This window comes from Bufo gargarizans, chromosome 1, assembly GCF_014858855.1.
Source record: "Bufo gargarizans isolate SCDJY-AF-19 chromosome 1, ASM1485885v1, whole genome shotgun sequence".
Taxonomy (NCBI): domain Eukaryota; kingdom Metazoa; phylum Chordata; class Amphibia; order Anura; family Bufonidae; genus Bufo; species Bufo gargarizans.
In genome coordinates, this window is record NC_058080.1 from 580866462 (window position 1) to 581010640 (window position 144179).

Sequence of the window (144179 nt, forward strand, 5' to 3'; positions counted from 1 at the left end):
ACCTGTAGCCCATTTCCTGCACACGCCTGTACACGGTGGCTCTGGATGTTTCTACTCCAGACTCAGTCCACTGCTTCCGCAGGTCCCCCAAGGTCTGGAATCGGTCCTTCTCCACAATCTTCCTCAGGGTCCGGTCACCTCTTCTCGTTGTGCAGCGTTTTCTGCCACACTTTTTCCTTCCCACAGACTTCCCACTGAGGTGCCTTGATACAGCACTCTGGGAACAGCCTATTCCTTCAGAAATTTCTTTCTGTGTCTTACCCTCTTGCTTGAGGGTGTCAATGATGGCCTTCTGGACAGCAGTCAGGTCGGCAGTCTTACCCATGATTGCGGTTTTGAGTAATGAACCAGGCTGGGAGTTTTTAAAAAGGCTTAGGAATCTTTTGCAGGTGTTTAGAGTTAATTAGTTGATTCAGATGATTAGGTTAATAGCTCGTTTAGAGAACCTTTTCATGATATGCTAATTTTTTGAGATAGGAATTTTGGGTTTTCATGAGCTGTATGCCAAAATCATCAATATTAAAACAATAAAAGGCTTGAAATACTTCAGTTGGTGTGTATCGAATCTAAAATATATGAAAGTCTAATGTTTATCAGTACATTACAGAAAATAATGAACTTTATCACAATATGCAAATTTTTTTAGAAGGACCTGTACAGTGGCAGGCTGAACACTATACAGTGGCAGGAGGGTTTCCAACTCGTGTCATTGGACGTTGAAAGCCTGTACACGCGTATCCCCCAAGATAAAGGCATTGATGTGGTCACTGATATTTTGGCCAGCACCGGTAAGAGTGTGGCGTTTTTCAACTTACCGCAAGCCCACGGCCACCAACTCACTCTTGCACTATTCGAGTTATCATGCCGCCAGTGTTAAAAGAGCCGTACCTTATGGCCAGTTTGTCAAACTCAAACGCATAAATAAGTATGAGGAGGATTACAATCGACAAGCCCTGGACCTGAAAAACAGGCTTTTGGCTAGGGGGTATCTACTCAAGCTACTCAATGAGGCCATGAGGAAGGCTGCTTTGACCAAATTCCCAAAGAATCCTGTATTGACCGTCAGACAGAAGAAATAAAAGATAAACACAATCCTAATCCCTTTGTCTTCTCTTTCAAGTTTGGACCAATGTCCCCTTATATAAAAAAGGTTATCAAGAATAATTGGAGCATACTTGAAAGAGATGAGTCCCTGACAGGGATTAAAAATATTGCACCAATTATAGCTTTCAGGAAATGCCATACTTTAAAGGACAAATTAGTCTGTAGTAGATTTCAGGAAAAGAAACCTATAACATGGCTAGAAAACTGGGGCCCTAAAGGTAACCGTAGATGTTGCCATTGTTCTTATTGCAAGCTTAATCCGCAATGGGACAAACTGATTTTCGGAGGGATCCAGCATAGGGTTTATACCCTAATCACCTGTAAAAGCAAATATGTTGTGAATCTGTTAAAGTGTAAATGCGGCAGGTTCTACATAGGAAAAACAATAAGGTGTCTCCAAGAGAGGATTAGAGAACACATAAATTCACTCACCACGGGCAGAGGGTGTCTGCGCTTGATTGAACATGTGAGACAGGAGCACGCAGAAAATTATCTAGCACTTAGTTTCGCAGGAATAGAGGTTGTACATAATTTGCCACAAGGGGGAGATAGGCACAAGGAATTGCTTAGGAGGGAGAGCAAGTGGATCCTGAGCGCAGGTGCAATGGACCTGTTAGGTCTGAACGACAAGATTGACATGGGGATCTTCCTGTGAGTGCCAGTGCCCTTTATGCAATACGTTGTATGTCTAATATGATGGTTTTGTGTTATATTTTTTTAATGTAATGTAGCTTTAACAGTGACGCGATTCTCTCCAGTTCGCACAGGTGAGCTCTAGTTAATCGTGACGCTTAGGCGGCACAAAGAGAATTGTGTCACAGCCTGGGTCTTTTAAAAAGCAGGTGAATTCTCTCACCTGATTATGGGCCAGACGAAACACTAAGAGGCGAAACGGCCGTCTCCTAACCCAGCTGGTGCACGCTACTATGTTGTCTGCTCTCTACCGAAAGGAATAAAGGAATAACTGCTGCAAGTAATGGTGAGTGCCGCCCTTTGTCTTTTTTATGTTCAAGATTATTGAAACAGTAACTGTCTGGTTACATGTTGGGCTGAGCACCATTGACAGCAGCTGTGTCCTGCATGCACTCCCGCCAAGTACCCTGTGACGCTCTTGTCATTATAAAAAAGGGATATACTGTGATTAGTGCAGTGCCACTCTTTCTACTCTATAACCGTCATTGTTTGAGCCTATGACAGCACCCATGGAGAGACCGCCTCCTACTCCTCAGGACAGGAACCAGAAACCGATTTAAAAGAGGGATTCCCCCACTTCTCCTCCAGTCCTTTTTCAAGAACTAAGACTAAGTGTAATCTAATTTTTTCCCCTCGTCTATGAAGCACCAATGGAGATTTAGGCGAGATTTATTTAGGGTGGGACAACAGCCTGAAGTACCTTACGGCCAAAGCTCAGGCCTTCATTAGAAGGTAGCTGAAGTCTATAGTGCTTGAAAAAAGTATGAGGGGAACTCCAGGTGGCAGCCCTACAAATCTGCTCTATAGAAGCGGTGGCCCTCTCTGCCAAGGAAGTAGAGACTGATCTAGTAGAGTGAGCCATGAACCCTGATGGTGGAACAGCTCCCTTGGATTAGTATGCTAAGTAAATAGATTGCCTTATCCATGTAGCCACAGTCTGGGAAGATGCAGCAGAGTCCTTCTTAGCATCCTCAAAAGAAATCAACAAATGGGAGGAGGACCTTCAGGGCTGTGTGACCTGCAGATACTGAATTAAACATCTCCTCACATCTAAACAATGGAACTCCGATTCTTTCTCATTTTTTGGAGAAGCACAGAAGGAGGGAAGAACTATCTCTTGGGAATGGTGAAAGAGAAAGACACCTTTGGCAAAAAAGAAGGATCAGGAGAAATAACCACCCTATCCTCCAAAATTTAGATTCAATGGAAAGAGCAGCAATCTCACTAACTCTTCTAGCAGAGGTAATCGCTAGGAGAAAAGCCAAGGGAGAGCATCTTAGGGGAAATGCTGGCTATCGGCTCAAAAGGATCTGACATCAGGGCTGAAAGAACTAAGTTTAAATCCCAAGAAGGGATCCTATTTCTGCAAACTGGGGATAACTTAGAAACTGCAGTGATGAATCTCTTCACCCAGGGATGCCCCGCCAATTTAAATTCAAATAAGGCACTTAAGGGCTCTTTCACACCTGCGTTATAGTCTTCCGGCATAGAGTTCCGTCGTCGGGGCTCTATGCCGGAAGAATACTGATCAGGATTTTCCTAATGCATTCTGAATGGACAGTCCGTCCTTCAGGATGCATCAGGATGCTGCGCTTTTTGCTCCGGCCAAAAATCCGGAACACTTGCCGCAAGGCCGGATCCGGAATGAATGCCCATTGAAAGGCATTGATCCGGATCCGGCCTTAAGCTAAACGTTGTTTCGGCGCATTGCCGGATGCGACGTTTAGCTTTTTCTCAATGGTTACCATGGCTGCCGGGACGCTAAAGTCCTGGCAGCCATGGTAAAGTGTAGTGGGGAGCGGGGAGCAACATACTTACCATCCGTGCGGCTCCCGGGGCGCTCCAGAGTGACGTCAGGGCGCCCCAAGCGCATGGATCACGTGATCGCATGTACACGTCATCCATGCGCCTGGGGCGCTCTGACGTCATTCTGGAGCGCCCCGGGAGCCGCACGGATGGTAAGTATACCGCTCCCCCGCTCCCCACTACTACTATGGCAACCAGGACTTTAATAGCGTCCTGGGTGCCATAGTAACACTGAAAGCATTTTGAAGACGGATCCGTCTTCAAATGCTTTCAGTACACTTGCGTTTTTCCGGATCCGGCGTGTAATTCCGGCAAGTGGAGTACACGCCGGATCCGGACAACGCAAGTGTGAAAGAGGCCTAAGGCTGAGATCTGCACCTTTAAAGTGCTAGGCCTAGCTATTTTCCTCCAACCCTCCTGCAAGAAATCTAACACAAGAGGAATATCTGGAGCCTCTAGAACATCCACTGGTCTGTTGGCAAATCTGCAGAAAGCCCTCCAAATTCTCAAATAAAACTCAGAAGTCACTTTCTTACAACTCGCCAACAGAATAGTGATAACCTCCTCCTCCCTCTCAATAGACAGGCAGTCAGATAAGGATGAAGGATTGGTCCCTGAACTAGAAGGCCCCGGAACACTGGAAGAACCCAGGAGGTGGCAATTGACATTCTGCAAAGCTCTGAAAACCACACCCTTTTTGGCCAAAAGGGGGCTATCACTATAACCGTAGCACAATCCTCCCTAGTCTTTTTGAGGACTCTTGGCAACAGCTTCAGAGGGGGGAAGGCAAAAAGAAGACCCCTTCCCCAGGACTAAGCTAACGCGTTTACAGCCCTCGGCGACAGAGAAAAGAACCCCCCCACCTTTCTGTTTGACCTGGTGGCAAAGAGGTCTATTTTTGGGACGCCCCAATAAGGCCGAAATTTAGTTGAAAACCCCCTGATCTAGGGACCATTTGGCTTAGGGCCATCAGACTCAGAGCTCTGGTACTATCCTGTTTGTTGATCTGGGCAACTGCTGTCATGTTGTCTGAATAGATCCTGACATTTCTGCCCCTGATCATCGGAAGACTCTGAGTCAACACTAATCTGATATCATTCAGTTCTCCGAAATTTTGAGACTGGGCACGGGAATCGAAGTCCTAGGTCCCCTGCAGTAGCAGAGACTCTACATGGGCTCCCCAACCAAATGGGTTGGCATCCATGGTCAAAGAGAGGACTGCATCTCTGTACCAGGGAACACTCCTCTGTAGATTCTGCAAATTCATCCACCACTCCACAGAAAACAACATCTGGGATGATAGCTGAAACTCCCGATCCAGAGAGAGAGAGAGAGAGAGAGAGAGAATCTGTCCCAAACCTCCAGAATCTGAAGCTGTACTGGGCGGCCCACTCCACTCCTGGAATTGCGGCAGTCATGAGCCCCAGCACCGACATGGCCTCCCTCAGGGAAACTACCTGCCGAGAAAGAAGGTTCTGAATCATTGAAGAGATCAGCAGAGCCTTGTGTAAGGGCAACAGACACCTCTGGGATCTAGGATCATCCCCCAAAAAACTACACTTTTGACTTGGGGGCAAACTGGACTTTTCTATGTTTATCTCCCCACCTAGTTTGCCAGAACCTCTCTCAACCCGGTAATCTGTTCTTCCAAGTTGTGACCTGACTGGGTGAGGTGAAGAAAATCATCTAGATAGGGAATGATCACTAAGTCCTTCTCCTTCACATGAGCCATCATCTCCCCAATGATTTTCGTAAAAACCCTTGGGGCCTGAGACAGTCCAAAGGGAAGGGCCTCAAGTTGAGCATGCAGAATCCCGTTCTCTAGTTGAACTTCTACTCTCAAAAACTTTTGCTGGTAGGGATGGATAGGAACATGATGATATGCATCTCTGAGATCCACTGTGGCCACTTAACAATCTGGAAAGAGATAGTTCACTGCTCACTTGATGGATTCCATCCGAAATTTCTCATACACCCAATAACGGTTCAGACATTTAAAGTTTATTATTGTACAAAAAGAACCATTTTTTTTTTACAAGAAAAAGATTTCAGTAAAATCCTCTTGCCTCTTCCTGCTTTGGAACCTCCACTAATATTTTTTTTTGCTAATAGGGAATAAACCTCTGAACTGATGGCTGCCTGTTTTGGGGGGTCTGAATGATAGTCTGTGAACACGAATCTCTCTGCTGGCAGCTTCTGAAATTTCAATTTTAAGCCCTCTTTTATAACTGCATTTATCCATGGGCTATTGGAGATTTTTTACCACTGACCTGAGAAGTGAGACAGACGACTGGAGGCCTGGGGTCATTGGGGCTGCTTCTTTGAGGCCTCTGCCCTGGAAAAAAGAAACCCATTTGACTTTTTTGCTGCTCCTGTATATTGTCTTGACCTTTCTCTTCCCCTAAAAACATCTCTGTTAAACCTGAGGCGGTAAGATTTTTTAGGGGACTGCCGACTGGTGGAAGGAAAACCCATTTTATTATCAGAGGCCTTCTCAAGAAGATCGTCGAGGACCGGGCCAAATAAGAATTCCACCTGACACGGAATGGCACAAAGCTTAGCTTTAGAGCTAGCATCCCTGTTCCAGTTTTTTTAACCAGAAAGCTCTACGAGCAGAGTTGGATAAGGTGAAAGCCTTGGCCGATGACCTTAGGGAGTCTGCGAAAGCATCGGCCATAAAATCTAGGGCATTATAAAAAGTAGAAAAAGAAGATGCTCCCTAGGGGTACCCCCTTTAATTTGATCCTCAAACTCCTTCATCCATGCCCTAAGGGATCTAGCTACTGAAGTAGCGGCAATAGCTGGCTTAAAGGCCGCTGCCGAGGCTTCCCAATTGTTCTTTAAATAAATGTCTGCCCTTCTATCCATTAGTCCTTTAGAGAACCCATATCCTCAAAGCTTTTTTTTTTAGCTATTTTGGCCACCAGGGCATCTAGCTTTGGGGCTCTATCCAAAGAGGTAGACAATTCCTCATCAATGGGGTTTTAACAGAGGAAGGTATAAAAAACTTCCTATCAGGCTTTTTCCATTCTTTATCAATAACAGCCTGAATATTTTTATGCACATCAAAGACGTTTCTTCTCTTACGGCCCAGACCTTCATAGAGTCCTGAACAGACTGTGGTGGCTTTTGGTCATCTATACCCATAGTAGCTCTTAGTACCTTTACTAGGGAATTAATGTCCTCTGTTTGAAAAAGCGGCTTCCCAGCTTCGTCATCAAAGGAGTCATTTGATGAAATACATTCTCCCTCTTCCTCCAATCCAGAAAGCACATTACTGTCACTAGAGGGGGGATTTTATGCAGCTGCAGAGGTACTAGGGCTGTTCTTTAGCAGACCGCTAACCGACTCCTTAAACTCCTCCCGGATTTGCATGATGCTGTCCATCAGGGACGGAGCTTCCTCCTCCATTAACTTGCTCACACAAGCTTGGCAAAGGGACTTTGCCCAAGCAGAGTGTAGCTTCTTTTTACATATAGCACAATCCTTGTCTTTGGATCTGGAGACCTTTGGTGACTCCTCAGACACAGAAGATGACCTCCATCAGCAATATTGCACATAGGGAAATCACCCGCCATACCCCACCGCGGCGTATTATTGGTGGTCTCAGTGGCTTTTGTGTGCTGAGACTGCTCCATGTTCAGACCTGAATCTTCTCAATGGAGGAACTGAATGCTTCTTCACCAGTGAGCTGGCTGAGCTTTTCTTAACCGGGCGCGCATACCGTCTCCCCCCACTTCCGGCTTACAGCTGTGCTTCCCTCTACTGTCGCACCGAAACTTCGTCACTGCCCAAGCCGCGGCGTTCCTGCGCACGCCGCTCCCCCTGGTAACAGGCGAGGTGCTGACAGCTGAACATGCGACACGGCTACAGACACCCAGGAAGAAAAAAGCACCCCCCTGGCCCAAGAAGGGAGGAGGGAATAAGAGGCCCAGACTTAGCAGCGGCTCCTAAGGAAGACTTATGCCACACGAGTAAGCCCTCCATACACACATTAAACAGCCGGGGCGCCCGCAGCGCCTGGTATCCTGACGATTTCCAAATTCCCTCCTGTCCCCTTAGGACAGGTAACAGAACTGGAGAGGGTGGTCCCTCTTTTAAAGCGGTTTCTGGTTCCTGTCCTGAGAAGTAGGAGGAGGTCTCTCCATGGGTGCTGTCAAAGGCAAGGGGAAAATATTAACTGGCCCAGTGCTTTTTCTCCCTCAATGTTCCAACTCTGCTAGCCCTCATTCTCAAGGACTTCAGAGGTTTCCTTCCCCTCAGCATTTGAGATGATCCTCTCCTTGTCAGGGAAGGATTTCTCTGGTAAAGGAAGGGTGGGCAGCCTCCTCCCAGCCTATGTGCTGGCATCCGAGGATAATTCCCTTACGTCCTAACCAGTGGCACAGATGGGGTATTTCGCCCCCCGTGGACTGGTAGGACAGGTGGAAATTATATTGACACTTTATTAAATAATTACCTAGACCCTCCCACCTCCAATAAAGAGGGGGATCACCCCCAGTCCCCTTGTGTTTTTTTCTGTTCTCCGGACAGGTTTGGACCGGTGGAGATCCCCCTCTGGGGATCCCTGTTCAATTGAACATGACACTTACCCATTGGGGGTAACTTGGCCATTTCAGATGGCTGTTGTTCATTCCTGCGGCTGTCCGCAGGGTAATCTCTGCCGCTCCCGTGCTGTGTCTCGGATGTTTGTATTCGGCCCGCTTGTGGCTCCCTGCTGTCCTCTATCTAGGCTCTCCCGGCAGCCCCATGTTTTTCATGTGGGCGCCGCCATTTTGGGAGTGACGTCTCTGGCTGTGACATCACTTCCTGTTTCTAGGAGGAGCGTTTTCCTCCTTTAATAATGTATTTTTTTCACCAGTTTTGGCAAATTATGCTATTTGTGGCTCCCGCTTAGCCTAATATTTCTACTTTTCTCTTGTTTTTAGTCATTTTTATTGATTAGATTTTAGCACTAGCTCCGTCCCCTTTTGGGCCGGAGCCTTTTTTGGGCACCAAGGTTGCTATTTAAATCCTGCACCAGTGGTCATTCAGCCTCCTGGAGTGCAGGTGTATGGGTATCCTATACTCTGTCTATCTTGGATATTGGTGAAGCATTTCCCTTCTTCCAAGCGTTTTTCCTTTGATCAGCTAGTGCTGTTCTCTGCTATTTTACCCTTGCGAGTTTTGCTTGAAACAGGTCTCGGTTTTTCTGGGAAAAAGCCTATTTGCTTGGATTTCCTTTCCTCCTTCCAGACTTAACAGTTAATTCTGTTTGTTTCTTGCAGCCATGTCGTCTACAGGGGATGTGATCGGGACCGGGGCAGGAAGAGTTCTGGCAAAAGACGCCATCTGCAATGCCACGACTGTCAAATTGTCCTGGAGGACAATTATTTATTTTCGCGATGTCCGCCCTGTAGAGCTAAGCTTCTTCCCAAGCAAGAAACTACAGTTCATGATGTAGTTGACTGGGTGAAGAACTATAGAGGAGCTGAAGATGGCCTTTAGATCTAAGATATTCTCTCTTCATCGGGCCATGGAGGTATCGGGGGCTCAGGATGCTAGAGAAGGTTCTATCTCCTCTTCTTCCGAAGATGAGGATGGGTTTTCCTACTTCTTCCCTCCCGAGAAGGCCCAGCGGCTGCTGAGATCCATCCGGTCGGTGGACCAGGATGTTGATCAGGGTGAAGCCTCTACCTCTAAGGGGCCCAGGGCCTTTAAAGCGGAGATTAATGAAGATGGAGTGGAAGAAACCAGAAAAAGGTCCCGTGCTGACCAAAAGATTTAAGTCTGTCTTCCCGTTAAGAGAAGATCAATTGTCCTCTTGGGGGCCAGTGCCAAAGGTGGATATGGCCATTTCCAAGAGGACCATGGTACCATCAGACGACGGATCAAGTCTTCAAGGTCTGATGGACCGCAAGGCTGATTGCGCTTTTAGGCGCATTTATTCCTCTGCTTCGGCCTCGGTCGCAATAGCGTCCTCTGAAGTAGCGAACTTTCTCAAGACCAGGTTCGCATAAATTCAGTCTGACCTAGACCAAGGGGTCTCTAGGGATGACATCTTGGCCTTTTGTAACACGGCCGGTCTGGCCATTGATTTTTTGTGTGACGCAGCTCCACAACTACTAAAATTGGCTTCCAAGACCATGCCGCTCTCAGCCGCGGGCAGGCGTCCGCTCTGGCTAAAACCCTAGAAGGCTGATACAACTTCCAAGCAAACCCGGCAGACTTTTTGGGCAGAGCTTGACCATATTATGGAGGGACTGTCGGATAAGAATCGCAAGTCCCTACCCCAACAGCCCTTTCATAGTCAGCCCAAAGCGATTGGAGCTCCTGTGAGGGGGGGGGGGGGGGGGGGGTGGTGAGGGGAAATCCTCCAGGGTCTCTAAGCCCCTCAAGAAATTCATGCTCTGATTGTGGGCCTCCTCAAGACTCTTGGTACCATGCCGGTCTGACTGGATTCTCAGAACTCCCTGCTCCCCATATTCCCGTAGGCGGTCACCTGCAACACTTTCTAGAATCTTGGCAGATCCACATCCAAGACCCTTAGGTGCTCCGTATTATATCTCAGGGAGACCTGGTAGACTTGGACAGTCCCCCATCGGACAAAATTGTACTAACAAGACTGCTTCCGTCCAGCAAACAGAAGATTCTAGAGGACTATATCCTGGAGTATCTTCGGAAAGGGGCCTTAGAGGAGGTGCCTCTTCAGGATAAGGTATCTATTCCCCAGTTTTCCTGGTACCCAAGGTAACCGGAGACTGGAGGATGACCATAGATTTGAGATATTTCAATCGGTTCATTAAACGCAAACATTTCTGGATGGAAACTATCCAGTCAGTGACCAATCTTCTATTGCCAGGAGATTTCCTGTCAACCTTGGATCTCAAGGATGCTTACCTCCATATTTCCATCCATCCTGGGTCCAGAAGATTCTTAAGGATCGCAGTGCAAGTCAGGGGAGTCCTAAAACACTTTGAGTTTGTGGGCCTCCTGTTTGGAATTTTTTCGGCCCCACACACATTTACCAAATTTGTGGTTTTCGTGGTGGCAGCTCTAAGACTTCAGGGTCTGAGCATCATTCAATACTTGGACGACTAGCTCTTCAGAGCTCCTTCCCAAGCGATCCTGTCCCAACACATTCAGCGGGCTGTAGCCTTCCTCCACCAGCTAGGATGGATAATCAACTGGGACAAGTCCCAGCTCCTGCCAGCTACCTCAGTGAAGTTCCTGTGATTCGTAGTGGACTCAGTGGAAATGACCTTACTCCCGAAAGAAGGCTATCTGTTTAAGAGACAGCCTGCTCTCTCTTAGTACCTCGGAAGGTAACCATTCTTACTTTGATGAGAATGTTGGGACTAATGTCATCAACCGCAGAGGCGGTTCCTTGGGCATTATGGCACCTACGTCCGCTACAATCGGAAGTACTAGCCAAGTGGAATCACAGTCCGGTGGGACTAAATTCCGTGCACTCCCTGGACCCGTCTGGAGGACGGCAGGTCCCTGATCCAACCCTCTTGGAATATACTTACCACAGATGCATCCCTAGTAGGCTGGGGAGAACATCTTCTGAACAAGACAGTTCAAGGAACCTGAACATCTCAGGAGAAGTTATTGTCATTGAATCTCCTAGAAATCAGGGTGATCAAACTAGCCTTTCTTTATTTTGCTCCCTGCATTCAAGGCAAAGCGATGAAGGTACAGTCAGACAGCATGACTGCTGTAATGTACATCAACAAGCAGGGAGGCACAAAGTCTCCGGAGAGAGATAGGTGTCATATTGGATTGGGCAGAATTGAATCTCACCCATTTTTCAGCTGTCCACATTCGTGGAGTCCACAATATGATTGCAGATCGCCTGAGCCGAGGTCTTCCAGACGGAGAATGATCTCGCTATCCAGATGTCTTCAATAAGATAATGCTCAGGTGGGGCATGCCAGAGATCGATCTCATGGCAACGAGGTTCAACACCAAGGTGGAGAGGTATTACTCAAGTTCTTGCCTACCTTTATTCCAAAGGTACCTTCATTAAGCAACATCAACCAGGTAATTTCTCTTCCAGTTTTGGCTCTACTCTCCTCCTCAGAAGAAAGAGTGCTCCATACCCTTGATGTCTCAGGATTTACCTGGAGTGTTCCAAGGTATTTAGGAAAGATGAAAATCTCCTTATCCTTTTTTCCGGTACCCACAAGGGTAGGAAGGCCTCTAAGCCCTCCATCATTTGATGGATTAAAGAGGCAATTCTTGAGTCTTATGTGTCTCAGGGCTCTGAGCCACCTGAGTTTGTAAAGGCCCACTCTACTCGAGCGGTGGCTACTTCCTTTGCAGAAAGAAGCTTGATTCCACTGGATGTGATCTGTAAATTAGCTTCCTGGAGTTCTCACTCCACTTTTATCTCGCACTACAGAGTGGATTGTAGAATAGAGAGATATTCCCGATTTGGCCGGACAGTGTTATCCTTCACTAGGCATGAGGGCCCTCCATTGGGGGTTTCTACTTGCTAAATCCCCATCTGTGCCACTGGTTAGGCCTTAAGGGAATCGTTAATTTATAACGATAATTTGTTTTCCCTTAGTCCTAACAGTAGCACACAAATAGTAGTTATTTGCTTAAATAGTTTTACACTATTGTTGCTCATTTCTTCTTATAACTACACAAGGGGACTGGGGGTTATCGTCCTTTTTATTGGAAGTGGGAGGGTCTAGGTAATTATTTAAAGAGGACCTTTCACTAGAATAAAACATCTAAACGAACTATACAGACATGTAGAGTGGCGCCCAGGGATCTCCCTGCACTTACTGTTATACCCGGGCGCCGCTCCATTCTCCCAGTATCTTCATAGTTAGGCTCCACCCAGTTGAACCTGCCAGCGTCTCATTCGCCCATGCTGTACCGCTGGCTAATCGCAGCGCTCATAGCCTGAGAGAAAAAAAGCCTCTCAGGCTATGAGCTGAGCGCTGCGATTGGCCAGCGCTGCAGCATGGGAGAATGAGAAGCTGGCAGGTTCCACTGGGTGGAGCCTAACTATGAAGATACCGGAGGCTATACCGGGAGAACGGAGCGGCGACCCAGGTATAACAGTAAGTGCAGGGAGATCCCTGGGCGCCGCTCTACATGTTTGTATAGTTAGTTTAGATGTTTTATTCTAGTGAAAGGTCCTCTTTAATTATTAAGTGTCAATAAAATTTCCACCTGTCCTACCAGTCGGGGCGGGGGAGAGAGAGAGATACCCCATCTGTGCCACTGTTAGGACTAAGGGAAAACAAATTATCATTAGAAATTAACGATTCTTCTCTGGCCCAGTAAATTGCTTTTCTTGGCAGCATATCCACACCGCAGCTGCCCAGGTCCAACGTTTTCAAGTGGCAGCCAGAAGCTAGTGCTTGGATGGCTCCTACCTCTAAAGGTTCATGCTTTCTTTCCCTGGCCCAGCAGCCACTGCTCCTGGCTGGCGAGGAGTGTTTACCTCAGGAGTACCTGGGCCTGAGCAAATAGCCAGGGAAGCCGCACAATGTAGTCCCCTAATCTAGGGCCTAGCAGTTTTTTGGGATGCAGGAGCAGTTCACGCCTTACTTTCCCCAGCTATTTTTTCACACTTAGGGCACTTTCACACTTGCGTTGTGAAGATGCTGGAACTGCCTGCCGGATGCAGAAATCCATGTGGAAAGGGATAGCATTTGTAGACGGATCAGTCTAACAAATGCATTGAAACACCGGATCCATCTCTCCAGCGTCACCAGGAAAAACTGCTTCGGTATTTATTTTTATTGCATTTTTTAAAAGTCTGCACATGCGCAGACTGGAAAACCGGATCTGTTTTGCCAGAACACTTTGTGTCGGATCGTATTAATGCATTTCAATAGAAAATAATGCCAGATCCTGCATGTGTTCCGGAATTTTGGACAGAGAAAATACAGCAGTATTTTTCTCCAGCCAAATACCGCAAGAGTGACTGAACTGAAGAAATACTGAACGGATTGCCCTCTATTCAGAATCCTTTTTATTTTGCTTTTCACAGCCATCTGATGGCTTTTTTTTGCAGGACAAACTGTACTTTCTAATGCCACCGTTTAATATTGCATAGGATGTAGTAGGAAATAAATTCCAAAAAGGGGTGGAGTTTTTTTTATAGTGCTCACTGTGGGGGGGGGGGGGGGGGAATAAAAAAAATTGAAGGAAAATGCCCTTCATTGCCTTATTCTGATGCCTATAACTTTAAGAGTTATATCTAAGGAGATGTATGAGGGCAAACCTGCAGTTTTTGATTTTTCAGTTAGGCCATTCACTGCCTTTTTAATTTTTGGGAAAGGAGTGATTTGAATTTGTATACATAAATTTTTTTTCCTAACTTGCAAATCAGATTTGCTCCATTATTCCCTACAGAAAAATCACTATAGGCTAGGCTTACAAGCTCATTAGTATATTCCAGTTCAGGGCAGCAATGAACAGGGATATACTAATGAACCTACAAGCCTAGTACAAGCTCCAGCATATTGTTAGAGCAGTGCGCTTTCCCTGAGCTCCATGTACAGCAGATGTCAGGAAAAGTCTGGTTATCTCTTACTGATGACCTATCCTCAAGATAAGTCATCAATATCAGATCGGCTGTATTAGAGATCACAGAACTTGTGCGCCCCTCTTCTGTTTACCTGCTTGCAGTCAACATTGCAGCAGTGTAACTACAACTGCTCTGTCCTAGTCAAGTGAATAGGATGGAGCAGTTGTAATGACACTACTTTGTTGCAATGTCAATGGCAAGCAGGTAAACCGTGACTTGTAAACAGCTGATCAGCAGGGGTGTGGGAGTCAGACCACTGCCGATCAATTATTGATGACCTATCATGAAGATAGATCAATGTGAGAAAAAAAGTGCATGAGCGCTTGTGCACGTTTGAGCCTGTACCTGCGCTGAGCTGCTTAAGACAAGTGCAGAGCAGCAGGGAACAATGTGCAGGTGCCGATATCCCAACAATACATTGCATGCATGAAGTTTCAAGCTGGATTCCTACATGAAATTAAACAGAGGCCAATCAAATGTGAAGGAGTAGGAACGGGGGCAGCAAGCTGGACTTTAAGCCAGAAAGCCACTGTCCCCTTGTCTTCAAGAACTTCATTTACATACTGCATGCAGGTGAAATCAGTTTTTTTCTGCGATTAGGTTTATTAGAGAAAAAAATATAAATAATAAACAAACTTTAGAAACATAAGAACATCTCTAAGGCACAATTGGTGATTTATGGAGCTTTTTTAGCTGACAAGTTCCCTTTAAATCTGGGCATCTAAACAGCATTATTTTACTATGGCAATGATTTAGTATAACAGGACCACCTTGTTTAGTATAATTGCTCCCATCATATGATGGCAGAGCAAGGAAAGACTTCATGATGCAAAAGGGATCTTCAAAAACACAAAACTCAAGTAAAAGATTTATATTTTTTTTTTTAATAGCGCACTGAAGTTTTTTTTTTAGAAGACCAGTTTATGTGGATACATTCCATTTGACAGAGAAAACGCTGAGCGCAGGTATCCACGAAGTTGGGGCTCTTTCTTGATGAAAGTCAGGAGCTGTGAGTCAACAAACTTCTGGTCTGCTTTGCGCTGTTGTGTGACTTCGTATTTCTAGGGAGGAAATGAAGAGTCATATACTAGTCAGAAGGTATTCTTGTAGTCTGAATGCTAAAATGAGGCTTAAAACAACTATGTTAACGATTTAGATGAATTAACTATGGATTTATTCATAGCCCCATAAAGTCTGAAGCAACAAAAATAAATTCATACCAACTCATTCTGAAAACAAATAGTCTGAATAGGCTAGTCTCAAGAGATAGAATTGCCCCCCTAGCCACAGTACAGTCATCCTGAGAGCAGTGCAAGTACTGCATAAAACTGACAATGCAGTGTTATCCAATATTCTAGAACTGTAATGTTATAGCATAATAAATCAATATCATGCTATGCGACCCCAGCTGTCACATAGCAGGTCACGACTGGTGCTGCTGCATACTCGCACTTTGAACTTGCTCATTTGAAAGGGGCCCAAGTCACAACTACACTTTATAGCGGGAACACTCAAATGCTTTGACCTTTAGGACACATGCAAGCTCCTGCTGGTATTGGGCTTGAATTCTGGGCTCACATGGATGCCTTTTTCCAAAAAGCTTGTTCCTTTGAGTGATTACCGGAAATCTTACCATTCCAAGCAATGGGCTTGCAAATCAATAGCACTTTACATAAAGTGAGGCATTATATTTGCAGTCAAGGATACCCAAGTGCAGCACTTTCGTTCTGGAAATTAGTGGTGGTCCAAGCTTTTTGGCCGCACTTATTTGATCTGTGACAGATGTTACTCAAACACCTTTCATGGGGTCTGGCACTTACTGTTCCTAATTTATGCAACGGTTGCCAAGATAGACATTATATTGAAGTTACCATAGAATGAAAAGGAAGCTTTAATTACATTCTGAAAAGGCAGCTACTTACTTCCTTCTCTGTGTCAAAGATCTCTCCCTCCTGATGCTTGGGTTTACGCAGCTTCTTCTTCTTGAAGTATGTGTCAGTTAGGTGTTTCGGGATCTTGACTTTTGAGATATCAACTTTGGTGGATGTGGCAATGACAAATTTCTGGTGAGCTCTTCTAAGAGGAACTCTGTTGATGACCAGAGGGCCTAATATATGATAAAGAGACGGATTTAAGTTATGGAACAAAACAGCCCACTCAAAAATTCCTCTTCTTATCAGAGTTCCTACTACAGTCAGTCCTATATGAATTTCATCAGATTCCAAAATGAATGTGGGGGGAGGATTAACATTTTAAGCATGCAGGTTGACATTTACCTGTTACCAAAAGGAGTCCAGTCTGAAGCTGTTTCAGGAAGACAACACGCTGCAAACGAAAAACATATCTAGAGTTTAAATTTAGAAAAAGGCTTCTAGAAAATATGAATATTGTGCATTACAAAAATATTCCTATTGCTACACTGCAAACGTAGTTTCAATTTCTTGAAATATGCTGAATCCACCAGAGGAGAACTCAGAATCACTAATCGTAAAAATGGTGTAAGCTTAAATGGGCTGTCAAGACCTGCATCAGGTTTATCACAGGGGCTCAGGCAGGATGATAAATCTGGTGCAGGGATGGACACCTGACTAGACCAATTATAGGCAAGGTTACTCAGACAGATTTTTACACCAAAATCTCAGGTTCATTTTAGGCTCCACCTACTTCCCACTAAGCCTCATCCCCTCAACTAGCAGGGCTGAAGTAGTGTAGAAACCCTAGATGTGCCACATCGTGCAACTTTAAACAGATTATTTGAGCAGATATATTAGTCAGCTACTTAGTGCTGCGGCATGCTAACATGACCAGATGATACAGCGTATGAACGAGTCCTTAAAATGTGGTTACCATAAACATTTAATACCATCATCTACAACATCCTGTTACAGTTAATGGGGTTGTCTCATCTCGCAATGACTAAAGTGAGATGGGACCAAGTCCTGCCCACTAGGTGGCTGGAGAACAGTGGAGGGGTCTGGCACTTGCTGTTTCAGTAGCTCGCATTTCAGTTCACAGGAGCTATAGAAACCGATAGCCCAGTAGGTTATGTCGTTTCTGAGTTAAAGAATCAACATAGCTTTCTGTGCTATCCTTTTTCTGCAGCGGTCATGCACAGCAATGGGAGCTACTGAAACAGCGAGCGCCGGCTGTTTTGCTGTCTCCCAGCTGCCTGGTGGTTGAGGTTAAAGACCGTATTAGACAGAGATTCTGCCAGAGATTGTCAGGAAGGAAGCTTTCCTTCCCGGCAATCGCCTGCTCGCTAGCAGAGACCGCTGCCATTACATGCAGAAATCTCCTCCACAGCCTGGGGAGGAGCTGATAGTTATACAATCGCTCGTCCCCCCGCTGTCTGGTTGTTTGCAGGCAGCAAATTGCGAGTAGACAGCACAATCCGCTGCCGGCAAACTATTTTATTTTTATTTATTTTTTTAACCCCGTCAAAAAGATCTGGATTGCCAAATGAACGAGCAAACTCATTCATCTGCTAATCGGAGGCAGTATTACACTGCCAGATCATCACTAATAAGAGTGTTCATGTGGACGTTCGTTAGCGATGACTGGCCCGACAATTGCCAATGTAATACAGACTTTAGTCACATCTCACCATAGTAACAGCAAGATGTGACAACTCCACATCACTAACTGCAGGGATATATGGGGAACATTTGCCAGGTTTTAGTCACTTTTCTTCCACACAAGGCATTCATTGACAACCACTTCGCAAATGTAGGTACCCATCAATGGCAATAAAGCCAATTTGCCAGGGAGATGCCTTGCTTAGCCAGCTAATTCTACAGTGCTTGCTGCATGGAAAACGTGTTACACTGCGTCCAATCAGGCAATCCAGATCTTCCGGCACGCTGAAAGATCATTATTGCCAGCGGCTACCTACTGTACATCATGGGGACGAGCGATTGTTTAACGATCGCTCCTCCCCATGTTGCTGAGATCGCTGCATGTAATAGCAGTGGTCCCCTCAGCAAGCGAGCAGACGATAGCCTGCGTGATCGGAGTGTCTAATACACCCTTTACAGAGATAAGGCCATTAATCACCGATAACCTCTCCCCCGTGTACAACTTGAGTCAGAATGAGCAGAGAAAAATAAGTTTTAGAGCGCGATTACCACACAGGACACACTCATCTGAAAGAGGCCTTAGGCTACTTTCACACTAGCGTTCGGGCGGATCCGTTCTGAACGGATCCGCCCATAATAATGCAGACGGAGGCTCCGTTCAGAACGGATCCGTCTGCATTATATTAGCTAAAAAAAGCTAAGTGTGAAAATAGCCTGGGACGGATCCGTCCAGACTTTCAATGTAAAGTCAATGGGGGACGGATCCGCTTGAAGATTGAGCCACATTGTGGCATCTTCAAACGGATCCGTCCCCATTGACTTACATTGTAAGTCTGGACGGATCCGCACGCCTCCGCACGGCCAGGCGGACACCCGAACGCTGCAAGCAGCGTTCAGCTGTCCGCCTGTCCGTGCGGAGGCGAGCGGAGCGGAGGCTGAACGCCGCCAGACTGATGCAGTCTGAGCGGATCCGCCTCCATTCAGACTGCATCAGGGCTGGACGGCTGCGTTCGGGTCCGCTCGTGAGCTCCTTCAAACGGAGCTCACGAACGGAAACCCGAACGCTAGTGTGAAAGCAGCCTTACACAGAGAATGCCATCAGTGACTAATAAAACCTCTGTGAAAAATGAAATCTGAAAGAGCAGAAGTATTGATTTATAAACTACAAGTTTTACTTCATCTTTTTCCACAAAGCTATGTATCCATCTGCTCAGCTCCTCCTACTCTACAACATGCTGCCTGCAAAATTCTTGATTCTGAAACCCTTTAACATCACACCTAGATTTTTCCAGATCACTTGGATGCTTTTATATGTCATACAGAAAGATACCAATCCATGTATATTGACAAATGAGGAAATGCAGCTACAGCCAAAAACCTGTGTGATGAATCATTCAGGCCAAGTACATGCAGCCGGACCGCTCACTGCCCAAATCTAAAACATAGCCCACGCCTAACACTAACATGACATTTTATGGGCACCTGACTTCATACCAATTTATCATCACTTCCAAGTTCCTATTTTCTGTCTGCCCATGTACAAGCAGGTACTTGCCTTTCCCCTGTGACGTCCATCAAGAAGGATCAGCACGGTTCCAGGAGTGATGCTGGCGCGCAGATTGCGCTTGTGCTGGCTGAAGGGCTTTTTGCCGTGGCTGAGCAGCTTGCGAGGAACATCTTCGGTGGGATAGTAACGTGGCTGGAAAAGGTGAAACCAAATAGGTAAAGCCAAGTCAACAGGACTTTCCACAGGCAGGGCTCTTATTAAAGTGCATGGGACCAGTATGAACACTTACCATTTTACGGAGCTTAACCACGCGTGTGCCGCCGTTCTTATCTCCACCAACTGTCTTAGTCACGGTTGTTTTGGGCTTCTCCCGCTTCTTCTTCTCAATCTGAAGTAGCCAAATGATCAATATTACATGACGAATGAATAACCGGGCATACTAAACCGCAACACGAGTACTTACCTTAGTTACAGGGGCTGCGTACTTGCGCTTGTACATCGCCTTCCTTGCAAACATTGCAGATCGGGAATACCTCCCAATTCCACGGGCCAGTACTGGGTTGCGACTGGCATGATGTTTTCGGACTTTCTTCACACCCTGCTCTCCTGGCGCCTTCACAGCCTGCTCTCCCGGCGCCTTCTCTGCTGCCTTCTTCTCAGGCTTCTCTGCTGCTGCCTTCTTCTCAGGCTTCTTCTCCACCTTCTCTCCGGCAGCCTTCTTTTCAGCCTTTGCTCCTGCCGCCTTCTTCTCAGGCTTCTCTCCTGCCATCTGTAATAAGCAGCAGAATAAAGTAAGCCATAGACAGAGGATCCGCACTGAACGTGTCAAAGCAATGCTCACGGGCACCCTGGTATGACTACCTGAAAAATCCCCACCGTTTCTAGCTCTGGGCTTAAATATTCAGACTCACTATAAAACAAAGTTATCACAGTGCCAGACAAATAAAGCAAGGGTGGAAATTACCCTTAAAGGGGCATTTCGCCTTTGGCAAGCTTTATCTTCACACCCTCCAGCATGGCTGGACCCACAGTGGTAGTCAAACTCATCTGATCCCGGACACCGAGTTCTGGTTCCATCACTGCCCAGCCAGGTCTGCAGGTCCCCGCTTTCCCAACATCAACATCCATTTTAGCGTGGGTCACATGACCGCAGAAGCGAACAGCTGGCCGCAGCATTACCCGTGTTGACTTGAGCAGGACCTGCAGAGCCAGCAGTGATGCAAGAGGAGCAGGCCACTGCTATGGCCAGCGATTGGCTGCAGCAGTCATCAGCAACATGTGCAGGTAGCCTACAGTGGTTTTCACTTAATCAGCACAAACCCCTTTTGACTTGACAATGACCGCCAACAACCACATGACCCAAGAATGGAGCGGTGGTCAACATCTGTGCTGCTGCTCCAATGCTCTCAGCGGGATCATCTTTTATTCGGAAGATAATAATTAAAACTCCCATCAGCCCCACACAGTGATAGTATGGAGTATGGACACCCATCTGCACATGTGCTGCTACTCCACACTCACACCCGGCTGTAGGGGCCCTAGTCTGCTACATATGACCGCCATACAGGCTCAGGACTGGCGCAGCACAGGGCCGCACGCCGGGGAACACTCCATGGCACCAGGGCCGGACACACACACAGGCCGCGGCAGACCAGCGACACAATCATGACAACTGCAGCACCAGGCCGGGCCAGGCATCTCAAACCGCCACCGCTCACCCAAAACGGGCGCAGTCACTGTAATAGCGCCTCCATAGCACAGGGCAAGCTATTCACAACACCCCTCACTAACCCACCAGGGTGAGGAGATCCACCCAGGGCAGGATTACAACGGATAAACTAGCCGGGCCCGGCTCTAGCTAAACGACATCCGCCATTCCTACCTTGGCTGAAAGGAAAAAGGGTTAACATCCGGGCAATGCAAGTATAAGAACCCGCCGCGCGACGTCACTTCCGCCGCAGGGGGTTCTGGGAGATGTAGTTCTACACTCTACTCGGCTAGCCTCCCGTCTTTGACGTCACGTTTCCGCGACGGTGCCGGTAGAATTAGTTCATTTGAACCATCTCATTTTGTAAATGCTTTGGTAGGACTAGTCGAGTCTATTCCGTAATCCGAAGGAGACGGGTATACGGGCGCTCGGTGTTTGTTTGTCCCCCCCCCCCCTTCATGCTGACGGTTTCCGCTGCTTGTAGGAGTCTAGTCCTAGTGGTCACTCTACGCACAGACAGCCTTTGTGGCGTTGCTTGTCGCTTTCTCTTACTTCGGTGATTCAGCTAAACTTACCGGAGGGCTGTGTGTCGTGGCGCGGGGTGATGACGTCATTGGTGGCCGCCCGGGTGGTGGTGGTGGAGCTGCTGCTAGGACTGCTGGAGGCCTTCATCTGATTTGCAGCGGATTGCTGAGTGAAGCGGTGTTGAGCGGAGCCCAGTGAGTGCCTGAGGCCCCGGGGTACAGGAGACAGCCTGCAGCCGAGCTCATACAATGACATCCAGGAGGTGAGACTGCCAGAGCCCTGCACTAAAGCTGACTAATACCGCAGCGTCCAGTGGGACTGCTCACCTATACTGTGGAGTCCTGCCAGGACAGTCTGGTTGCTAGGGATTCATTGCCTGACAGCCGGGCCAGCATGTCCTTAGCAACCACTCTGATTCCCATCACTCAGGTCTCCTCCTCCAAGCTTGGCGTCTTGACAATGTCCTCATCTCAGTTTTGCTTATTGATTTTTTTCATCCCCATCCCTGCCTAACATTGGCTGCTCCAACCCCCCCCCCCCCCCCCGATCGGGGAGAAGCAGCGGTGTAGGGACCAGGTAAGTATATTGTTTGTGGGGGCATTTTTTAGTCTTGGATAACCCCTTTAACACTACGCATCACCTCGTGTGGAGTGGCGCATAGTGTAACTACAAGCACGTGCTGCGCTCACATGGAGTGCTGCCTCCTCTTCAAACAGCTAATCGACAAGGTCCCGGGTGTCGGATCTGAGGATAGGTCATCCAATATATATAGCCGGACAACCCCTTCAATACAAGACACTAATGTATAATGATTGCCTCCTTTGCTGGCTTGATTCTTTTTTTTCCATCACATTATACACTGGTTGTATCCTGCGGCGGTGGTCGTGCTTGCACAATATAGGGAAAAATGCCGGACACTCTGGTGGCCAGGACCATGGGAGCAAACATAGGTACGCATGTGCAGCAGCTCCCGTCCCAGCCATCTCATATCGAGCCTTGTATAATGTGACGGAAAAATGAATCCAGCCAGCAAAGGAGGCAATATAGATAATAACAATACATTAGTAAGTGCCTTGTATTAACTTTCTCTACATAATAAATGCTATTTGCTTCTCTGTAGAATAAAATGTTGAGTAACACTTTATTATACTTTGTGGTTCAGTTGTAACCCATTTTTAAGATGTCTGCTTGTTGTAAGTGACGGGAAGCTTTTACGTTGCAGATTTGTCTGCACAAAAATTGGCGCATAATATACATTGTGTACATGGGGCCTAAAGGCATGCTGACATGTTGTTGTGCTGTGTGTTGAGAATTGCTCAACCAAAATCTCATGCTGCTTTACCATGGTTCAGCAGCCAAAATAGGTAAACCCCATTAAGTTCACACGACGGGGTTTTGGTGTGCATTTGGTGCCAACACCGTTTTTTTAATGAAAGCCGGGTTGCAGTTCACACGGTTGAGGATTTTTCACATGCCGCGTTTCAGACTGGACCAGGAATGTAAGTGTCCATTCTTGGTGCGGTTACCATGCAGACACCTCGGAAAGCTGTAGCGGGATCATGGTTTAGCGCCATTCATTGGAGCGAAACTGAGAGCGGGACCACAGCATTCAAAATGAAAAACCACAAAAGAAGCTGCAGTGGTTTCTGCCGTGGGATACCCGGGGGATTTTGGCGTTGTGTGAATTTGTGGTAAAACAGCATTAGTTTTTTTGCCGGACAGAAACCTTAAGGCCCCTTTCACACGGACGAGTATTCCGCACGGGTGCAAGCGTGAGGTGAACGCATTGCACCCGCACTGAATCCGGACCCATTTACTTCAATGCGGCTGTGTACATGAGTGATGTTTTTCACGCATCACTTGTACGTTGCGTGAAAATCACTGCATGTTCTAAATTCTGCGCTTTTCACGTTGCAGGCCCCATAGAAATGAACGGGGCTGCGTGAAAGTCGCAGTGCGGATGCAGTGCAATTTTCACTCATGGTTGCTAAGGAGGCGAGGGATGAGCAACCCGGGACCCCATTTACGTTATTAATAATAAAAACATAGCTCGCCTCATCCACTTGATCGCGCAGTCAGGCTACTCTTCTTTGTACTTCTTGAAGTACCTGCAAAAGGACCTGCGCCGATGTCATTGCGCTTACCACGTGGTGACGTCAGTGCAGGTCCTGCTGAATGTAGATAGAAGGACTAACTATTGGCTGGCCTACTTTAAGGCTCATGCACACAAACGTATTTTCCTTCTCGCCCATATTCATTGGGGGACACCGGAACCGTGGGTATAGCTAGGTCCTCTAGCTCCTCCCCTGGCAGCTATACCCCCTCCAGCCTGGAGAGAGAGCTTCAGTTTTTTTCTAGTGTCAATAGGAGGAAAGACCTCCCTGCTCTGCAGGGAAGCTCCAGAAGATTTTTTTATTTTAGTTAATTTTTTTCCTTCTTTTTCAGATAAGAAAACAGTGGACGCCACGCCTCCCTGTTCTCCCAGGGTCGAGTTGTGCCAGTGCCGGTTATCCGCACTGCTGCCTCCCCCACAGAAGACAAGGTGGACCAGGGCAGCCTCGCTCCCCTGCATCCTGCCAGCCAAGGGGTCACCCATCCAAGCCCCCTTTTCCAGCGTTCTGCCATTTCGGTGCCAGTAGCTGAAGGGGTGACCCTGCTGGACCAGAGGAGGGGTGAAGATGGCGGCAGAGAAGAGAGGTGAGTACACGGGACTAGGTGAGTATTTAACCCTCTCCCTCGTGGTGGCAAAAGTCTAGCTTTATTATAGAATTAGAGGGGTCTCTGCCTCAGGATATGGGGCGGACTTGCTGCTGTTCATGGGGCCTCACTAGGTTCTGCCAAGTATGACAGCAGACAGGATCTGAGGGCCCTCAGTTATTAGATTTCAGCAGATCTGCGCCACACTATGTTGTTGTGGCACCAGGACCCCCTCTCGCTTCCCCTCTAGGCCGCCGGCTACGCGGCCACTTAGGGGGTTAATAACATCCTCGCAGCGCTGCTGTCTCGGCCGGCCACGGTCATACTCCGGGGTGTCCCCGCAGCTACCACCATCTACCCTCTCGGGGACCGGCACCAACAAGCGCCGCTCTGGAAGGGTTAACGCAAGGATTTTCGGCCCGCGATCTTTCCAGTCCGGGGTGACATTTCCCGGCCGGTGGGCGAATCCGTTCGCTTCCGCTCTCTGTTCTCGGTCCCTCTACGTCCCGGCTGACCGACAGCTCCCGGTCGGCCGTGCGCGAAAACTTAGGCCCGGCCACAGCTTCATCCGCTGCGGACTGGGACCATGCATCGGTCGACAGGCAAGGAAGGGAGCGGAGGAGGTCCCCCACTCCCCTATATGCGATCCGCTCGTGTCTGGGCACTTAGGGGGTTAATCGCATCTCTGGACAGGGGGTGGAGGTGCGCTGTGGTGCGAATTCTTCCCACCTCACTTCCCTCTCCCACAAGCCGCTAGGCCCCGCCCCTGGTCTTCAGGCAGCTTTAACCCTCTCTGGCCAGCCACCTCTGCAACCGGCACCAGATTATCTGTGATCTTATCTCCAGTACAATGTGCCTTAAACGTTAACGCAGTTAACCCCTTCCTGCCTCTCGGCCCACCTGGGCATCCTAGTTTCATAAAAAAAAAGAGTAAAATGTGCGTTCATACGGCCCCCTCATCACAGCAGGACCACCCTGTCTGTGTGGTACCAGGCTGGGCCTGTGTCCTATAGCGGACAAAGGAGGACATGTCATAGTTCCCAATCCGCCCTCCTGGGTCATTGGTTGATATTCCAACACCTGCGCAGATCCAGGGAGGACAGCTGGAGTATTCCAAATCCACCCTCCGGGTCGTGTGGTTGATAGTACTCCAGCACAGGACCTCTGGATTCCCAATCCGTCCTCCGGGGCCCTTTGGTTGATAATTCTCCAGCGCAATCCGGTGCAGAACCTCTGGAAGTTCCCAATCCGTCCTCCGGGGCCTTTTGGTCGATAATTCTCCACCTGCACGATCCAATGGAGAACCTCTGGAAGTTCCCACTCCACCCTCAAGGGTCTTTTGGTTGATAAGCTCCACCTATGCAATTCGGTGGATGGACCTTTAGATTCCCACTCCACCCTCTGGGTCGTTGGTTAATATATCCCCACCGGTGTGGCCTACTCTGCCACAGGCAGTTTCTGAGAGGTAGAACTGCGCGCAAGCGGGCCAGAGCAGAACATTTCTCCTCGGTCACCTCAGACGCGCCCTTCCATCCCTGGAGAGAGGATCAGTGATTTGGGCTCTAACTCGAATCCTTTGCAATCTTCCAAGATTGCGTCCACAGTAGCCAACAGTGCTTGTCGTCTGCATTACCCGCTTTCATAAGGTGGAGTATTTGCACAATTGCTGCATACCGCACCTACCTTAGGCATTATAACTGCTAGAGCACTGTTTTCAGTGACGCCCGTAGGCGTTTCCCCTTCCAGAGGGGGCGGAATTACTTTTCCACCAGGTACAGTACGTACCGTATGCATTAGCCTCTTCCATAGGTGGCGTTATGCGGTTACTTGCGGTTACAGTACTTGCCTTATATATTGTCCCCTGCAGTAGGTGGACTAAGTACAATTACACAGTTTTCAGTGCCGGACGTATGCATCCCCCCTTCGGTAAGTGGCGGCATTGCATCTCCACTGGGTTCTGTTCCTGCCGTATGCATTTGCCTTCTCCCATCACTGTGCTTCCTGTTGTGTTCCCCTTCCACTAGTGATCCGCTTACAGGGGAATACCTAAGCATATTGTGCTGCAGTTGAACTATGCCATGGCTCTAGATGCCTTAGCTTCTTTCACAGTGGGGCGTGGCAACAGCCGATACCCGCGTGTGCTTGTGCTCTGCATCTCTGGTGTATGGGTGCCGCCGGGTGATACAGTAGCTATTTCTACATGGGCTCCTTCTTATCTTTCGGTGCTGGTTTGGTGCATGGTTGTGGCATACTCTGTCTTCTCAGAGGGGTTGCCTAGCAGCACTTATGTGTCGAGTCGAGGGTTCACTGGCTCTGTAGTCCCCCTCAGCTGGGGGTTCTACCCTCACGCTAGCATTGCTGTTGCTCCTGTTCAGAGCCCTTCCGAGGTAAGTGTTTAAGGCTAGCTCTACTTAACTGGGGCAGTATAGTGCTATGACTTCTACGGGATAGCCTCATGCCCCCCCCCCCCCTCAGTTTTACGCCGACGGAGTAGGCGCTGGCTACGTCTGGGAGAGTGGTATTTGCGTTACTACTGCATACTATGGTTCTTACTGCTCAGCTCCTTCGTCAGGTGGTGGATTCCGCTAGCGATACAGTTGTGGCTCCCTCACTTGACTTCCTCCTCTGGCGGAGTTTTGGCACAGTCACTAAACGCCTCGTTGCATCGGCATTTGCACAGAGTGTTCCTTTGTGGCCTCCTATTTCAGAGTTCCGGCCCCGGCTGCTGGGTTGTGGTGCACTCCACATCTTTCCTTCTACAGGTGAATCCTTCCCACTGGTCCTGGGTGTGCTACTTGTATCTACATTACCTTCCTTAAGACATGACTTATGTCTAGGTCACATCAGCCCTCTGGTGGTCTTACTTTCCACCGCCCATTCCGTGGGTAGGCTACGAGACTCCCCACACCAGACTGAGTGGAGTTGCAGGAACGGAACACCCTTTTGTTTCTTCTTCTTCCTCCTCGGACAGAATGGCTACGGGCCTCTCCCTTCTGTATTCCAGGACTGCGGAAGGTGTTTGAGGTGATCTGTCTGTGTTGGGGTCGCCCGGACGGGGACTTGTTGGCTTCAAGACCGACTTGGAAGCTTCCCACCCTTTCTCTCCCGAGCAAGAGGTCTGGAAGCTTGCGGCGTGGGCGCCCTGATTTCCCCTTGGCAGGGGCTCTCCCTCCTTTGCATTTTCCCCCCTTCCCTCTCCTACCCAGAGTTTTACGGAATATCAGGATGGAGGGTATTCCGACTATCCTAGTCACCCTGGGGATTGGCCGTCACACGTGGTACACCGACCTCATTCTCCTAGGAGACGTCCTTGGTCACTGCCACTCAGAGATGGCCTTCTTTCGCAGAATCCGGTCTTCCATTAGTATTTCCGGTCTCTTTGTTTGCCGGCGTGGTTATTTAGACCGCCATTCTACACGAAGAGGTTTTTCTGCGGATGTCATCCGCAAGCCTGCATCGTCCAGGATCTATTCAGGACCTAGAGGTCCTTCCTGGGTTTGTGTGGAAGCCGAAATGTTCCGCCACTTCGTTTTTTCTCTCCCCATGAACCTGTCCTTTCTACAATCAGGGTTGGACCTTGGTCTGGCCTTAGTTCTTGAAGGGTCAGGTGTCGGCGCTTCTATTCTTTTCCAGCACCCTCTGGCCCCCCTGGGGCCAGTAAAGACCTTTCTTCAGGGAGTGGCACATGCGGTTACTCCGTACCATCCTCCTTTACCTCCTGGGGATCTGAATTTAGTCCTCCCAACACTCCAGGCTTCTCCTGGAGCCCTGGCGGGAGATTCTCTCCTACTCCGTCCTGGAAGGTAGTTCTTTCTGGTCGCCATCACTTTCATCAGACGGTGTCTGAGTTGGCAGCGCTCTCTGCAGAGAACCCTTCCTGGTTATTCACCGGCCTGTCCCTTCCTTTCTTCCAAAGGTGGTCTCTGACTTCCATTTTAATGAGAAACTTGTCCTTCCCTCACTGTGCCCATCTCCTTCACACCCTAAGGCCTCATGCACACGACCGTTGTGTGCATCCGTGGCCGTTGTGCCGTTTTCCGTTTTTTTTTCGCGGAACCATTGACTTCCAATGGGTCCGTGGAAAAAATCGGAAAATGCACCGTTTTGCAGCCGAGGCCGTGATCCGTGTATCCTGTCCGTCAAAGAAATAAGACCTGTCCTATTTTTTTTTGACGGACAACGGTTCACGGACCCATTCAAGTCAATGGGTCCGTGAAAGAACACGGATGCACACAAGATTGGCGTCCGTGATCCGTGGCCGTAGGTTGCTTTCATACAGACGGATCCGAAGATCCGTCTGCATAAAAGCTTTTTCAGATCTAAGTTTTCACTTAGTGAAAACTCATATCTGACAGTATATTCTAACACAGAGGCGTTCCCATGGTGATGGGGACGCTTCTAGTTAGAATACACTACAAACTGTGTACAAGACTGCCCCCTGCTGCCTGGCAGCACCCGATCTCTTACAGGGGGCCGTGATCAGCACAATTAACCCCTTCAGGTGCGGCACCTGAAGGGGTTAATTGTACTATCATATCCCCTTGTAAGAGATCAGGGCTGCCAGGCAGCAGGGGGCAGACCCCCCCCCCCCCTCCCCAGTTTTAATATCATTGGTGGCCAGTGCGGCCCCCCTCCCCTCCCTCTATTGTAATAATAGCTTGGTGGCCAGTGTGCGCCCCCCATCGCCCCCCCCCCCCTCCCTCCCTCTATTGTAACAAATCGTTGGTGGCACAGTGTGCGCCCCCCATCGGGCCCCCCTTCCTCTCTCTATTGTAATAAATCGTTGGTGGCACAGTGTGTGCCCCCCATCGGGCCCCCCCCCCTTCCTCCCTCTATTGTATTAAATCGTTGGTGGCACAGTGTGCGCCCCCCATCGGGCCCCCCCCTTCCTCTCTCTATTGTAATAAATCGTTGGTGGCACAGTGTGTGCCCCCCATCGGGCCCCCCCCCTTCCTCCCTCTATTGTATTAAATCGTTGGTGGCACAGTGTGCGCCCCCCATCGGGCCCCCCCCTCCCTCCCTCTATTGTAATAAATCGTTGGTGGCACAGTGCGCGCCCCCCCTCCCTCTATAACAGTAACAACATTGGTGGCCAGTGTGCGGCCTCCCATCTCCCCCCCGATCATTGGTGGCAGCGGAGTTCCGATCGGAGTCCCAGTTTAATCGCTGGGGCTCCGATCGGTAACCATGGCAACCAGGACGCTACTGCAGTCCTGGTTGCCATGGTTACTCAGCAATAGTACAATAGTAGAAGATTCATAGTTACCTGCTTGCTGCTGCAATGTTCGTGTCCGGCCGGGAGCTCCACCTACTGGTAAGTGACAGGTCTGTGCGGCGCATTGCTAAAGAACTGTCACTTACCAGTAGGAGGAGCTCCCGGCCGGTCACAGACATCGCAGCAGCAAGCAGGTAAGTATGAATCTTCTACTATTGTTCTATTGCTAAGTAACCATGGCAACCAGGGCTGCAGTAGCTTCCTGGTTGCCATGGTTACCGATCGGAGCCCCAGTGATTAAACCGGGACTCCGATCGGAACTACGCTGCCACCAATGATCGGGGGGGGGGGGGGAGATGGGAGGCCGCACACTGCCACCAATGTTGTTACTGCTATAGAGGGAGGGGGGGCGCACACTGTGCCACCAACGATTTATTGCAATAGAGGGAGGGGGGGGGGCGATGGGGGGCGCACACTGTGCCACCAACGATTTATTACAATAGAGGGAGGGAGGGGGGGCGATGGGGGGCGCACACTGTGCCACCAACGATTTATTACAATAGAGGGAGGGAGGGGGGGGGGGCGCACTGGCCACCAATGATATTCAAACTGGGGATGGGGGGGGGGGGGGGTCTGCCCCCTGCTGCCTGGCAGCCCTGATCTCTTACAGGGGGATATGATAGTACAATTAACCCCTTCAGGTGCGGCACCTGAGGAGTTAATTGTGCTGATCACGGCCCCCTTTAAGAGATCGGGTGCTGCCAGGCAGCAGGGGGCGGTCATGTACACAGTTTGTAGTATATTCTAACCTGAAGCGTCCCCATCACCATGGGAACGCCTCTGTGTTAGAATATACTGTCGGATCTGAGTTTCACGATGTAGCTCATATCCGACAGTATATTCTAACATAGAGGCGTTCCCATGGTGATGGGGACGCTTCAAGTTAAAATAATACCATCGGATTGGAGTATACTCCAATCCGATGGTATAAAAGAACTCCAGACTTTACATTGAAAGTCAATGGGGACGGATCCGTTTGAAATGGCACCATATTGTGTCAACGTCAAACAGATCCGTCCCCATTGAACCATACTGCACCCGGAGCAGGGTTCTGCATTTAAATGTCACGGCTCGCTCCACTAGAGCGGTGGGCGCTTCTTGGCCTCGGAGGAATCGCGCTTCGGCTGCACAGTTGTGTAAGGCGGCTACTGGTCCCCCTTACACACATTCACAAAATCTTACCAGGTGCATACGTATGCATCGGCAGACGCTGCCCTTGGCCGCATGATCTTACAGGCGTCTATTTCTTAGATGCCAGCAGGGACGCTTGCTTCCATGGGTCTGTGATTTTTCCCTCCCTGTGGACTGCTTACGAACGTCCCACGGTTCCTGTGTCCCCCAGTGAATATGGGCGAGAAAAGGAGATTTTTGTATAACTTGCCAGTAAAATCTCTTTCTCTCTCTTCATTGGGGGACACAGCACCTACCCAGTATTGTTGTTTGACCACAGTTGTGGCAGTTGCTGGTTAGAACCCCGTTGGGTCCTTTGGCATGGTTGGTGTTCCCCTCTTTTTCTTTGGTTGGCTTGCTTCTCCTACTGCATGTACACAAACTCAAGCTCTCTCTCCAGGCTGGAGGGGGTATAGCTGCCAGGGGAGGAGCTAACAGCTTTTACTAGTGTCAACGCCTCCTTGAGGACATAGCTATACCCACGGTTCCTGTGTCCCCCAATGAAGAGCGAGAAAGAGATTTTACTGGTAAGTTATACAAAAATCTCCTTTTCCATGTCCGTTCCCTTTTTTTTGCGGCCCGTATGTGGAACCATTCATTTCAGTGGGTTTGCAAACAAAAAACAGAAGTTACTCCGTGTGCATTCCGTTTCCGCGTGTCCGTTCCGCTAAATAATAGAACATGTCCTATTATTGTCCGCATTACGGACAAGGATAGGACTGTTCTATTAGGGGCCAGCTGTTCCGTTCTGCAAAACACGGAATGCACACCGACATCATCCATATTTTTTGTGGATCCATAATTTTTTTGCAGACCGAAAATACTGTATCTTTCGCCCTATAAGAAAAATGTAGGACTGTTAGTTTTGCCAAAATTTTGCCCGTGTTCCCCACTTTTTATACATATTGTAGGCACAGGCACATTAGTAAATCTAGGCCAGTGTGTGTTAAAGGGGTTATCCCATGACCGATGTAAAAAATAAAAATCGGACATCATACATGACAACCTGTTTCTTGTAAAGCTAGAACCAGCCCTGTACCTCACATGGATCCAGAGATCTCCCCATTCATTGCTCTGCTAGATTTATATCAAGCTGTGGCTCAAGGGGAGTGTCTGTTCTGCTGCAGCTCAGGGGGCGTGTCTCAGCTCTACCTATCACAGCTCAGGAGGCTGTTGAAGGATGAAACTGAGCATGTGCGGCCATCTCAGTGAGCAGGACAAACAGCAGGTGGCGCTATACAGGCACATTATATTAAATAATTCGATGGCTATGCTGTATTTTTAATTACATGCAATTATAAAACTGTAGAATAGCTCATATTGTCGTTTCCGGTGTTTATTTTTGAAGTACTGCATGCATGTGGTGGTCATGTGCCCGTATGGCACCTCATTGGTGGCAACTTGTAAACGGAGACCAGCAGAAACCGTGACAGCAACAGTTTGGTGGGAGATTTATCAAAGGTGTGTGAAGTAGAATTGGCTTAGTTGACCATAGCAACCAATCAGATTCCCCCTTTTATTTTCCAAAGGAGCTCTGGAAAATGAAAGGTGGTATGTGAGTGGGCAACTAAGCCAATTTTCCTTTACCTCCGTTTTGAAAAATCCTCCCATTGTCTTTTTACCCCAAGGGTTAAGTTCGCACAGTGGAATCAGTGGCAGAAAAATCAGTAGCTGAAAGCAGGTCAGATTTCTTATTTGGTGGCGGAAAAAACTCTACTGTGCGCACATGGTGGCTTTTTTATTTGAAGTCAATGGAAGGCTGTTGGAGGCGTTTTGATAGGAGATTCCATGATGGAAACCAGCTGTTTTCTGCGCAGATTTTAATTATGTGAACATAGCCTGAGGGAGTCGGAAAACCTCCTTACGCTGGCGATTTTGGTTGCGGTAAGAGATTTCCGTGTAGCAGTGCATCCATTGAACTTGAGTTGCCACAACCCTAGAATCTCCATTCTGGGCTCACTGTTGTGCTGCATTACCATTCAATAGCTGCTCTGCTACACAGCCATCTTTGGTCGTGCAACGGTGGTCATGGCCAATATCGCAGTCTAGCCCCAACACATGGGGGCAGATTTACTAAGATCAGCTTTTCACTCCGGTCTTAGTTCTCCTCTGCGCTGCCCTTAGATGCATGTCATTTATGACTAGGTGTGCGCCTCATCATAAATTAGGCTTCTCTGTGGCAATCCATGCGTCTGGAGTAAAAACTGCATGCTAGTACAGTTTAGCTAACATTTACGCATAAGGCTCCATTCACACATCTGTAATAATGGGTCCGTATCCATTCTGCAAATTGCGGAACGGCGCGGACCCATTCATTCTCTTTGGGGATGGAATGGATGCGGAGAACTTACTGAGTGCTCTCTGTCCTTGTCTGCGGACAAGAATAGGCATTTCTATGCGGGTGCCGGCCGGGTGTATTGCGGATCCGCAATGCACTACGGACGTGTGAATGGACCCTAAGGCTTAGTTCTCATCACATTTTATGCCCCTGTTTGACATATACGTTACAAAAACGGAGCACACCACGTTCTTGTATCCTGCACATTCCAGTAAAAAAAAAAAAAAAGTATACTTTTTTTTTATTTTTTTATTTTTTTTTTACTATGGAGAACGGACGTCACTGTATGGCATCCCTTCAACCTATATGATTTTTGTATACATTAAACAGATGGGAAAAAACATGATGTGAATCCACCCTAATATAAGTAAATTCGCCAAGGCTGGAGTCCCAACCCTGACAAGGCCTCAACGTGCCCACATCCCTATCATACATGGCGCAAAACCGACCATGCAATACAACATTGTCGCTCGGGCGGTCAGAAAAGGGGAATTGCAACACTTTTTACATCTAAAAGCGTCACAAGTCCCTAAGGCCTCTTTCACACATGCGTCATGGATTTAGGCTGGATAAGATGCGGGTGCGTCGTGGGAAAATGCACGATTTTTCTGCGTGAGTGCAAAACATTTTAATGCGTTCTGCACGCGCGTGAGAAAAATCGGCATGTTTGGTACCCGAACTTCTTCACAGAAGTTCGTGTTTGGGTTAGGTGTTGTGTAGATTTTATTATTTTCCCTTATAACATGGTTATAAAAAGGGAAAATAATAGCATTCTGAATACAGAATGCATAGTACAATAGGGCTGGAGGGGTTAATAAAAAAAATAATTTTAACTCTCCTTAATCCACTTGTTCGCGCAGCCCGACTTCTCTTCTTTCTTCTTCTTTGAGGAAACGGACCTATGGAGACGTCACTGCGCTCATCACATGATCCATCACAATGGTGATTGATCATGTGATTGGACCATGTGATGAGCGCAGTGACGTCACCACAGGTCCCTTTCCTCCAGGACAGCAAAAAAGAAGACAGAAGAGAAGCCGGGCTGCTCAACAAGCGGATGAGGTGAGTTAAATTATTATTATTATTATTATTATTATTATTTTTTATTTATTTTATTTTTTTTAACCCCTCCAGCGCTATTTTACTATGCATTCTGTATTAAGAATGCTATTATTTTTCCCTTATAACCATGTTATAAGGGAAAATAATAATGATCGGGTCCCGATCGTCTACTAGCAACCGTGCGTGAAAATCGCACCGCATCCGCACTTGCTTGCGGATGCTATGCGATTTTCACGCAGCCCCATTCACTTCTATGGGGCCTGCGTTGCGTGAAAAACGCACAAAATAGAGCATGCTGTGATTTTCACGCAACGCACAAGTGATGCGTGAAAATCACCGCTCATGTGCACAGCCCCATAGAAATGAATGGGCCCGGATTCAGTACGGGTGCAATGCGTTCACCTCACGCATTGCACCCGCGCGGAAATATCGCCCGTGTGAAAGGGGCCTTACTATATGTGCCCTGTTGGTTATGCCAGTTCGCTCTGTACTGTGAAACAAAGGGAGCCGGAGAACAAGCTGTCTGACGGATTTGTCATGAGCAGCTTTCTGCAGCTTCGAGGAAGTGTGAAACATAGATGCTGTAGAAGCCAAATGGGGCAATTAGTTTTTTTTTAATAAAAAAAATGAACACATAAATGTTTATTAACCAGAAGTACATGTAAATTAGTCATAAAGATGAAAACTGGCTCCAAAAGTGTCCATGGCCTTTGAGATAGTCTGGTTGGATCCCAGTAGCCTGGTAGACGTTTACTAATGGTTTCTAAATTATAATTTTTTTTTTTACTTCAATGTCTACACTGGCTTGAGTATGAAGGGTGTGTGTGTGTGTGTGTGTGTGTGTATATATGTATATGTGTGTATGTATGTGTGTATATATATATATATATATATATCTATATATATATATATATATATATATATATATATATATAGACAGAGATGTAGCGTGTGGGTGAGATTTTTTATTTTTTTTTAAATTTTGCATCTACTTTCGTGGTACTGTGTATTTTCCACAGAAATCCATTGCAGATTTGCAGCATTAATAGTGTCCGTTTTGACTTGCATATTGTGTTCTATTTAGTTCCGCTTGTCTGTATTTTACAGCAGCATTGCATCCGTACGTCTTCCATTTTTCATGGTCCACCAAAAAATATATAAAAAGAAATTTGGTTGGGAGAAAGGAGAGCAAATGACTAGATTTTCACAGGCTATCCATAATTTTAGCAAACCCTTTGACTTGAATGGGTGAAATTGATCCGCGAAGCTGAGCAGTGCCAGGACCTGCTTTATAATTTACAGAATGGACACACAAATGTGCTAAATGATTGGATGTGCATCGCCCCATAGAAATGACTGGGTCAGTGAGCCATCTGTAAAAAAAAAATGAAAAATTTCAGATGGGACACTGAAGAAAAATGGGGTCTTGTTCATGACTCCTTATTCTGCTCCTTCTTGCTGAATCCACTTTTGGCTTTCGCTCAAAAAACTGCAGGGCATTTTCCATAAAAATGTGGTGTGTGTGAAACCACAGTTCTCCCGAAATACTAGGTGTTCCTCTTGGAAGTTTTCTGTGCTCTGTCATTGATATGCTCTGCTTTGTGAAACGATAGCGACACTGCAACATTTCACCACAAGAGGGAGCTAAGTATCTATGCTTATTCACTATTGTGTAGCTCCATTTGCCACAGCACATTTCACTTCATACATTTCCTGTTATTTAGTACTAATATTCGGCAGCGCTGTACCCAGTTCCCATCAATCACTGTCTCCAAGTGGGACTTACAGACCATTTTTCTTATACTAGTTCGATATCAATATTTCTTATCTATGGTACAACATGGGACTATTGCAGGAGGGAAGAATAGGGTTGGATATGTTGGATTTTGTGGCGGCAGAGGTGCCTGTCAGCGACTTCTTCTTCTCTCCCTGTTTAGAACACATGCAGGCTCCACTCCTCATGTCTGAGAGAGTCGGGAGGAGTAGTTGTCGGTCAAACGAGCATTCGGCCAACAACTATCTAATGTGTATAGGCATCTTAAAGGGGATTCTGATATTTTGAGACTGATAACCTGTCCTCAAGATAGGTCATCAGTATGTGATCTGTGGGGGTCCGACCCCTGCCTTCTCTCAGCTTACCAAGCACAGCACCGTACATTGTATAGCAGGTGTGCCTTGGTTTTGTGCTCGACCCCATAGAAGTGAATGTGGCTGAGAGCAACACCAAGCACATCCGCTACACAACTTACGGCGCTGTGCTTGGTAAGCATGACGAAAGCCGCGGAGCTAACAGGAGCACCCGCGCCTTCTCAAGCAGCTGATTGGCGGGGATCCTGGATGTCGGACCCCCACCGATCAGATACTGATAACCTATGCAGAGGATTGGGTCATCAGTATCAAGATCTTGGAAAAACCCTTTATCTGCTGGAAGGAAGAGTCAGTGGCCCCCATTTACTAAGTCTGAAAAAATTGTGGTCAGAGTAACCATGAACTGTCTGAAAAAAGGGGAAATTTATCACAGTGGTTGATACTGGATGATAATTCTTTAGACTGTAGTCTAGTTTAGGCCATCTGTTTGTTGGCTTAGTTTACACTAAAAATGTCTCCCCATACGACTTTTCTGTAGACCGCTGACTTCTCAGCTGTGTATGAAATACACATTTTCACAATGGGGCCGCAGCGCAGTGAGTACGGGCAGGAGCACACATTGCTGCTCATGCCCCCGAAAGGCTTACTAAAACCTGGCATAGCACATGGGTAGCCAGGATTAGCTGAGCGGAGCGGCCCCTGCTTCTGCCTGCTTCCCTAAGCTAAGAGCTTACATGCAGGACTTTTAGCACATGCTTACAGGGTACCCATGTGCTAGGCCAGGATTTAGTAAGCCTCCGGGGGGCACAGGCAGGAGCAGCAATATGTGCTCCTACCCATACTCGCTGTGCTGCGTCCTCATTGCTAAAATGTTTACCGCTTGCACTGCTGAGAAGTCAGCGATGTACTGAAAAGGCAATTTTAAGCGCACAGGGAAACGTGCACTTTAGGGAGGGAAAAGTGTATTAAAAATACATGAATAAATTATATTACAAAAACTGTTTTATTAGGTCATTAGGGACATGTAAACAAAAATGTATACAAAAGTTCAGTTACTCTTTAGAGAGGACCTGTCACCTCTCCAGACATGTCTGTTGTAGGAAGCACTTGCATTCCCCATGTCGTAATTCTGGAGCATCTATTCTCATGGCTCTATGTTGTGCCATTCCTTTATTATTTCTACTAGAAGTTATGAATGAATTGCTAGCAGTCTGCAGTAAGGGTACAGAGGGGTGGTAACCAGTTGGGGGGCGATTGGACAGAGTAAGACACACCCACTACTGGTAACACCCAGCAGTACCTTTACTGCAGACTGCTGGCGGGAATAATACAGGAATGGCACAACATGACGTCACAAATGGATGCTCCAGAATTGTTATTACATGGGGGATGGAAGTAGTTACTGAAACGGACATGTTAGGAGAGGGGACAGGTCCTCTTTAAATTTCAAGCCTCGCATTTACTCGTTGAAGGATGCTTCATTGGGGTTTGAGAAGGAATATTGCCTGATTTTTATGGTTTGGGAATTCTGTACAGACATAACTTTTTGTTTACTTTTTTATTTTTATTTGTTACCTTCCTACCTTTTCACACCACTTCAGACACATTGTAATGAATTCTCTTGCATTTCCTTCTGCTACAGATGGTTCCACCCCAATATCACAGGTGTGGAGGCAGAGAATCTTCTGCTGACCCGTGGCGTGGATGGTAGCTTTTTGGCTCGGCCCAGTAAGAGTAACCCTGGTGATTTCACACTCTCTGTGAGGTAAGGCGTTTGTCATCTGTGAATGTGATAAGATGTTTTACATGACTTCAGTGTCTGAAATTAGCAGGAGGATTGACGATTATTGGAAACATTTACTGGGGGCTCAGTCACATAAGGACATGTTTCCAGCAAAGTAAAATGTGATATTAGATGTATCGCAGTATCCGAAGGGCGTTGGGGCATGAACCACATTCTTCATCTATTCCCAGAAGCGGTGGGTCTACACCCCTACTGATCCTGTGAACGGGGATCCCATTTTTCCCCTATGTGAAATGAGCCGTGATGCATATGTGACCCCCCCCCCCCCATTCTGTATGGGACTAGCAAGTACTTTGTTTGGCTATCTCCAAGTGAATGGAGCGGTGGTCGCCCATGTGTTCTACCACGTCATTCACAAAGTGACTCGGGACCCTTGTTCTTGTGGCCAGATTCCCCACCCTAGGCGATCCTACATTTATTACTTATTCTGTGGGTAGGTGATAAATGATGTTAGTGGGTGAAATCCTATTAGTATACCTCCAGTTGCACAAGATCTGCTTGTAGGCATGATTCTGCAGAGTGTTTGCTTGCTGCACTTTGCAGTAAAAGACAACGTGGTGCTGTGCTTTCTAATACTGGAGTCAGTAAAAATGTTTCCTGTAGAACGGGAGGTACGCTCTAAAGGGGTTGTCTGAGGAAGACGCACAATCTCCATATCTTGGCCCCTGCAGTGAAATGTATTGCAATAATTGGGTTCCCGCTGTGACGGCAGCTGATCGCGGAGGGCTAGAGAAGCTGGATCTGTGGTGGTCATCTGGCTTCCATTTAAAGCCAGTTCTGGAGACAGGAGAGGGTCCCAGAGATGGGACCCGCACCTATCTGACTCTAGCGATATGCCACCAATGTCTGAGATGGGTATAGCCCTTTAATGTAAGTCGCATGCAATACGGTTGTGTTTTTTCAAATAAATCAGTTTTAAAATAGTCATGTGACAACAATTTGCACGACTTTTGCGCAAACTCTTAATTTCACTGTAAAGACACAGCCGTACACATGCGATTTACATTAAAAGGGTATGTCCATCTCAGACATTGGTGGAATATTGCTAGGATATGCCCCCAATGTCCGATCGGTATCGTTACCACCCCTGAGACCCTTTCCTGTCTCCTGAACTGCCTCCCGAAAGTGAAGGAGAGAACACTGTGCAAGCGCAGCACCCTCCATTCACTTCTATGGAAGTTCTGAAAATATCCATGTCTACTTCGGAAACTGGCATACAGGTGAAAAGTGGTGGCTGTGCACGCGTGGTGTGCGCTCCTTCACTTTTGGGAGCCTGTTCTGGAGATAGGTATTGAAACTCACTCCTATCTGACATTGGCAGCATATTGTACCAGTATGCCATCAATGTCTGAGATGGGATTAACCCTTTAAAGTCAATGGAGAAAGTCATGTGCGACTTGCGACACAAAATCCAGCAGTCGAAAAGTGTCGCATTACAGCACCATTGACAGTCGTTCTATGGGATGTTGTTTGACATGTTGCCATGTAGCCCCAGCTTTAAAGAGGACCTTTCATGGGTTTATACGTTGGAAACTGGTATTCTTACCAGATAGTGCGGCCCTTACAGATACCAGCACATTTTTTTTTTCTAAAATATCCCTTTGTCCCCCGCAGTCTCCTTCTCCCTGACTGTAGCTTGGTGCAATCGCAGAAGAGAGCGTCACAGCCAGGGGGAAGGTGAGCTATTTTTCTCCCTGGTTTTGATGCTGTGATTGGGGAGAAGGAGACGCCCATTGAGAAACCCTGCTGTCTCCTCCTCCCTGTACCGATACTCTAAATGAACATACTGGGTGTGAAAAACAGTGGGGGACACAGCACTGGAACGGAGGGGTATTTAAAAATAAAATAAAAATGTGCTGGCATCTGTAGGGGCCGCCATATCTGGTAAGCATACCAGTTTCTAATATATAAACCCATGAAAGGTCCTCTTTAAAGGGTTTCTACCACCAGAATTTCTGTTATGTAGCTGACTGACAGCGATGCGCTAATTTCAGCACTACATAACAGTGTGTTTTTTACATTTCTCCCTGCAGCCGTTCTGATAAAATAAACAGTTTTATTATATGCTAATGAGCCTCTAGGTGCTATGTGGGCGTAAAATCAGCACCTAGAGGCTCCGTCTACTCACCCTTTTTCCCGCCCAGGTCTCCTGTTCTGCCCGCCCCGCTCCTCTTGATTGATGCCACGATTCGCAGCATCGCTTACGAAACCCCGCACCTGCGACGTTCACTTCTGTATTCGGCGCAGGCACAGTGAGTGAAGGCCGCTCTCCTGATGCCGGCTTCCTCACTGTGAGGTAGTCTGCTCAGGCGCAGTGAGGAATCCGGCACCAGGGGCGCATCATTCACTCACTGCGCCTGCACCGAATACAGAAGTTAACGGCGCAGGTGCGGGGTTTCGTAAGCGATGCTGCGAATCGTGGCATCAATCAAGAGGAGCGGGGTGGGCAGAACAGAGGACCTGGGCAGGATAAAGTGTGAGTAGACGGAACCTCTAGGTCAGGGATGTCAAACTCGTGGCCCTCCAGCGGTTGCAAAACTACAACTCCCATCATGCCTGAGCATACTACAGCTATCAGGGAATGATGGGAGTTGTAGTTTTGCAACATCTGGAGGGCCATGAGTTTGACATCCATGCTCTAGGTGCTGAATCTACGCCCACATAACACCTAGAGGCTCATTAGCATATTGTAAAAGTGTGTATTTTATCAGAACGACTGCAGGGAGTAATGTAAAGAACACACTTATGTAGTATTGACATTAGCGCATCGCTGTCAGCTACATAACAGCATTTCTGGGGGTAGAAACCCTTAAAGTATTTCTTCTGTACTCCATATTAACCCCTTAGTAGCATTGGCCTAATTGTATGGTAGTTAGTGCAAAACAACATAATCTAAAACTAGAATATTTTAGTTGCATGCATGTGAGGATGTACTAGCCGACGGCTATTAGTTCCATTGTACGCAGTCTGTGTTAGGCCAGATGTACAGTACATTGATGATTGTCTTACTTCTCATTGTAGGAGGAATGGAGCAGTGACGCACATTAAGATCCAGAACACCGGTGATTACTATGATTTGTATGGAGGGGAAAAATTTGCTACTCTCGCTGAGTTGGTTCAGTATTACATGGAACACCATGGACAACTGAAGGAAAAAAATGGGGATGTTATTGAGCTGAAATATCCTCTAAACTGTGCCGATCCCACGTCGGAGAGGTGAGTCTACGTCAGTTACCTAAATGCCCGTGTTCTGTACCGACTACCAAAATCTGTCATTAGATGCACATGGCAGAGGCATACCATATCATGCCATATGGGATACAGTCCAAGGAGTTAATGTGGGAACTACACAAATCCCATTTCATTAGGTGTATATGTCCATAGGCTTCAACAGTTGTTCTTTTTTTTACTAATAGTGAAATCTACAGTTTAGGACCACATATTGTACATGTATGGCTGGCTCATAGTACTGGCCTTGAAAGGGTTTCTGTCATCAGAAAAATGGGTATTAACCTGGCTGACATTAGCGGTGTGCTAATGTCAGCTGAACATAACTATATTAGTCCCATGTCACTATGTGCCACCATTATTTAGAAAAACGAACTTTTATAATATGCAAATGAGCCTAGGAGGGGGGTGTTGCACCTGCTCCTAGAGGCTCAGTTCGCTCGCCTCTTTCCACGCCCTTCTACAATTGATTGACAGGGCCAGGCCAGCGTTGGTCTCCTGTCTGCCGGGGAAATCTCGCCCCTGCGCCGCCCCGTTCAGTGTTCGGCGCATGCTCAGTAAGACGAGGACGTTCGCCGACAAGCTGGCTTCCTCACTGCAACGTATTCAGTTTAGGCGCAATCGGGAAGCCGGCAGCCGGCGAGCATCCTTCCCTCATTGCGCCTGCGCCAAATACTGAACTGAATGAGATTTTTCCAGCAGACAGGGCTGGCAGGAGGAGACCAACGCTGGCCTGGCCCCGTCAATCAAGTGTAGAAGGGCGTGGAAAGAGGTGAGCGAACGGAGCCTCTAGGAGCAGGTGCAACACCCCCCCCCCCCCTGCTCCTAGAGGCTCATTTGCACATTATAAAAGTTTGTTTTTCTAAATAACGGTGGCACATAGTGACATGGGACTAATATAGTTATGTTCAGCTGACATTAGCACACCGCTAATGTCAGCCAGGTTAATAACCATTTTTCTGATGACAGAAACCCTTTAAACCTACAGCATTATAAATATATAGCACAGGTTTGAAGCTCTCCCACAATGAGACAGCTGGGGACCCCAATGAGAAGACAGAAGCAATTTATAAATGATTCTGTCCTTTTTTTATTTATTAAATTTTTTTATTTTTTGTTCTAGTCTGAATAGCACTCGTTGAGTGCAATGTAGTGAATAGAGGTGGCAGCAGTTCCACCCCCTCTATTGGACCTGTCAATCATGTAATTTCTGGGGGCAGGCCCAAATCAGCTGCTGTGGTGAAAACGTATGGCGAGTGGACAAATGGCACCATTTTGAAAAAACAACATGGAACCTGAGGTGGCCATTGGCTAAGAAGGTGTGCAAGGGCGGACTGACCAGGGGGCAACCAGGTGTGCGTCTCAAACTAAAGTTCAGCGAACTCTACTGAGTATGGAGCTCTGACGCAGATGGTCGCTGCACCTCATTGGCAGAAAATGCTTTCATTTTCATGTCAGTAACTGATTCAGACCTCCACTGGTTGGCAAAGGGTTGTCTTCACGTTTTCTGCTTTATTGAATGGATGGACGTTGGTGTGTCAGACGAGAAACGTCAGAACAAACACCCCACAACCATTGATGGAAAAACAAAAGCTGGTGGTGGCAGCATTATGGTCTTAAGAATTCTCTGTGGAAAGTACTCTCAACTGATTTGGTGTGAATCCATCCTTGCAGATCACGTACACTTATACATGCTGATTGTCTTCCCTGGGGCGGATTGGATCTTCCAGCATGACGATGGGACATGTCACATGGCTAGACATATCCGACATTGCATGACCAAGACTTCAAATTACTACCCTGGCCCCTTAGTTCCCTATACTTGAACCCAATTGAGCATCTGTGGGACCACCTAGATCACTCTTTGGTTCCTTCCCCACCAGCTGTGGGATGCACTGCAGTCAGCATGGCTCCAGATACCTGTGACAACTACCAGGACCTAATTGAGCCACTCTCGGTAACGACGGTTAGGCTATGTTCACATATGTCATGATAATACAACCGTCTGCATATGTTATGAATGGATCCGGTTGTATTATCTTTAAAATAGCCTTGACGGATTTGTCTCTAAAATCACCGTAAGTCAATGGTGGACGGATCCGTTTTCTTTTGTGTCGGAGAAAATGCATCCAGCACCATTGACTTACAGTGCGAAGTCATGATGGATCCGTCTTGCTGCACACCACATAGCGGACAGAAAAACGCTGCTTGCGACGTTATTCTGTCTGCGATGGGAACGCAATGAAACGGAACGGAATGCATTCTGGTGCACTCCGTTCCCTTTAGTTCAGGTTTGTCCCCATTGACAATGAATTGGGACAAACTTGAAGCATTTTCCCCCGCTATTGAGATCCTATGACGGATCTCCATAGCGAAAAGGGAAAGCGCAGATGTGAAAGTAGCCTATATCTGGTTATTAGCTGGTGGTCATAATCCTGTGCCTCAACTGTGTATAATAAAGGCAGAATAATAAAAACAACAACACCGCCTACACAATTGTCATAGCTGTACATATATATCAGAACGGCTGACGCAAAATAGTCAACCTGTTCTAATACTTCAATGCAACTTTTAAAAATATGAATAACACGAACTAAATTACTAGACTACATTACAGTTCTATAAAAATGTAATAAAAACAGCCCTATATGTCACCCAAAAAAGCCTCATGATTTTTGTAGTAAAAAAAATAAATAAAACTTGTTAAAGCACCACATGCGCAAAATCGCTAAACATTGTCTGGTCATTTAGGGCCAAAACTGCTTGGTCATTAAAGGGTTAATCTGACCAATACACATCCCTCATTTTTCATGTAATCGTTGATTGATCCAGAAGTGATAGAACATCCTTGAACCTTTTGCGCATCAGACCATAAGTTCCTCTTCTGTTTGGCGTTTAGGTGGTTTCACGGTCATCTCTCAGGGAAGGAGGCCGAAAAGTTGCTAACTGAGAAGGGCAAACATGGAAGCTTTCTGGTGCGTGAAAGCCAGAGTCACCCTGGAGATTTTGTCTTGTCTGTTCGCACAGGTGATGACAAAGGAGAGAACAATGACGGCAAGTCTAAGGTGACACACGTCATGATACGGTGCCAGGTAGGTCATTCATTTTTATTTATTATGTACACCAGGGGTGTTATTCCGATTACAAATTTACAACTAGATTGAAACTGAGCATTAGCGTTGGCAGTGTGTCCCTACGGACTATGGCATTGTCCATTCAGTTGTGTATGGATGTCTCCCTTTCCCTGGGTAGGGACACACTCCTTTTGACACGAGCAATGGCCAAAATGTAAACATTTCAAGTGGAAACCATACATCAAAGTCTTTACCTACATAGGAATCCCCATCATCTTCGGAGTCCTATTATAGGTGGTCATTTACTGTGGATTCAGTGTTAGATTCCTTCCATACGTTCAGTGCGTGCTGTGGAATTTCAAAGCCAGATGATGTCCTCATCAGCGGGGGCTATTTCACCCAAAGTAAAAGGTGAAATCCACAGTAAAATATTCAGCAAAATCTGGACGTAACGTTCCTGTAGTCGAAGTCTGTGAACGTGGTCCTAGAGGGGACTGACCATCTTATGTGTATGGTGGCTTGCTTGTGTTGGCATGTTGGATTTCAGCGTGAATAATCCTTTTTTCCTGCCGGAGGTAAGCTGCTGCCAGAGAAGTTATTTTCCAAGCCCCACTAAAGTAAACGGGCATCCTCAGCATGGTTATGATGGAGTCAGGAGTCCTAATTGTCCACCTAACAAGCCCCTGTGTCGTGTATGGCCAGCTTTACAGTGACCAGCAAGTTCCAATCACTAGGGATGTTACTATCTGCATTTTCTGTGACAGTTTTAGGCTAAGTTCACATATGTGTTGTGAACTCTGGCAGAGGAACAGACTGCCGGACTTCACCATATCTGGAATAGCCCGATACACAACTGTGTGCATGCTGCCTCAGCTCTAGGGTGCTTTGGTTCTTACTCAGACAGACTTTATTCTCTCCCATGGGTTTTAAAAATGGACAGCGCCATGGCCCACGTCAGTGGGGCAATTCAGTCTTCACATCAGTTTATTTTCATGGTTTCATGTGTCTCATGCAAGAACCTCTGTACATGCTCAGTTTTTGCAGATTAGAATCAGATTGTCGCAAAGGAAGCGTTCCTTTTTGGCAATCGCCTGCTCGCTAGCGGAAGAGACCGCTGCTATTACATCCAGTGATCTCCTCCACAACATAGGGAGGAGCAATAGTTATGCCATTGCTCCGCCCCATACTGTCTAGTTATTTGCCGGCTACAAATCATCAACTTTTAGCATGCTGAAAAATCACGATTGACCGATGAATGAGCGTTTGCTTCTTCATTAGGTAATTGGCGGCAGTATTACACTGCCAGATTATTGCTACCGAGCGTTGCATCATCTGGCATAAAATCTGCCAGTGTAATACAGCCTTAGGGCTCATGCACACGACAGTATTTTGCGTTCAGTATACTGGACGTTTTTTGAGCTCAGTATACGGAACATATACTGAACCATTCATTTCAATGGTTCAGCAAAAAATACTGAAGTGTCTCAGTGTGCATTCCGTTTCAGTATTTCAGTATTTCCGTGCCGTGAAAAGATAGAACATGTCCTATACTTGTCCGCAAATCACGGTGCTTGGCTCCATTCAAGTCAATGGGTCCGCAAAAAAAAACGGAACACATACGGAAATGCATCCGTATGTCTTCCGTTTCCGTTCCGTTTTTTCCTGAACCATCTATTGAAAATGTTATGCACAGCCCAATTTTTTCTATGTAATTACTGTATACTGTATATGGCATACGGAAAAACGGAACGGAAAGGAAACGGAAACACAACAGGAAACAAAAAACGGAACAACGGATCCGTAAAAAACGGACCGCAAAACACTGAAAAAGCAATACTGTCGTGTGCATGAGGCCTTAGGGAGCATTCACACGACCGTGTTGGTTAAATCACGGATCAGTGTGTTCCATATGTCTTCAGTTATCTTTCCGTTTCCGTTCCGTAAGTCCGTATAATACGGATGTGGTGCTTCCGTGTGTCATCTGTTTTTCACGGTCCGCAAAGAACTGATATAGGACTAAAATGGGGTTTCCTAGAATGTTTTCAGTCCAGGGGTCCGCAAAAAAACGGAACGGACGCGGAAGAAAAACACGGACGTGTGAATGCTCACTTAAGCTGGTGATATATAGATTGAGACTTTTGGATGAAGGAGATGCTTCTTACTGTCGGTGTCCTACTACAGATTGAGCTATTGCTTGTGGCCATATACTGTATATAACGAAGCGCGTTTCACCTTTTTCCTTTGCTGTGTATAAGTGCCATACTGCTTCATTCCTTTATTCTATGGATCCGCCATGAATCGGCTTTCATCCTGCTTGTATGAGAGACTGCTCACAACCCTGGCATTCATTACGATTTAATAAGAAGCTGCAAAACAACTCTATCTAATCAGATGGAAAATGCCGAGCCATTTCCAGTAAACACTTGTATATTTTGTCCTTGAGGTATGCTGGTAATGAGGACGTCAGCAGAGATTTCTGTGTCTAGAATTATTCCGATGCCCTAGTTCTGTCTGTCATGCTCCATAGTCAAGTTGGCAAGTCCTAAAGAATTCAATCCTGAGTAAGGATCCCATGCTGCAAAGATGAATTAACACAGCGGAAGGTCTTCAATTTGTATACATGCTGATAGCATTGCATTGACGTGTTCATATATTCCTTGGCTACAAAAGGAAAATGATGGACTGTAGGGCAGAGGAACCGGGCTAAATGGGTCTAGGGACTTGTTTACTGGGTTACCTGTTATCTTGGTTATACCCAACTGACCTGAGGACTCTGCTACCCATGTGGAACGAGGTTTGCTGTGAGGGTAATAAGGTCTCCTACCTGAAGGGCAGCTGTATAGTCCTTTATCATGGATGTACTGGGACATTCTGCTTTTGACATGAGGCAGCTAGAAGGTGGTTATGAATTATGATTCCTCTTTCTGATTTCTAGGTGACTCTAACCGATGCAGAAGGCCTCCAGTTTATATCAGTCTTCATCGGTTCCGTTATTTATGATATGATCTATCATAATCTGTATTGCTATTGATGGAAGCTGGAATCAATTTGCCAATAGCTTTTTAATCAGTTTAGGCTAGGTTCACACCAAGTCTTTTAAAGTCCTGTTTTTTTTAGGATAGGATAGTCTCAAATCTGTCAGGATCCTATTGACCAACAGGACAGAAAAATGAGACAGTTTTCAATTGTCTGTCCCATTACAAATAGAATTGTGACTGATACTTGTCAAATGAAGACAAATTGACGTTTTAATCCTGACTGAACCCGCACGGAAATTTATGGGTATGTTAAAGGGTTTATCTGACACCCCTCTAAGGGTCCATTCACACGTCTGTAGTGCATTGCGGATCCACAATACACCCGGTCGGCACCTCCATAGAACTGCCTGTTCTTGTCCGCAATTGTGGACAAGAATAGGACATGTTCTACCTTTTTTTTTTTTTTTTTTTTTTTTTTCCCCGGAGCCGCGGACAGGAAGATCGGGGGTGTGCTCCGGAAACGCGGATGCAGACAGCACACTGTGTGCTGTTCGCATCCATTCCTGCCCCATAGAGAATGAATGGGTCCGCACCCCTTCCACAATTTGCTGAACGGATGCGGACCTATTCTACAGATGTGTGAATGGACCCTTACCCATATAAAAAATGAGTTTGTTCCCAAAAAAAAACCAGAGAAGAAAGGAACCCATTCACCGCTCTGTTCCACTTCTGACTGAGGCTCCTATATCTGGCAGACCAGAAGTGATGACATTCCATCTATGTTCATGTGGACTGCTGCAGCCACTTGCCGACCTCAGCAGTGACCTGTCCTGAGCAGCGTGTGACAGCTGAGACTCTGCACACGTCACCGCTGAGGCCAAAGAATGGCTGCATATTGCCACTTCCAGTCGAAGGGATGGAAGCCTCAGTGATGGAATGGAACTGCTTTGTAAAGGCAGTTCCATTCCAGGGTTGTTTTCCAGGGTTTCCTGGGGTCAGGACAATCCCTTTAACTTATCCATTTGAAAAAAATATATAATAAAAAAAGACATTGGAAAAGGATAGCAAATCAGCCCTACATGTTACAACAAGAAATGATAGAACGAAGCCCTCCAATTCCAAAAATCAATTTTTTTTATTTTTTTTTCAGGATCTCAAATATGATGTCGGTGGTGGAGAGAAATTTGATTCTTTGACAGATCTGGTGGAACATTATAAGAAGAACCCAATGGTTGAAACACTTGGAACAGTTCTGCAACTCAAACAGGTACAAAATAAATATGGATGGATAAATAAGGCTACTTAACACTCGCGTTTGGTGCGGATCCGTCATGGATCTGCACAAACGCATCCGTTCAGATAATACAACCGTCTGCATCTGTTCAGAACGGATCCGTTTGTATTATCTTTAACATAGCCAAAACGGATCAGTCTTGAACACCATTGAAAGTCAATGGGGGACAAATCCGTTTTCTACGGTGTCATATTGTGTCAGTGAAAACTGATCCGTCCCCGTTGACTTACATTGTGTGCCAGGACGGATCCATTTGGCTCAGTTTCGTCAGACGGACGCTTGCAGCATTTTGGTGTCCGCCTACAGAGCTTAATGGTGACTGAACAGAGGCAAACTGATGCATTCTGAGCAGATCCTTTACCATTCAGAATGCATTAGGGCAAAACTAATCCGCTTTTGGACCTCTTGTGAGAGCCTGAACGGATCTCGGAAATGGAAACAAAAATGCCAGTGTGAAAGTAGCCTAAAAGGCAAAATGGAGAAAAACTTGTGTAGGGAAAAGAAGTTGCCCAGTGTTACAATTTCAGTGCATGTAGTAACCCTTTCGTATTGCTTTATTTCAGCCTTTGAATACAACGCGTATAAATGCAGCAGAAATTGAGAGTCGAGTGAAGGAGCTAAGTAAACCTGCTGAAACTGCCGATAAATTTAAGCAGGGCTTTTGGGAAGAGTTTGAGGTATGGATGATAATTAACTTTCCCATTTATTTCTGCTACTATGATTATTCAGGTAGCCTTTTTGGACGAGGAACTATTCTTTAGTACTTCTAGTTAGTTATCTATTCAGTCTTGCTGGTGCATCTTAACCCCTTAGTGACTAGCCTGTTTTGGACCTTACTGACCAAGCGTTTTTCTTCCTTTTTTCATCGAGCTATAGCGTTTTTATTTTTCAGTCTCTATATAGCTTTGACAGGTTGTTTTTTTTTGTGGGACAAGTTATAGTTTTTATTGGCGCCATTTTGGAGTACACATAACTTTCTGATTTAACTTTTATTACCGTAACTCTTTCTGGGAGGGAGATGGAAAAAACGGCAAACGGCGTTCATTTTTCGGTATAAATAACAATATCTTTATTCTCTGGGTCAGTATGATTACAGTGATACCAAATACATATTTTTTTTTCTTTTCTTTACATTTTACTACTTTTTGCAATAAAACCCCCCTTTTCTTTTTTTTTTTTTTTCTTTTTTTTTTTTGCATTGCCGCTTCCCAAGACCTATAACTTTTTTTTTTTTTTTTTTTTTCTTTCTATGGAGTTGTGTCAGGGCTTGATTTTTGTGGGACAACTTGTATTTTTTATTGGTATCATTTTGGAGTAAATTGTGCTTTTTTATCACTTGTTATTACGATTTTTCGGTGACAACTAAGAATAAATGATCAATTGTGTCTTTATTTTTACGGCATTCACGGTAGGGTATAATTTACATGATATTTATGTAGTGCGGGCCGTTCTGGACTCGGCAATACTAAACATATGGGGAAGAATATTGTAACTTTTTTTTTTCATTGAAAAGCGTATTTTCAAAGCGTACTTTTATTTATTTTTTAAATTGAATAAATGATTTTATTTTTTTTTTTATTTTTTTTTACCATGTAATAGTCCCACAAGGGGTCTTTAACCCTTTGAGGACCATAAGATTACCGTCATCAATATAAAAATAATTATATTTTTTTCCCTTTAAGAATGTATTTGAACAATAAATAAAGCTAGATTCATTTGTTGATAAGAACGAATATTTTGACTCAAACAAAAAATAAATGGATTTTAAGTTCTTAATCAGATGATACGGGCAATTAAGAACATGGGAAAAATACGTCCCTTGGTCGGCCCTCAAAGGGTTAACAGACAGCTTTTTTTATTGCTTTTAAAATGCAGTGCACTATCCCTATAGTGCATTGCATTTTAATGGAAATGCTATTCTAACATTGACCAGCAGGCTGCGCCAGAGAGGCGCAGCCTACTGGATATTACTGAAGGCTGCACTGGGGCCTACATCCGACTCCAGGCAGCCCTCACACACATTGGCACCCCGCGATCGCATTTTCAGGGTTCCAATGGGAGACACAGGGAGTCCACTCCCTCTGTCAGCACTTTACATGCGGCGGGCACTATTGCCCGCAGCATGTAAAGTGTTAAACAGTCCGGACGGGCACTCCTGCCGGTCCTGGCTGTTAGAGCAGGGCCGCGGGGGGACCCCTGCAGCGCGTAGCCTGGGCCGCTGTAAAAAAGTGGCGGCCCAGCCTAAGGCCCCCTTAGTGACTGCCGTAAAAACATGTATGGGTGGTCACTAAAGGGTTAAGAGGTTTTTTTATTATTTTTGCAGACACGGTGTAACAATGCCTATTCTTGTCCGCAAAACAGACAAGAATAAGGCCTGTTCTATCATTTTTGCAGCGCTGTGGAATGGACATACGGATGCGGGCAGAGCACAGGATGCGGCCTCGTTGAAATGAATGGGTCCGCATCCAATCCGCAAAAAATGTGGTTCAGATGCAGAGCCAAAAATATGATCGTGTGATTGGAGCAGGAGAGCAACTGCTTGTTTCTATATAAATGTGTCCACCTAATCACTCATTTGTTATCAGTTGCATCTTTTATGTGGTGCATAATATCATTGTTTGTCAGCAACACGGGGGGAAGATTTAGTATTGAAAACTCATCCTTTTTTTAACCATATTTTGCACCAAAAAACTGGCGTGCATTACACTTTCTTACACAAAAGTGTAATACACACTTTTACACTTTCCCTGACAAAGGAGTACTGCGAGTGCCGCTGTCTTATCAAACAGCTGATCGGCGGGGGTCCCAGGGATCGTACTCCTACCGTTCAGATACTGTTGTCCTATCTAAAGGATAGGTGATCAGTATTAAAATCTCAGAAAACCCCTTTAAAGAATTTTTGGTGATTGTTATTTTAAATTTTCCATGTCAATATAGATCGTGCCATAAAATTGTGTAGTTTTCACCTTGCCAACTAGGCCTAATAATAGGCACCACTTCTTGGGCTGAACAGATCGCTTTACTGCAGTTATCTCCTTATCATTACAATCAGGATTAGAATAACAGCATATCTGTGTATAGGTAACCCAGGATACTCCATTCACTATAGGTAATTGTCAAAGCAGATTTACTCCTTGCTTGTACAATGACTGCTGCACAGGTCACAGAGCATATCTACTCCTTGCTTGTACCTCTGCACAGGTCACAGAACATGCCTAGGAAACTCTCCCATAGAAGTTAGTGAGGTCCTCTCCTGACCATTGTGTTTATTCACTGTATTATTTTCCCTTATAACATGGTTATAAGGGAAAATAATAGCATTCTGAATACAGAATGCTTAGTAGGTGGTCAATTGAGGGTTAAAAAAAAAAAATTAACTCGCCTTCTCCTCTTGATCTCGTAGTTCCCGGTCTCTTCTGATGAGCTGTCGGCTAAAGGACCTTTGGTGACGTCAGATCACATGCTCCAATCACATGGTCCATCACCGTGGTGATGGACCATGTGATTGGAGCATGTGATCTGACGTCACCACAGGTCCTAGCAGTTAGTTCATCATTAAAGAAGAGACCGGGAACTACGCGATCAAGAGGAGAAGGTGAGTTAATTTTTATTTATTTTTTTAACCCTCAATTGATCACCTACTAAGCATTCTGTATTCAGAATGCTATTATTTTCCCTTATAACCATGTTATAAGGGAAAATAATACAATCTTCACTACAACTAACCCAAACCTGAACGTCTGTGAAGAAGTTTGGGTCTGTGTACCACAGTCGGTTTTTTATCACGCAAGTGCAAAACACATTGCACCCGCGCGATAAAAACTGAACATCGGAACGCAGTCGCAGTCAAAACTGACTGCAATTGCGTACCTAATTGCGCGGGTTTGCCGCAATACACCAGGACGCATCCGGACACGCCCGTGTTAACCCAGCCTAAGGCTGAGTTCACACGGGCGAGATTTCCACGCGGGTGCAATGCGTGAGGTGAACGCATTGCACCCGCACTGAATCCGGACCCATTCATTTCTATGGGGCTGTGCACATGAGCAGTGATTTTCACGCATCACTTTTGCGTAAAAATCGCAGCATGCTCTATAGGCTGGGTTCACACGGGTGTGACTGATTTGTTCAGGATGCGTCCCGGGTGTATTGCGGCAAACCCGCGCGAGTAGCTACCCAATCGCGGTCAGTTTTGACTGCGATTGCGTTCCGTTCAGTTTTTATCACGCGGGTGCAATGCGTTTTGCACGCTCCTGATAAAAAACTGACTGTGGTACCCAGACCCGAACTTCTTCACTGAAGTTCAGGTTTGGGTTCAAGGTTGTGTAGATGTAATTATTTTCCCTTATAACATGGTTATAAGGGGAAATAATAGCAATCTTTAATACAGAATGCTTAGTAGAAGGTCAATTGAGGGTTAAAAAATAATTAACTCACCTTCTTCTCTTGATCGCGTAGTTGCCGATCTCCTTACTACTTTAATCATGAGCTGCCGGCTAAAGGACCTGTGGTGACGTCACATCACATGGTCCAATCACATGGTCCATCACAATGCGGATCCGTCCGACAAATGCATTGACATACTGGATCAGTCTCTCCGGTGTCATCCGGAAAAACGGATCCGGTATTAATATTTTTTTTTTGCATTTTTAAAGGTCTGCGCAGACTGGAAATCCGGATCCGTTTTGCCGGAACCCCTAATGCCAGATCCGGCAATAATACACTTCAATGTAAATTAATGCTGGATCCGGCATTCCGGCAAGTGTTCGGTATTTTTGGCCGGAGAGAAAACTGCAGCATGCTGCGGTATTTTTACCGTCCAAAAAACGTAAAAGGAACTGAACTGATGCATACTGATAGATACTGAACGGAATGCTCTCCATTCAGAATGCATTAGGATAAAACTGATCAGTTTTTTTCTGGTATTGAGCTCCTGTGACGGAACTCAATACCCGAAAACAAAACCGCTAGTGTAGCAACAAAAAAGTAAAAAGGTCATAAATAATACCCTTTCCCGCTGTGCCAATGACCAAAAAGTAGCCAGTCCCAACAATACAGTAAGTAACTCTTGCTGTTTTATCACGCGCCACTTCAGCAGGGGAAGTCGTGGCAGATAAACAGTTTATTTTGGATAGATGATTATATTTGCAACCATTGTTTATTTCACAAATGGGATGCAGTGAGCCTGGTTTATGAACCCGGGAACGCAAGATTGCATCGGTGATGAATACAGTTATAGTATGACCGTTCACTGCGACACTGTTAATAACGGGTTTTATACATTTGGCTGTCAGTGCAGACAGAAAGCAGTGGAAAATGTTAAAAAGATGGGGTTTGCATTTGCTGAATTATTTTGCACAGATGTTGTAAGGTTATAGTTTGGTTTTAGCCCTTTTTATTGTGGCATTGCAGCATTCTGCCTGTGAGAGAACCGCATTGCCTGTGTTCTAGTGCCTCATGCTGCAGTGTCTGAGGAAGGTATAGTGCTGCATAATGAGAACTTTTGGCGTAGAAAGGCTAGACCTAAATGACCATGACTCTATTTAATGCCGAATTAACAACTGCAAACAGATGGCCTATGCATCTCTTTGCCTGGCTTGTAAGCACCGCTAATTCCCATTAATTATACCTTCCACTGAAAGTAAATATACGGATGCAGGGAGGTCACGTAATGACTTTATGTAAAGGGCTTCAATTTACCAGGAGGTGAAGCCATTTACTCGAAAGAAGATTGTAATTAGTTGTAGAAAGAACACTACACACGAGCAATGAATGAGGAAGTCAAGAAGACGCCTCAAGCCTCCCTTCCACGAATGTTGATTTCCGCAGGCAAGGTTAAGACGGCTGTGGAGCGATCAGAGACGAAACCAGCGTTGGGGACCAGGTAAGTATGCACAGTGTCACAGGCCAGGGCATTGTGGAAGGGTTTTTTTTTTTTAGTCTTGGATAACCCCTTTAAATTAAAGGGAGTGAAAATAAAGTTTATCAAATAACCTCATCACTGAATCTGTGGGGTTCCTGAGCTGCTGGTCCCGATCCTCCGTGATTACAGAGTACTGTATATGTGACTGAATCACAGCACAGCGGCATCAGACCTGGTCTGCTACTCCCAGAATATGCCCGAGACGTTTCATTGTGGGTTCCTTATGCATCTCGTGAAAATACAGGTTTTTGTTTCCCATAGCAGTCATATATACTGAAGTGTATTCCTTGCAAAGAGGTAAAAGGACATGACCACATACAGAGGGTCTACTGGTATTCAGCAGCCGCAAAATCCACCACCACCTCGCGGTAATGCTGCCAGATTGCCGATGATTTCACCCGACATCTGCAGCAGAGATCAGCATAGATGGACATGTCTTAGATGTACAATCCTCACCGCAAATCACGTTTTGTGATGATTCTCTTGCAAAAGGTTGCCGGACGGAAATTGTTAAGCATAATAGATATCTGTCTGTGGCTGGTTTTACTTTATTCGTGGGTTAGAGATCCTTATTCTGTTAAGGAACTATTTTCCTTTAGTTTGTGACCTTGGTAGCTAGGACATTGGACTATACATTGGTGCACTGGGGTATAGTGTACAGGCTGATGGGAGACTTGATGAACAGAACAGATTTTTTATTTTTATTTTTTTATTTATTTATTACACTCAATGGATTCCAGTACAATTTTAATGAGAAATGTACTAGAAGATGTTTGCACTGCTGCTTTGTCTGAATATGTTTGGGTGTTAGGCAGTTTTAGATAAGTGAGATAACTGTGGTAAACGCTCTCCATGTGGGAGCCAGATTTCCCTTTCTGAATGCTGCTCTTATAATGGGACCTACCTAACAGCATTATAAATCAGCATGGACCCGTGTTCTAGAGATGTAACTTCATTAAAGGGAACCTATCATGTTAAACATGGTGTCTGAGCTACAGGCACCATATTATAGAGCAGGAGGAGCTGTGCAGATTGATATATAGTCTTGTGGGAAAAAGATTCAGTAAAACTTGTCATTTATACAATAAAATTCCTGCTGTATCTCAGCTTTGAAGTCGAGGGGACGGCCCTATCAGTGACTGACAGCCTTCCCTCTATGACTGTATACAGAGAGAGCTGTCAATCACTGATAGGACCGCCTCCTGGACTTCAAAGCTTAGAATGAACATGGCTATAAATGAATAAATACCAAGATATACGGAATCTTTTCCCATAAACCTTTATATCAATCTGCTCAGCTCCTCCTGCTCTAGAACATGCTGCCTGCAACTCAAACTCCATTTTCAATGTGACAGGTTCCCTTTAAGGATCCAAATTCACTGGTGGATTAATTTGTGTATTAAAGGGGCATCCAGACCTTGAGCACTTGTTGAAACTTTTCTGTCTTGTCTGATCCCTTGCCAAATACAATCTGAAGCTTTCTCCATGCTGTGTGTGATCATTCATCACGTGGACGGAAGACCTTTAAAAGTATCCTTCATGCAAACCAGTATATATGTTACATTGTGCTCCCATCACCATGTATAGTTCTAGGGAACTCTAGAAAGTTAGCTCTGCTCTGTTTTTGCCTTTTTAATATGTTTTTATTGCATTAATATTTAGAACACCATTTTGGCATCCACAAATAAAGTGCATTACTTTCTATGAGGTTACTAAAATATATTTCTCTGGGTGGTGAAAAGGATGGTCTTCTTGATATCGAGTGCAGCGGATAATGAGGTGCTCAGGTTATTTCCGCCCCTGCTTCTCCATGTGGAAATCAGTGCTGCACAAGAGGGGTGTATATTTTAGGAAGGTGTTGCCAGCAGATCTGATTGTAACTCTGACTGACAGGTAATTGCTCAGTCTGGGAGATGTAGCTGCATCTGGTTGGGAGAAAGCCTAAAAGAGCTGATTTAAATGGCAGAGATTAATGTTTCTATGTTTCTTCCAAGGAAATGAATTGAATGTATTACTTTTTTCTTTTCCCAGACTTTGCAGCAGCAGGAATGCAAACTGCTATACAGTCGTAAAGAGGGGCAAAGGCCTGAAAACAAGAATAAAAACCGCTATAAGAATATCTTACCTTGTAAGTACATGGCACCACGATTTTGACTCTCTCTCTGCTCTGTAGGTTTTAGCCTATGGAAGATGGCTTGCATACAAAAATGCTTTGTATGTGCTCTTTGCTGGCTTTCACTGGTATGACCACAGCCTGAATCCTTTACGAGACTCCTGCTTTAACTCAGGTCATACTACTGCAGGTTAAAGGACCTGTCACCTCTCCTCCTGTCACCATGTAATGACTGTTCTGGAGCATCTTTTCATATAAATCTTTGTTGTCCCATTCCTCAGTTATTGCTACTAGAAGTTTCGTAAAGGGTTTATGCCACAAATGTAAAACTATTATTTTTTTATTTTTTTTAACTCACTGACCTACTTGTCTTGGAAGGCTTTTCTGTGGGTGGGCAGCAGCTCACATGAGACAATCAAGCACCTCTATCTCCCAGCATATATTACAATTTTCTCAACCCCTTCCTCCTCAACATAGCAAATAGTTCCTCACATGTAGCCCTAGAGATGACTATGGTATATAATGCCCCCACAGTTTCCTCCCCCCCCCCCCCCCCCCCCGTCTAGAGATGTATGTATATTTCTTTGAATGTAGAAGTAGGGATGAATGAGTGAAAGGCGTCTGAAGCACTTCACCTGCTTCTCTATGGGATAATGAAATTGGTAAGGAGGAAGGGTGCTAGGATGTTACTAAGTAAGTTAGTCCACCACTAAGTGCAAGAGAAGGTGGACCAGCAGGAGGCGCCATCAGATAAGAAAATGTTATGCACAAAAAACCTGATGATATTTTTATTGCCTGTACTTTGTAATAATACTTCATTTGAAATTCTCTACTCTTTGCCTAGTAATTTTTCATAGGCTATCCCCTTTAATAAATCTGCATCTTGGTGTTGCCAGTGGGAGTGTCCCTGCACGGTTTCTCACTGGCAGCACTAACTGTACAGTGTCAGACCACTAGTAATGCCCAGTTGCAGATTCATTAATAAAATTCTAGTAACAATATCAGAGAAATGGAGCTACATAGTTATATGAAAAGCTGATCCAGAAATATTAGGGTACTTTCACACTAGCGTTTTTCTTTTCCGGCGCTGAGTTCCGTCACAGGGGCTCTATACCGGAAAAGAACTGATCAGGCATATCCCCATGCATTCTGAATGGAGAGTGATCCGTTCAGGATGTCTTCAGTTCAGTAATTTTGACTGATTAGGCAAAAGATAAAACCGTAGCATGCTACGGTTTTATCTCCGGTGAAATAAGACACTTCTTTATGATTGCTATCCACCTTAGGGTATGCCCACGAAGGACAGAAAAAACATATACATTAGAGTTTGCCGCAAAATGTGCATGTTTTACAAGCACTTTAACAAGTGCGCGTTCGCACAAACTTTTGTACTAATGTTCTTGTGCAAAACAATTGTTTAACAAATGCAACGACCACCTGACTATTTCACATGAGGGCTAATAGTAATAGATCTCACACTACGCAGTGACATTTTAGCCCAATTGGTCTTTTGTCCCCTGCAACTTGCAACTTTTCACATGCAATACTGACCGCCTCAGAGGAGCGACTCTGACTGCGTGATCTGTAACCCTTTACACAGTCAGTGTTTGTCAGTGATTTCCATCAGTGATTGTGAGCGAAAACCAGAAGTGAAGCCTACACAGACATAAGGTGTAATGGAAAGATTTGCACCTTATTTTTGACCCACATCTGGTTTTGGCTGACAAAGGCTACATGCACACGAATGTTTGTTTCTGTGTCCGTTCTGTGTTTTGTTTTTTTTTGCAGATAGGATGTGGACCCGTGTGCTGTCCGCATCAGTATTTCTGTTCTGTAGCCCCGCAAAAAAAATAAAAAATAGAACATGTCCTATTCTTGTCTGTTTTAGGCATTGTTACAATGAATCCGCAAAACACATACGGTCGTGTGCATGTAGGCAAACACTGATGGAAATCACTGATCGATGTCTGTGTGAAAGTGGCCTAATCTTTATAAAGATCTATTGGGGAAAAAAATGGAGCCGAAAATATTTACAATGCAAAAGATGTCCATAGCCTTTATAGTGAAGGCAAAAAATATGTTGTCCTGGAAAACCCTTTAACATGCAGTCCTATGTAAATTGTACTAGATTTTCTATTGTGTCTGAGTCTAGAATCTGTCTAAAAAGTGGATCCAATTCGTGCAATTTGACGCAACTAGCGTTACAACACTGTCTAAAAAGGGAGTGAAGCTTAGCGGGAAGGGGGCGTGGCGTAAGGTGTGTCTTGCCCCAAAATTGTGCTGGTTCTGTAACATCTTTACGTACCTTAATAGAATTCTGACCGCTAATGAAATGGGCTACACCTTAATCGTGTGAACTGAGGCTGTGTTTCCCACTTTCATTGTACCTATTGTTAGAAATAAACACAATGGCGTATTATCTTTTCATACAGTCGACCACACAAGAGTTATCCTTCATGATGGGGATCCTAATGAACAGGTTTCGGATTACATCAATGCCAATACCATAATGGTGAGTCTTAACCCTTCATAAAAAATGCATGTTTTTATTTTTTTGTTTTGTTTTTTAAATGTGTAATTTATATAATGTACTTATTCCATATTTTATTCTGCAGCCTGAATTTGAAACAAAATGCAACAATTCAAAACCCAAGAAGCGTTATATTGCTACTCAGGGCTGCCTCCAAAATACAGTGAATGATTTCTGGAGAATGGTTTTTCAAGAAAACTCCAGAGTTATTGTCATGACAACTAAGGAGGTAGAACGAGGCAAGGTGAGTCTGACGTGGGAGTCTGAATCCATTGCTGAGTCTGGCACTTTTAGCACAATAGAGATGGAAAAATATCCCTCATGGATTAGCATGTGTCTTTTCTAAAGTAATTGTCTCTTCTGAGACATAGGTTGTGTATTCTAGCAATATTCCACCAATGTCAGCCTCTCTACAATCATTTCTGGCTCGGCTATCTCCAGCAGTCCCATAGTAGTGAATAAAGCAGTGGATGTGTATGAGCGGTGCCTTCTCCATTCATTTCTATGGAAGTTTCGAAAATAGCCAAGCGCGCTTGCATGGCTATTTTTGGAACCCCCATAGAAATCAGTGGAGAGCACATTTCGCATGCACGATATGCTCTTCTTCACTTTTTGTTCCCTGTTCTAGAGATAGGTGCAGGTCCCACCCCATGTAAAAACCATTCTGGAACATCTATTCTTTGTTGTGCCTTTCCGTTATTATTTCTACTAGAAGTTATGAATAAATTACTAGCAGTCTGCAGTAAGGGTACAGAGGGGAGGTAACCAGTCGGGGGCGTGTACCTGCACAGACTCTCTCTTTCAATCAGTGCTGTCATTTTCAGTCTGTGCAGGTACACCCCCCCCCCCCCCCCTAAACTGGTTACCACCCCTCTGTACCCTTACTGCAGACTGATAGCAATTCATTCATAACTTCTAGCAGGAATAATAAAGGAAAGGCACAACATAGAGCCATAAGAATAGATGCTCCAGAATTGTTATTATGTGGGGAATGCATGGAGCTACTAAAACAGACATGTCAGGAGCGGTGACAGGTCCTCTTTAATGTATAATTGAATTTGAGACTACTTTCTAGATAAGTAGGTATTCAGAAAAAGTTTTTGCACACTTTGTTATAGAGCTAGTTTCCTTAAAGATTTCTATATTGAAATAGCTCAGTTTTTGTCCAGATCGATTGTGCTTATTTTGAAGTTTCACTCTAAACATGAGGAATGTAAGGCGATGTTCACAGTTTCTGTTCGTAAAGGGGTTGTCCAGGAATTTACTATTCATGGCCGATTCCCTCCAATCAGCTGTTTTGGCGCTGGAACTGCACAGCTTTTCCATTATATTGGATGGAGCACCTACTGCAGTGCTGCTCTCATTCTCTTCAGTGGGAGCAGCGCTGCAGTTACCAGCTCCTTCCACTACACAATGGCTGGAGATGTTCATTTCCACCACTGATAATACTAGGAAACGGCTCATTAGCAGGGATTGGGGTATCGCACAATTTGGCAATAAGATATTGATGACCTACCTGCATACAAACCATCAGTTGTAAAATTCTGGTCTATTCCTATAAAGGGTTTGTCTCATAAAGGAGATGTCTGTCCATATGCCTTTTTATGGTATTTGGACATCATGGTGGTGGTGGATCTTCCTGTCAGGATGCCCTCTTTGAGCCAGATGATATAGTTGCTTTGTATTGGTGGCTTCCCTTCTGGTGGAGTTAAGCCATCTTAGTAATGCTAAAAAGCCTCCGTGTAATGCTATGGTAAGTGCTTGGCTGACCACGGCTTTCCTGGGGGGGAGATCAGGGGAATGCGTTCTAGAGCTAACGAGACAACCCCTTTAACGGAACCATGATCTTTTAGTGTAAGGATAGCAAACTAAGATATTCTTGCCATCAAAAACAGATTCCCCTCTTGATCTAGAAAGACATTTAGAGGAACGGATATCCAGAAAGTGATGTAAATCTCAGTCTTTGTGGCGAGGATGAAATGTAATGCAGGGTTATGTATTTTCAGAGTAAATGTGTGAAGTATTGGCCTGAGGAGCATGCACTTAAGGAGTATGGAGTCATGCGGGTGAGAAATGTCAAAGAAACACCAGCACATGACTACATATTAAGAGAACTGAAACTTTCAAAAGTAGGGCAAGTAAGTATTGCTCTTTTCTTGATTATTGTATCATAGATGCAGTTTGTCAAGCCTCATTTTTGCATAAGTACAGAATAAGGTAGTAATTACCGACCCTTTTACCATCAGAGAACCTGTGAAAAAAGGTCTGTTGTTGAACCCTTTTACCTATGCCGTTGTAAAATGGACCTCTGTCCTGCTTCTACTGCCTCCATCGAACCTCCTAAACAGGTTCCTTTTTATCCTGGTGGAAAACACTAGTATTGGGGGCAATTGAAAAAAAATTACATCTAATTCAATATTTATGCTTGAATTTGGAAGTAACTCTTCAGACCCCTCCAGCCAGACTTCTGCGTGTAGTAGAATTACAAGTTCCTGTGGAGGCTGAAAAAAACGAAAGTGAAGCTTTTTAGCCATGTGCCACTCAGAGGAGAAGCCTTAGTCTGTGTATGGCCACCTTTTGAATTTTATTTTTTTTTTTAATTTTTTTTTTTGTGGTAATGATGACTTTTTATCTAATGCCTGCAGCCTTCCTCTTCAAAGTAGGGTTGTCACGATAGCAAAATTTTGATTCGATTTCGATACCATAAAAAAGTATTGCGATATTCGATACCACGCAAAAAAAATAAAACGCCAAAAAAGCAGCGTGCATTCCGCATTTTATGGAACGTCTGGCCCATAATCGAACATGACAATGTGCTAATGTCAGATAAACCTAACTAGCCTATTCCTGCTTTTATCTATGCCCCTGTTATACCAGAAATCTAACTTTTATAATATGCCAATTAGCCTCTAGGAGCAGGTAGGGGGGGGGGGGGGTTGTTTCTTCTCCTAGAGGCCCCGTTCTCTTACCTTTGTCTCCTCCCTCCAAGTCCTGATTGACAGGGGACAGGGCCAGGCAGCGCTCGCATCCATCTGCCAGCCCTGTGCTCTGGGGAAATCTCGCGCAGTTCAGCATTCGACGCAGGCGAGATGAGGGAAAGACGCTCGCAGGCTGCCAGCTTCCTCACCGCGCCTGCGTCGAATACTGAACGGCACGAGATTTCACCAGAGCACAGGGCTGGCAGACTGATGCGAGCGCTGCCTGGCCCTGCCAATCAGGACTTGGAGGGAGGCGAGAAAGGTGGGAGAACAGAGCCTCTAGGAGGAGGAACAACGCCCCCCCTGCTGCTCCTAGAGGCTAATTAGCATATTATAAAAGTTAGATCTTTGGCGTAACCATGAGGGGTTAACTGCTGCTAATCGCAGCTCCCTGTCATAGAGGTCGGGTGCCGGCTATGTGCTTCTGCCTCCTGTATTTGTGTTAATGGATTAGTTATCATATCATCATTGGTAGCGCAGTGGTCACAGGCCCTCTCCTCCTCCGCCCCTCTCTCCTCATTGGTGGTGCAGTGGCCACAGGCCCTCCCCTCCTCCGCCCCTCTCTCTCCTCATTGGTGGCAGCGTCAGCAGCAGCACAGGGGGGTGGGGGAGTGACTTCCTCTCCCCTGTGCTGCTGAGGAGAACATGGAGCTGAGAGCAGCGCGTGCCATGTTCTGTGATATTAGGCTATGCTACTGCGCAGCCTAATATTGGTAAATGGCAAATCTGGGTATCGAATCGATACCGGTACAAAATAATCGATTGGGTATCGTTAATTCGATACCCGGTGCAACCCTACTTCAAAGAGAAGATTAATACTCATCTGCCCCCACCGCTCTGGTCCTCTGTGCCGCCTCCTGCTTGACCATGTCCCGGTCCCAATAACTGGCTTCAGCGGTGTCATGGCCACAAGCAGCACATCACAGCTGAAGCTCAGTTATTATGTGAACAGTCCAGAGACCAGAACATGGACATGCAGGAGCCAGCACGGAGGAGCAGATAAGTTTTAATCTTCTGGTTACGGAGGAAAACTGGGGGGACTTGAAAAAAAAAAAAATATATATATTATTCCCGGAGAACCCCTTTAAGCTAGCAATACACACTAGACCAGGGGTGTCAAACTCAAATTCATCGGGGGCCGCATCAGCAGTTTGGTCACCGTCAAAGGGCCGGTTGTATCGGACTTATGGGGGATCTGTGGGTGACACTTATGGGGGATCTGTGGGTGACACTTATGGGGGATCTGTGGGTGACACTTATGGGGGATCTGTGGGTGACACTTATGGGGGATCTGTGGGTGACACTTATGGGGGATCTGTGGGTGACACTTATGGGGGATCTGTGGGTGACACTTATGGGGGATCTGTGGGTGACACTTATGGGGGATCTGTGGGTGACACTTATGGGGGATCTGTGGGTGACACTTATGGGGGATCTGTGGGTGACACTTATGGGGGATCTGTGGGTGACACTTATGGGGGATCTGTGGGTGACACTTATGGGGGATTTGTGGGTGACACTTATGGGGGATTTGTGGGTGACACTTATGGGGGATCTGTGGTGACACTTATGGGGGATCTGTGGTGACACTTATGGGGGGATCTGTGGTGACACTTATGGGGGGGATCTGTGGGTACTTACAACTACAAGCGCTCGCCGCTCGATAGGCAGGAGGGAGGAGGCAGGCCGGGAGGACAGGCGCTGGCAGCGTGAGTTATACGTCATGCGCCCACCCCGCCTGCTTCATTCATAAAGTGGGCGGCGCAGGCGCGTGACGTATGACTCACACTGCCAGCGCCCAGCCTGCCTCCTCCCTCCTCTCAGTCTCGGCGAGCGCTTATAGTTTTATTATCACTTCCTGCAGGGGCCGCCTTCAGGAAGTGATACTAAAAGGTGAAGGCTGGCGGCCGGCGGCGGGCCACATGACAAGGTCTGGCGGGCCGGATTCGGCCCGCGGGCCTTGTGTTTGACACCCGTGCACTAGACCTATGTGAGTTAAAGCCATAGATATTGGCAGGTTCAGCCGACCATCTATTGTGTATGGGGTCTCCTGACACTCTCCCTGAATGGCTGGTATTGGAGGAAATAAGGATAATGACGATCAGAGCTCTCTTGTGTGTATGGTAATCCAATCTTCTCAGTGTATTATTGCTTTTTATACTCCAGGGTAACACTGAAAGAACTGTATGGCAATACCATTTCAAAACCTGGCCGGATCACGGAGTACCTACAGATCCTGGTGGTGTCCTGGACTTTTTAGAAGAAGTTCATCACAAGCAGGATAGTATACCTGAACCAGGGCCTGTAGTAGTTCATTGCAGGTAACTAGCTTCTTAACCTATTCCTCCTTTTCTTATTGAAACAAAGCATAGCTCAGAGGTAGTGTTGAGCGAACTTGTGTTTTAATATCGGCGTCTAAAGTTCGGGTTATCGAAGAATCGCGTTATGGATTCCGCTACCATGGACCATAACGGAATTTAGAATCCATAACACGATTCTTCGATAACCCGAACTCGAACTTTAGATGCCGAACTTAAAACACAAGTTCGCTCAACACTACTCAGAGGTTGTACAGGTTTATAAAATAACATGGCTTCTTTCTTCCAGAAACAGTGCCACACCCGTCCATGGGTGGTGACTGGTATTGTAGATGTGAAGGAAGAGTAGCTGCAGTACCATTCAGCCTGCGGTGGTGCAGGAAGCAGTCATGCTTTTCTAATCTTGTATGACCTGTATAAAAAGTAGTAGTTCGGTATCAATTTCTCAAGTGGTTTTTCACTTTAAAAATCAATTACTGAAGTTATTGAACCATGTCAAGCGCGACTTCGTGAATAACTAACTTCAGCTCATCGGAGCCCATACGTTCTAATACTGTATGGAAACGGATCTCCGTACAGTATTATTCCGAAGTTTTGAACGAATCGACTTCAGATGAAGCACTTAAAGCTCGCTTCGCTCAACACGAAGTAGATAGGTCAGATGTAGTACATAAAGCAATCTGAGCGCTGAATAAGATGTGCCTAGCTGTAAGCGTTTCCAGTTTTTTTCTGGGTCAGTATTCTTCAGCTACATTTACTTGATATACGCTCAGGGTGATGAATTGTGGACATGTGACGGGGAGAACATCTGACTCTGGCTGCTCCCGTGTTGGCTGGAGGTAATTCTCCTCTAGCATTGTACCTGTCATATATTTCCTAGTGCAGGAGAGGCAGACTATCATTTTGGCATATCCTCTGTAATAAATGTGTATTTATATGCTGCCAACTGGAATGCCATGCTATTCAGCCTACACAATAAAGTCTGTGTTTTCATACTTTGGGACTGTCTTTTGCTCACCGCGCTGTCGTTTTCTTTATTAACAGTGCAGGAATAGGACGTACAGGCACTTTTATTGTGATTGATATTCTCATCGATGTCATCCGAGAAAAAGGTAGGTATGGAATTTGCCGTTATCTGCCACTACCAGGGATTTGGACTAGCGGCTTCAGCATATGGTTCTAGAGATATGAGGGTATTGTGCATTCATTGCTATCTTGAAGAGCTGAATTTCTTTCATCGTCATTTAACCCTTTCCCGGGAAAGCAAACTGACAAGATGCATTGTCAGATTTGTCAGTGTTGAATGGCAGTCAAATAAAGCAGATTAAGTGTTCTTCCAGGCACATCATTCTATTGAAACATAGATAATTCCAATGTCTTATATCCCATGTTCCCCTAGTTTAGGACTAGCACAAATCCCTGTAGTACCTGAACCATTTACTGCTCTCTGAAGTCTTCATAGTACCAACTGCAGTAGTGAATTTCCCTGAACATTCAGGGTGTCATTTATGATTACATACAGGGGCGTAGCTAAAAGCTTATGGGCCCTGGTGCAAGAGTTCAGCTTGGGCCCCCGTCCCTCAGAGGGCCCCTCTCATGACAAATTCTTAACCTAACCCCTTCCCTCCAGCCAGAGGTGTAAATTGACCAGTATGTACTTTCTATAATGCCAGTGTCTTATGTGGCACAAGGGTCTTTGGGCCCCTCAGGCTTCTGGGCCCGCTAGCGACTTCTACCTCTGCACCCCCCTTCTACCTCTACACCATTTTTCTGGCGCATGTATGTATGTATGTCTGTCGCAGATTGCGACTTTTCCCCGCTGGTGTTTCAGGTGTTGGAAATGGTCTACATTTAAGCCAGCAAGGAAGCGGTCTTTACATTTAGACTGGTGGTGGATGTGCCGAAGTTATGTAGAGGCCGGCGCCTCTTCATAACTTTGGCGGATCCACAGGCAGCGCAAGGACTTATTAAGACCTTCGTCTAAAACGCAAATAAATGACCCCCTTAATCTGGTGTCTATTTCTGGCCATTTTGACCTACCATCTTTTCAAAAAATAGCGCAAATGATTGTTCATGATGGCTAATGGCACACTTCTGTCTGCAAAAATGTGATTGGCCAGGTTGTAAAATGACGTGCGTATGGCATGGTCAGCCGAATTAGATTGATCATTGCCGTTGTGCTGAGCAACTGAAGGAGCCAGTTGGTTTAAAATGTGACTTACTGGTCAGCCAGGTGAGTCCAGCATGTCGCTGGTGGGATAATACATACAGACGACTCTCGAAAGTCAGGCTTAGATCAATTTTAACTGAACATGCTGATTTTGGAGGGATTGGTCAGTTATCTAATGTGTATGGGGGTCTCATCTTCTACTCAAAGCCGATGTCAGGGGAGAATATGTATGGAGTGAACATTTACCACTTATTTTACCACTACTTTTGCCGTACATTTAAGTTGGCGTGTGGCATTAGGGGGTCACTATTCTCGGGCTGCTCCATGAGATTTCCACTCTGGTGGAGACTTCATTTGATAAACTTTGCGGAGACATGCACCTAATTTGAGTCATGCTAAGGAGACCCCTATGCCACTTACAGTACCTGAACACGGATGCAGGCTTATAAATAGATATTCGGCACAAATTTCCATGTGTATCTGCAACAAAATCTGCATGTGTTACTTGTGGTCTTTGGGTGAAATCCACACAAAAAAAACCTGTGCAAACAATTGACATGCTGCAGATTTCAGAATCCGTACAGCAGGTCCATTTCCGCACATGTCTAATCTCATACACTTTGCCTATATTTTATTACTTTGTGGTTTTTCTGCACAAGAATCTGTACAGAAGAAAGTGCGTAAACCTCAACGTGTGCGGGTAGCCTTAAAGAGTAGTGTGTAGAACTGATAAACCCTACCCAGATTGCTCTACTGTTGGAGAATAAAAATGACTGAATAGTCTCTGTGCTGTGTGATAGGAACCTTATATTAATCTATATGTAAGTAAGGCCTCATGCACACGACCGTTGCTTTGGTCCGCATCTGAGCCGCGGCTTGCATGCGGACCCATTCACTTCAATGGGGCCCCAAAAGATGCTGACAGCTGTCCGCATCCATTGCTCCGTTCCGTGGTCCGTAAAAAAAAATATAACCTGTACTATTCTTGTTCATTTTGCGGACAAGAATAGGCAGTTATATCAATGGCTGTCCGCGCCGTTCAGCAAATTGCAGAACACACGGACGCATTCCATGTTTTGCGGATCCCCAATTTGCCGACCGCAAAACACACAACGGTCATGTGCATGAGGCCTAAAATTGGAGCTTTAAAAAAATATATATTTTACATCAATGAATGAAAACATTTTATGTCATGGACCTGCAAAACTGTACAGACCCTTTCCTACAGTTGTATCCAGTTAGGAAATTCTCAGTTAAAGGGGTATTCCCATGTTTTTGGGTTTCACCTGCATCTATCTATGGAACAATCCGTGGATATGCCATAATGTCTACCCTTTTACATACATCAGCAGTTCAAATCTTATGTCCTGATCGATTTTACCTACACAAACAGAGCAAACTATCGAGAGCGCAGGCTGTAGAGTTCAGAGCATTGACTACACTGGAAATAATTCTCTACACCTCCTCTGTGAACAGGATTAGTTTTGTATAGAACATATATCAGGAATGTTATATGCAGTAACAAAAGGGAATCCCGAAAATGGTGAGGAATTGAAGCACAATGGAAAGCTGAAAAGTTAATTGCCTAAAACCAGAACATCTGTTTAAACCAACGTAGTTTCTGCTCCATCTGGGACATTTATGGCATATGGCACAGAAAGGTGCAGATCCTGTCCACAGAATGGGGTCCGGCCCCTGAAGTGAACGAAGTCCACCACCTATGTGCCGCATCCTTTCCATTCATTGCTATGGGAGGTCAGAAAATAGCTGAGCGAGCAGGCTCAACTATTTTTGGAAGTTTCAGAGCAGTAAAAAGAGAGTAAGCCATACAAGAGAGGTCACTCCTCCATTCATCTGCTCTTGGCTGTTTTTTGGAAGTCCCATAGCTGTGTATAGAGGGTGGCTGCTCTTACTCTTTCTTCACTTCACTTCAGAGTCCTTTTCAGGAGCTAGCCTAGTGATATGCTATACATGTCCCAGATGGGAATACCCCTTTAGCAAGGCCTAACCTCCTACACCTCGTTCACATCTCCATTAGGAGATCCCGCAGGCCATTGGGGCACAGAGCAGCCCGTCTGATCTTACTCGACCATCCTCTACTTCACTACTGGATCCCCATTGACCGCAATGAGGTCCAGCATAAATGCACGCTTGTCTGTTCATCCATGGGAAAGAATGAAGGGCACAACAAGGGCCGTTCTAAGTCAGTGAGACCCAGCATTGCTTAGTTGTTTCCTTAGTGTGAATGTCGCCTTAGTGGCTCTTAGAGCAGTGATTGATCTGTTCAGGTTGCCCCTTTTATTTCAGATGATTTTTATTTATTGATCTCTTTTTAGGTGTTGATTGTGATATTGATGTACCCAAAACTATTCAGATGGTAAGATCCCAGAGATCAGGAATGGTTCAGACAGAAGCACAATACAGGTTTATATACATGGCTGTACAGCATTACATAGAAACGTTACAACGCAGAATCGAAGAGGAGCAGGTATGTTATATTGCTGTTTGTGTACTTTCACTGTATATCACTAATGCAAATGTATTTAACTACGGTATGTTTGAGAGATTTTATACGAAGACTGGGTACCATCTCTGGGAGATCTTAGCAACTTTTTGTTCCGCACTTTTAAATTAATGGCCACTTACCTAACTCCAGTGAGGCGCTGAGTTCTGTCTTTACTGCTGGAAACTTAACGTCATCTCTCATTTGTAGCTATGAACCATTTTATCAGCTGAATCAGCTTTTTGATCTCACAGGCTGAGCTGACTAATTTCCAGTGCAGTGATATGTTGGACAGTGTAGTTAACCACAAAAATCCTGTATCCTTACAGGCCATAAACGACTTTTAACGCTAAAGTGTATTAATTACTCTAGCTCCCATTCCTCCCTTTTTTTTTTTTTTCTTCTTCTCTTCCAAGTTCACTTTATTTGCAGTTTTCTCTAATCCCCCATGCTTGAATCTTACTTCCTGGTTTGTCATGTGACTGCTGTCCCATCATGCCTTAGGGCAGTGAGATGGGTCCTGACATCAGCAGATCTTGTGACACTAACCATTCCCCTGGATCTTACCAATGAGGCTTCCTACATCCTACAATGTAAGGCTCCAATGCAGGACGTAACCAACTGATTTGCCACAGGTTGCAATGGTAGGCTAATAACGTTTGGAAATGGGGAAAGGGATCTAACAATGATATCTGTTGGACGGGATACATTTATATTAGTAGCGCAACCCCTTTAAGTGACAAGCCAGTAGCCAATAACTAGATAGGCTTTATACAGAAATATATAATTCTCATCAGTACTTCCTACAGTAAACTATCATTACTAGATGTGAAAGCCTCTTCCAGAAGGGTGAATTTAGTGTCATCTAGGAATTTAACGGGCAAATTGATCTTGTGTAGCATTTTATGTAACACATTTCATGCTTTTTAGTTTACATTTAAAATTAATATGGCATCCACCGTAAATTATGGCATTAAAGGGGTTTTCCGAGACCTTAGAACTGATGACCTATCCTCTGGGTTGCGATACCAAGCACAGCCACTATACAACGTACGGGGCTTTGCTTAGAAAGCATGGTCATACATTGGACCACGGGCGCTTTCTCAAACTTCTGATTGGCGGGGGTCCCGGGTGTTGGATCCCCACTGATCACATACTGATGACCCATCCTGATGATAGGTCATTAGTTCTGAAGTCTTGGAAAACCATTTTAAGACTTTACTAAATGGCCCCCTAGCTGGAAGAGATGTATGTTAAACGGCGTGTTCTTCACTGATGAACTGACAATTGGCTGCTCCATCAGCCCGTCTAAACCTGCCTTTAGGTTTGCCAACTTATATGTCAATATTCCCCAGGATCTTCCTAAAATAAAGAACAGGTAAGTACTTCACAGATCCCACCCCACTGCTGCAGTTCTTTATTTCATGCGGATCCCAGGGGTTTTAACTTCTGAAACCAGGCAATCCCTTTGAAGAGAAAATGTGACCACCTTTCTGGGGGACCACAACTCTGATTGCGGCATAATATCGGAAGAGGCATGCTGATTCCAGCACTTGTCTCTGTAATGTTCGTCTATAATGTTTTTAAACAATTTATACTGTTTCTTAGCTTCAGCTGGGAAGAAGTAGTCTTGGTATTTAGGAGCCTCAGGAATAGCTCCGTCCACCTCCAGCTGATAATCTTCATATTCAAAGTAAGGGAGGTAGTTGTCAAGCACTGGGGGCGCAGTTATTCCCAAAGCTCCTCAATTCAAGGACTGCTTCCTCACAGCGCAAGGTCAACACTGCAGCAAGTAAATGGTATTATTTCAGAAACGACATCATATATACTCAACAGAGGCAGAGCTGGAATTAATATCATTGCCTTATGTTGCCCTCAGAACAGTATTTAATTCTCAGTGAATGTACTACTGTGTCAAATGGATTCGCAGGAACTATATAGTTTCCATGATGTAATAGTATGGAATGGTGGTTATAGACATGAAAGATGTGCCCGCATCATACTTGCAGGTGCCAGCATTATTATAGTCACACCACCAGAGATAACTCCAATGGATGTTTAACCACTTGCATTGATTAATGCCGAGTGCGGTATCTAAGTGGTTAGGACAGAAGCAGGGGGCTCCCTTTGTGACCTCATCCGGCCCCCATTTGGTTTTCATGGCAGTCGGGTGCCCATGTTTTTGGCATCTCAGTACATCTATTAGGCCTTGCCAGTCGCACTGCCTAATAGAATGTTTGTCAGCGTTAAGCTAAAGTACAAAGGTTTGGCATTGTATTATGTGAGCAAGAAAGACTAAAATTAAAAGTAAAAAAGTTTACAAATATTAAAAAATTTAAATAAATGAGATAATAATGAAAAATCCTTTTCACCAATACAAATGCTTAAGAATAAAAAGAAATTTTGTACATAATTGGTATCGCCATGTCCGTAACAACTTTAAAGAGGACCTTTCACCGATCCTGACATTGTGAACTAAGTATACAGACATGGAGCGCGGCGACCGGGGATCTCGCTGCACTTACTATTATCCCTGGGCATCGCTCCGTTCTCCCGCTATGCCCTCCGGTATCTTCGTTCACTAAGTTATAGTAGGCGGAGTCTGCCCTTGTTCTGCTGTAGCGCTGGCCAATCGCAGCGCAGAGCTCACAGCCTGGGAGTTTATTTTCTCCTAGGCTGTGAGCTCTGCGATGCGATTGGCCAGCGCTACAGCAGAACAAGGGCAGACTCCGCCTACTATAACTTAGTGACCGGAGATACCGGAGGGCATAGCGGGAGAACGGAGCGATGCCCAGGGATAATAGTAAGTGCAGTGAGATCCCCGGGCGCCGCTCTACATGTCAGCATACTTAGTTCACAATGTCAGGATCTGTGAAATGTCCTCTTTAACTATAAAATGATTGTGTTAGTAAACATGAACTGTTAAATAACCTAAAAATGCCATAATTGCTGTTTCTTTTTTATTCCACCTCCCCAAAAATGAATAAATGGAGATCAAAATGTTGCATGAACCACACAATTGTTCTAATGCAAACGTCAACTCGTCCCACCAAAAAACAAGCTCTTGCACTGCTCGATGAAGGCTGTCAACAAATGTTTTTTTGTAATTGTGCAAACGTAGTAAAACAAGCATAAAACCTATGCAAATTGATAGCATCGTAATCACACTGATCCACAGTCTGAATGCCGTAAGAACAAAACCCAAAAACAAGATGCCAAAAATAGTTTTTTTTTTTTTTTTTTTTTTTTTTTTTTACCCCCTATCACCCCCATCCAAAATAAAAAAAAATTCACTACATTACATATACATTATATATACCTCAACTTGGTGCCATGAAAAATGCAACCTGCACAGCAAATACAAGCCCTATTGGGGCTTCTTCTATGTTAAAATAAATGATGCCTGAAAATGGCAAAAGTCCCAAATAAGCTGCATCGGTTAGAGGGGGAATGAGATTGGTTATAACTAAGCCCTTTTATACTTGGGTTTCATTCAGTGCGCATCTTGTAGCGGTGCCTGGCCTGTATGCAGGGCTTATACTGAATCTCCTTGTGCAAGTAAGTAAAGATAAACCCTGGCTACATGCATCATTTAACTTCAGTCTCCAGGAGGTACTAAAGATTGGGGATCCCTGACCCAAAAAGTTCACATTAAAATCACATTCTAAACTCCCATCCAGTCACCCAGGGCCTTATCTCTTGAAACAAACCAACTGTAGCTTTAATCTAATATAAAGTGATGATGGAATCCTGCAAATACGGGAGCTGGGGTTATGTTTGAAGAACAGTGAGTATTTGCTCAAAGCAATTTTATATTTCATGGAAATTTATATATATTTTTTTCTTTTCAGAAAAGTAAGAGAAAAGGACACGAGTACACAAATATAAAATACTCCCTCTCAGAGCAGACAGCGGGGGATCAGAGCCCACTACCACCCTGTACCCCTACACCATTACCAACGCCTACACTTCCAGAGTAAGTTAAGCTGTGTATGTATATGTGTGCATTGCTTACTAGGCTATATGTTCTTAAAGGGGTTGTCTCACTTCAGCACATAGCATTTATCATGTAAAGAAAGTGAATACAAGGCTCTTACTAATGTATTGGGATTGTCCATATTGCCTCCTTTGCTCACTTTACTCATTTTTCCATCACATTATACACTGCTTGTTTCCATGGTTACGACCACCCTGCAATCCAGCAGTGGTGACCGTTCTTGTACCCTATAGGAAAAGGTGCCAGCCTATGCGCACTTCCACGGTCCCTGCTACCAGAGAGCCCGGTGCCTTTTCCTATAGTGAGCAAGCACAACCATCGCTGCTGGATTGTAGGGTGGACGTAACCATTGAAACGAGCAGAGTATAATGTGATGGAAAAATTTAATCAAGTCAGCAAAGGAAGCAATATGGACAATCACAATACATTAGTAAGTAACTTGTATGAAGTTTGTATACATAATAAATGTAATTTGCCGAACTGAGACAACCCCTTTAAGCTAGTTTCACACTAACGTTCAAACCATCCAGCAGAGGAACAGCTTGCTGGAGTTGATCATATCTGGCATAGTGCTTTTCCCTGCCAGAGCCCATTGACTATAATAGGACCTGGCGGGGATCCAACTGGTTCCCAGCATAAATGCCGGGATTCGGCCAGACAAAAAGCGATGCAACCGGTGCTCTGTTCATCTATGATGAACTCCAGCCGGCTGTTCCTCTCCCTGAACAGCCAGCCAGATGGTTTTAAGGCTAGTGTGAAACTAGGCTTAGCCTACTGAATTGTCATATAAACATATTAAAGGGGTATTCCCATCTCAGACAATGGGGGCATATTGCAAGTATATGCCCCCATTGTCTGATAGGTGCGGGTCCCACCTCTATCTCGTAAACTGAGCTGGCAAAGTGAAGGAGGGCTCGGCTATTTCCGTAGGCCCCATTGAAGTGAATGATATCGGTGGGTGTGCGAGCGTGGTGCGCTTCCATTCATTTCTATAGGACTGTCAGAAATGGCCAAGCCAGCTCAGTTATTTTCGGCAGCCCCAGAGAGATGAATGGATGGTGGCCATGCAGAAATCACTATTACTGTTCAGTACTGCCACTTGCTGGTCTGAACTGTAATAGATACGTAATGAGGCTGGAAGCCTAGTTCAGACTCGGGCTCATTGCTGTAAAGGAACGTCTTCCCCGATCTCCGCCAGGGGGAGGCATTACTTCTGGGTTTTAATCCTCTCGGATGCCGTGGTCATATTTGACCATGGCATCGGAGGGGTTAAATATCTGCATTTGGTATTACTGTTGATTGCATACATTAGCTGCAGCTGTATGAAATGGCAGGCACACTATGCAGCAATGGCGCTTGCTTTGCTCCGGAGTGGACGCCATCTTTAAAGGTGTTAAGACCCCTGCTGATCATGACAATGAAAGGATCTTAGGTCCTCTTGCCAATTTTTTTTTCTGCATGAAGGGGTTCCTGGCCATCCAGTTTGCAGGCAACTGTAGCACCGCTCTACTCTACTAGTTAATGGAGCTGTGCTTCAATTCTCTGCACAGCAGGTGGCTGAGAGCATCACTGTACAGGAAGAAACTGGGAACGGGCTGAGAAGCAGTGAAGGCCCCAGTAGTCGAACTCCCACTGATCAGAAAGTGATGGCATCATCTTTCTATGGTGGTAAAGCCTCTTCAAAGTATGTTGGCTGAGCAGACGCTTCCTTGGCCGTATGAGAGTAGTGGAGCTTCAGTCTTTAGGTCAATATAATAAGAAGGTAATGACTATCAAATATACAATGGATTGATTAAATTAAAATCATAATGATACTTTAATCCTTACTTGCATAAAATCTGATTAGGCTACTTTCACACTAAAGCTCTGGATCAGTTTTGCCCTAATGCATTCTGAATGGAAAAAGGTTCCGCTCAGAATGCATCAGTTTGTCTCCCTTTAGTCACCATTCCGCTCTGGGGGCTGCCTGCAGCGTATTTCTGTCCGCCATGTGGTGCGGAGTAAGATGGATCCGTCCTGACACGCAATGTAAGTAAATGGGGACTGATCCGTTTTCTCTGACACAATCTGTCACGACTATAGAAGACATAATCCAACCGGATCTGTTCATGATGGATGCATGCGGTTATCATATTGTAACTGAAGCAGTTTTTGCAGATCCATGACCGATCCGCAAAAAAACGCTAATGTGAAAGTAGCCTTACAGAGGACCTGTCACCTCTCCTGACATGTTTGTAGTCACTACTTCCTACATTCCCCATAATAACAATTCTGCAGCATGTTTTCTTGTAACTCTGTGTTATGCCACTCCTCGATTTTTCCTGTTACAAGATTATGGATAAATTATCAACTGGATGTTGCCTTTTCCCTTCTCAAAAGGTTGTCTCCCTGCACAATCTTCCACTGCCGGCATTGATTGCGCAGTGTCAGAAAATGCAAGGACCCATCCCCAGGTGTCAACATCCAGTTGGCAATTCATTCATAAAATTCTTAGAGGAATAATAAATACGCACTAGAATTGTCATGTAATGTGGAATACAATTATTTACTAATACAGACATGTCAGCGTGGTAAGACTGTGTCAAAATGCCCAGTGATGCCAACAAAAGTGGCTTATTGACAAGGGGGTCCAGTGTAGATTAGTAAAAAGATGGCAGGCTATTGCACGTTTCTCACTCCAGCAGTCAACTACTGAACACAACAGTAACATGTCATCTTGATTTGCAGTTGGCAATATTAATGGACACCCGACCCTTACTGTGTTCCTGTAATAGTTCACCAAAATAAGGAAAGTATAACTAGTGGGCATGTGGAGTACCAAACTTGACTATTAAAGGTTGATGTAATTGCCTGGTTTAGAAAACCCACTTTAAAATGCCATTTTAGGTACTTCTAAGTTAAAGGAGTATTCCCTTCTCAACCATTCATAACTGAGATTGGGATATCTGTCCTATGTGGTGGTTAGAAGTGGCTGGGTTTACGTAAACGGCTACGTTATTCCCATGACTCTGATTGACTACAGTTACTGCGTAGCACAGTGGGCTATGCTGTGTATGTGGCTCTCGAGTTACAGATATAGCGTAGCTCGCTGTGTGACTCTTCTATGGGGCTTATGCAAACAGAGCAGCCCAGCCAGCTCAGCAGTTTTGTAAGCCTGACCTTCCCTGGCCATACTCCTTTAATAGTTGGCTGTCTACAGGACACTCATCTAGCAGCCGGAGCTGAGTGTGTCCCTCGCTCTTAGGGATCCATCACCTCTTTTAATTACAAAGACAGCTCATTGATATAAAGGCTACATGGGCACCTTTTAGGCATATTTATTTACTTAAATGTATGTACTTGGTTTTATTGAAAAACGTGTACCACTTGCCATCTGCAGCTTTTATATATCTCAGTACATGGCAAGCTGCAGAATGCCATTCACTGGCTGTCCGATGACTTCTTCTCCAGCCTGGCTATGTCCGAACTTTCAACTGGTCATAAATCTTAGAAGATCCTTCAGGAGAGAGCAATGAGGGACTGGGCCATCAGATAAACCCTCTGATCAATTTCACTGTGAAGATCATTCTGCAGCATGTTATGTGTAATGTGATAATGCTGCAGGAGTCCAAATGGCGCAACATTTTTAACAAAACCCCATTGCAAAAATGCTTTTCAGCCATAAATGCCCCCAGAAATGTCTATAGCTTTTAACATTATACACTGCGCGTCAAAAAAAAAGTCGCCACCCAAATTATTTCGTTGGACCGCCTTTAGCTTTGATTATGGCACGCATATGCTGTGGCATTGTTTCGATAAGCTTCTGCAATGTCACAAGATTTATTTCCATCCAGTGTTGCATTCATTTTTCACCAAGATCTTGCATTGATGATGGTAGAGTCTGACTGCTGCACAAAGCCTTCTCCAGCACATCCCAAAGATTCTCAATGGGGTTAGGTCTGGACTCTGTGGTGGCCAATCCATGTGTGAAAATGATGTCTCATGCTCCCTGAACCACTCTTTCACAATGTGAGCCCGATGAATCCTGGCATTGTCATCTTGTAATATGCCCATGCCATCAGGGAAGAAAAAATTCCATTGATGGAATAACCTGGTATAATGAGTGTTTATAATATCAGAGAGCAGAGATAAGGAGCCTGTCAGATTAGACGGCTGACAGAGCAAATTCAGATCACTGTATTAGAGCTCTCAGCCCTGTACAGAAAGAAGGGCTCAATATTTATAATAAAGACTAATTTAAAAAAGTACAATAATAATTTTAAAAAAATGCCCCCAGAGGTGTACATAGCCTTTTAAAATTTTTTATGAAATGATGTTCAGACATAGTTCTCTCTTTGGGAACATATTAACAGGGACCTTACCTTATAGTATCACAGTAAGAAAGCTTGCTAACTGTGTAACAAATTATCTCCTGCTATATAAGCAATGAAGATAAATTGAAAAGAAAATGGGATTGATAATGATGTAAGTCTCTAATATAATTGTTAAAGCAGCTTCTACTTTTGTATGCCTTGTTTTATTGCTGTGGTTTTGGAATGCAGCAAGGCATGAGATGCTATTGTATCACAGTCGTGCTCTTGAAGAATGTGAAATACGGCTAGAAAGCCTTTCAGATGATTTTTAGCTTGAGCACCATACTGTGAAAATGGGCCACTTGTGTTTACCCGATATAGGGGAAAGGAAGTTTATAGATTCTATTTCAGCTGGAAAGCAACAGAGGAGGAACCCGGTTATTATCTTTTCTAGTGTGCTTATCGGTGGACTCTCAGCACACAGACTAAAAAGACTGACTTTCTTAAAAAATAAAAGCACCATGCTAAACAGACGCAGGGAAAAACTGTGGTGTATCGGCAACAGATGGGGTATGCTAACGTCTCGAAAAAGGATTCTGTCTCTTCCATCCTAATGATACAATGATTCATGTGTTTTTTGACCAAATTATTAGAATAAGCCGCAGTAGCTAAAATATTGCATGTACAAGATCCCTTGTAGTTTCCTGACTCGCCCGAAACTACATTTTCCGTCTTTTTTATGAATTAGTTGCACTCAATTCTAGGAGGCAGCTTCCTTACATGTCTGGAAAAGAGAAGTATGTACTACACATTGATTTACTGTCCTCCACCCCTCCTGTTATACAAATGGGGTAAAATGCAGATTGGTGATAGTGAAAGCCCTGGACACATACAGATTTTAATACATGGCTTAAAACACTCATTGGTAATGACAACTTCTCATCTGAGCTTTTGCTACCAGTTAAGTCACATTTGCTAACTTGACATTTTACTAGCGTACAATATTCTGAATATTTCAGTATTTTCTGTAGAGCAGCACAACCATCAGTGCTAAAATGTGATCTAAAGGATTTGGCATTTTTCATTCTGGTGCTTACCCAGCATGGTTAAGAGTGATATCTAGTAAAAGTCTCCTTGTTTTGTACTGGGATCTACATTCAAGGCTGCAAACACCCTAACCATCTTTATTTGCCGGGATGTAACTATAGCCATAGCACTCGCTATGGGGCCCAGAGGTTGAGGGGGCCCAGTCAGGTTCAAGAACATTGTACCTCTTTCTAGGACATTGCAAGGTGAGTTCAAAAGCATAGCGAGTAGGGCTGCTGAAAACGATTATTTCTGTAATCGAGTATTCTACCGATAATTTCTACGATTAATCAAGTACTCTAATAAGAAAAACGAAATGAATAGACAGTTTTCCTTTATAAAAACACATCAGACCCCCTGCCATCGGTCCCCAACACCGTTCGTTCCCCCCTGTGCGATCAGCCCAAGTGCATCAATTCACCCCAGTGCCTTCAGCTCTCCCCCCCTACCCCAGTGCCTTCAGCTCTCCCCCCCCCACCCCAGTGCCTTCAGCTCTCCCCCCCCCACAGTGCCTTCAGCTCTCCCCCTCCACCCCAGTGCCTTCAGCTCTCCCCCCCCCCACCCCAGTGCCTTCAGCTCTCCCCCACCCCACCCCAGTGCCTTCAGCTCCCCCCCCCTACCCCAGTGCCTTCAGCTCTCCCCCCCCTACCCCAGTGCCTTCAGCTCTCCCCCCCCCTACCCCAGTGCCTTCAGCTCTCCCCCCCCTACCCCAGTGCCTTCAGCTCTCCCCCCCCTACCCCAGTGCCTTCAGCTCTCCCCCCCTACCCCAGTGCCTTCAGCTCTCCCCCACCCACCCCAGTGCCTTCAGCTCTCCCCCCACCCCACCCCAGTGCCTTCAGCTCTCCCCCCCCCCCACCCCAGTGCCTTCAGCTCTCCCCCCCCCCCACCCCAGTGCCTTCAGCTCTCCCCCCCCCCACCCCAGTGCCTTCAGCTCTCCCCCCCCACCCCAGTGCCTTCAGCTCTCCCACCACCCCCCAGTTGCCTCAGCTCTCCCCCCCCCCACCCCAGTTCCTTCAGCTCTTCCCCCCCCCCTACCCCAGTGCCTTCAGCTCCCCCCCCCCTACCCCAGTGCCTTCAGCTCTCCCCCCCCTACCCCAGTGCCTTCAGCTCTCCCCCCCCCTACCCCAGTGCCTTCAGCTCCCCCCCCCCCCCTACCCAGTGCCTTCAGCTCCCCCCCCCCCCCTACCCCAGTGCCTTCAGCTCTCCCCCCCCCCCCCCCCCCTACCCCAGTGCCTTCAGCTCCCCCCCCCCCCCAGTGCCTTCAGCTCTGGATATCTCTGTGCAGGGAGCGGTCAGACATTCACTGCACCTGCGCCGAATACAGACGCGCACGGCGCAGGCAGGAGAATTCGTCCGCTGGCTAAGATGGAGGATGGCATTCTAGAGGAGATGGGCGAGCTTGACGGACGAGCGGGGCGGCATACAGTGTGAGTAGACTGAGCCTCTAGGTGCTGAAAAGACGACCCCATAGCACCTAGAGGCTCATTAGCATATCAAAAAAGTTTGTTTTTTAGTGAAACGGATCCACACAAAGGTCTGAAAATAGCATTGTTAGGTAGATCAGACACTAGCAGATCGCTAGTGTCTGAGAGCTAATTAGGTCAAAATCAGGTGGTAGAAACCTTTTTAATAGAGTACTCATTGCAGCACTAGTAGCGAGAGAGAAGGAATGTAACACCAAATGCAGTAAAAACAAAAGTGACTTTATTTGGGATAATATGCAAATAAAGCAAGAGTGAATAAGTGATGATTAACTATTAATTATAAGAATAAAGCAAGAATCCTGAAGTAAGGAAGTCGCTTACCGTCCATCCTTAGATAAGTCCAGTCTTGGGAGCTTTTTCTTGGCGCGACACTCCCAAGAGTTGTATCTGAAGATATCTGTTAGTATCTGTTAGCTGCACTATTTTGGTCTTAAAGGGAGAGAAATACTCTTAAAGACCTGAAATTAACCCTGTCTGATTACATGGGGAATAAAAATATGGCAGCTTTTTGCTATAATGTGCGTTTTCTGATTCATAGTGCTGTTATGCATACCTTTTAAGTATTGCTACTTATGCTGCTGTTTTAATTTTCTTCCATAATTTTGCTTTGGGGCCCTATGAATTATAGTTACGCCATTGCTTATTTTCATACCTAATAAACTGGTCATCCACATTATGTGTATATCAGATGAACCCACTAAAGCTAGTGAGATCCGAGATCATCTAGTGTTTATGAAGGGGCCTTTTGACTCTTCCCCAGTGGCAGATGTCAGGGGAGAAGAGGATCAGGCTGTTGAATTTCAAAACGCCTGATCTTTTTATTCGCTCGGAGGTGTCTGGCAGTGGTTTATTCAGTTCCCTTTTCCTCATTCAAAACACATACACGCTTAGCCAAATCAACCACGAATGTGTATAGTGGAGGTCAGTTGGCCGAACATGCCCAACAGCTATCTCATGCATGGCCAGCTAAAGCTGACTTGACTCAACTTCCCTCACTTAGCTATCTTTCTTACAGATTTAGTCAACACACAATGCATTTTTAGTTTCACATTAGTTTCTTTGCTTTATGGTTTTCAAGAAGAATTGAAAATGAAACCATGAAGACTACTACACCCTCTTGGGCAGATTCAGGACAATTTACTTCCTCTATATCAGATTAAGGCTCCTTTCACATATGCATTTTGGTTTCAGGTTTGAAGATCCAGCAGTTTTGAGATTGTTTTGATTACACATCAGTATGCATCCGTTCCGGATGCGGTTGTTTGAAATCGAAACGGATCAAACCGGATCTGCCACTAGATACATTGAAAATAATTTGGTGACGGATCTGTTTTTTTAGGATCCTAACAAACTGGATCCGTCACCATTGACTTACATTGTTTTTAGTGTGACTGATCCGGTTTGTTACGTTTCGATGGCCAGACACAAAACCGTAGCCTGCAGCGGTATTGTGTTCGGTCACGGAACGGATAGAATCTTGATGCATCCAGAACGGATCTCTTTCCATTCAGAATGCAAACAAAGGCAATAGAGAGTGTGTGTGTGTGCGCGCGTATATATATATATATATATTTGGTGATATTAACTTCCTGTTTGTGGCACATTAGTATATGTGAGGGGGGAAACTTTTCAAGATGGGTGGTGACCATGACGGCCATTTTGAAGTCAGACATTTTGAATCCAACTTTTGTTTTTTCAAATGAAGAGGGCAGGAGAAATGCTAGCACAGACTTCCAGTATCCATATGTTTCAGGTGCTGCACATCTCGTATCTTCACAGCATAGACAATTGCCTTCAGATGACCCCAAAGATAAAAGTCTAAAGGGGTCAGATCGGGAGACCTTGGGGGCATTCAACTGGCCCACGACGACCAATCCACTTTCCAGGAAACTGTTCATCTAGGAATGCTCGGACCTGACACCCATAATGTGGTGGTGCACCATCTTGCTGGAAAAACTCAGGGAACGTGCCAGTTTCAGTGCATAAAGAGGGAAACACATCATCAGTGTGTGAAGAGTGGGAGAAAAGGGTTGCATTGACAGTCCAACACAATGGGCAGCACATTGAACACATTTTATAAGTGGTCAGAAACTTGTAAATAATAATGAAAGAATAAAGTTACGTTAAAACCAAGCACACCATTGTTTTTCTTGTGAAATTCCCCAATAAGTTTGATGTGTCACATGACCCTCTTCATTTGAAAAAACTAAAGTTGGATTCAAAATGGCCGACTTCAAAATGGCCGCCATGGTCACCACCCATCTTGAAGTTTCCCCCCTCACATATACTAATGTGCCACAAACAGGAAGTTAATATCACCAACCATTCCCATTTTATTAAGGTGTATCCATATAAATGGCCCACCCTGTATATACAGTACAGACCAAAAGTTTTGACACACCTTCTCATTCAAAGAGTTTTTTTATTTTCATGACTATGAAAATTGTAGATTCACACTGAAGACATCAAAACTATGATTTAACACGTGGCATTATATACATAACAAAAAAGTGTGAAACAACTGAAAATATGTCATTTTCTAGGTTCTTCAAAGTAGCCACCTTTTGCTTTGATTACTGCTTTGCACACTCTTGGCATTCTCTTGATGAGCTTCAAGAGGTAGTCACCTGAAATGGTTTTCACTTCACAGGTGTGCCCTGTCAGGTTTAACAAGTGGGATTTCTTGCCTTATAAATGGAGTTGGGACCATCAGTTGCATTGTGGAGAAGTCAGGTGGATACACAGCTTATAGTCCTACTGAATAGACTGTTAGAATTTGTATTATGGCAAGAAAAAAGCAGCTAAGTAAAAAAAGAGTGGCCATCATTTCTTTAATAAATGAAGGTCAGTCAGTCCGAAAAATTGGGAAAACTTTGAAAGTGCAGTCACAAAAACCATCAAGAGCTACAAAGAAACTGGCTCACATGTGGACCGCCCCAGGAAAGGAAGACCAAGAGTCACCTCTGCTGCGGAGGATAAGTTTATCCGAGTCACCAGCCTCAGAAATCGCAGGTTAACAGCAGCTCAGATTAGAGACCAGGTCAATGCCACACAGAGTTCTAGCAGCAGACACATCTCTAGAACAACTGTTAAGAGGAGACTGTGTGAATCGGGCCTTCATGGTAGAATATCTGCTAGGAAACCACTGCTAAGGACAGGCAACAAGCAGAAGAGACTTGTTTGAGCTAAAGAACACAAGGAATGGACATTAGACCAGTGGAAATCTGTGCTTTGGTCTGATAAGTCAAAATTTGAGATCTTTGGTTCCAACCACCGTGTCTTTGTGCGACGCAGAAAAGGTGAACGGATGGACTCTACATGCCTGGTTCCCACTGTGAAGCATGGAGGAGGAGGTGTGATGGTGTGGGGGTGCTTTGCTGGTGACACTGTTGGGGATTTATTCAAAATTGAAGGCATACTGAACCAGCATGGCTACCACAGCATCTTGCAGCGGCATGCTATTCCATCCGGTTTGCGTTTAGTTGGACCATCATTTATTTTTCAACAGGACAATGACCCCAAACACACCTCCAGGCTGTGTAAGGGCTATTTGACCATGAAGGAGAGTGATGGGGTGCTGTGCCAGATGACCTGGCCTCCACAGTCACCGGACCTGAACCCAATCGAGATGGTTTGGGGTGAGCTGGACCGCAGAGTGAAGACAAAAGGGCCAACAAGTGCTAAGCATCTCTGGGAACTGCTTCAAGACTCTTGGAAGACCATTTTAAGTGACTACCTCTTGAAGCTCATCAAGAGAATGCCAAGAGTGTGCAAAGCAGTAATCAAATTGAAAGGTGGCTACTTTGAAGAACCTAGAATATGACATATTTTCTGTTGTTTCACACTTTTTTGTTATGTATATAATTCCACATGTGTTAATTCATAGTTTTGATGCCTTCAGTGTGAATCTACAATTTTCATAGTCATGAAAATAAAGAAAACTCTCTTTAAAGGGATTCTGTCACCAGGTTTCACCCCCTCCAGATAAAAAATATGGTTATGTTCAGGGAGCTTTAACCATTCCTAATGTGGTCTTATAAATGTAATCTGTAGGCTCATTTTGCTAAAAATACGCTATTACTAACCTGTAAGCCATAAAAATAAGGTGCCCAAGGGGATGTAAATGGCTCCAAGCTGCCGCCCTCACCTGCTGCCGTTCGTGCCCAGCGCCGCCTCATAATCTTCTGTGACGCCTCCAGCTCTCCCTCTGTAACATGCTGTGAAAGCCTCCTTCTCGCTCTCTCTCCCTCCCCCTCCTCCCTCTGTAACATCGCAATGTTACAGCAGCAGGAGGAGGGGGGAGGGAGGGAGAGCAGGAGGCTTTCACAGGATGTTACAAAGGGAGGAGGGAGGAGGGAGGGAGAGAGAGCGAGCGAGCAGGAGGCTTTCACAGCATGTTACAGAGGGAAAGCTGGAGGCGTCACAGAAGATTATGAGGCGGCGCTGGGCACGAACGGCAGCAGGTGAGGGCGGCAGCTTGGAGCCATTTACATCCCCTTGGGCACCTTATTTTTATGGCTTACAGGTTAGTAATAGCGTATTTTTAGCAAAATGAGCCTACAGATTACATTTATAAGACCACATTAGGAATGGTTAAAGCTCCCTGAACATAACCATATTTTTTATCTGGAGGGGGTGAAACCTGGTGACGGAATCCCTTTAAATGAGATGGTGTGTCCAAACTTTTGGTCTGTACTGTGTGTATGTATGTATGTGTATATACAGGTCCTTCTAAAAAAATTAGCATATTGTGATAAAGTTCATTATTTTCTGTAATGTACTGATAAACATTAGACTTTCATATATTTTAGATTCATTACACACAACTGAAGTAGTTCAAGCCTTTTATTGTTTTAATATTGATGATTTTGGCATACAGCTCATGAAAACCCAAATTTCCTATCTAAAAAAAATTAGCATATTTCATCCGACCAATAAAAGAATAGTGTTTTTAATACCAAAAAAGTTAACCTTCAAATAATGATGTTCAGTTATGCACTCAATACTTGGTCGGGAATCCTTTTGCAGAAATGACTGCTTCAATGCGGCGTGGCATGGAGGCAATCAGCCTGTGGCACTGCTGAGGTGTTATGGAGGCCCAGGATGCTTCGATAGCGGCCTTAAGCTCATCCAGAGTGTTTGGTCTTGCGTCTCTCAACTTTCTCTTCCCAATATCCCACAGATTCTCTATGGGGTTCAGGTCAGGAGAGTTAGGAGGCCAATTGAGCACAGTAATACCATGGTCAGTAAACCATTTACCAGTGGTTTTGGCACTGTGAGCAGGTGCCAGGTCGTGCTGAAAAATGAAATCTTCATCTCCATAAAGCTTTTCAGCAGATGGAAGCATGAAGTGCTCCAAAATCTCCTGATAGCTAGCTGCATTGACCCTGCCCTTGATAAAACACAGTGGACCAACACCAGCAGCTGACATGGCACCCCAGACCATCACTGACTGTGGGTACTTGACACTGGACTTCAGCATTTTGGCATTTCCCTCTCCCCAGTCTTCCTCCAGACTCTGGCATCTTGATTTCCGAATGACATGCAACAGTCCAGTGCTGCTTCTCTGTAGCCCAGGTCAGGCGCTTCTGCCGCTGTTTCTGGGGAATGCGGCACCTGTAGCCCATTTCCTGCACACGCCTGTACACGGCGGCTCTGGATGTTTCTACTCCAGACTCAGTCCACCGCTTCCGCAGGTCCCCCAAGGTCTGGAATCGGTCCTTCTCCACAATCTTCCTCAGGGTCCGGTCACCTCTTCTCGTTGTGCAGCGTTTTCTGCCACACTTTTTCCTTCCCACAGACTTCCCACTGAGGTGCCTTGATACAGCACTCTGGGAACAGCCTATTCCTTCAGAAATTTCTTTCTGTGTCTTACCCTCTTGCTTGAGGGTGTCAATGAAGGCCTTCTGGACAGCAGTCAGGTCGGCAGTCTTACCCATGATTGCGGTTTTGAGTAATGAACCAGGCTGGGAGTTTTTAAAAGCCTCAGGAATCTTTTGCAGATGTTTAGAGTTAATTAGTTGATTCAGATGATTAGGTTAATAGCTCGTTTAGAGAACCTTTTCATGATATGCTAATTTTTTTAGATAGGAATTTTGGGTTTTCATGAGCTGTATGCCAAAATCATCAATATTAAAACAATAAAAGGCTTGAACTACTTCAGTTGGTGTGTAATGAATCTAAAATATATGAAAGTCTAATGTTTATCAGTACATTACAGAAAATAATGAATTTTATCACAATATGCTAATTTTTTTAGAAGGACCTGTGTGTGTATATATGTGTGTGTGTGTGTGTGTATGTATATGTGTGTGTATATATATATATATATATATATATATATATATTTATACCAGAAATAGGACAGCACTCCAAGACTTGAAAAAACGGTGTCTTTATTCACCCATGTGAAGCAGTAGCGACGTTTCAGCTCACAACTGAGCCTTTCTCAAGCAAAGAAATACAAGCTTGTGCCTACCTTAAATAGCACTCGGATAAGCAGAGGTGACCAATGAACATACAGATCAAAAACATGTGACCATTTACCATGTGAAAACCATTTACCTAATTAAGTCATGTGAACAATTACATGTGCAAAAAATCCTGACATTTGATACATAAAATTGCACATATTTGTGTTGCATCCAAACACTTTACATTTGATGGTGCATTCATCACAGTGTGTTTATACTTAAACAGTGAATTTAATCGATGTGAAATTAATAAATAGTATATAAATCATTAAAATCATCCACCACGGAGACTGGGAGAAAAGAGCGTTTGACTATGTCCGACAATATCCGCGCGTCCATGTGAATACTGGCCAAAAATAGCATTTTTAACTAATACTGCAGGAACCACATAGTGTCAAAGACAAACCTCTAACGCAAATATGCGCACGCAGCTCAGCTCCACTACATCGTCTGTATGTAGTATATCTTTGCTTGAGAAACGTCGCTACTGCTTCACATGGGTGAATAAAGACAGTTTTTTCAAGTCTTGGATTGCTGTCCTATTTCTGGTATATATCAAGGGTAAAGCTCATTCCCTTGGACGTTGCACCTGAGCCAGTTTACTGGTGCCGCCGAATTTTCATATATATATATATATATATATATATATATATATATATATATAATTTTTTTTTTATTATTATTAAAACCACATAGTGAAACAAAATTGTTTTGAAGAAGTAAGGCTAATTTCACACTAGCGTTAATGTTTTACGGTATTGAGATCCGTCATAGGGTCTCAATACCAGAACAAAACGTTTTTGTTTTGTCCCCATTCATTTTCAATGGGGACAAAGCATAACTGAACAGAACGGAATGCTCCAAAATGCATTCCGTTCTCATACCAGAGAGCATGCTGCAGTTTGCTTTCCATCCTGAGATGCGGAGCAAGATGGATCAGTCATGACCCACATCGAAAGTCAATGGGTGACGGATCCGTTTTCTCGGACGCAGTCTGACACAATAGAAAACGGATCAGTCACCCATTGACCTTCGATTGAGTTCATGACCGATCCGTCTTGGTAATGTTAAAGATAATACAACCGGATCCGTTCCTAATGGAAGCGCTTTTTGCTGAACCCTGCCGGATCCAGCAAAAACGCTAGTGCAACAGCAAAAATTCTTAAAGTATATGTTTAACATAAAATCTTGATTTTGGACATTCCTCTTGCCGTGCGGACGCACACCTACAATTGAGTGCGCTGATAACCATATTACAGGATTATCCTTATTTCTCCCTCGTAGCGGCACCAGTTTGATTAAAGGCTGTAATTGGCCGAAACGTAACATCAACATTGGCCGCAGATTCAATAAAAGCAGAACATATTTCTACGGAACCACAGTTCATTGTAATTTTTTTTTTTTTTTTTTTTTCTGGAGTTTTTTCTTTAATTCTAGATTTGGACAATAGCTCATTTTCTGATGACACATTCCCTTTTAGACGTCTGTGTCTTCACTACTACAGCAGAATCTAAAACCGTTCACATTACAAAGAAGCTTATCAACTCGGTATGAGGCAATATACACCGCAGGCTTGGTGCAAGAGGCTTCTGTAGCCTATTTAGGTGAATCCCTTGACATTTGGGATTAAACAGAGACTTAATTTGCCTTGAAATGAAGTAATGCTCCTGTGTTTTCATCTCAGCAACTCTCAGAATTAAAAATAAAATGGCTACATCTACTGGCTTGAACTTTCCCGTTTAAATGTTTAAGAGAATTTGAACCAAAGAGGATGTTTTTCTTTCTTTTTATTTTTTTTGAATGTCTGTCATTTGTGTGGCCTATCTATATAATTAGTAATATCCTGCATGATTTGCTAATTACTAGAATAACTTCAGACGATGTTTCACCATCTCCAGCTCTGCAGCAGCATAGAGCTGGTATATGAATAGGGCTTGAGATGATGATGATTTTTTTTTCTCTCCTGAAATGATGTGTGGATGCTTAATCTGGTAATTACGAACATAATTTTGGAATGATTTTCAGCCCCTAGAGGTCTGTCGCAGCCATAATGTTTGACGGTAGTATATCTTACAGTCTCTTTTGGTTGGATAACCACCTGGATGTCTGTTTTTCCTGTTACAGCATGCGAGAAGATGCTGGTAGAGTCTATGAAAATGTGGGCCTTATGCAACAGCAAAAAAGCTTCAGATGAAGTGGAACGCCGCGCCTCCACCACAGACTGGTAATGTAGGGGCATTTATTTTTACTTCTTTTCTTTTAATGTGCCAAATTTTATAAATGTATTACTGTGGAGTTCTTTATATCTGGCAAACATTTATCCAGAAATTATGGAAACCAGACATTTGTTATCAGCGCAAAAGTGCTTCCGTCGGGTCTCAAGACCAGACATACAAGATTGGAGTCCAAAGTGACTGCTATGAAAGAAGATAAAAAAAAAAGGGACAGTGGCATATTTTTGGTATTGGCCCCTTATTTTATCTCCTATTGTGCCACTCATGTTCATACTCACTATTTGTGCTGGATTAAAAAATGTTACTGTACATTTTGGATGGAATTGATCAAATGTACATTAGTGTGCAAAGGTAGCAACTTTTGTGCAATTAGCAAAAATGTATGATTTTTCAATTTTACACCTCTCGTCAATTTTGAAAACAAGTTGTTTGACTTACCGAGGTTAGGGGCATGGTCTCCTGCAGTCCAACAGATGCACTATAAATTATAGCTAAAGTCTAGGCCAGCTCATATGTGGCATATATTTCATTCTTTAGCGCACAGACTGCTTGCTAGATGCAATCTACTAATAAGTCTGAACGTCTTAATAAATTTAGCACATCTTACTCCAACTCACTTCTGTTTGTTCTATTCCTTATTTTTTTTTGTCCGCCTCACTGAGCTGATCGAACGTGCTCAGTTTAAATCTTCAACTGCCACCAGCCATATGTTCTGATAGAAGCTGTAACAGTTGGGGTCCATTCACATGTCCGCAAAATGGGTCCGCCTCCGTTCCGCAATTTTGCGGAACAGGTGCGTACCCATTCATTTTCAATGGGGCCGGAATGTGCTGTCCTCCTCCGCATTTGCGGATCCGCACTTCCGTTCCTCAAAAAAATAGAACATGTCCTATTCTTGTCTGCAATTGTGGACAAGAAAAGGCATTTTTTTATGAGAATGCCGGTGATGTGCGGTCCGCAAAATGCATTGCCGATGTCCTTGTTTTGCGGTTTCTGTTACGGCGTTCACTGCATAGGAGATATATTTTAATACTTTGGACTTGGCGATACCTAATGTGTTTTTATTTTTTTATTTATTTATATATTTTATATGTAAAATTGGGAAAGGAGGGATTTAAACTTTTAAAGAGGACCTTTAACTTGTAAAAACAATGTGAATTAAGTATGCTGACATGTAGAGCGGCGCCCGGGGATCTCACTGCACTTACTATTATCCCCGGGCGCCGCTCCGTTCTCCCGTTATGCCCTCCGGTACCTTTTACTCTGTAAGTTATAGTAGGCGGTGTCTGCCCTTGTCCTGTGGGCGTCTCCTTCTCCTAGGCTGTAGCGCTGGCCAATCGCAGCTCACAGCCTCTGCCTTTGCCGCCCTCCAAGTCTCTTGCCTCATCGATAGATCCGGACTTGGAGGGCGGGCAAAGGAAGAGGCTGGGGAGGAGTAAAGTGAAAAGAAGGCAGAGCAGCCTGGGCACCTACACACTGAACGCCGCCCCTGGGCACTTGTGAGTGCTCATTTGCATATAAATTAAACTTCGTTTTTTCCTGCTGGTGCAAGTTTAAAGACAAAGGTACTCTTATAATCCTGTATAGGTGTGCTACAGAGCCATGTAAGCACTGTATATGGCCATATGGAGGTGACAGACCATATGGAGGTGCCATCAGGTCCGTTCCCCCCGTGCCATCAGGTCCGTTCCCCCCGTGCCATCAGGTCCGTTCCCCCCGTGCCATCAGGTCCGTTCCCCCCGTGCCATCAGGTCCGTTCCCCCCGTGCCATCAGGTCCGTTCCCCCCGGGCCCTCAGGTCCGTTCCCCCCGTGCCATCAGGTCCGTTCCCCCCGTGCCATCAGGTCCGTTCCCCCCGTGCCATCAGGTCCGTTCCCCCCGTGCCATCGGCTCTCCTCCTTCGCCCCAGTGCCATCGGCTCTCCTCCTTCGCCCCAGTGCCATCGGCTCTCCTCCTTCGCCCCAGTGCCATCGGCTCTCCTCCTTCGCCCCAGTGCCATCGGCTCCCCTCCTTCGCCCCCCAGTGCCATCGGCTCCCCTCCTTCGCCCCCCAGTGCCATCGGCTCCCCTCCTTCGCCCCCAGTGCCATCGGCTCCCCTCCTTCGCCCCCAGTGCCATCGGCTCCCCTCCTTCGCCCCCCAGTGCCATCGGCTCCCCTCCTTCGCCCCCCAGTGCCATCGGCTCCCCTCCTTCGCCCCCCCGTGCCATCGGCTCCCCTCCTTCGCCCCCCCCGTGCCATCGGCTCCCCTCCTTCGCCCCCCAGTGCCATCGGCTCCGCTGCCCTGCTCCTCCTGACACCAGGATTGCACAGAGTCATTGGTTGCTATGACGCTGTGCACTTCGGGCGCCCGGCTTTAGTTGTGCCCCCACCCCCTCGATTTCACCAACTTACCTTTCCAGCAGGGGAGCTGCCGACACTCCATCGTTCCACGCTGCTCTGAGCCTGACTTCGTACAGCACGTCAGGTCACGGTGTGTGTGTACGTCAGGAGGTCAATGTAGCGCGGGACCATGGAAGTGCTGTGAAGTGTCTGGAGGCCCCCTACTTAGAAAGGTGAGTATTCCAAGCGCAGCAGGAGATCATGGAGCGGGAGTAATAGCAAGCGCTTCACTCCTGCTCTGTGGTCACATGACACAAACGAATCTTCGATGCAAAAAATTTGCATCGAGGATTTTTTTATGTCGAATTACTCGATTAGGGTGAATAGGATTTTACACTGTTCCTTCTCCCCTGGACTATGTGCACACAGTAGCAGGGAGCTTGCCATGGATGGCTTCAGTAGCATTCTGGCTGCCATGGTAACCAATCGTATCCCAGATTACAGTGCTGGGGCTCTGATCAGAAGCTGCCACTGCCACCAATGAAATTTCTGAGGAGGAGGGGAGGGAAGCCTGTGCCCACTGCCACCAAAGAATATACTGAGGAGGAGGGGGGGGAACCCCTGTGGCCTCTGCCACCAATGATTATAATTCTGGAGTAATGGGTGGTGAATATAACCCAATAATACAAATGTAAGAGATTGGTGCCAGCCGTATCACACATCCAGCACCTGGCCTTAATGACAGGGCACGGCAATCCCGCTGAACCGCGTCAATTAACCTCTTAGGTGCCGCAGTTTGGCGTGATTGCCGTGCCCTGTAATTGAGGCTGGGTAGCGGCTGTGTGATATGCCCGGCACCCTCCACTTACATTTGTATTAATGGGTTAATTATATTCATTGGTGGCGCAGTGGCCACAGCCCCTCCCCTCCTCCTCAGTACTATCTTCTCATTGGTGGCACAGCGGCAGCCGCGTCACAGTGGGGAGGGTCTCCCTCCTTCTCCACTGTGCCGACTGAGGAGAACATGGTGCGCTAACAAAATTATTTCACCACATTCAACCCTTCCACTATTTTTTTGTATAGAAATGCTTAGACGTATTGGTGTATGTTATATTTATGGTGTTTGTTCATGTTCTTTTTTTCCCTACAGAATCTAATTTTGAGAAACTGCAAACGAATGTGAAGAAGGATGGGGACATGTAAGACCTGGCTTTGCCCACTTACACAATTGGTCTGAAATGTCTGCACAGTCAAAATTTCTTAACTGTTCAAGAACTTTTGGAAAACCGTAGTCCTCTCTGTATCACAAAAGTTTCGAACTGGTTCACTCTTCTCAATGAAGCATCTTTATCTCGGCAAGTTTGGCTTGTAGAGCTCATCAAAAAGACTGTCTTGAAGCTGTCCCGTTCTTTCCTCTCCTTAGAGTGCCTCCAGGGTGCTCCTTATTCATTGGCAACGTGAAGTAATAAGGTGAATGCTTACATTAGAGTGGGAACAATTTCTCTCTGCAGTACAGACTGTGACCATTGTCATTACCTATTTACATTTTCTGCTTTGTCTCCATAACTGTGTAGTCATTCATATAGATCCCAAGCTAATGTGGATATGCTTTAAATGTGAATATCTGCACTCACACAGTATAATGGTGCTTTCCTTTTATGTCTCGACTTAGGAAAGACTTTCTTAGAAGGTCAGGGAGCCCGATAGGAGTATTTTATGGACAAAATGTTTATGCCTAGTGCCAATTGTAACGTAGTCATTAGAATGAAACTGATGCTCATCCTATATATTGTAATCTTAGCACAGGTATGCCAGGTGTAGAGATACAGTGAAAGCATTGACATGCACTTTACAAATGGTTAAATGTCAAACCTGTCCTGCATTTTGGACTGCTAGACAGTCATGCCCATTTATCTCACGTCTGATTGACTAACTAGTGGGAAGGAAGGCCTTACCTTACCCACTACTTAAATCAGCATTTTTCTGGAAATTGACTTGTGCAGAAGCAGTATTTTCAGTAGTAAGGGCCGCTCCTCATAAAGCATCTGTTATGCACCTTTCCCTTAGCAGGTCCTTCATTAACCATTTTCTTAAAGTGGTTGTTCACCCCTGGGGGCCTTTCGGGCAGCCCCACAATGTGACTGGACATGTGAGGGAATCATACTTGCTTCCTGACAGTGGGTTCCGACTCTTTTGCTCCTTCCACACCGTTACAGCTCTTTGGTCTCCTCTTATCGACGTCCTGTTTGAGGGTTAAGTGGCTGCTGCAGCCAATGACTGGCTGCAGTGGTGACGTGTCCACCAAGCGGCAGGTTTTTGGGTCTCCGCTTCACTGGCTATGTGACCCGCCTCAAACAGGAGGGAGCAAAGGAGCTGGAATCCAGTGGCAGGGATCAGGTAATTATTATTTCCCCCCCACAGGACTGCCCATGCCAAGGGGTCTGCCCGAAAGACCCCCAGGGGTGTACAAACCCTTTAAAGTGCCTTTAGAGTCACAGTCTATCTTCAGTCAGAAAGTATTTAAGTGAGGCCTAATCTCTTCCCTTCATACTGTGGCCCCACGTGATGGATATTGCACTCTTGCAAAAAAAAACATTTTTTCTATAGGTGCTTCATTGTGCTCTTGTTTTTTTTTGTGTTTTTTTAAGGTGTTTGCCAAAGGTGCCTGCTTTTGCTTAATCCGTTTTTGACATCCCAACCCTCTCATTGGTGTAAGATCCCAGATTTATGGTATGTCTATCAGTCCCATTTGGCAAACTCCTTTAAAAATAAGAACCTCTTCAACTAACCTATTCGTAGAGTGCTGTCTCTTTGTCAGCCATTGCTGCTTTTTTGCCATTTTGCCTTTTTTTCTATGCTCTTTAGATGAAGCTTGCAGGCAACACACTGGATCTGAGCCCAGTATTCTACATGTCCTGCCCAAGCTCATTTTCAGTAACTGTTTTGCCAATGCCAAGCAAAGGGTCTTACTTGGACTCGCTTAAAGTATCAACCATCTGTTGTACTCAGTGTCACTAGTTTAGTCCAATGAAATTGTGAATGTGTCAGTGATGACTGTGCAAATGGTTGATATTTTGTCCTAGACAGACTATACGGATATTCTCTTTAATGTAATCATTTATGCAATCTCATCCTTGATGTAGCAGCACAGGTTTTATATATTCACAAGATTTAAGCCATAACCATTTTACTGAATGTTTAATTTAGGAGGAAAGGAGCACGAACCAGCTTGGTCAGTGTTTATACATATATATATATATATATATATATATATATATATATATATATATATATATATAATTTAAAAATGAGGCAGGAATGAGGAGAAGAGTTGGGGGGCGGGTCTTTGCTGGTTTCTATTCGCCAGGCTGCCTTGATTTGCAGGTCTATCCCCATACACAAATAGGTAGATACCTGTCAAGTCAAGCTAGAAGAAAGGTCGGTGGGGAGCCGCCCAGTGACGGTTTGTTCCCAGTTCCTGGCTCATTTATAAACTAATGGGGGCATTTATCAAACTGGTGTAAAGTAGAACTGGCTTAGTTGCCCATAGCAACCAATCAGATTCCACCTTTTGATTTTTGACTGCTCCTTTTGGAAAATGAAATGAGGAATCTGATTGGTTGCTATGGACAAGTAAGCCAGTTCTACTTTACACCAGTTTGATAAATGACCCCATAAATGTTCTCAGGCAGCACGAATCTCCTGACTGAGGTATTTTATTGTATTAGTAAGTGTCTTCAGTTGTTGCTTCCTTTGGGCTAGACAATGGTTACACATGTTACCAAAACTGCAGCCAGCCCTAAGGAAAGCATTGCCACAATTAACCAATAGTGGGCACAATGTCAACCTTTTTGTCATTACCAGTCTGTTTCTAATAGTTATTACAAATTCCCAATATGTTTGACAAAATCGATATCGCGACAGGGCATAATCGGAGCAATGCATCTTTGGCCTCCAAAACAGTCAAAAATCATGTGTGATCTTGAAATGCCAAATAATTTTTATAGCTAGAACTGCTAATAAACATACTGAAAAGCACTATATTTTAATATTGAGGTTTAATATTATTATTTGCTTCTTTATAAAAACAAAGTGGTTCTTTCTCCTATTTTACTGCTTTTGTGTCCAACTTCCGAGGTGTTAGCAGACTGCATTTAAATCAAGTTTTGCCAAAAATGAATTCCATTGCTTTCCATGCACTGGAATGATTTGTCAAAGAAAGGTATGCTCGCTGTGAATAGCTATAGTAAAAAAAATAGTGGGTAATCTATGCGTTATATTTTAGTGACATCATACAGCATCTTGGACAGTAGCGGCTAGAAGCCGAGTAGATAATGGAGGACTATGTTCATCAAATGATTGTCTACTAAGTGAGTGGTTAGACATGCAGATACCGTATGTACTGACCTAGCTGTAGGGATATCTCTTGTAAACACACGGTACCTGAGAAGTTCCATGTACCAAGTTGTCAGGCATACTCTTGTCATGTATTATTTTACAGCAGTTTTTTTTTTTAAGGTACTGCATTTATGTTCTTACTTTAATGACCAAAACCTTAAAAGTCCTTGGCTTAAAAAAATACAAATTACAAACAATAGCAGTGTAGACGATAAAACAAAAAGTTGGTGAACAATATATAAAAAAAATTTATGACTTTTTATTGCCATGTCATGTAAGGGTACCTACCTTGTGTTATTTTAGTTTCTTCGTTTTCTTCACTTTTACACGTATATCGGTGGCTAAGGAGACCTGTACATGCCATTTTTTTTTGTCTGTTTGGGGTGAATGTATACAGTACTTTATCACAAGTGTCTCCTGATTTTAGTTAAGACTATTCCAAAAATGGAAGGGTAGTTACACTCTCACTACGGTAATTCTTTTATAGTTGTCATATAATCGCCATATAAAGTTGAGTAACTTTATAATACTTGTACTGTGATTCATAGCTTGTTTTATGGTCCAGTGATGTGTTTAATTTTCTGCTGGTTGCCACTGGAACACGGATGTTTTTTTTATTCATCAAATTACAGTACACTGCCTGCAGATGCTATACTACCAAGTCAACCAGCATAGCAAGCTTAGTACAGAGTATTCCCCAGAATGGATGTGTGAGTATGTGAACTCAGAAGACAGCAGATCTGTGACTGCAGTCCTAAATGAGTGTAGTCTTTAAGGCAAGTTCCACACCTGCGGTAAAGCCTAGCCGGATACTACCGTTCACCGCTAGACTCCAATTACTATAATGGGAGCTTGACAAAAACTGGTGCACCCACCGTTTTATGTCTGACCGAAACCCAACTTTTTGGCATGAATACCTGCCGGATCCCATTATAGTCAATGGGGGCCATGGCGGTGAACGGCAGTATCCAACAGGCTGTCCCTTTGCGAGTACAGCTTGCCGCATGGCTTTACTGCAGCTGTTGATCTAGCCTAATACTCAGGATTAATTCCAGTTATGTATTGCATTTATATAGTTGCTCACCCTTTTATTCAAATATTTAAATGTTAATATTAAATGGGTTGTCCGGCCTATAAAGAAAACAATCTACAACATAGTTCTCCATGGTCCTGTTCCTGGCCACTTCTAGTCCTAGCAGGACAATGAAGTGGTATGGCCCATGACCAAGGTCACATATGCTTGGACGATTCTTTACAGTAGTGACCATACAGGATACCTCACAGCAGGGGCATCAATACATGTAGGAATGAGAAACTGGTGGACATTTTTTTATTTTTTAATTAATGGAGCACACGTTAGTAACATAGGTTCATCTAGACCAGACACTTCCTTTTAAAGTGCTGTTCAATGGTTAACATATGCCTTCAATAATTAAGATTTCTAAACTGGCCAGTATGACGATTTTGTAACTAAACAAGGAGTTTAAAGGGGTTGTCCACTGTTATTATTATTATTTTTTTAACCCCCTCTCCCCCTCCCCCCCAACTCAGCAGGGCTTGTGAAGGGAACTAGGCTCACCTGCTCCCTGTCGCTTGCTTTAAGCTCCATGGGTCCTAGGGTGTGTTGACTGCACCTTCAGCCCCCGCATTTAAATATCCTGCATGGACGGGATCATGTGTGCTGCTGCAGCCAATGACTGGCCTCAGCAGTGACATCCTGAAACCCAAATGGCACGTAATCCAGCAGTAACATGCATCTTGCGAATATCAGGCTGAACCGACCAGCAGTGGGGAGCAGGTAAGTATAGTTGCCTTCACATGTACTGTTGGGTGGGGAGGAGAAGAATTTAAAATAATAAACTAAAATTTGGACAACCCCTTTAAGTTGGCTTCTGGTTGCACTGTTTTTCCAAATTTTTTTTTTTTTTTTTTTTTTTTTTTTTTTACCAGTGAATGAAGATTTATAAATGACATACCTTTTCCATGTAATAAAAAATACTTGCCTACTGAATCCGAAATTAGTATCGCTTTATATGAACACCATTTCAACCTTTACAACCCTATCCAATGTTCACAGCAAAATAAATATGCTGGAACTTGGGGTGATTTTTTCTTCTTTTTTCTTTCTTTTGTTTCTCTGTTGTACAGTATGTGGACTATAACTTGAAATATGCCGGTAGATGACTGTAGTATTATATGTCATGCATTGATTTTTGAAGAGACTGTTCTCTATTGTATGAAGGGTTGCATAGGTTTTTAGATGAATGGCATATACGAAACATAATTCCAGACAGTATTATGTATCTCTTTGGGTTACCTTAATAAAAAGCACTTCCAATTTTCAACATCAGCTTTGTTTTTAATGGCTTTTAGATAATGAGACAATTGAGCAGCATTTGGATGTTCTGTTTCTGTGAATGAAACCTTGGTAGACCGTGTTCTGGTGAGTCTATTCTTCATAAGAGTTTGTGCCTGTGCACTGTCCTGTCCACCACTGGACCTCAAGATAGCCCTCTATTAAATGCCTTAAGAAGTGCTGGGTCAGACCAAAAATGGAACCCGTTTTATCCAGGGTTGTTATTAGTATTATTATTGTTAATTATACAACCCTAGCATACCTTACCACCATATAGAAAAGCATATACTTTTAGATCAGTCACTGTCTGTATTGAATTATACTTTGCCCAACGAAAGCTGTACACATAGTATGTGTCTATATTTGTGCCAGTAGCTGCCACCCCCATGATGGCCCACCTTGTGGCAGTAAATGACAACCTTATCCACGATATTACTCATTCTCTACACAGTTATAGTGTCCTTTGACAACTAAGCTCATCCCATAGCGCCAAAAATAAATAAAAAATAGCATTTGTATCGTTCAGAAATCATTACTCAGAAGGGTAAATTATTTTCTTCTCATGAATGGTGTGCTGCGCAGCATGTGAGAAATGCAGGAGATGAGGGCCACCAACTACGTCTTGTCATTTTTATGTTTTGGAAAGTATCTGAAACAAAACAAAGTCTCCCTCTTTCCTTTGTTGAGCTCTGTAGGAATTTGTCATCCGCTTATAGCCTAGAAGAATGAAGACAGCCAGATATTTCACCACTGATTGCCAACCCAAGAGATTACCTCAAATTGCATTGTTTGGGTCCCTTGAATACATTTTGATGCTTTTGTTATATAATTTTGCATAATAAAGTAGCCTAATGTAGAAATTGGATTGTATAGAGTAGAAGCGTTCTTGAAGATAATATCCACAGAAAACATTCTGATCTGTTCACATTCCCTACTTATTGTGACCAACCAGAATTATACTTGAGTCTTTCTCGTCAATCATTGGTTTGTGTTGGGCTCTTTTCACACTGCCTCTGCAGTGTCCATCCAAGGTTTCTATATCGCCAAGGGACAGTCATCAGCAGTGATGTTAAAGGGCTTGGCCAATTTCTGGTTACCATTGATGAATTAAGATGACTATATGGCACTTACTGTGCTGTTTTCTGTATTTTGTAAGATATGCCCCTTTTTTGGCCAAATCTTTTGTGCTGTCCACACAGAAGTCCTGTCCATAAGGTGGCTACTGATGGAGGGTCATGTGACCAGGCAAATCACCTCCATGTGATATCTCCTCCGTTCATATACACTTCACCTGCCATCTGCTCACGTGCAGTGCATTAGGTTGAGGGATGTCTGTCATCGGCCGTCTTATAGACAGGACCTCTGTGCGGACAGCAAAGAACATTTGGTCAACAAGGGGACATGGCTTATTAAATCTAGCAAACAGCACAGAAAATATCAACAAAGGCTAAATTAGTAAGTGCCATATAGTCATCTTAAAACGGATTTATCAATAATAACCAGAATGTGGCCAACCCCCTGTAAGTGATGACTCTGATGAATGTTGGCAGTAAAGGAGTATATTGACTGAAGCTTCAATATCTATTGGTTTGAAGTCACAAAGATATTTAATAAATGGAGCTGAAAACTGTACAGTTGTCGCAGTATAATCATTTATATATTTAATGGTATAGTAGTTGCTAAAGATTTCTTACAATCTGGATTTCATAATTTAATTGAAATGTAATGCAGGCCGGAATACCTATAATCAGGCTAAACAAGCAGCATGTGTGCGGTTGCATACAGCTTGCTGTCAGGTGTTCTGGTTTAAAGTGGAAATTGGCCTGTTTATTTAATTTTCAATATTTTTTTGCTGCAATTTGAGGAAATCATGGTTTGGAAGTTGAACCTTCCTTGTCACCGAAAGTGCCTGAAGAAAGTGGCATTTCTAAATGTTGCGCAGCGCGACAGCTGTACCAACTGGCCAAGTTGTCCTCCATGACCATAGTTTGAGGCAGAATCTGGCAGAAAAATATAGTTACTGTGTGAAATTACTTCTTAAAGGGAGTTGTATGAAAGTCTCCCCTCTGTTCCTGAATACGATAAATGAAAATAATATTTGTTCACCACTTGGTCCCCCACTGTTACCAGCACCACTGCTGCTGCCCTGGTCCTCAGCTCTGGTTTCAGTTTGCAAGCTGTAGTGTTAACGTTGCTCTATATGGCACATGATTGGCTGCAGAGGTCGCTTACCTTTTACAGCTGTGCCGCTGCTGCAGGCTGGAAACAGTGGAGGTTAAAGAGGACCTGTCACCAAAAAATATAGTGCAATCTGAAAGCACCATGTTACAGAGCAGGAGGTGCTGAGCAGATTCATATACCGGTATATTTTTGTGGGAAAAGATTAATATCTTAAGCTACTTTCCCACTAGCGTTTTGGCTTTCCATTTCTGAGATCCGTTCAGGGCTCTCACAAGCGGTCCAAAACGGATCAGTTTTTCCCAAATGCATTCTGAATGGAAAAGGATCCGCTCAGTTTGCCTCCGCTCAGTCACCATTAAGCTCTGAAGGCTGCCTGCAGCGTTTTTTTTTTCTGTCCCCGATGTGGTGCGGAGCCAAACAGATTTGTCCTGGGACACAATGTAAGTCAAAGAGGACGGATCAGTTTTCTCTGACACAATAGAAAACGGATCCGTTCTCCATTGACTTTTAATTGTGTTCATGACGGATCTGTCATGGCTATAGAAGACTGATCCGTTCATGACGGATGCACGCGGTTGTATTATAGTAACGGAAGCGTTTTTGCAGATCCATGACAGATCCGCAAAAAACGCTAACGTGAAAGTCGCCTTAGCTGTTCAGAGAAAGTAGAAAAAACAATCTGTACAGGAGGGAGGTGTTATTAGTGACTGACAGCATTGTGTATATAAGTGTACATACAGTCACCGATAACGCCTCCCTGTACCGATAGCTCTTCACAGGGCTGCAGATGTAAAAATTACAAGTTTTACTGAATCTTTCCCCCCAAAAATATATATCAATCCTGCTTTCAGATTGCATTGCATTTTTTGGTGACAGGTCCTCTTTAAATGGTGTGTATGTGTTTCTTATTTTATCCCATTTAAGGACACTGGGAAGTTTTTCACATAACTTGGACAACTCTTTAACTAAAACCAGTTGTATTTTTGTTTTTGTCTATAGTTGGTATTGTTATTGGACTTTATCTTTCCTTATTACATAATACCTTTTCTTTAAAATTCTACAATACATATTGTAAAATTCATTTTGTGTACAGATTGGGTACACCGCTTTGGAAATTCCATTGTTACTAAAGTACACTTTTGCTGAAATTTGTTGCTTAACCCTTAAAACTTGCAGTTATTCCTCTTTTTATAGGACCGCAAGCTGTCATACTATGTGATATTTTTCGCGAAGGGTGCCTTTACATGTTTAGCAGTTGTGTACCATTCAGGGATTTATGCTCGCGTGACTCGTCACTGTGGGTCTTGAAAGAATTGCATCGTGTGTGTGTGTGTTTACATGTGACGAATCCTTGATATTGTAATCGTAGTGACTTGGTAGGCAAGGCACCAATGTCTAGATGGGCGGTTTAATTGTCAGACCATCAGACAATTAATTTACCCACAGTGACTTACAACTGTGAAATTCTAAAGTGGCTGTCTATGGTTACGTATGGTTTTTACGTTGAGATTGTTAGTGGCATAATAAAGTAGTTGAATTGTACACATTATTACAGTGTGTTAAGGCATCTTAAGGGTTTTAGATCATGAAGGGCAGATTTCATACTGCAAAATCTCAAAACTGGAATCAAATGGAAAAGCTGATCAAAATGATCTCCTGATATTGAATAGATACATTTGAGAAGATCTGATTTCCAGAACTATGTATATAATACTTGAGCTCTTTTGATCACTTTTGTGGTCGATTAGGCTACTCTTACCCTGGGTTCACACCTGAGCGTTCTGAAAGGAGCGTTCTGTATGCGCGATTGTACCGGCGTTTGCAATCGCGCATACAGAGACAAGCGAACGCCCATTGTCGCGCGTTCCCGAAAGTCTATGTATGGGAACGCGCTACAAGACGCCCCAAAGAAGCTCATGTATTTCTTAGGGCGTCTGGCGTTTTACAGCTCGATCGTGCGCGCTGTAAAACGCCCAGGTGAGAACCATTCCCATAGGGAATCATTGGTTTCTCCATGTTGAGCGTTTTACAGCGTGTAGGAACGCGCTGTAAAACGCTCAGGTGTGAACCCAGCCTAAAGGTGGTATAACACTGCCCGATGTACGGGCAATGGAGAGTCGATGGATGATATAACATTACACCGGCTCATGCAAACAGAATGCGCGCGGAACGATTTGTTCCTCCTGCTTTCTGTTCTATTCATTTTCGGCAGGCATCATTCATCCTGATAAAAGAAGCCCAGCTGCTCGATTGTACAAAACAATTATCGGGAACAAGCACTCCTACGAATACTTGTTCCCAATAATTTGATGATAATACGCCCTTTGCATTTTGACTGGATTTCGCATTAACACGAATTGAATTTCATTTCTTGTAGACCTTAGCTGGATAGCAGATTAGCATAGATCTGTACACGTACCCAGGTCTATGCCTACAAAAATTCTGAAACCTAAGAAAGTTGATGTAATGACGGCAGATCTATCTGAAAGCACTTCTTCAAAGGTCACAGATTAACCATACATCTGTAGGTCAATTTGTGTCTCTTATCTGTATGTATGGGATTAATATGAGCTTGTAAATGGAGGCAGAAATCCTTTAAGGCATTGGTTATTACTTGAAACTATCTTGAGACAAATGCAAGAAAATTACTCTTAATCTTAACCAGTAACTGAGAATAATGTTTGATAAACTTTTTGTGACACCAATGTTTTTCCTTTTCCAGTTTCTAAGTTCCAAAAACGTTAGTTGGACTTTGCGGTTCAATGGTGGCATATTCTTTACTTGGAGTTTTTCTCTTATGTACTATGATTTTCCTTAAGACAATGTAAAGTATCATACAAATCTTTTATATGGATGATTTGGCTCTGAAGGATGATTAGTTTTTCTAGTGTTATGTTATGCCATCTTTTTGATGCATGTTGCATACTGGGGCTTCTCTACAATATGTCTATGTAGTTTATCCAGTCCTAGAAAACAACATGCTTAAAGGCCACATCTGTATAACCTCTCTTAAAAAAAAACAAAAAAATGAAAATGGTCTGTCACAAAAAATTGACTGAAATACATATACACCAACTTTAAGATTTTTTTAATGACTTATGAAGTATTGTACCAGAGTATTAGTTGAATTGTAATATTTGATTGATTATTGCTATCCTTTAAAAGGAATACATTTGAGATGTCATCAATCTGATGTGAATTGTGTAAATGTTAATAATGACAAGCTTCGTGTTTATTACATTTACTGTTAAAACAGGAAAAAGATGATGATTGCCTTTTTGACCACGTTAATTGAAAATTATGTAATCCATGTATAATTGTCAGACAATGTGACATTAAAGAATAGTTTACATATAGAAATACTGGGATTTGTGATTCTTGTCTGGTATGAAAGCAACCGCACTTCATGGACATTGCTTTGCCACGCTGTGTGTTTGTTTTTTTTTTTCTCCCTGCAGAAACAAACATTCTGGAGAACATTATAAGCGAGTGCAACGTTAATTAAGTTCAGTCCTTGGGCACCTCCAACATCTCCTAATGGGAGAACACCTATGGCAGTGACTAATACACTAGAACCAATTAACCTTTACAATGTTATGGAAATCCTCAATACATGACCTAGTGGGTATACCTGAGGACTGTAGTTGAGAAATGTATTAAGGGGAGAAAAACGGAACTGGATCGCACATCCACAATTCTATGCTTAGATCTTATTGAGCTCGCTTCTCAGTGCAATATTAAAGTATACAGCCCCCCATACTGCATGCTGTACAAGAGGCATTAGTGTACATTTTGATCAAAAGGCATAAGCCCACCCACCACGCCAAGGTCGCCTCTTTGAGTGGGACCTACTCTGACAAAAAGGCTCAGCAGAATGCGGTGACAAACTCAGTTGAGAAACGCAGAACTAAGGTATGTTATTAAAAGTGGTTCATTCCTTGGTATGCTCACAGAAACATGGGTTGGGCAGTGTATATAAAAAGTCACAAGGGATCAGGAGGTAAAGTTGTTTCTTTTTTCCATTGTTGGGGCACATTGGCTCCCGTTTTGAGAAGGGGGGGGATTACTTTCCTCTGGATAAATAGGGAGAAATAAAGTTCTAAAGTTTACTCACTCCCCATCCCTTTATCCATGTGTTTTCCTATCACTTGGTTGAACTTGATGGACATGTCTTCCCCCCCCCCCCCCCCAAACGTACTTTGCCAGACCATTAGATACATTTACGGTATGTGATAGAATGCCTACAGTTAAGGCACTATGCTGTACACATATGTCATGGTTACTGCACATTCACAGAAGCTGTGCTGGTGTTATTAGTAAGAGGGGCTGAACAGTGTCTACAGCCAGACTCCTGTAACAGCCAGGAACAGAGAAACCTTGGCTCTCCGCTATTAACGCCTCAAGGACCCATGACGTACATATACGTCATCTCTGGCCGTAACTTAAGGACCAGAGAAGTACATGTACGTCAAGGTGATTGGGCGGGTGCAGGAGCTGCGCCCGCCCGATCAGCGGCAGGGGTCCAACATTCACTGATAGCACATTAACCCCTGCACAGCTGCGGTCAACGCTGACTGCGGCACGTGTGATGTCCGTGCAGGGAGAAAGCAGCCATCGGGTACCCGCGCTGCTGTGACTGTGACCCGATGGCATGGAAGGCAGCCCCCTGGATCTTACATGCAGTAAGGCTGAAAGTATATTACAGTGTATTACAGCCAATGCATCACAATACAGAAGTATTGTCATGCATTGTAAAGGGGATCAGACCCCTAAAAGTAGAAGTCCCAGAGTGGGACAAAACAAAGTAAAAAAATAATAATAAAGTTTTCCCCAAAAAATTAAGTTAAAAAAATAAAATAAAATCCTTTTGCCAAAATAAAGGGAAAAAAATTTTCTTAAAAAAGGGAAAAAAAAGAAAAGTAGACATATTTGGTATCACTGCGTCCGTATCGACCAGCTCTATAAAAAAAAAATTCACATGACCTTACCCCACAGGTGAACACCGTAAAAAAATAAAAACTGCTAAATAAACCATTTTTTTGGCACCTTACATCACTAAAAGTGCAACACCAAGCGATCAAAAAGGTGTATACCCCCCAAAATAGTACCCATCTAACAGTCACCTCATCCCGCAAAAAATGAGCCCCTACCTAAGACAATCACCCAAAAAAGAAAAACAAATATGGCTCAGAATATGGATACACTAAAACACTTTTTGGGGTTTAAAAAATGCTGTTATTGTGTAAAACTTAAGTAAATAAAAAAAGTAGACATTAAGTATTGCCGCATCTGCAACAACCTGCTCTATAAAAATACCACATGACCTAACCCCCCAGGTAACCACCGTAAAAAATAAAAACAGTGTAAAAAAAAAAGCAATTTTTTGGTCACGTTACATCACAAAAAGTGTAGTAGCAAGCAATCAAAAAGTCATATGCACCCCAAAATAGTGCCAATCAAACCGTCATCTCATCCCGCAAAAATGATACCCTGCCTAAGACAATCGCCCAAAAACGGAAAAAACTATGGCTCAACATGATTTATTTTTTGTTTCAAAAATGATATTATTGTGTAAAACATAAATAAAAAGTATACATATTAGATATTGCCACATCCATAACGACCGGCTCTATAAAAATATCACATGAACTAACCCCTGAACACCGTCAAAAACTAAAAATAAAAACTGTGCTTAAAAAAAATAAAATAAAATTGTCTCCTTACATCACTAAAAGTGCAACACCAAGCGATCAAAAAGGCATATGTCCCCTCCCAACATATTACCAATCTAACCGTCACCTCATCTTGAAAAAAATGAGCCCCTACCTAAGACAATCGCCCAAAAAATAAAAAACGATTTCTCTCAGACTATGGAGACACTAAAACATGATTTATTTTGTTTCAAAAAGGATATCATTACATAAATAATAAATAAAAAAATAGACATACATTGGATATAAAAAGTCTACACACCCCTGTTAAAATGTTAATGTCAGGTTTCAGCCCTGATTCCCTACAGCGCGTAAAATTGAACAGCATTACATTACTCATACAATATACGTGTTACCTGCACCCGTCTCCCCACCCCCGCCCCCTAGTCTGTCCCCCTCCCCTCTGTCTTTGTGTATTTGTACCCCCGGTTTTATACAGTTGGTAAATCGAATAACTGTATTTCTCATGCATTATGCTTGTTCTTTTGGATTATGATTATTTCAACTATATTTGGATTAATGTTGCTATTCTATTCATTTTTTCTGCCAAATAAAAAATGATTGAACCATAAAATGTCAGGTTTCTGTGCTGTAAAAAAGAGACAAAGATAAATCTTTTCAGAACTTTTTCCAACTTTTAATGTGACCTATAAACTGTACAACTCAATTGAAAAACAAACTGAAATCTTTTAGATGGAGGGGAAGAAAACATAATGTGGTTGCATAAGTGTGCACACCCTCTTATAAGTGGGGGTGTAGCTGTGTTCAGAATTAAGCAATCACATTCAAAATCATGTTAAATAGGAGTCAGTATACACCTGCCATCATTCCGTAATTTTCTGCGGACCCGTTGTTCATCCGTGTCCGTGTTTCCCGTCCGTCAAAAAAATACGACCTGTCCTATTTTTTTGACGGACAGCGGTTCACGGACCCATTCAAGTCAATGGGTCCGTGAAAAAACACTGATGCACACAAGATTGACATCCGCGTCTGTGATCCATGGCCGTAGGCTACTTTCATACAGACGGATCCGAAGATTCGTCTGCATAAAAGCTTTTTCAGAGCTGAGTTTTCACTTTGTGAAAACTCATATCCGACAGTATATTCTAACACAGAGGCGTTCCCATAGTGATGGGGACGCTTCTAGTTAGAATATACTACGAACTGTGTACATGACTGCCCACTGCTGCCTGGCAGCATCCGATCTCTTACAGGGGGCCGTGATCAGCACAATTAACCCCTCAGGTGCCGCACTGCACCAATGCGGCGCATTGCCTATAGCGAAGACCTGTAACCAATCGGAACTCCAGCGATTAAACTGGGACTCCGATCGGAACTCTCCGCTGCCACCAATGATGAGTGGGTGGGGGAGGCCGCACTGGCCACCAATGAGTTAAATACAGGGGAGGGAGGGGGCCGCACTGGCCACCAATGAGTTAAATACAGGGGAGGGAGGGGGGTCTGCCCCCTGCTGCCTGGCAGCACCTGATCTCTTACAGGGGGCTATGATACGCACAATTAACCCTCCAGGTGTGGCACCTGAGGGGTTAATTGTGCTGATCACGGCCCCCTGTAAGAGATCGGATGCTGCCAGGCAGCAGGGGGCAGTCATGTACACAGTTCTTAGTATATACTAACTTGAAGCGTCTTCATCACTATGGGAACGCTTCTGTGTTAGAATATACTGTCGGATCTGAGTTTTGACGATCTTACTCAAATCCGATGGTATATTCTAACATAGAGGCGTTCCCATGGTGATTGGGATGCTTCAAGTTAAAATATACCATCGGATTGGAGAAAACTCAGATCCTATGGCATATTAATAGGGACTCCTGACTTTACATTGAAAGTCAATGGGGGATGGATCAGTTTGCAATTGCACCATATTGTGTCAACGGCAAACGTATCCGTCCCCATTGACTTGGATTGTAAGTCGGGACGGATCAGTTTGGCTCCGCACGGCCAGGCGCACACCAAAACGACTTTTTCCTTCATGTCCGTGGATCCTCCAAAAATCAAGGAAGACCCACTGAAGAGAAAACGGACACGGATCACGGAACTACGGAACCCGTTTTGCGCACCGCAAAAAAAAAAAACTGTGTTGTGCATGAGGCCTAACCCCAAATAAAGTTCAGCTGCTCTAGTTGGTCTTTCCTGAAATTTTCTTAGTCACATTCACAGCAAAAGCCATGGTCCACAAAGAGCTTCCAAAGCATCAGAGGGATCTCATTGTTAAAAGGTATTAGTCAGGAGAAGGATACAAAAGAATTTCCAAGGCGTTAGATATACCATGGAACCCAGTGAAGACAATCATCAAGTGGAGAAAATAACAGTGACATTATCAAGAACTGGACGTCCCTCCAAAAAATTTATAAAAAGACTAGAAGAAACTGGTTTGGGAGGCTACCAAGAGGCCTACAGCAACATTAAAGGAACTGCAGGAATATCTGGCAAGTACTAGCTGTGTGGTACATGTGACAACAATCTCCCGTATTCTTCATATGTCTGGGCTATGGGGTAGCGTGGCAAGACGAAAGCCTTTTCTTACAAAGAAAATCATCCAAGCCAGGCAACATTTTGCAAACACATCTGAAGTCTCCCAAAAGCATGTGGGAAAAGGTGTTATGGTCTGATGAAACCAAGGTTGAACTTTTTGGCCATAATTCCAAAAGATATGTTTGGCGCCAAAACACTGCACATCTCCAAAACAACACTATACCCACAGTGAAGCATGGTGGTGGCAGCATCATGCTTTGTGGCTGTTTTTCTTCAGCTGGAACTGGGGCCTTAGTTAGGCCTCATGCATACGACCGTTGTGTGCATCCGTGGCCGTTTTCCGTTTTTTTTTTTTCGCAGACCCATTGACTTTCAATGGTTCCGTGAAAAAATCGGAAAATGCACCGCTTTGCAGCCGAGGCCGTGATCCGTGTATCCTGTCCGTCAAAAAAATATGACCTGTCCTATTTTTTTGACGGACAACGGTTCACGGACCCATTCAAGTACACGGATGCACACAAGATTGTCATCCGTGTCCGTGATCCGTGTCCGTTTTTTCCTATCATTTCAATGGCAAACTTGACTTAGATTTTTTTTTTCATTTTTCATGTCCGTGGATCCTCCAAGAAACAAGGAAGACCCACGGATGAAAAAACGGTCACGGATCACGGACCTACGGACCCCATTTTTGCGGACCTTAAAAAAAAAACGGTCGTGTGCATGAGGCCTTAAGCTAGAGGGAATTATGAACAGTTCCAAATACCAGTCAATATTGGCACAAAACCTTCAGGCTTCTGCTAGAAAGCTGAACATGAAGAGGAACTTCATCTTTCAACATGAGAACGACCCAAAGCATACATCCAAATCAACAAAGGAATGGCTTCACCAGAAGAGGATTAAAGTTTTGGAATGGCCCAGCCAAAAAAGTCGCAAAAAGTATAATCGCATCGCAAAAATATACATCGCAACAAGTATAATAGCAAGCGATCAAAAAGTCATATGCACCCTATAATAGTACCAAACAGTCATCTCATTCCGAAAAAAATAAGCCCCTACACAAGACAGTCGCCTAAAAAATGTTTGGTAAATTTGGTATTTTTTTGTATAAATAAGGGCTCTTTCACACTTGCGTTATTGTCTTCCGGCATAGAGTTCCGTCGTCGGGGCTCAATGCCGGAAGAATCCTGATCAGGATTATCCTAATGCATTCTGAATGGAGTGAAATCCGTTCAGGATGCATCAGGATGTCTTCAGTTCCGGAACGGAACGTTTTTTGGCCGGAGAAAATACCGCAGCATGCTGCGCTTTTTGCTCCGGCCAAAAAAACAGAAGACTTGCCGCAAGGCCGGATCCGGAATGAATGCCCATTGAAAGGCATTGATCCGGATCCGGCCTTAAGCTAAACGTCGTTTCGGCACATTGCCGGATCCGACGTTTAGCTTTTTTAGAGTGGTTACCATGGCTGCCGGGACGCTAAAGTCCTGGCAGCCATGGTAAAGTGTAGTGGGGAGCAGGGGAGCAGGGGAGCAGCATACTTACCATCCGTGCGGCTCCCGGGGCGCTCCAGAGTGACGTCAGGGCGCCCCAGGCGCATGGATGACGTGATCGCATGGCACGTCATCCATGCGCATGGGGCGCTCTGATGTCATTCTGGAGCGCCCCGGGAGCCGCACGGATGGTAAGTATACCGCTCCCCCGCTCCTACTATGGCAACCAGGACTTTAATAGCGTCCTGGGTGCCATAGTAACACTGAAAGCATTTTGAAGACGGATCCGTCTTCAAATGCTTTCAGTACACTTGCGTTTTTCCGGATCCGGCGTGTAATTCCGGCAAGTGGAGTACACGCCGGATCCGGACAACGCAAGTGTGAAAGAGGCCTTAGAATAAAATAAAAAAATTGACTCCATTTGGCCACTGTCATGAAGTATAATATGTGCCGAGAAAATAATCTCAGAATGGCCTGGATAAGTAAAAGCATTTTAACGTTATCACCACATAAAGTAACACATGTCAGATTTGCAAAAAATGGTCTGGTCCTTAACCCCTTAAGGACCATGCCATTATTTGCAAATCTAAACAGTGTCACTTTATGTGGTGATAACTTTAAAACACTTTGACTTATCCAGGCCATTCTGAGATTGTTTTTTCGTAACATATTGTACTTCATGACACTGGTAAAATGGAGTAAAAAACAAAATCATTTTTATTTATAAAAAATACCAAATTAGCTTCAATTTCTCTACTTCTATAATACATAGTAATACCTACAAAAATAGTTATTACTTTGCATTCCCCATATGTCTACTTCATGTTTGGATCATTTTGGGAATTACCTTTTATTTTTGGGGGACGTTACAAAGCTTAGAAGTTTTTTTTTAAGGTCCAGTTCAGGTCTGAAGTCACTTTGTGAGGCTTACATAATAGAAACCACCCAAAAATGACCCCATTCTAGAAACTACGCCCCTTAAGGTATTCAAAACTGATTTTACAAACGTCGTTAACCCTTTAGGTGTTCCACAAGAATTCATGGAATATAGAGATACAATTTAAAAATTTCACTTTTTTCGCCGATTTTCCATTTTTTATTAATTTTTTTCCAGTTAGAAAGCAAGGATTAACAGCCAAACAAAACTCAATATTTATGGCTCTGATTCTGTAGTTTACAGAAACACCCCATATGTGGTCGTAAACCACTGTATGGGCACCCAGCAGGGCGCAGAAGGAAAGGAATGCCATGCGATTTTTGGAAGGCAGATTTTGCTGGACTGGTTTTTTGACACCATGTCCCATTTAAAGCCCCCCTGATGCACCCCTAGAGTAGAAACTCCAACAAAGTGACCCAATTTTAAAAACGACGGGATAGGGTGGCAGTTTTGTTGGTACTAGTTTTGGGTACATATGATTTTTGGTTGCTCTATATTACACTTTTTGTGAGACAAGGTAACAAGAAATAGCTGTTTTGGCACCGTTTTTATTTTTTGTTATTTACAACATTCATCTGACAGGTTAGATCATGTGGTATTTTTATAGACCAGGTTGTCACAGATGCTGCGATACTGAATATGTATACTTTTTTATTTATTTGTGTAAGTTTTACACAATGATTTCATTTTTGAAACAAAAAAAATCATCATGTTAGTGTCACCAGTGTCACCATAGTCCGAGAGCCATAGTTTTTTCAGTTTTTGGGCGATTATCTGGGTATGATTTTTGCAGGATGAGATGACAGTTTGATTGGCACTATTTTGGGGTGCGTATGACTTTTTGATCGCTTGCTATTACACTTTTTGTGATGTAAGGTGATTAAAAAAATGGCTTTTTTACACAGTTTTTTTTTTTAACGGTATTCACCTGAGGGGTTAGGTCATGTGATATTTTTTATAGAGCAGGTTATTACGGACGCGGCGATACCGAATATGTATACTTTTTATTTTATTTATGTAAGTTTTACACAATAACAGCTTTTTTAAAACAAAAAAAATTATGTTTTAGTGTCTCCATATTCTGAGCCATAGTTTTTTTATTTTTTGGGCGATTGTCTTAGGTAGGGGCTCATTTTTTGCGGGATGAGGTGACGGTTAGATTGGTACTATTTTGGTGGGCATACGCCTTTTTGATCGCTTGCTGTTGTATTTTTTGTGATGTAAGGTGACAAAAAAATTGTTTTTTTTTAGCACAGTGTTTATTTTTTACGGAGTTCATCTGAGGGGCAAGGTCATGTGATAAGTTTATAGAGCCGGTTGATACGCACGTGGCGATACCCAATATGTCTACTTTTTCTTATTTTTACAATTTTAAGTACCTTAAGTACCTTAAGTACCGGGACATCAGGGTGTACTGGTACGCCCAATGTCCTAAACAGGTTAAGGTGGTGAAATATGGCAGGGCCCTTTAAAGGGTTAAACCTCTAAGATGCTGCAGTCAATTCTTATTGCAACATCTAAGATTGTCGGCTCATTAATATACTTGGTCCGAACAACGGCCCCCAGGCATGACATGGGTATCTACCGTGCATATCTAATAAAGTGCCTGTCGGTATAACAATGTAAAACAATGTCACATCACATGCAGTAAAGAAAAAGATTAATGTTTTTATTTTCAGTCAATCCATATTGAATACATAGCAAATAGTTAATACCTGGGCTGCATCCAATTAAACCAGTGCGATGGCCATTTCGCATCACACACTTTCTCTAAGTGCCTCACATGATCTATAGTCAATACACCAGGCATCTGGATGAAGCCCTATGATGTGATAGGAATCAGCTGTCGTGCTGGATCTAAGAGAAGGAGCTCTGCTGTTATCCCTTGCTGTGTATTTCATTTGGACATGGATTGTTTGAAAATCAAGACCTCAAGTTTAATGAGTGCTGTGCCCGTCTTAAAGGCTATGGGCACCTTTTGTGCACTAAAAATCAAAACCCCATATCTTATTGTAATGCAGCACATAATAAAATTGCCCTTGTTAGTTTACTGGTATCAGCTTTGCTTCATGTGCTCTCAGAAATGCTCTTCTATGAGTTTTGCTCACTGCTTTTATCTCTACTGAGGCTCTGTGTGCATTCCTGTGGATTTCACATGTACGGCATACATATTAGGACATCCTCAGACATCATCCACATATCCCTCCTCCGTCAGGCAAAACTCCATCAGTCCTCCTCCGTCAGGCAAAACTCCCTCCTCCGTCAGGCAAAACTCCCATCAGTCCTCCTCCGTCAGGCAAAAGTCCATCAGTCCTCCTCCGTCAGGCAAAAGTCCATCAGTCATCCTCCCTCAGACCAAACTCCTTCCTCCGTCAGCCTAAACTCCCTCCTACCTCAGCCAAAACTCCCTCGTTCTTCATCCAAAACGCTCTCGTTCCTCATAGGTCAGTCAAAAAATACCTCCTCCATCAGCCCTCAGCCCAAACTCCATCAGCCGTCAGGTGTCAGCTCTCAGCCATTAGGGGTCAGACATCCGTTGTCATCCTCAGCCTAAACTCCAGCAGCCGTCAGGGGTCAGACATGAGGTGTCAGCCCTCAGCCTAAACTCCATCAGCTGTAGTAATAGAATGTAAAATATGTTTACAGCAAGCGCTGGCACCACAGACCATTGTCTTCACACATTACATATATACAGGGAGTGCAGAATTATTAGGCAAGTTGTATTTTTGAGGATTAATTTTATTATTGAACAACAACCATGTTCTCAATGAACCCAAAAAACTCATTAATATCAAAGCTGAATATTTTTGGAAGTAGTTTTTAGTTTGTTTTTAGTTTTAGCTATTTTAGGGGGATATCTGTGTGCAGGTGACTATTACTGTACATAATTATTAGGCAACTTAACAAAAAACAAATATATACCCATTTCAATTATTTATTTTTACCAGTGAAACCAATATAACATCTCAACATTCACAAATATACATTTCTGACATTCAAAAACAAAACAAAAACAAATCAGTGACCAATATAGCCACCTTTCTTTGCAAGGACACTCAAAAGCCTGCCATCCATGGATTGCCAGTGTTTTGATCTGTTCACCATCAACATTGCGTGCAGCAGCGACCACAGCCTCCCAGACACTGTTCAGAGAGGTGTACTGTTTTCCCTCCTTGTAAATCTCACATTTGATGATGGACCACAGGTTCTCAATGGGGTTCAGATCAGGTGAACAAGGAGGCCATGTCATTAGATTTTCTTCTTTTATACCCTATCTTGCCAGCCACGTTGTGGAGTACTTGGACGCGTGTGATGGAGCATTGTCCTGCATGAAAATCATGTTTTTCTTACCTTGCAGACTTCTTCCTGTACCACTGCTTGAAGAAGGTGTCTTCCAGAAACTGGCAGTAGGACTGGGAGTTGAGCTTGACTCCATCCTCAACCCAAAAAGGCCCCACAAGCTCATCTTTGATGATACCAGCCCAAACCAGTACTCCACCTCCACCTTGCTGGCGTCTGAGTCGGACTGGAGCTCTCTGCCCTTTACCAATCCAGCCATCTGGCCCATCAAGACTCACTCTCCTTTCATCAGTCCATAAAACCTTAGAAAAATCAGTCTTGAGATATTTCTTGGCCCAGTCTTGACGTTTCAGCTTGTGTGTCTTGTTCAGTGGTGGTCGTCTTTCAGCCTTTCTTACCTTGGCCATGTCTCTGAGTATTGAACACCTTGTGCTTTTGGGCACTCCAGTGATGTTGCAGCTCTGAAATATGGCCAAACTGGTGGCAAGTGGCATCTTGGCAGCTGCACGCTTGACTTTTCTCAGTTCATGGGCAGTTATTTTGCGCCTTGGTTTTTCCACACGCTTCTTGCGACCCTGTTGACTATTTTGAATGAAACGCTTGATTGTTCGATGATCACGCTTCAGAAGCTTTGCAATTTTAAGAGTGCTGCATCCCTCTGCAAGATATCTCACTATTTTTGACTTTTCTGAGCCTGTCAAGTCCTTCTTTTGACCCATTTTGCCAAAGGAAAGGAAGTTGCCTAATAATTATGCACACCTGATATAGGGTGTTGATGTCATTAGACCACACCCCTTCTCATTACAGAGATGCACATCACCTAATATGCTTAATTGGTAGTAGGCTTTCGAGCCTATACAGCTTGGAGTAAGACAACATGCACAAAGAGGATGATGTGGTCAAAATACTCATTTGCCTAATAATTCTGCACGTAGTGTGTGTGTATGTATGTATGTATATATATATATATATATATATATATATATATAGTGACGGGAGTTCAGGGCAGCACACCTTGTAGCATGTAGTTTAAGTGCCAGCGATGTTTACACTTTACCAAAGTGTTTAATCCAGGTTAGGGCTCTTTCACACTTGCGTCCTGGCTGCCATAGTAACAGTGAACGCATTTTGAAGACGGATCCGTCTTCAAATGCTTTCAGTTCACTTGCGTTTTTCCAGATCCGGCGTGTAATTCCGGCAAATGGAGTACACAACGGATCCGGACAACGCAAGTGTGAAAGAGCCCTTAAATAAATACACCGCAGCACATTCAATGGTGAAAAAACTGTGGGATCCTTTATTCACCCATGCGACGTTTCGGTCCGCTTGCTGGGACCATTCTCCTATCTGTATGTGTGTGTGTGTGTGTGTGTGTATGTATATATATATATATATATATATATATATATATATATATATAGATCCAGAAAAAGGACGGCACTCCGGTCTTGAAAAAGTAAAATTATTCTTTAATCAACCTTGCGGTACAACGTTTCGGCTCCAATACTGAGCCTTTCTCAAGCACCTGGTGCTTGAGAAAGGCTCAGTATTGGAGCCGAAACGTTGTACCGCAAGGTTGATTAAAGAATAATTTTACTTTTTCAAGACCGGAGTGCCGTCCTTTTTCTGGATCCATTGATTGGGATAAGAGGTCGATTCCCCTGGAACGTGCACCCATTTTTTCTATTTGTAGTCAGTGCCGCCATTTTTTATATATATATATGAATATATATATATAACGAAGAAAGGGGCAGCACTCCGGTCTTGTAGTGAAATATCAGTGATGTTTATTTACACCCCAAAGCAATGCAGCATTTCAGCTCTCTCAATGGAGCCTTTGTCAAGTTAGTGAACACAGTGCTCTCAACATATTTAACCACTTCAGCCCTGCTAGCTAAAACCCCTTCATGACCAGGCCACTTTTTACACTTCTGCACTACACTACTTTCACCGTTTATCGCTCGGTCATGCAACTTACCACCCAAATGAATTTTACCTCCTTTTCTTCTCACTAATAGAGCTTTCATTTGGTGGTATTTCATTGCTGCTGACATTTTTACTTTTTTTGTTATTAATCAAAATGTAACGATTTTTTTGCAAAAAAATGACATTTTTCACTTTCAGCTGTAAAATTTTGCAAAAAAACCGACATCCATATATACATTTTTCACTAAATTTATAGTTCTACATGTCTTTGATAAAAAAAAATGTTTGGGCAAAAAAAAAAAAAAATGGTTTGGGTAAAAGTTATAGCGTTTACAAACTATGGTACAAAAATGTGAATTTCCGCTTTTTGAAGCAGCTCTGACTTTCTGAGCACCTGTCATGTTTCCTGAGGTTCTACAATGCCCAAACAGTAGAGAACCCCCACAAATGACCCCATTTCGGAAAGTGGGCACCCTAAGGTATTCGCTGATGGGCATAGTGAGTTCATAGAACTTTTTATTTTTTGTCACAAGTTAGCAGAAAATGATTATTTTTATTTTATTTTATTTTTTTCTTACAAAGTCTCATATTCCACTAACTTGCGACAAAAAATAAAAAATTCTAGGAACTCGCCATGCCCCTCACAGAATACCTTGGGGTGTCTTCTTTCCAAAATGGGGTCACTTGTGGCGTAGTTATACTGCCCTGGCAATTTAGGGGCCCATATGTGTGAGAAGTACTTTGCAATCAAAATGTGTAAAAAATGGCCTGCGAAATCCGAAAGGTGCACTTTGGAATATGTGCCCCTTTGCCCACCTTGGCTGCAAAAAAGTGTCACACATCTGGTATCGCTGTACTCAGGAGAAGTTGGGGAATGTGTTTTGGGGTGTCATTTTACATATACCCATGCTGGGTGAGAGAAATATCTTGGCAAAAGACAACTTTTCCAATTTTTTTATACAAAGTTGGCATTTGACCAAGATATTTTTCTCACCCAGCATGGGTATATGTAAAATGACACCCCAAAACACATTCCCCAACTTCTCCTGAGTACGGCGATACCAGATGTGTGACACTTTTTTGCAGCCTAGATGCGCAAAGGTGCCCAAATTCCTTTTAGGAGGGCATTTTTAGACATTTGGATCCCAGACTTCTTCTCACACTTTCGGGCCCCTAAAAAGCCAGGGCAGTATAAATACCCCACATGTGACTCCACTTTGGAAAGAAGACACCCCGAGGTATTCAATGAGGGGCCTGGCGAGTTCATCGAATTTTTTTTTTTTGCATAAGTTAGCGGAAATTGATTTTTTTTTTTTGTTTTTTTCTCAAAGTCTCACTTTCCGCTAACTTAGGACAAAAATTTCAATCTTTCATGGACTCAATATGCCCCTCACGGAATACCTTGGGGTGTCTTCTTTCCAAAATGGGGTCACATGTGGGGTATTTATACTGCCCTGGCTTTTTAGGGGCCCTAAAGCGTGAGAAGAAGTCTGGAATATAAATGTATAAAAATGTTTACGCATTTGGATTCCGTGAGGGGTATGGCGAGTTCATGTGAGATTTTATTTTTTGACACAAGTTAGTGGAATATGAGACTTTGTAAGAAAAAACAAACAAACAAAAAAATATATTTCCGCTAACTTGGGCCAAAAAAATGTCTGAATGGAGCCTTACAGGGGGGTGATCAATGACAGGGGGGTGATCACCCATATAGACTCCCTGATCACCTCCATCATTGATCACCCCCCTGTAAGGCTCCATTCAGACGTCCGCATGTGTTTTGCGGATCCGATCCATGTATCCATGGATCCGTAAAAATCATACGGACGTCTGAATGGAGCCTTACCAGGGGGGTGATCAATGACAGGGGGGTGATCACCCATATAGACTCCCTGATCACCCCTCTGTCATTGATCACCCCCTTGGTAAGGCTCCATTCAGACGTCCGTATGATTTTTACGGATCCATGGATACATGGATCGGATCCGCAAAACACATGCGGACGTCTGAATGGAGCCTTACAGGGGGGTGATCAATGACAGGGGGTGATCAGGGAGTGTATATGGGTGATCACCCCCTGTCATTGATCACCCCCCTGGTAAGGCTCCATTCAGACGTCCGTATGATTTTTACGGATCCATGGATACATGGATCGGATCCGCAAAACACATGCGGACGTCTGAATGGAGCCTTACAGGGGGGTGATCAATGACAGGGGGTGATCAGGGAGTGTATATGGGATGATCACCCCCCTGTAAGGCTCCATTCAGACGTCCGCATGTGTTTTGCGGATCCGATCCATGTATCCATGGATCCGTAAAAATCATACGGACGTCTGAATGGAGCCTTACAGGGGGGTGATCAATGACAGGGGGTGATCAGGGAATCTATATGGGTGATCACCCGCCTGTCATTGATCACCCCCCTGTAAGGCTCCATTCAGACGTCCGTATGTGTTTTGCGGATCCGATCCATGTATCTGTGGATCCGTAAAATCATACGGACGTCTGAACGGAGCCTGACAGGGGGGTGATCAATGACAGGGGGGGTGATCAGGGAGTTTATATGGGGTGATCAGGGATTTATAAGGGGTTAATAAGTGACCGGGGGGGGGGGGGTGTAGTGTAGTGTGGTGTTTGGTGCGACTTTACTGACCTACCTGTGTCCTCTGGTGGTCGATCCTAACAAAAGGGACCACCAGAGGACCAGGTAGTAGGTATATTAGACGCTATTATCAAAACAGCGTCTAATATACCTGTTAGGGGTTAAAAAAAATCACATCTCCAGCCTGCCAGTGAGCGATCGCCGCTGGCAGGCTGGAGATCCACTCGCTTACCTTCTGTTCCTGTGAGCGCGCGCGCGCGCCTGCGTGCGCGCGTTCACAGGAAATCTCGGGTATCGCGAGATGACGCGCCAATGCGTCCAGGAGGAGTAAATCAACCACCTCCCGGACGCATCGGCGCGTTAGGCGGTCGGGAGGTGGTTAAAGGGAACCTGTCACCGGGATTTTGGGTATAGGGCTGAGGACATGGGTTGCTAGATGGCCACTAGCACATCCACAATACCCAGTCCCCATAGCTCTGTGTGCTTTTATTGTGTAAAAAAAACGATTTGATAGATATGCAAATTAACATAAGAGTCATATCTTACTTGTGTGACCAGAGAAGAGTCATATTTTTAAGCTCTGACTCATCTCAGGGTAATTTGCATATGTATCAAATCGGTTTTTATACACAATAAAAGCACACAGAGCTTTGGGGACTGGGTATTGCGGATGTGCTAGCGGCCATCTAGCAACCCACGTCCTCAGCTCCATACACAAAATCCTGGTGACAGGTTCCCTTTAAATAGGTGAATCTCATCATAATAACATGATTGCTCATTAAGAATACATTTAACAAATATGGATATAAAACATGATTATAAAAACTGTTACAGTGCATCTATGCATGTGAACCACCATAGTGTTTACATAGTATACATATGTGCAGGAAAGATATAAATCATACATCTACATCGGTATTACATACATAATTAATGCTGATTGTCACAAAGTGCAGCTGTGCAAAAGTATAAATAAATTATAAAAATTAAAAGAGGGACAAACCCACGTCATGAAATCCCATAATGCGATCCGATATTGGCGTCCCCTGGCATACACTGCGCAGGCACCAATACATGTCAACAGACCGCATTATCTCCATTGTGACCAGAAACCTAGGCCAATCAAAGCCCAGGTCTCAGTCACTGCACATCCGCCTCCCACAATTACGGTGATGGGTGGGAGAGCAGAGGACATATGACACGAAAGTGTCTCGGTCCCCTGTTCCGCACAGGCATGTGCATCCAGAGATGGCTGTAGGTGCCAGTGTGTAACACCCGCATCCTGCACTGTCTCCATCCATAATTGTGGGAGGCGGATGTACAGTCACTGAGACCTGGGCTTTGATTGGCCTAGGTTTCTGGTCACAATGGAGATAATGCACTGGACTAACCCACGGTGCTTGTATTTCTATAGGCATTACCCGTTTTTCATGCGATCACTGTTCCCTCTAGACCGCGTATCAGTACAGTTACCATGGTCACGTGGTGACAACATTGGTTCCCGATCTCCTGGTCATGCGCAGTGGCTAACTGTCACTGGAATAGACATACAAACTATGGGCGCACAGTGCGCGTTTAATGCATGAGCATTAATTATGTATGTAATACCGATGTGGATGTATGATTTATATCTTCCCTGCACATATGTATACTATGTAAACACTATGGTGGTTCACATGCATAGATGCACTGTAACAGTTTTTATAATCATGTTTTATATCCATATTTGTTAAATGTATTCTTAATGAGCAATCATGTTATTATGATGAGATTCACCTATTTAAATATGTTGAGAGCACTGTGTTCACTAACTTGACAAAGGTCATCAAGTTAGTGAACAGGGAGACACGCCGAGTTGGGGAACGCTCCCTCTTTAATGTAGCGCTGTGAGAGCATGCTGCGAGATTGGCCTGCCTCTAAACCTGGGTGATGACGCATGGCGGTATGAGGGCAGTGCAGGCGCAGTGTACAGAGAGACATGCCGAGATGGGGGAACACTCCATCTGTGATATAGTGCCGTGAGAGCATAAGCTAACAGAATTTTATAGATTCCTGTGTTGCGGTTTTCTTACAGGTGTGAATTATGTTGGAGCAAACCATGGATGTTTTAATCACTATCACTATTTGGGAAAACATGAGTATACAGTACATGAAGCACTATGAAATTGAAGATAATCATGAAAATGTGATACACTATACCTGAGGGGATCCGATGGTTGCTGCACTGAATTGTCACAAGAGAATGAATTGTTTTGTATGGAGTTTTTATATGCACCAGTATAGAATTAAACAGGAAATCAGCACTGATTACTTCCTGAGATGTTCCTATATATGCACCGTCACTTTATTATGTGTTTCACTTGGCTCGATAATGGCTCTGTGAGAGAGCTGAAATGTTGCCTGTATCAACATGTGTTGAATTTTTTTTGTATTTTTTCACTTTTTATTGAAGGAGTGCTGCGTTACATTTATTTGGATTATATACAGTTGCAAGAATAAGTATGTGAACCCTTTGGAATGATATGGATTTCTGAACAAATTTGTCACAACAATAGACAATCACAGTGAGATAAAAGTACTGGGCACTCTCTCAGTAGGTGGAACCATGCAATTTATTAACATATAAGAATACGAAAATATCCGAAAAAATTGGCATATAAAACTATTACATAAGAATCAATTAAACAGTCTTAAAAATCATACAGTCAAAATTGAGTGTTAAGATACGTAAGATCGTGGATGAAAAAAACTGTCAGTGAAACAATGTAGTGATTATATTCACTCAGCAGCTTGTAGCACTTAGGTCACAATTGCGGCTTTGATGCTGTAGTAGCCGTTGAAACGTTGTTTGGAATCTTAATATGTCCCCTATAGTCACTTGAATAGTAAGTCCGAAACTACTATTAGATACATTTAGCTCAAGTCTGAGTGCATATTATTAGGTGAATGGCACTCAGGCTACACGAATATACTAAAATTAGCTATATGGGTACCCTCACATAACATAAAATACAATTCCAAAGACAGATTTAAAGGAAACCTGTCACCATGATTTTGCGCATAGAGCTGGGGACATGGGCCGCTAGATGGCCGCTAGCACATCTGCAGTACCCAGGTCCCATAGCTCTCTGCGCTTTTATTGTGTTAAAAAAACGTTTTGATTGATATGCAAATGACCTGATATGAGTCCTGTAGCCGGAGATGAGTCAAGCGGAAAGGAGACCAGCACCGCCCCGCGTCCTCCGAATCTCCTCCTTGCTGGCCGACGTCACAGAGCTGGAGCGCCGAAAACTCGCGATGCGTTTTTTTAACACAATAAAAGCGCAGAGAGCTATGGGACCTGGGTACTGCAGATGTGCTAGCGGCCATCTAGCAGCCCATGTCCCCAGCTCTATGCGCAAAATCATGGTGACAGGTTTCCTTTAAGCTGTGCGGCCGGTCTGTCTTCTCCTTTAAAGTTAGTATGGGCCATAATCCTGAGGCAAGAGGCTGGTAAACAGGCCCCTCCAAAACCCAGTGGCGAGGTTGGTTTCGTCACAATCCCTGTTAGCGAATCTATGATACGTAAAACACTAAACAAGAATGGATTTCATGGGAGGATACCACAGAGGAAGCCACTGCTGTCCCAAAAAAACATTGCTGCACGTTTACAGTTTGCACAAGAGCACCTGGATGTTGCACTGCAGTACTGGCAAAATATTCTGTGGACAGATGAAACCAAGGTTGAGTTGTTTGGAAGAAACACACAACACTATGTGTGGAGAAAAAGAGGCACAACACACCAACATCAAAACCTCATCCCAACTGTGAGGTATGGTGGTGGGGGCATCATGGTTTGGGCTGCTTTGCTGCGTCAGGACCTGGACGGATTGCTATCATCGAAGGAAAAATGAATTCCCAAGTTTATCAAGACATTGTGCAGGAGAACTTAAGGCCATCTGTCGACCAGCTGAAGCTCAACAGAAGATGAATGTTGCAACAGGACAACAACCCAAAGCATAGAAGTAAATCAACAACAAAGTGGCTTAAACAGAAGAAAGTACACCTTCTGGAGTGGCCCAGTCAGAGTCCTGACCTCAACCCGATTGAGATGCTGTGGCATGACCTCAAGAAAGCGATTCATTCCAGACATCCCAAGAATATTGCTGAACTGAAACAGTTCTGTAAAGAGGAATGGTCAAGAATTACTCCTGACCGTTGTGCACGTCTGATCTGCAACTACAGGAAACGTTTGGCTGAAGTCATTGCTGCCAAAGGAGGTTCAACCAGTTATTAAATCCAAAGGTTCACATACTTTTTCCACCTGCACTGTGAATGTTTACATGGTGTGTTCAATAAAAAGTGTCTATTGTTGTGACTTAGATGAAGATCAGATCACATTTTATGACCAATTTGTGCAGAAATCCATATCATTCCATCATTCCAAAGGGTTCACATACTTTTTCTTGCAACTGTGTATATATATATATATATATATATATATATATATATATATATATATATATATATACACACACACACAATCAGAAAAAGTAAGGCAGCACTCCGGTCTTCTGGTGAATAGGTGAATACTTTCAGGGGCGGACTGAGAACCCTCAGGGCCCCCGGGCAAAATAAATCAAGGGCCCCCCCATGTTCTGCTGAAAGCCCCACCCTTGTCCCGCCTCCATGCCCCACCTCCAGCCAAACCCTACTCAATCTTTAATAAGATTTCAAAGTTAAAGTGACACAAAAGGCACCCAGACCACTTCAGCTCATTGAAGTGGTCTGGGTACAGTGTCCCTTTTGCAAATCGAGCTGCAATGTTCTAGAGAAACTGCATTGTTTACGTTCCAGCAATAAGTCAGCCTCTAGTGCTGGCAGCCACCTGAGGGCTTCCTGGATTAAAACAGACCTTTGGTCCGGTATCTGACGCTGGACGTCCTCACACCCTGCATGATGAGCTCCAGGGTCAAATTTTTCCCCATAGGAAAGCATTGATTCAATGCTTTCGTATGGGGTGATCTAATCTCAGCGTCCATTAGTGAGCCTCTGTTAGAAGCAGTGTGGGCATAACTACTGTGAAGGGGGCACATATCTGGACATAACTACTCTGAAGGGGGCACATATCTTGGCATAACTACTGTGAAGGGGCACATATCTGGGCATAACTACTGTGAAGGGGGCACATATCTGGGCATAACTACTGTGAAGGGGCACATATCTGGGCATAACTACTGTGAAAGGGGGGGGGGGCCCTTCACAGTAGTTATTAATCCCTTTCAGCAGTCCCCCCTTCAGTGAATGGGGGACTGCTGAAAGGGGTTAATAACTACTGTGAAGGGCCTAGCCATCTGGGCAACCCCACAGATCATCCCCCCCCACCCACCTTGTACTTGTTCCACTGATCCGCTACTTGCGGGCTACATGGGCATGAGTTCAGTCACTTCGGTGCGCAATCCCATCCTGCAGCGCGTGATCCCGCGAGACCCGTGACCTACAGCGGCGGGTCTTGCGGGATCACGCGCTGCAGAACGGAATTGCCCACCGAAGTGACTGAACTCATTCCCGCGCAGCCCACAAGTAGCGGAACAATTACAGGAGGGGTGGAAATTGCCAAATTAAAAAATATTTTGAACCAAAAGGTGTTATGGGGTCTCTGTGGATGGCACTGTTATGGGGTCTCTGTGGATGGCACTGTTATGGGGTCTCTGTGGATGGCACTGTTATGGGGTCTCTGTGGATGGCACTGTTAGGGGGGCTTTGTGGATGGCACTGTTATGGGGGCTCTGTGGATGGCACTGTTGTGGGGGGGATCTGTGGGTGACACATAAATAGCACCTTATGCTATATATGTGTCATCCACAGATCCCCCCATAACAGTGTCCCTGTGAGTGAATGATCCCCAATACAGGGTCTGGGGGCCGGCATCTGGTGTTGTAATGGCAGCGGGGCCCTGTGCAGTCACTGTATTCTATTATACCGGGCCCCGCTCACTGTAATACTAATATTCATATGTGAACAACTTGAAATCCTCTGCGATCCTCTCTCTCTCTGTACTCACAAACTCAGTAGCAGGCCGGGCGGCAGCACAACTCACTGACGTCAAGCGCCTGCTCCTCCCACTTTATGAATGAAGTAGGAGGAGCAGGCGCATGACGTCAGTGAGTTGCGCTGCCGCCTGGCCTGCTAGTGAGTTTGTGAGTACAGAAAGAGAGAGGATCGCAGAGGATTTCAAGTTGTTCACATATGAATATTAGTATTACAGTGAGCGGGGCCCGGTGTAATAGAATACAGTGACTGCATCGGGCCCCTCTGCCATTACCAGGCCAGCATAACATTCGGAATCGGGGTGCTGGGCATAACATTAACACATTATGTTATTCTGCGGCGGGCCCCCATCCCGACCATGTCCGAAGTGTCCGACCGGTCAGTCCGCCCCTGAATACTTTATTACACCCAACAGCAATGCAGCATTTCAACTCTCTCATTGGAGCCTTTTGTCAGCTTGACAAAGGCTCCATTGAGAGAGCTGAAATGCTGCATTGCTGTTGGGTGTAATAAAGTATTCACCTATTCACCAGAAGACCGGAGTGCTGCCTTACGTTTTCTGCTCTACATTCATTGTTCCATGTCCTAGGAACAGTTGGGGATTTGCACCTGGCACCAAAGGAGTGCTGCTGTTTATTTTTTCTTTATATATATATATATATATATATATATATAATATTAGGGTTACTCTTGCAGTATATAAATCTTTTGCTAGAGGTAGTTGTGCGTTTTGTGTGTGTGTGTGTATATATATATATATATATATATATATAAAATGTGATGTGTACAGTATAAGTCCTGGGAGGCGTGTATATCTCACCCAGATACCTCAGCTGGGTGAGGTAACTTAAATCCAGAAAGCTGCAGTGGTTTCCGCAAAGTGTAGTTTGCTGAGACAGTTTTGTCTAGATGTTGTTCTGGGCTGGATTTCATGTGGACTGGGGGATAGGTTTGGTAGTGGGATCTGCCAGTCCATACCCTTCCACTACATGTATTGTCTTTTGCTGGAGGTGATCGCAGGTGAGGCCTGCTGCTGTAATCAAGGAGGGATAAAACCGCGCTCTGTGTATAACTTGGAGGGAGAAAGGCTGAGGAAGCCTGATAATTACCCCTTAATACAGGAAGCGGGGGCCAGCAGCAGATCAGGTGCCAAAGATGTCCCAACACTTACTATTATTCCTGGGCGCCGGTCCGTTCGCCCGCTGTGCGCCTGTGCCCCATTACTGTCTCCTGCTCCATATGCTAATTACTATGGAGCAATGGGGAGGAGACATCAGCTTCTCTAGTGGGCGTTCCTTCTCCCTGCGCTGTAGCGCTGTCCAATCGCAGCTCAGGGAGAAGGAACGCCCACTAGAGAAGCTGATGTCTCCTTCCCATTGCTCCATAGTAATTAGCATATGGAGTAGGAGACGGTAATGGGGAACAGGGCGCCCGCTCCTCCTCCGCCCCTCTCTCCTCATTGGTGGCAGCAGCAGCGGCACAGAGGTGAGGGAGAGACTGCTTCCTTCTCTCCTCTGCTGCTGAGAGAACATGAGCACGCCGACAGCAGCGCGCTCATATTCAGAGATACTAGACTGTGCAGCCCAGTATCGAAAAAATTTAAATCCTGGTCAAAAGTATCGATTGAGTATCGAAATTTCGATACCCGCAACAACCCTAGTGTGAATGGCGCTCTATAGGTGAGGTAGAGACAACACGTGTATCAGGTAGAGCCCAGACAGGCAGGTGTTTATTTTTGTGTTTACCAGTATGTGTGTGATGGTGCTGAAGTGCCAAAATAAAGCTCCTTTTGGACTTGAACCATGTTGTCAGAGGAGAAGTCTGTGATTGCGACCTCCTGAGAGAAAGAGATATCTTACAAAATTGCTGTTCTGGCACAGTTTTTATTTTTTGTTTTTTACAATGTTCACCTGACAGGGTAGATCATGTGATATTTTTATAGAGCAGGTCGTTATGGACGCGGCAATACCTAATATGTCTATTTTGTTTTACAATTTCTTTTGGTTTTACACAATAAAAGAATTAAAAAAATTTAAAAAATAAAAGTTTATGTGTCTCCATTTTCTGAAAGCCATTTATTATTTTTTGGGCGATTGTCTTAAGTAGGGCCTAATTTTTTGCGGGATGACATGACGGTTTGATTGGTACTATATTGGGGCACATGACTTTGATCGCTTAGAATAAAATTTTTTTTATTTAAGGTGATAAATATGGCTTTTTTGGCACAGTTTTTATTTTATTTTTTTATGGCGTTCACCAGATGGGTTGGATCATGTGATATTTTTATAGATCAGGTTGTTACAGATGCGGCAATACCCAATATGGGCATTTTTTTATTTATTTTACACAAAGCATTTTATTTTATTTTTGTAACTTTGTGTCTCAACTTTCTGAAAGCCATATATATATATATATATATTTTGTGGACGATTGTCTTAGGTATATAGGGTCTCATTTTTTGCTAGATTAGATGACAGTTTGATTGGTACCATATTGGGGCACATATGACTTTTTTTAAATTGCTTTCTATTACACTTTTTTATGTAAGGTGATAAAAATAGCGTTTTGGCACAGTTTTTAAAAAAACAACAACATTTTTACGCTTTCACCGTGCGGGAAAGGAAACGTGATCCTTTTATAGATCAGATCGTTATGAACTCGTCGATGCCAAACATGTTTATTGTTTTTTATTTTTTACATTATTAACTAATTATATGTGTGGATATAGGAAGAAGTTAGATTTTATTTTATTTTTTTTCACTTTTTTTTCACTTTTTTTTGCCACAGACCCACTTGGTTCTTGAAGATTGAGCGGGTCTGATGGATTACAATACACTGCAGTACACTGTATAGTGTACTGCAGTGTATTTACATTTACACTTAGCCTGATCAGGCTCAGACATACGATGGTGAGCTGAACGCCTGTGAAGGCATCCAGTTGCCATGGTAATCATCGGGACGCTGCCTCAGCAGTGCAGCGACCCGATGGGGAGGGGGGGGTTTGTCCAGGAGCAGGCAGTGAGAGGACAAGGGGAGACGGTGGAGTGCGGGAGGGAGGACAGCCGCGCAGCCATCCTGAACTGGGGGTGTGCTTTAGCGCTTCAAGCGCACATGGTGCAGTGAGGGTAGGATCTCTCTGGATGAGAGCCGGCAGCAGCACCACCACGCGATCCCCGCTCCACAAAGTACAAGGGGGGGCAGTTTGTTTGTGTTGTATCCGGCAGCGTTTATAGGGTGGAGAGAGAAGGTGGAGGGGAGGGGGTTAACCCTTGAAATATCAGGCTACTGCCACAGCAGAGCAGCAGCCCTATGGTTAGCCCCTTCCATACAGTGGTCCCTAAGGACCATGGCATGGAAGGAGTTATATCTGCTGTTTCAAGCAGAGTGTCATGGACACTCTGCACCCTCAGTCATCCTGTTTAGGAGGAAGAGAGACACTGCGCGCTTCCATGTGGAGCCGGGAGGAGTTACAGAAAATCCGTCACCTGCATAGGAAGCACAGCAGGCTGTAGAACAAAAACAAAAAAGAAAGATAAATACAACCAACTGGAGAAATGATTTTCTCCACGTAATAAATTATTTTGTGTAATTTTTTATTTTTTTGCAAAGGTGTCCATATCCTTTAATTGCATGGGATATGCCTTTTATCTACAGCTCAACTTTATGCACTAAGCACCACCAATAGATTTGTGCTTACTACTCCTGGGCTTTATGTTGGCCTGCATCTGTTTTGCTGTTGTGTATATGGTGTAGTGTATTGATTACCAGTATTTTTCGATCACTAGTAAATGGCAGGCAATGTATAATCATTTGCTAATCTGCTGTAATGGTTGATCCACAGTCAGCTTGGCACAGGCTAGACTGGGGTGTGGAGTCTAAGGGATTTTCAGTTTTTTGCCTTGTAACCTCTATATAAAAATTCTGACTTCATGATGACAGCGAATAAATAAAAAAATGACTCACTGTGACACAAAAATTACTGACATAAAACATTATTTTTGTGAAAAAATACAAAATGAGTTTCTCCCAAATGAATGATCAAAGCCCGGATGCAGAAGCTTTCCTGATCCCCCTATGTCTGTCGATGTAAGATGCTGTATTTGTATTGAAGAAATCCTGATGTAGGAGTCCACTGTCTAATGAAGAGCACTTGAAAGACAGATGGAAGTCCTTTCAAGTTTGAGGATTCCCTTGCCTGAGTTTCTGAACATTTCCCCAGTAGGAGAGAAGAACCTAAGTAAGCCCCCTACCCCAGAGGTTTCGCGTCTGTTGTGATGTTGAGAACCTAAGTGCAGGACCAAGAAAGACCTTTGTTTAGTTTGTCAGACTCAGAAGTGACATTGCTGTTCTGAATCAAATAGAGTGAGAGAAAAAGATCCATGAATCTTTCTCTGATTAAGATTTGTCAGGGAAAGAAATGAGATCTGGAAGGAAGAATTGAAGTCCATCCCTAGAAAAAGGCAAGATCTCGAAGGAATCAATTTTGACATTTTGTAATTTATGTTCCACCTCAGTGAGGAGACACAACAGACTTTTGTTAGGTGAATGTTTAGCTGCTTCATCGAATCTACTGCTACCAAAAATTCATCCAGGTGTGGAATAAACATTATTGGGGGATTTATCATTGTAGATATGTTTGAGGCTATTTTTTTAACCGGAGTTGCTGAATGCATCTGTGCCTGTGAAGATGTCGCTCAGTTTTATAACTTTGGCCCAATATGTGGTTTTGCCATGGTTCATGAAAGTACTCCAGGTGGTTGCCTGGTGTGAAAATTCAACTTTTTAAAAAGTCGCAAATCATAAATAAAACATAAAAAGTGTTCTAATCTGTAATCCATTGATTTGCTGAAATTCTTTCTCAGCCGTGAGAAAACATAGACAGACAAACCCCCTCCAGAATCCTGGTGTTGAGCATCTTTGCAGCAGTATTTATTCTGAGGGGTTAACAAAAAGTCCTTGAACTTTCTGTGAAACTTGTATTTTCTAGGGTCCTGGCATTAAGGATCCTACCTTCTTCCTTCAAAAAATCTATAAGAATGAAAGGAATGTCTCTGCCAGCCTTGTCCTTGTCTAATAAGTAATCCAGAATGGACCGAAAAGAGATCATCCAAACAAGTGATAGCACACAGTTTACCTTTGCTCCACACGTCTCCTTTCTCTCAAGCCTTTTAGCATGGTACGTGGTTTTAGCATGGAAGCATGCTCTATTTTGTCTGTGTTCACAAATCCATCACGCCCATTATAGTCTGTGGGTCTGTGAAAAAGACGGATCATTAGGAGGAGATGCAGTGTAAATAATTTTTCAGCTTTGTGGTCTCAGTGAAACACGGATGACACACGGACAGCAAAAAATGGACATCTTACCAGAGGCATCACTTGACAGTCTTATCATGGATTTTAGGATGGACACGTGAATGAGGCTTTAGAAAAAGTGGCTGCTCTAGCTGAAAACCTGAATCAAAAGAGGTGTCGGCTAGGAAATGTAAGAGTCTGATCCCTAAAAGTCTCTAATATGGTTAAAGAAGAACTCCTGCAAAAACATTTATTCTCTGACCCGCTAGAAAGGTGCATGATATAATCTGTAGTGAATGTAATCTTCTTACCAGTGACTGAATTTTTGAGCTATACCCTCCCTTCTAATTTTTAGCTGTGTCATGTGACCACCTCTCTGATCTCCAAGTGACATAGGACAGGAAGTCAGTTACTTCTCTATTCATTCCTAACATTGAGGCTTCCATAGGAATACATAGAGAAAATGGCTTCCTGCCCACACATAAGATGCTGTGTTATTTGGAGAGTCTGATTGCTGGTCACATGACACAGCTGAGAAGCAGAAGGGAGAGGATAGCTCACAAATGCAGACACTGGTAAGAAAATTGCATTCACTACAGATTACATCATGTACCTTTCTAGCAGGTCAGAGAATATATTTTTTTTTTACGGGAGTTCTTCTTTAACTAAATGGGCAAACTAGACTCTCAGGGAATAAGAAACACAGGTAGAAGCAATAGCTGGCTTGAATGTCCCCTTCAAAGTCTCCTATACCTTCTTAATATATAAATCCTGCATGTGGTCCATTGGGTAAGATAAGAACCTCATGTCCTCAAAGGGTAGGAGAGTTCTTTTTAATAGTTTCAGTAGAAAAATCTGAGTGCGCCATATGACCCGAGCGGTAGATGGACCATCATATTTAGACCCAACTCAGGGAGTTTCTGACTTCAGATTTACTCATCTGTTTTATACTGGTGGAGGCCAGTGATGAAGAATTTTCAGCCATCACTTTAACAGTGCAAGAAGAGCACACATTTTTGGAATGTCCTTTGGTTGATTCATTTTTACAAATGGCATATTCTTTGTTACTTCTTTCCCTGGTGATAGGAAGGAGCCATGATGTTTCCGGCCTAATATAGGCAGAGAACTGACAGATGACAATCCTTGGGCCATTAGGAGACTGTATCCCCTCTTCCGACACTGGTCGCCAACTTGCGCATCCTGAGTCCATTTCTGTCACTGGAAGTGATGCACCACTGGAAGCCCAGCATGAGGAGAGGCATATTCATCCAACTAGAGGCTGCCATGCTGAACTCCTCATGGCGCTAGAGGGGTATATCCTGGTGACCTTTAGGTAACATTCAGCTGGACAGAAAAACTATACTGAGGTGTGGAGAGGCATGTTCCACTATTATGTTCCCTGTCCAGTGGTTGGTGGTCCTCTCCAGGGGTGCTGTAAAAAAAACACCCAAAAAAATTAAAGAATTACCAGAATTGCCTTTTTTTTTCACTCCAACAGCAAAAAAACGTTATATGTGCCATCTAAATGCTTTTTTCCCCCAAAATAGACAGGTCCTTAATGGGGTTGTCTGGTCTATTTAAATAAACAGGCTCAGATTAGTGTAAAATCAGAAAATGAGTGATACTCAACGATTCCCTGCCATTACTATGCTAGAACTGACCACTCGGCCAGTCACTGGTTGAGACAGGTCATTGCTTCATTGGTGCAACCAGTGACTGACTAAACAGTTGTTTCCTGTATGTGAAGTGGGTTACATATTAGCAGAGACTGGTGGAGGTGTGGAGCATTGGAACGGGAGCATGTTTTCCAATTTTATACAGTTTTGAACCCTTTTAAAAAAAATTCATCAGCCAGATGACACCTTTCATGGGTTAAAGAAGTTTTCCACCCAAAATCTAAGGTTAGTAAATCAGAATGAAAAGTGAAAGACAAAGTTTTGTACTTATATATTGTTTGTTCCCAGAGATCTTCAGAAAAATAAGACCATATTTTAATTTTCAATAAATCTCCCCGTAACATTAGGTACAGACATTTTGTAGTGAAGGAACACAAGTATTTAGGGCTGGGGTAGAACATGCTAAGTTTGATGACTGGCAATAAGTATTGTATCTTTGGGATAACATACAGCCTGTGTGACAAAAGTGTGAGTGCCTGACTGCCTTTTACCCATTCAAAACGCGTTATGTCATGCACGATATCTGATACTGTGCTTGTAGGTTTGCAGAGGTACAGTAAGCACTTTTTTGAAGTGAGAGGGGCTTTTTTTTATTTTATTTTATTTCCAGTGTTTTTAATTTTTATTTAGCTAAATTAATTTATTAAATGTCTCTTGTCTGGGTGCCGTCATTGGGAGCTGATTAGTTTCAGGTCCCTGTGATGAGATTGAAGCCAGAGAATGTTAGTTACTATCAGATCTGGATTCTGCCTCTGGTTCTGGTGCCATCATTAGGATCTCACAAGTTCAGGTCCTGATGACCGCACCAAGACCTGAGAATGAAACTTTTTGTAAGATCTGGACCCTGGCGTGCTGCTGGAACCTGTCGATTACAGCGCAATAGTACCCAGGTCTCGATTACTATACCCAGACTAGAAGCTGTTCATTACAGATAGATATGCTGCAATCATTAGGGAAAGAGGGACCTTTTTTCCTGCTAAAGCGGTTAGTATATGTGTAGTTTTCAATGAATTTCTTCTCTAATGCATAGTATACTAATCTTGTGAAATAGAGCAATAAATTTAAAGCAACCTCTTCAAGGGCAGCTTAGGGCAACGTGACTTTCTACTGACCTTTTGTCTGTAATGATAAACTGCAGCATGAAGCACAAAATACAGCTAAACCCATTATAGTGTGTGCTGTGTAAAATATTTTATTCTGACATATGCCATGGCTTATTAGGTAACACTTTTTAGTAGGTACCATGCAGGCTTATAAAAAATTACATTTAATGCAGCATTGATGCAATTCAAAGCAGCCACCCTCTTGAGCTTTTTTATAGTTTTGAACGAAAGAGAAAGGTGCAGTAGATTAAATATACATGTCTGTTCCCCAGCCAAAATGGTGGAGCGGGTCGTAATGGACCGATTCCTGCATGCTCTCTCTAAGTCAGTACAGTGCTGGGTTGCACAAGGAAATCCGCAGACTGCAGATGACTTAATAGGCTTGGTAGAGAGGTACTATGCCATAGAGCCAACCATAGCTTACTCAGGATCCTTGAACTCCCCCTACTGAAAGGCACGGGTTGACACTGAAGTGCAGAAAAAGGGACTAAAACCCCCCCGGGGTGGACGTTATGAGGCCAAGAGTCTATCAGAACCAACGCCACGGCCGTCCTTAAGAGAGGTCATCTGCTGGAGGTGCCGTGGCCTGGGACATATGGCAGCCCAATGTCCCATTAGCCCAGAACAAATGGACTGTTCTGTGGTGAGACGAACTTCACTGTTTGCGTGTAGTGCGGTTCCTAATGTTGAGGGAGGACTCCCTTTTTGTACAATTCATGTGAATGGCAACCCCACAAAGGGACTTCTGGACTCGGGGAGCCTGGTCACGCTGCTAACGGCCCGTATTCCTTATAAGTTGGTTCCTGGGAAGACCTTGGGAGTCACTTGCATTCATGGTGATACCAAGGTCTACCCAATAGCCCACGTGACCTTAAAAACAGAAGAGTGTACGGTATACCACCAGGTAGGGGTAGTGCAGGGGTTGATGCATGAGATGATCATTGGCCGAGACTGTCCTGTGTTCTGGGACCTGTGGGCCAAGGCAGTACCGCAGCAATGCCCTGGTGCTGCAGACAGCCCCGTGCTCCTTGACCCTGAGATGGTCCCTGACTTTCCGTTCTTGGCCATGGTAGGCGAGAATGAGGAAGAGTCTGCCCTTGAGGAGACGGTCCCCGACTTAGAGGTGTCTCGGGGAAACTTTGGGACTGCTCAGTTCCAAGTTTGGGTTGCAACGGGCCCCCGCCACCTTCCAGAGAGCTATGGACCAATTCTTACGCCCACATTGGGAATATACAGACGCTTATTTGGATGATATAGTGATCTTCAGTCAAGACTGGGAGAGTCACCTCAGTAAAGTTCAGAGGATCCTAGATGCGCTACGAAAGGCCGGATTCACTATAAATCCAAGTAAGTGTGCCATGGGGTTGGAAGAGGCTCGATACTTGGGATATATCGTAGGAAGAGGTATAATAAAACCCCAAGTAACTAAAGTGGAAGCTATCCAAAAATGGCCCCGCCCACTTACCAAGAAACAGGTCAAAGCCTTTCTCGGTATTGTGGGATTTAGCAGTACCCCTGACCGACCTTACAAAAGGGGGGAAGTCTGCTGTGATCAAGTGGTCCCCGGAGGCTGAAGAGGCCTTCCAAAAACTTAAGTCCGCCCTCTGTAGACAGCCCATCTTGGTAGCCCCTGACTTCTCCCAGGAATTTATTGTTCAGACAAATGTATCAGAAGTAGGCATAGGGGCAGTAATGTCTCAAGTCATAAATGAGAAGGAACATCCCGTGTGTTACCTCAGCAGAAAACTGTCCCCGGCAGAGCGGAATTACTCTATAATTGAAAGGGAATTGTTAGCCATTAAGTGGGCCCTTGATTGTCTCCGATACTATCTCCTGGGACGGAGATTTACACTGGTCTCGGATCATGCCCCTCTGCAATGGTTAAGAAAGAAAAAGGGTAAGAATGCCCATGTCACCCGTTGGTTTCTAGCCCTACAGGACTTTAGGTTTTCGGTAGAGCATAGGCCGGGCAGGCTACAAGGAAATGCGGATGCCCTATCCAGAGTACACTGCATGTTTGCTGGAGGTGCCCAGACCCCCGGCTTCGGGCAGAGGGGGTGGGGGGATATGTAGAAAGGCACAAAGGTCCATCATAGATGGAAGATATGTGTCACCGAGGTTCCTGGCCTCTGTGAAGTGGGAGCCAGTAGTGCATATGTTCGCAGCAGTTGCTGATGGACACTTTGATAGTTAGCATAGCTGTGAAAAGCTAATCCGGGCCGGCTCTTACTGGGAGCAGCCAAAGTGCAGGGTGGGTGGCTGTTCCCCATGGTCCAGGCCGGGTTTTGACGGGCTTACAAAAAGTCAGCCAGCAGGGTCAGGGGTGATGATTACCTGGCTGATGGTGGAGCTCTGTGTAGCTGTGTGTTTTTGGAGCCGAGTGAAAACTCGAGAGACAAAGGACAAAGCAAGGTTCCCATCCACTCCGTGGAGAGTACGGTACTGTGCCCTAAAACTTTCTATGTGATTTTTCACATTCAAGACTGAACTGTTTTTCTTTAAGTGTCAGCTGAAGTAAGCTGATCACTACCGCCTGTTGAATTGTGGTGTGCCAACAATAAAATACATTTATTACTTTGATTTCCACCACTAAAAGGCTACTGTGTATTTATCTGAAGGCTACCATTTGGGAAATCCCTACAATATACATGGAAAAATAATTTTTGCATATATTCAACCATAAGTATCCCTCTTTAATTGTCCAAAAAAATTGGGAGGTACGGTATCTTAATAGCCATGGTATCAAACCAAGTGGTTCCTCAATTGTAATCTGTACACTATTCAAAGATTAGTTCAAGAACATTTGAGAAAGCAGTAGTTACTGAGCTGATCCTGCTGAGTGGTTTTACATGGCTATGGTTTTCAGATGTTTCGGTAACATAGCAATACTATAGCTCATAATATAAAATTAGTTCCTGTAAGGGCCCAGGGTTGTCACACTATGTGCGCGGCCTTTTCAACTATATAGTAAACCAGTGGGTAAAGGGGCATGCTGCCACCCTGAAAGAATCTAGCTGCCTCCAGTTATTGGACTGCATGCAATATAAGAGGCTGAGCTCAAAAATACTGGTGGATTGTTAGGCCTCTTTCCCACGGGGGCGTTGTGGCTGACATGCGGGGAAAGATGTGGGTGCGTTGCGGGAAAATGCGATTTTTATTTCCCTGCGAGTGCAAAGCGTTTTAATGCGTTTTGCATGCGTGTGAGAAAAATCGTCATGTTTGGTACTCAGACCCGAACCCGGACTTCTTCACAGAAGTACAGGTTTGGGATCGGTGTTCTGTAGATTTTATTATTTTCTCTTATAACATGGTTATAAGGTAAAATAATAGCATTCTTAATACAGAATGCTTAGTAAAATGTCCATTGAGGGGTTAAAAATAATAAACAAATTTAACTCACCCCATCCACTTGGTCGCGTAGCGGATCTCCTCTTCTTTCTACATTCTTCAGGACCTGGCTAAAGGACCTTTGATAACTTCACTGCGCTCATCACATGGTCCATCACCATGTGATGCAGTGACGTCACCAAAGGTCCTTTTCCTCTTAGGTTATCAAAGAAGAAGAAAGAAGACGAGCCGGGCAGTGCGAACAAATGGATGAGGTGAGTTAAATTCATTTTTTTTAACCCCTCCATCCCTAATTTACTTAGCATTCTGTATTAAGAATGCTATTATTTTCCCTTATAACCATGTTATAAGTGAAAATAATAAGGATCGGGTCCCCATCCCGATCGTCACCTAGAAACCATGAGTTAAAATCGCACCGCATCCGCACTTGCATGCGGATGCTTGCGATTTTCACGCACCCCAATTCACTTCTATGGGGACTGCGTTGCGTGAAAAATGCACAATATAGAGCTTGCTGCGATTTTCGCGCAACGCACAAGTGATGCATGAAAATCACTGCTGATGTGCACAGCCCCATATAAATGAATGGGTCCGGATTCAGTGCAGGTGCAATGCCTTAACCTCACGCATTGCACCCACGCGGAAAACTCACCCGTGTGAAAGGGGCCTTAGAGATACTTATGTGATATTCTCATGTGTCCATTTTATGTATTTTTATACAGTAGTTACACAGTCGAGTCACAATATTATGATCACCAGCTAATATCCAGAGTAAGGCTACTTTCACACTAGCGTTCGGAGCGGGTCCGTCTGATGTTTCATCAGACGGATCCGCTCCTATAATGCAGACGTTTGCATCCGTTCAGAACGGATCCGTCTGCATTATAACTTAGAAAAATTTCTAAGTGTGAAAGTAGCCTGAGCGGATCCGTTCAGACTTTACATTGAAAGTCAATGGGGGACGGATCCGCTTGAAGATTGAGCCATATGGTGTCATATTCAAGCATCCGTCTGCCAGCGCTCAGCCTCCGCTCCGCTCAGTGAGCGGACACCTGAACGCTGCAAGCAGTGTTCGGCTGTCCGCCTGGCCGTGCGGAGGCGAGCGGATCCGTTCCGACTTATAATGGAAGTCAATGGGGACGGATCCGCTTGCCTCCGCACGGCCAGGCGGACACCCGAACGCTGCTTGCAGCATTCAGGTGTCCGCTCACTGAGCGGAGCGGAGGCTGAGCGCTGGCAGACGGATGCATTCTCAGTGGATCCGCCTCCACTGAGAATGCATTAGGGCCAGACGGCTGCGTTCAGGGCCGCTTGTGAGCCCCTTCAAACGGAGCTCACGAGCGGACACCTGAACGCAGGTGTGAAAGGAGCCTAACCTCAGCACGGACAGCAGATAGACAGGCTGGGAGTGACTCAAGAAGGTCCTGATAGGTTGTCACAAGTATCTTGTGCATTCCACAGCTGCTGTAGGGAGGAGGGGGGGATCCATGGAGCACAATTACAATCAAAGTGGTACTTAGGTTCAGGTCTGGGGAATTAGAGGGTCAGGGTAGTACTTGGAAGTCTTGGTCATACTTTTCCAACCAATGTTGGACATTTCTAGCCATGTAACAAGTCGCCTTGTCTTGCTGGAAGATCCCATCTACCCTAGTAAAGACAGTCAGCATGTATAGGTATATGTGATCTCCAAGGATAGATTCATACCCATATCGGTTGAGACTGCCTTCCACATGGATGAATGGGCCCAGAGATGTCACGAAAATATTGTCCAGACCATAACACTGCCACCACTGGCTTGTGTTCTTCCAGCAATGTTTGCAGGGTGTTTGTTCTCTGATGTTTCTTGCCTTAAGCGCCAACATCCATCCGCTCAATGAAGCAGAAAGCGTGACTCATCGGAGAAAGCAGTCCTTTGTCAATTAGTGGAGGTCCAATTGCGATACTGTTGTGAAAATTGAAGCCTTTTCTGCCTATTATAACTTTGCTAGGAGAGGTGCAGTCACCATCTGTCTGCTTCAGAGCCCCATACATAGTATGGTTTGCTGAACTGTTGTTTTAGACACATCTGTTAGCTCCTTGGTTCATTTTGGCAGTGAGCTGTTCCAGTGTAGCAGGCCGCTGTGCCCTCGCACACCTTCGTAGCTGACGTTCACCTTTCACATCAATGGCATGTGGTGCTCCCCAGTTTCCAAGTAGCTTATTCGCAATGGTGCCTTTTGTTCACTCACAATAACATTAAAAAGTCATATACATGTCAGAGGAATTTGATTGTATTGCGTATTATGACGCAATTCTTCCATAGAAATACTGCTTCTAGGGGAGAATATTATGGCTTTAAAACATAAGGGCTGTGTGCCAGCATGCCATTGCATAAAAAATTAAGTGCATCTGTCGGAATTACCTGGATCCCTGCATTGATTACTAATAAAATGTAAGCTGATTGTCATCTAAATTACAATTGTAGAAAACACAATCCAACCTTGCATTTTCTAAAAACAGAAAATTCAGGAATGTTGCTGTTCTCTCTAAGTGTAGACATCCTGTTAAGATCACTTCAAAGGGACAATAGCAAGTAAGAAAGGACCCAAGGGTAACGGCAGAAGACCTACAAAAGACTCTACAGACTGCAAAAATCTCTTGGGGTTATTTATCAAACTGGTGTAAATAAGAACTGGCTTAGTTGCCCATAGCAAACAATCAGATTCATATTTTTATTTTTTACAGCTCCTTTGGAAAATGAAAGGTGGAATCTGGTTGCTATGGACAACTAAGCCAGTTCTACTTTATACCAGTTTGATAAATGACCCCATCTGTTTGAGTCCACTACTGAACAAGAATGGTGTTCATAGAAGGACACCACAAAGGAAGCTGTTCTTTTCCAAAATGCTATTGCAACCCATCTCAAGTTTGCCCACAAGAAGAAAGCCACAAACACCAAAACCTCATCCCAACTGTGATCCATGGTTGGAGGGGGCATCATAGTTTGTCACTGCTACTTCAGGGCCTGGATGCTTTGCAATCAGTGAGGAAACAATTCTGAAGTGTATGGCAACATTTTAGAGGAGCATATAAGGGCATGACCATGTCCATGACATCAAACTGTGGTGATGTACTAAGACAATGACCCAAAGCATAAAAGAAAATAAACTAAAGAATGGTTGAAAGAGCATATTTGTGTTTTGGAATGGCCATGTCAGAGTCCTGACCTTAAACCCATGAAAATGGTGTGGCATAACTGGAAGAGGGCTATGCATGCAAAGCACTCCAGAAATGTTGATGAATTTGAAACACATTTGCAGGGAGGAGTGGTCCAAAATTGCTCCTCAACATTATGAAAGTGTTGTTTGCAGATACAGGAAATATTTGGTGAAGATGATTACTACTAAAAGTGAATCTACAGGTTATTAAATTCAAGAGTACATATTTTCTCTAAGCACTGTGGATATTTACCAAATGTGCTCAATAAAAGTAGATTAAAGCATGTCGCATGGCCTGCAGCAGCAAGTCCCGAGTTTATGTAAAGGGCAGGCCTGTGCCTCTACGTAACTTTGGCACATCCACCGCTAGCACAGAGGGATTAAGACCGGCGACTAAATTGCAGGTCTTAATAAATGTCCACCCTTGTGTATATGTGTTCTTATTGCTTGCGAAATTGGGTTTCAATCCCTGAAATCAATTTTATGAGCTAAAAATACTTGTCTTTCATCTCAGCATCATTCCCTGTTAGGGTTTTGCGTATTAACATGACTACTGAGGGCGGATGCACTGAATCATTGTGTGGTTGCCTATGACAAGCATTACCAGAACCAGTAGTGACGGTCACAAATTTGTGCAATATTGTGTAAAATGAGAGCATGTCATACTCTTGTCTTGTGCAAGGTGTTTGTCGGAGGCTGCAAATGACAGAGGATTTAATAATACGCATCCATTACATCCCGATACTCTGCATCACTTACATCATTCCCAATATTTATTACATTTTCTGAAGTTGTAAGCGGAGGCTGAATAATTACGTAGTAATGCTTTACAGATTCTGTAGGATTTTAAAACCAAGTCTCCATGGATACTGGTCCCTGAAATCCTCTGTTGCTATGGTAGCATTATTGTGGACTGACACATTGGTTATTACACCAAATTGACATGGAAAAATGTAAAAGGCAGCAATGCCACAGATCTTGTATGGGAGGAGCTCCCGACTGGAAAAATACAAAACCACTGCAGCTCACGAATCTACCAGTCTCCTCTAATAGTGACACTGGACGAACTGTGGGAAATGTAGATATGACAACATTATTATTTTTAATCATGTTTTCTAACTACAACTGTTTTATCATCTGAACTTTTACATGGAAGATCTCCCATAGACTGCAGCTGTAGATACAGAACTGCTTATTGAGAACGTGTGTGGTTCATTTTCTCCCCGCGACAGCCATCTGACCATGCTGACAATCCATTACGCCACTGTCTAAACAAAAAGGTTTCTCTTCATAACAAGTTGACTGGACTGTCCCTCCTGCCTGGCCTATCACAGGTCCGGATGTGAGGGCTAGAAATCCCTTTGGCCTGCTGCTTTGCACAGTGCTCCCCTCTGTTGCTGTTCCATCCTCAAACTAGTTCCCTAGGTCAGTGCACCAATTTTCTAGTGTCACTAACCACCACTTCCTAGCTAACTACAAAGCAGTATGGCTGGTCCTCCATACCAGCAGCTGTAACCTTCTTTGCATGGTCTCTGCATTACAGGAAAATACTGCAGTGTGGCACTATACTAGTTGTGATCCCTAACCTGATCCTGTATCAGCCCAGTGTTTTTGCCTGCATGACAATGTACCTTTAAAGGGACACTGACAGGCCCAATAACCATAATTAGCTGTACATATCCATGCACAGGTCTTCTAATGGGCATTTAAAACATATAAGTATCCCCCCTGTCCACATTATGAATACTGCAAACTCGTGTTTTATAACCTGAACTAATCCCTGTTCTTTCTGCCCAAGGGGCGGGGTTTCAGCTTCTCTTGTGCCCAGAGAAACACAAGAAATTATTAATTCAATTATTAAATTATTTAGGGTGAGTGAACCGACATAAAACACAAAAAAATATTTTTACTTTTGTAGTGATGAAAGGAGTTTACTGAGTACTAGTCCCAGTACACACTGGGAAATTGAACGATGCTTGCACTTTCCCGGGACAGTGGCGGATATGAGTCACTGGCCTAACACCACCATTTATCAAAACTGCCATTGTGCCCTATGGCAAATCATTTTTGATATTCAGTTGCTGTAGGTTACATCCTGCATTGCAGTCTTGTATTGTGAGACACACAAGCGTCCTTGAGAAGAACTAGGTGTGTGGTTATTGTCACATGTCCCGCTAAGTTCAGGACACATCATGCTGGCCTAGACATGATAGGACAGTAGACACATATCAAACCAGGAAGTAGGATTCAAGCCATAGAAAACTGCATATGAGGTAAATAAAAATAACAAACAAAAACAAACTTTTTTTCATGAAAAGGAAAAATGTCTCACATCCGATATGTGTTCTATGATCTATTGTGAATAAAATATGGGTCTATGAATTGGGGATGTACTTGAAAGGATGTCCTCTGGTCAGCAGCTGTCCTTCAAATAACATCCCCTCTTATCTCAGTGTTCACATCCTAACTAACCTAACTTCTGTGGTCACTGAGACAGAAATTCAAACAGGAGAGACTAATGGGCTGTTCACACTGTGTTTTTTACAGTGGGAATTTTGCGCTGCCAGCCACGCTGAAAATCCACTGAAATTCCTCTGGTAGTCGTCCTTTCTACCTCCCATTCTTTGCAATGGGAGGCAGCTCTACAGACCGCAGAGATGTGGTTTAAAGAGAATCTGTCACCAGTTTTTTTGCTGCCCTCACTTTTAAATCCTACCCGCTCCAGCGCATACCAATGAGCTCACGGCTCTCCCCGCCCAGTTTTTTTTCATATGAATCAGAAGCAGAGGTCAGGGGGGAGCCAGGAGCTCATAAATATAGGACTCATCGGCATAGGCTGGAGCTGTTTAATATAAGATTTTGGCAAAATGGCCGGTTCAATTAAAGAACCTGACCCAGCATTTTGCTAAGGAGACCTATCACTAGTTTATGTTGCCTTTAGTTAGGACACCATAAAATTGCGCTGAGACGTATCTGTTCTTGGCGGGGCCATGCCATTAAACTGCCATTCTGCGATCTTCAGGCTGCCTTTTTATTACAAAAAATGGAAGGCAGAAAGGACGCTGCTGCCAGCAGGTTTTTGGCGAAATTTAGGGTGAGGATGTCCACACCAAAATTCCACAGGAATAAACACTGTGTAAGCAACCCCTAAAGGCGGCTTTATCTAAGAAAGAAGAAGCAGTTAGGATTGTTGGTATTTGGTGGCAGTATGGTAATGTTGAAGGTATAAGCAGCTTTGAAGTCCATGAAAATACTATGAATTACGAGGGTAGCATTTATGCAAAATTCCAACTCAAAATCTCCTCCTGATCACAGCTATTCCATGTGTTTCCTTTGGCTGGTACATTACTGCTTTGGAAACACACTCTAATTACTGAAGACAACATTTGCATATCATATGTGTGTAGGTGTGTGATAGGGCTGCAACATTTACTATGGTAGCAATAAGCAGGCAAAGCAAACAAGATAGGCTCCAGGAGTCGTTAGCAGACAATGTTGCAAGAACAATCCTGAAATAAAGGAGCTGAGATGGACATTTCATGCTTCATTCTCTCACTGAGGTGGCCATACCCCTGAGTATAATAGCAGATGCCCAATCTATTAATAACCATTTAATGCCATTGTTATTTTGGCGTTAATTATCTGATGTGTTCCCTAATGTATTTTAATAGACAGAATGTCGAGCTTCTCGCAGGAAGCTGTGGCTTCACATTCCTTTGCAACTAATTATCCCAACAACATTGAAGTGATAAGAGCGTTTAGTGTAAATTAACAAGGAAGAAGAGAAATCCTTTCTAGTGTTCTGAAACAAAAAGATTTGACGGTCTGGTTCCTGCAAGGATTTAAATAAGCTCAGTGTTTCATGTTCTTACTTACCTGTGTAGACCTTTTGTGTTTTAACAGGATAAGGGGTTATTCCAGTTGTGGCATGTTATCTGATGAAGCTACAGAACCCCATATGTCTTGGGGCACCGCAATATGTACAGAGTGGCAAGTCGAGCATGTGTGCTGCCACTCAATCCATCTTTGCGGAAATTCCGGACACAGCCAAGTATAGCGCTTGGCTATTTCCAGAACTCCCTTACAGATTAATGAAGCGGTGCTGAGCATGCCTGACCTGCTGCTCCGCTGATTTCAGGGGTATGGGTTACCTATTCTCGTGATGGGTACGGGTTCCAGTGTATGAACCCCTCCAATCTAATAGTTATACCCTATATAATTTTCCACAAATACCCTTTTAATGCTGGCTAACGCATTAGGTACAGAAAGCACAGTCTTGCAATGTATGCATGCTATAGCATCTAGATAGTGTATAAAGCCAGTTCTAGGAAGAGTCCTGGTTATTCCAAACTTCTTCTATTTAATAATTATCAAGGCCACTTTGCTCTTGGGAACTTTCGGTGTCGCAGAAATGTTTTTGTACTCTTCTCCAGATCTGTGCCTCCACAAAATCCTGTCTCTGATCTCTACAGGCAGTTCTTTCATCCTTATGGCTTGGTGTTTACTCTGATATGCATTGTCATCTGTGAGACCTTATATATGCAGGGCTGTGTCTTTCCAAAACATGTGCAATCCTCTGAATTTACCACCGGTGGACCCTAATCTAGTTGTGGAAACATCTAAAAAATGATCAAGAGAAATGAAAGTGTCTGGTTACCTGGGCAAAGGTGGAATCCACATTTCTAGCAATAAGGTTTGCATATGGTTTACAAAATAATTGCAAAAATGCATGATCTGGCAATTTCACTTGTAGACAGAAAGAATTCAGCATCAATCAGGTTATATTCTGTACATTGACTTAAAAGCTATGTAAAACTTTGGGGGCAATTTTTTAATTATTATTGCATTGTACTCATTTTAAGCTAAAAAATCATTCTTTCAATTGATCTTTATTAAAAATGTTAAACCCCTATCTCCATAGCCTTGAGATTCTCTAATATAGCATGCTCTGAATTTTCACTCTGTTCTGTCAGGCAGCTCAGCTGACGGCTCCTTATCCCTGACCTTATAAACACTCATTACAGCTCAATTCTTAGGTTACTGATATGAATGTGGCTTAAGTAAGTGTTTATGACCTTTTTGTATTTTAGAGATAAGGTTTATTAGATGATGGGCACAAAGTGAAAGTACCATTCACACAGCTAGACAAACTGTTAACCCTTTGTGACAGAACAGCTCAATATTTTTAATAAAGACCAATTGAAAAAAAAATTTTTAGCCAAAAATGCAATCATAAAAAAATGCTCCTGAAGGGG

The 144179-nt window shown here is 44.2% G+C and overlaps 2 protein-coding genes across 4 annotated transcripts; one reads left to right on the plus strand and one right to left on the minus strand.

Moving 5' to 3' along the window:
- Positions 1-15003: 15003 nt before the first annotated feature.
- RPL6 (ribosomal protein L6) lies at positions 15004-20006 on the minus strand. The gene is made up of 6 exons (XM_044275804.1): positions 19686-20006; positions 19512-19610; positions 19271-19414; positions 16417-16465; positions 16063-16247; positions 15004-15201 (listed from the first exon to the last, which is right to left on the minus strand). Exons 1-6 carry the CDS (start codon positions 19989-19991, stop codon positions 15049-15051), a joined length of 936 nt encoding a protein of 311 aa, XP_044131739.1. The 5' UTR covers positions 19992-20006; the 3' UTR covers positions 15004-15048.
- Positions 20007-20040: 34 nt separating this feature from the next.
- On the plus strand, positions 20041-98501 carry PTPN11 (protein tyrosine phosphatase non-receptor type 11). Of its 3 annotated transcripts, XM_044275803.1 has the most exons (17): positions 20041-20321; positions 20438-21717; positions 37728-37850; positions 40911-41105; positions 44017-44209; positions 48320-48436; positions 49027-49140; positions 56418-56514; positions 58932-59011; positions 59115-59273; positions 61036-61167; positions 64174-64328; positions 65370-65437; positions 68832-68983; positions 72850-72974; positions 88455-88559; positions 92033-98501. In XM_044275803.1, the coding sequence occupies exons 2-16, from the start codon at positions 21704-21706 to the stop codon at positions 88522-88524; spliced, it is 1794 nt and encodes a 597-aa protein (XP_044131738.1). In that variant the 5' UTR covers positions 20041-20321; positions 20438-21703; the 3' UTR covers positions 88525-88559; positions 92033-98501. The 3 variants fall into 3 exon arrangements, with proteins under 3 accessions (XP_044131738.1, XP_044131735.1, XP_044131737.1); XM_044275800.1 differs by having other exon boundaries at positions 20041-21717; XM_044275802.1 differs by having other exon boundaries at positions 20041-21717; positions 88455-88554.
- Positions 98502-144179: the final 45678 nt, after the last annotated feature.

Excerpts from the sequence above, each read along its gene's own strand:
- RPL6 (XM_044275804.1), bottom strand. The coding sequence starts at position 19,991 with ATGGCAGGAGAGAAGCCTGAGAAGAAGGCGGCAGGAGCAAAGGCTGAA. Across the intron at positions 19,611-19,685 it reads ACGCAGCCCCTGTAACTAAG|ATTGAGAAGAAGAAGCGGGA; the intron begins GTAAGTACTCGT and ends TGGCTACTTCAG. Across the intron at positions 15,202-16,062 it reads TCTTTGACACAGAGAAGGAA|AAATACGAAGTCACACAACA; the intron begins GTAAGTAGCTGC and ends TTTCCTCCCTAG.
- PTPN11 (XM_044275800.1), top strand. Across the intron at positions 48,437-49,026 it reads CAGTTCTGCAACTCAAACAG|CCTTTGAATACAACGCGTAT; the intron begins GTACAAAATAAA and ends GCTTTATTTCAG. Across the intron at positions 59,274-61,035 it reads AGGAGGTAGAACGAGGCAAG|AGTAAATGTGTGAAGTATTG; the intron begins GTGAGTCTGACG and ends ATGTATTTTCAG.